Source organism: Arvicanthis niloticus, chromosome 4 (genome assembly GCF_011762505.2).
Source record: "Arvicanthis niloticus isolate mArvNil1 chromosome 4, mArvNil1.pat.X, whole genome shotgun sequence".
Taxonomy (NCBI): domain Eukaryota; kingdom Metazoa; phylum Chordata; class Mammalia; order Rodentia; family Muridae; genus Arvicanthis; species Arvicanthis niloticus.
The window spans coordinates 129514440-129658618 of NC_047661.1; the positions used below are offsets into that span (position 1 = coordinate 129514440).

The 144179-nt window shown below is 42.6% G+C and overlaps 4 protein-coding genes and 5 non-coding genes across 9 annotated transcripts; 3 read left to right on the forward strand and 6 right to left on the reverse strand.

Annotated features, from left to right (window-relative positions):
- The first annotated feature begins 5344 nt into the window (after window positions 1-5344).
- Window positions 5345-17467, forward strand: Asb17 (ankyrin repeat and SOCS box containing 17). The gene is made up of 3 exons (XM_034501316.2): window positions 5345-5836; window positions 14292-14571; window positions 17188-17467. The coding sequence occupies exons 1-3, from the start codon at window positions 5436-5438 to the stop codon at window positions 17392-17394; spliced, it is 888 nt and encodes a 295-aa protein (XP_034357207.1). The 5' UTR covers window positions 5345-5435; the 3' UTR covers window positions 17395-17467.
- Window positions 17468-20503: 3036 nt separating this feature from the next.
- Msh4 (mutS homolog 4) lies at window positions 20504-67671 on the reverse strand. The gene is made up of 20 exons (XM_034500684.2): window positions 67428-67671; window positions 63947-64129; window positions 60416-60573; window positions 59956-60066; window positions 50375-50490; window positions 48937-49110; window positions 47122-47294; window positions 44485-44552; window positions 42292-42366; window positions 40606-40670; window positions 39303-39472; window positions 37309-37445; window positions 36242-36345; window positions 35047-35171; window positions 32265-32465; window positions 30346-30464; window positions 28979-29107; window positions 25292-25466; window positions 23446-23534; window positions 20504-20993 (listed from the first exon to the last, which is right to left on the reverse strand). Exons 1-20 carry the CDS (start codon window positions 67591-67593, stop codon window positions 20802-20804), a joined length of 2730 nt encoding a protein of 909 aa, XP_034356575.1. The 5' UTR covers window positions 67594-67671; the 3' UTR covers window positions 20504-20801.
- On the forward strand, window positions 27504-27638 carry LOC117708005 (small nucleolar RNA SNORA17). Its single transcript, XR_004606741.1, has one exon. It is a non-coding gene; the product is annotated as a small nucleolar RNA SNORA17 (small nucleolar RNA).
- Window positions 67672-69004: 1333 nt separating the features above from the next.
- Window positions 69005-74893, reverse strand: Rabggtb (Rab geranylgeranyltransferase subunit beta). The gene is made up of 9 exons (XM_034500691.2): window positions 74797-74893; window positions 73776-73883; window positions 72575-72772; window positions 72148-72253; window positions 71417-71469; window positions 71221-71331; window positions 70681-70806; window positions 69774-69923; window positions 69005-69478 (listed from the first exon to the last, which is right to left on the reverse strand). Exons 1-9 carry the CDS (start codon window positions 74797-74799, stop codon window positions 69338-69340), a joined length of 996 nt encoding a protein of 331 aa, XP_034356582.1. The 5' UTR covers window positions 74800-74893; the 3' UTR covers window positions 69005-69337.
- On the reverse strand, window positions 72462-72532 carry LOC117707962 (small nucleolar RNA SNORD45). The gene has a single exon (XR_004606700.1). It is a non-coding gene; the product is annotated as a small nucleolar RNA SNORD45 (small nucleolar RNA).
- Window positions 73422-73502, reverse strand: LOC117707960 (small nucleolar RNA SNORD45). The gene has a single exon (XR_004606698.1). It is a non-coding gene; the product is annotated as a small nucleolar RNA SNORD45 (small nucleolar RNA).
- On the reverse strand, window positions 73993-74072 carry LOC117707961 (small nucleolar RNA SNORD45). Its single transcript, XR_004606699.1, has one exon. It is a non-coding gene; the product is annotated as a small nucleolar RNA SNORD45 (small nucleolar RNA).
- A 3413-nt stretch (window positions 74894-78306) lies between the features above and the next one.
- Acadm (acyl-CoA dehydrogenase medium chain) lies at window positions 78307-109015 on the reverse strand. The gene is made up of 13 exons (XM_034500676.2): window positions 108902-109015; window positions 106423-106780; window positions 103791-103878; window positions 100937-101034; window positions 100783-100852; window positions 100436-100536; window positions 99586-99666; window positions 93341-93471; window positions 89837-89945; window positions 86788-86928; window positions 86002-86097; window positions 81052-81300; window positions 78307-78954 (listed from the first exon to the last, which is right to left on the reverse strand). The coding sequence occupies exons 2-13, from the start codon at window positions 106450-106452 to the stop codon at window positions 78883-78885; spliced, it is 1266 nt and encodes a 421-aa protein (XP_034356567.1). The 5' UTR covers window positions 106453-106780; window positions 108902-109015; the 3' UTR covers window positions 78307-78882.
- LOC117707966 (small nucleolar RNA SNORA15) lies at window positions 101906-102033 on the forward strand. The gene has a single exon (XR_004606704.1). It is a non-coding gene; the product is annotated as a small nucleolar RNA SNORA15 (small nucleolar RNA).
- Window positions 109016-144179: the final 35164 nt, after the last annotated feature.

Consider the following 144179-nt stretch of genomic DNA (forward strand, 5'->3'; position numbering starts at 1 on the left):
TGGCTCCTCACAATCTCTAAATTCTTTAGAGACACAATGGCAGGCAGAGTTCACTGGAAAGCAGGGGGACGAGCACTGGGAATGGCTGGGGAGGGCAATGACTCATTGGCCCCACATTTTTATCCCTGTCTGAAAAACAGGAAGCTGTCAGTCATGACAAGGCTTGGGCTCCTGTATTGGTTCTGTGAGGTACTGCACTTAATGGGAAAGAGCAGTCTAGTGATCTCCCTCAGAGACACTCAGATTCCCACTGCAGATTATCTTGCCCGGTGGCATTAATTCCTTTGCCTACAGGACCAGCAATTCAAAAACAAAAAGAGTTCAAATTAATAATGTTTGACTGTGGTCTTCAGAGTTCTTTAGTCAGAGGCGCCTTTGCCTCAGCTAATTTGTAATGGAGATGAAAGAACCTGAGAAGTCACAAGTTAGATCCTGACCTGGTAAATTAACTTCATTTAAATCACTCTGACTACAGGAAAGAGCAGACCTTCTTGCTTTGAGGGCAAAAAGAATCACAATTTGAAATGTCATTTGCTTGGGGCAGGCACATCACATTGAGTGGTATTTAAAGTTTGCTTCAAGAAGTAGAATGGAAAAGTCAGGAAGTCATCTCCTCATCCACACTGTGAAAGGGAAAGAGCTGTAGTGCTACTCACTGGAAAGCAGCTCCTGGGGCCGGACCAGCCCACTACTCTACCTTATGAAACAGCTTTTTCCTGGAGCATTAAAACCTAAAAAGTTTGCCAATGACTAATATAACACGTTCTCTATATAACAGGATAATGTGATTTAAAAATAGGAATTTTAAAATATCTAATTATTGTGGTTGGCAATGATGATTTGGGGTTAATAATTATCTAAAAGAGGCAAGATAAAAGCTTTGTGGCTTAAAAGTATAAAGTGTGCCAACAAGTAAAGACATCCAGGGGGGGAAAAAGTCAGTTTTCAAAGAGTTCTCTCATACTTTTGGTAGGTCCAGCTATAATTCTCTGGCTAGGTGAATCATACCTTCTTGTCATACATTCTTGTAACACTACCAGGGCTGAGGACCTGGTACCTGGGGATTGGTGAGCTCTAGGTTCATCAAGAGAGAACCTGCATCACAAAATAAGGTAGAAAGTGACAGAGGCAGACACTGGATATCAACCTCTGCCACATACATGCACAGGCAAATAGGTACACACACACATACATACATATACCACACACAGGCATATACACCAGCATATACAGACAGACAGACAGACACACATACGCACACGCACGCACAGAGACACAGAGAGAGAGAGAGAGAGAGAGAGAGAGAGAGAGAGAGCCAACAAAAATATGATTATAGTCTATAAGATGCCCAACAGAAAACATATAACCCTAGATATTTTTATTAAACTGAGCTAAAGGATAGTAAAGGGGGGAAAAGCTAGCAGCTGAGAAGCTACTAAAATGTAATACTAATTGTAAAAAGTAATTTTAGGAAGGTCAGAAATCAAAATACTAGTGAAAGAAGACAATGGCTTTGTTTTGTTTTAATCCTCTGGCTTAGCTGGTCTCTTCCCAGTGTCTTCTACATCAAATGGTATCTGTTAGAGATGCTGGCATGAATTTAATTCTTTGTAGAGACTTCACTGGTGCTCATTCCTGTCTGCTCTGCTTTGTGTGTGCTTCTGTAACACCCCAGTGTGGCACTATATGTGATCACAGTCTGTCTCCTTCACTAGTTTATAATCTTACTGCCACTAGTGCAGATCACCTTGAACCAAACTAGATACACAAAGTCAATACAAAAAGAAATCCTGGACCAGTGAAATGGCTTAGAGGGTAAAGTGCTCCCCACATAAATAAATAAATGTAATAATCATGGAAAAGGTATCTCAACAAAGTCTCCTCATTTCTCAACAGCAGTAAGAATACTGAGTGGAATTCTGTCAGCTATGGGAGAGTATTCAAAGAACAGGTCCTGGGGGCTGGAGCAACGGCTCTGCAGTTAAGAGCACCAGCTGTTCTTCCAAAGGACATTGGTTCAATTCCTAGCAACCACATGATGTTTACAGCCATCTGTAACTACAGCTCCAGGGGATCTGAGGTCCTCTCTTCTGAGCTCCCTGGTTACCAGACATACTAGTGGCACACAATATACATTCAGGCAAATCAGAAGAGTGTGAGATTTAAGAAATGGAGTCCCATTATCTTGTGTCAGTGGGCTACTGGGTAAAAAGTCACCTGATGAAATCAATAGAGACAAACAAAGATATTGGTTGAAGTTAATACATGTACCTTGTTGGGAGCCGACTTTAAGCAGAAAGCGGCTAGAAAGCAGGTATCAGCTTTGCAGCCATCTCGAACCATATACCCTGATGAGAGACTTGTTTTTCAAAAGCCTACAACAGCTGAAGCACACTCTGATAAATATATTGTTTATCCCACATAGCTTGTTTTGCTGTTTAGTGACCCCAGCTGCATGGTGCACGTGGTAAAATGTCTTCACCTGTGTTCCCCTCCTTGTGCTTATAAATACCCAGGATTTCCTTGTAAGGGTGTGGTGTAGTAGGAGTATTGTTTGTGGTGGAGACAGTAAAGGAGACTTGACCACACACCCTGTCTTGTCTCCATTCTTCGAGTCTCTTGGCCCTCCCTCCCCACTCTCTCTCTCTTGACCAGAGCACTTAGCCCCAAAGTGTGGGGCAGTGTGGACAGCAACATAGTAGCCCCAAAGTGTGGGGGCAGTGTGGTCCTCAACAGTACCTGATACGAATGCTTGATTAAGTAGGCCTAGCTAAGGTCACACATAAAAAGGAATCAGGGCATTAGCAGAGGTCACCACACAGAGCCTTCCGTCCTGGCTACTCTTGTGCACAGGCAGTGATACCTGAGGCACCAGGAGGACCTAAAGCTTCCTCCAGGTCAGCTCTCTAGGTCAGCTGAGCAGGAGACAAGTTACCATGTGCCATGGAAGAGGTACAGACAGGACTTCTCTGGCCACCGAGGGAGATTTCTTTTGAAAGACGAGGGCAAAGCAAGGAGTGTTCTATCAATGGTTGTTTAACACTGACTTGAAATTTCTACCCAGTAAGCAAGGTGGAAAACAGAAGTGGATATAAATCTTCATTGACCTCAAAATGGAAAAATTATTTTTATTTTCAGATGACACTGGTTCTGGGGAAAAGGCAAAAGAAGAAACTAGAAAAGAATATGGCTAATAAGAAACTCTAGTAATATTTCTGGTAATTAAATCCATATGAAGAATTCAAGTATATTTTTAACATTTCAAAAATTAATAGTTAGATATATGATGGAAAAAATTCCATTCCAAATATAAACAATATAAAATACATAGAAACAAACAAATGTATGGAGAAATGTATCAAGGTTGTTGAGGAAAGAAATAATGAAAACTTGGGGCTGGAGACAGAGTTCAATTGGCAAGTGTCACCCATACAATCATGAGGACAAGAGTCCAGATTCCAGACAGGAGATCGCTGGGGCTCAGGAGAGACTATGTGTGCTGCACAGGAGCAGGAGCAGACGCAGACTGGTAGACAAGGACACTGCCTTTTTCTGGCCTCTGCATTTATGTACACACAGATAAACTTGTGACTAGCCCCAGACTTGTATTTTGATGCTAGGTCCATTTCCTGGGAGGGGCTGCAGAGGAGGAGTGAGTCAGTACACAAGTGACTTCCTGTGAACCTTCTGCCCACCTTAATTTGTAAAATAAAGGCTAGAGTCCGTGATTGGGCAGTAGAAGGGGGGTGGAGAAAAAGGCTTGGGGGAGGAGAGAGAGAAAGAGGAAGTTGATGGGGGGAGGAAGGTGAAGGAGTAGGAAGTTGACGGAGGAGCAGGAGGTGGAAGGACAATGGAGGAGAAGCATGTGGCCTGGAAAAACCACAAGTTAGTTATAAGGGATCTCATAGCTGGGGAATAGAGTACTGTAATGGTAAATCTGCCCAATCTAGGCGTGCAGTTTATATCCATAATTATTGAGTTGTGTTTTCCTCAACTGGTCTTATTTGGGTTGGAGATTTACAGCAAAGAAAATAAATGCCTTGAAAAAAGAAGTCATAACTGGCTGATCAGAAAGGGAAAACTTAAATAATGGAATGTCCGTCATAAGTTTCTAGATAGAAACATTCAACATTTAAACATCTTTTAAAAGATATTAGTTCATACATCAAGTATGGCTACAGATGATTCATCATGATATAAAAGTGATGATAAAAGGAGCCACGTAACTGTGGCTTAACATTGGAAAGCTTTGCAGAATTAAACCCAACTAAACCAGTTCCAATTAATCCATCCCATGAATTTCCCTGTCTCTCAGAAGTCAATAATACATTAAGACTTTAAGTGGTAATTTCAACAACCTCATGGGTGTTGTGGTTTTTTTAATGTTGATTTATACCTTATTTTTGTATGTATGTATGTTCTCTGTGTAAGTATGTGCGTGTGTGTATGTATGCGTGTGTATGCACAAATGTCATTGTGTGCATGTGCTCGGATGGTAACTTGCAGAAATCAATTCTCTCTAACATCTGTGTTCTGAGGATCAAACTCAGGTTTCTAGGCTTGGCAACATGTCTTTACTCACTGAACTGTCTCACTGGCTCTGTGAGCTGTTGATTTATTGTGTAATATGCTTCATTTAAGACATTGAAATGGGGTATGTCAGCAAAGTGATGGAACAGGAAGCCCCAGGTTTTCATCCTTCCATCCAAATTACCAACGCATGGACCAATTCTGTTCTCTGAAATACAGAAACCAGTGTTCTCCATTTAAACTATATGTCCAGCCTAGATTTGGTTTTTAAAGGGCTAAAAATTTAATCTATATTCTTATATTATCTAGGTAATTGTGTCTCTAATGTTCTTAATATCAATTCATCTGTGTTTATTTTTTAAATGATGTTCCAATTATGTAGATTCTGCCATGTTTGTAAAAATAAATTCTAAAACCAAGTTTCCAGATTTTGTTTACTAGGATGTTACATGTGGGGATGGCTGGGTACCTACTACATGGGAAAGGACCTATGAAGACTGAGAGTAGGCAGCACTCATGCAGATCTCACGAGTTGCACCTGACTAGGTTCACATTACTAATTAATATGTAGTATGATGTACACAGGGTGCTTCTCACACCTGAGAGACGCACAGCATAGACCAAGTGGAACTTTTGTAAAGTTAAAACTACTTCCTGTCCGCCCTCTTGTATACTATTGCTGTCCTTTAGGTTTTTCAAGTGTCACCAACTTCACAACTGCCTCAATTTTCTGACCCGGGCTGATGACAGCTCTGCAAGTATTGTGATGTCACCCCTTGCTGCCTTTCCTCTGGCTGCTGAGGGCTATGTCTGTGTCGGGAGTAGAGCCTACCACATTATCAAAGCATGTAACTGAAGAATGGCAGCACGACTGCCCGCCGTGTTCTTTCTACCCTTAAGAAGCAATGAATAACTCTTCTAAATTATGCCGGAAGACTTCTTTTCCAAGAGGCAATATATTCTGCAACCTCATTGACAAGATAGTTAAGAGGCCCTCTCTGCAGTTTCTGGGGCAGTGGGGATACCACTGTTATGAACCCAGGATTTACAGAACACTGGCAAAAATTCTGAGGTATGTTGACTTGGATGGCTTTGACATACTCCTCACTGACTATATTGCCTTTGTGGAAAAGTCAGGCCACCGTTTTGAACTCAATTTTAACCTCGAGTTTACTGAAATATGCGTGAACACCATTCTGTACTGGGTTTTCGCCAGAAAAGGTAATCCTGACTTTGTGGAACTGCTTCTCAAGAAGACGAAGGACTATGTCCAAGACAGAAGCTGCAGCCTGGCGCTGATATGGAGGTAATCTCATGCTTTGTCCAGAGAGAGAAGTGTGTCTGGAGAGAGTGTAGTGCTGTTTTCTTAGATCAGCTTCCATGGTGGGGATGTGTCACTGGTTTCATTGTAGACCCTGAATTTTACCTGTAGTGTACTGTGGGGAAGAAATCTCGTGGGCGGGGGGGGGGGGGGGGAGAGGGAGTCCGGCGGCCGGTCCCGAGGTAGTCTGGCATCAGGGTCCCGGGCGGGCTTCCAACACCACCAGCAGAGGATCCCACATTGATACAGCCACCGCGGGCTGGCGGCTCAACTTTCCAAAGGCTGGGAACCTGGCGGTGGCAGATCGGCCGACACGTGGAGTCCCGTTTTCCAAAGCTTTATTGTTCATGACATGGTAAATGGATGTAGGTGGTACGCGCTTTCCCCCACCAAAGGCCAGGGGAGTCTCATTTTATAGGGAAGGAAAAAGGGGGGGGAATAACTTAATTAGCTACGCCCCTGGCCTTTTGATAATTCATTAATATTTAAATCTCTGGAGGTACAGACTTGTTAATCACGCCCTCTACCTGTGTCCTACGTGACTGAAGGTAACAGGTTAAATGGAGTTACCTCGTCCAAGGCCCAACAGTGTACACTATCAAGTCACAGTGGATCTGTTCAAGTAAAGCAATGTTAGCAAATGCATTAAATATTCCTTAAAAAGAAACAGACCTTGCCTTATGGCATACTGTGGTGGCTCCTCTTGGTCTACTGAGATTGCACACTTGCAGTGTGTACACAGTTCACTCAGAACATTCTTATCACCAAGTATTACTCAGTCAAAACAGAGTTACTCTGCATCAGGTCTTAATAAATTAGATTTCAAATCTTCCACAACTGAGTTCAGTGAGAACCATATTCCTTATGGGCCAACTTTTACAGCCTGAACTTGTCAATCTGTCTGACAATGTTAGGAGACTAAGAGCTACAGGTGACTGTCTTGTAGCTCGAGTCTGATCCAATGTCAATTAGTTCTCTGGCTTCAGATCTCAGCCTCATTAGAACAGTTGTGCACTGACTCATTCATTTGACAAAATGTTTATGCATCACATCCTATGCACAGTGACAGGAGCAGGTTGCAGTGACACACAAGGCCCAGGTCAGAGACTAGGCGGGGTGGGTTATGCCTGGAGAAGCCATGCTTCCTGGCTGCATCACTCTGCTCTTCAGAGCATGCAGGACTGTGTTCCTGAATGATCATCCCAGCACATGAATGGGTAGCTGGTGTCTATAAATAGTAAATAAAACTCCCAATAGGACTGGTGGTAGACTGAATATCCTTGGTCCATGGAAAATGGCACTATTAGGAGGTGTGGCCTTGTTGGAAGTGTGTCACTGTGTAGGCGGGCCTTGAGGCCTCCTAATGCTCAAGCTCCACCCAGTGTGGAAGAGAGCCTCCTCTAAGCTGCCTACACAAGATAGGCCCCTTCTGCTGCCTTCAGATCAAGATGTAGAACTCTCAGTTCCTTCTCCAGCACCATGTCTGCTTGGATGCTGCCATGCTTCCTGCCATGATGATAATGGACTGAACCTCTGACACTGTAAGCCAGCCCCAATTAAATGTTGTCCTTCTAAGAGTTGCCTTGATCATGATGTCTTTTTACAGAAATGAAACCCTAATTAAGAGAGGACTTTTTTGTCATTTTAAATGTCATTTTATGTAGTTACAGCATTGACTAACTAGCTGAAAGCCCAGGCATATCCTTGGTCAGGCCAGTGGACAAGAAAAGTGTAATAAAATAAAGGAAATGAAGAATTAAACATGGGCAAGCGGAAGGAAAAATTTTAATGAAAAATGAAATAGGAAGTGAGTCATGACTGACACGTTCTTAAGTGTGTGGTGCTGGGATAAACGCATGGCCTGTCACGTTCATGCCTACTCCCATGCCCACACTCTCACTGGGCAAGCATGCTACATCTGAGTTGCCTTTCTCACTTTCCACCTATGTATGGGGCCATTTTTAACTTGATGCATTCTGATGTGGATGCAGAATCATCCACATCGTTTTCTTTAGCCCCGACTTCCGCTGCTGCTATCTGAACTTGCCACGTGGAACAAAACAGAACACCAACTGCACTCATCCATTTCCAAGCCTCTTTGGCTCTCACCTCAGTAAGACCCTGACTCCACTGCTCAAGGCAGAGATTTGGGATCGATTCTTGATCCTTGTCTTCCCTTGCCATCACATCAGTGAGTGCTTTTGACTGTCTATAAAAACAGATCCTGCTTAGTGACATCATCCCCTTATGTCCAGTCCAGGTGGCGCCTAAGTCAGCTCATAGCAAGACAACAACTCTCTTAACGTGTCAACTTTTTAAAGCTAGTATACAAAATAATGGTTACATTATGATATGTTCCTGAATTGGTGTCACTGTGCCTTACTCATCCCCTCCCCGCCCCAGCTACTTCTCGTGCCTTGTTCTACCATGTTCTCTAGTAGTCCTCATTCCGCATCCACACTGTCACATGTGTGTATGTACATACAAATTTAAGTCTAAATTGTGAGAAAAAGCATTAATGTTTTGTCTTCCTCCCATTACTGTTCACATTTTTTATTTACACACACACACATACACACGAGAACACAGTATTTGACTTTCAGGCAGTGGCTTATCTGACTTGACATGATCATCTATCTCCAGCTACTTCTCATGTATTTTCTAGCCATTTACAACACTGAGCTCTAGAAATCCCCGTTGTCATACTGATGGGCTATTATTCAGATTGCCTCAATGGTTCTGATACAAACTATCAAGTACAACAAGGTACCTCTCAAATCAGTTTTGGAAATAACAGTTTGAGCTGCCCAGGACATATTCATGTCAAGATGTGCAGCAAGAGCCTAGATACATAGTGCCATCTTTGATGTCTTTGTTTCTACATCTAATCTGTTATGACACCTGTTGGTTCTGTCTACCTGTAAGCAGTGGCAAATATGGGTGCCTGTGTTGGTTTCACCCTGTCCTGCACTAAGCAGCAGCATCTTTCCCCCTGTTGTACAGTTAACAAAGGGTAGGCTATGCTGTTCCTACAACCCTGGCCTCTTGTGCATATCATTCCATTTGGAGCCAAAAGATTCTCTCACACAGTGATGCTCTTCACAACATGGCTTGCTGTCTCCCCTGGCCTCGGCTTTACCCTTTGATCCACACTGACTTCCTTATATTCTTCTTTCCAGGCATCCACACAGTGATACAGCTAAGTGAGTGTGTCTCCTAGTCTTTGTCCAGATGTAACCTTTCAGTAATGTCCTGTCTCAGGGCTCTTGCATCTCCCGGTGTGCCAGTTCTACTTACTCCATTCTACTTTATCTTTGCTGCAGGATTTATCTCCTTCACTATCTTCTTCAGACACTGTGATACAAGCGTGTTTGCTATGTAGATCCTGACTTGTTAGTAACTGACATAACATTAAGGAAGACAAAAAGGATTTTATTTTGTTCACCAATACAAGTTCCTAAAACTGTAGCTGTACTTAGCACACATTCAGTATTTGTTGAAATAAATGAAGAGCAGTTGAAATTATGGTTCCAGATGAAATTGCATGATAATGGCCAAATCAGAATTAGCATATACCCTTGTTAGACACTGAGGGCCATGGAAAGGACAGGAGGGATGAGGGCACAGATAGAAAGCCAGAGAGGAACCTGAGACTGGACTGACCAGGAAAACAAACCTTCAGGAAAGTACACTATGTTAAACACCAGAGATTACGCTATTATGAAAAAATGCTTACTCAATGTGTCAAGATTACGCTATTATAAAAAAATGCTTATTCAATGTGTCAAAGGAGAATGTAGAAAAATTAGAAATATGTACACCTACAAAGCAAAGTCATCCTCTATGTGTCTATACAGAAATATCATGCCTCATTTCGTAAGCATGTGTGGCAAGCTTTCGGACACAGAGGGCTGAATTCATTAACCTCACATTTAAACACCAGGCCTTGCTTTGCCTGCCTCACTCTCCACGTGAGTGCTGCTATAATTAACTGTCAGAACAGATTAAGCAAAGTTTGTTTTACAGTTCCATACTCTTTAAACCCAAGGATTAATCACCCATCGTATGGATACAGATTAGATGTTTAAATCTCATTTTAAACCTACTTGAGTTTTAGTCATGTTTTCAACATTTTTCCATATTCATTAAATATCTCCTAGAGGTAATGTAAATTTTAATACATCTGAACCTACTGAATCTTAACAATGACCACTTGCTTTGTCCTGAGTTTCCTGAGCGCCCTTACTCAGAAGAACAAGTCAAAGGCCTTCTTAAGAACTAGCAAGACAGGGCTGGTGAGATGGCTCAGTGGTTAAGAGCACTGACTGCTCTTCTAGGGATTATGAGTTCAAATCCCAGCAACCACATGGTGGCTCACAACCATCCATAATGAGAACTGATGCCTTCTTATGGGGTGTCTGAAGACAGCTGCAGTGTACTTACACAAAATAAATAAAACACCTTTAAAAAACTAGCAAGGCCGGGCGGTGGTGGGACACGCCTTTAATCCCAGTCCTTGGGAGGCAGAGGCAGGTGGATTTCTGAGTTCGAGGCCAGCCTGGTCTACAGAGTGAGTTCCAGGACAGCCAGGGTTACACAGAGAAACCCTGTCTCAAAAAACCAAAAAAAAAAAAAAAAAAAAAAAAAAAAAAAAAGGAACAACCTAGCAAGATAAAAGAATTGATTGCATTGCCTCTTCAAGGTTTAAATAAGTAAAAAGTGCCAAAAGTTTTATTAGGATTGCAATAAAAATCATTTGTTTGACCCTTACAGATTCGGTATTGCAGGCTCTCATAGATACACTTGTGAGTGAAACCACAGATACTTTCCTTGACCTAGGGAGAGCTCCACTGGCAGAGGCAGCTCCTGCCATGTCTAACAACCCAAGTTCCATCCCTGGAGCCTACATGGTGTAAAGAAAGAACTGACTCCTGCATGCTGTCATCTTATTTATACACACACACGGGGTAATAGAAAACATTTTCCTATTGGAGCATAAATTTAGAGAGCTCATCTTGTTCAACTTTTTAAAAGAGAAAAACGAATTTATAAAAATGCTAAGTAAGTTTTCAAAAGTAAAATGATAAAATCACAAGAGCTGAAGGTACAAAGGACTGAGGACCTCAGGAGACCTCAAGGGACCTCAGGGAGACTTCAGGGTGACCTCAGAAAGACCTCAGGAGATCTCAGAGTAACCTCATGAGACCTCAGGAGAGCTCAGGGATATCTCAGGGAGATCTCAGACCTCAGAGAGACCTCATGAGACCTCAAGGACCTTGGGGTGACTGAAGCACATGTCATTAAGAGCTCACTGGACAGTCTCTCCAAAATGAGCTGTATGTATCTGAAGATAGAATGGGAGGAGGGAACAGACACAAGACAAAAGTGAAAAGCAGTGATCTTAAACTCAGAGTAGCAGTGAAAGATAATCTAAAAGAGAGAAAGGGAAATGACAAACAGCTGCAGTGCGATCTTTGATATATATTGGAAGAACGTGTGAAAAAGTTGAGCTATCCAGGGAAATACTGTTTCAGGCAAGGACGAGGACCAGCAGGTGAAAGCACACAAAGTATCAGTAGCAGAATGAAGACAGGGCCATAGTCTGTTGTCTAAAATACTATATAACATTATGGTATACTGTTGCTTTAGGTGAAAAAGCTCTGACATTTTAGAGCTCTGTGAAGCTTTAGAGTAAGCTAGGCTAGTGATTTTCCAACTGTACTTTCTGGAGTTCTTGACTAGAGATCTGGTAAGGGAGAGAGGGTTCTAGGACCCTCAAATCTACGTTTATTAGGAATGTTCCCATCCTTAATGTCTAGGCACAACAGTACTCCAATGGCAGCATTTGCTATACCCTGAACACTCCAAGATTTCCACTGGAAAACAGCTGCTAGTCCTCCAAGCCTTCATTCTTAGGTACCTGACAGGAAATGACTATCCAAGGGACAGTTAGCACCACTCCTCATGGATTTACTGCTTGGAGTAAACTTTTACCATAGCATGCACTATGTTTACTGTCTGCTGTACTTGGCAGTCTGCAAGAATTGCATCTTTCATCTTCTCACCTACTCTACAGCACACTTCGGATGAAAGGTGGCACACACCAGTACATACACAAATGAGGAAGCCAAGACCTGGAGACTGCTGACCCAAGGCACACAGCGGCTTGGGACTGAAATACTGAACGGCAGAGACTCGGGGCTACTTCCTTTAGCCCACCATACCATGCTGGCTCATTCTTATCAAATATGTGCAATTTTTAAAAACTTTATTTCGTACCTGCATGTGTGTGTGGGTACATGTATTCCACAGCACATGTGTGAAGTCAGAGCACAACTTGTGGGAGCAGGTGTTCTCCTTTCCACAACCTGGGCTCCAGGGATCAAACTCCATCTCCAGGCTGGGCGCCTTTACCCACTGGGCCATTTCATCAGCCTCTAGTAGTTACTTTCCTGATGCTGTGATAAAAGCCATGACCAAGGGAAATTACAGAAGAAGGTTTCTTTGGGGATTAAGTTCCAGGGGATTAAGAGTCAACCGTTGGAGCAAGCTGCAGGCATGCAGCTGAAACAGGAAGCTGAGAGCTCACACCTTGAGTTATACGAATGAATCAGAGAGCAACTGGAAATAGTGTAAGGCTTTTGATGCCTCTATGACATATTCCTCCAGCAACAGGGGACAAAATGTTCAAATGCATGACCTATGGAGGACATTCCCAAAGCAACACATGCAGTCCTAACGTTCTGCTGTACTTGCTTGGCAAAGCTGTCTGAAAACAATACTGATATTTTGTAAGCTATTGATACAGCCTGTAAATTGTATCAATATTTGGTTAGACTCTTCAAGAGAATTTGAGAGGCAAGGTTTATTAATAAAATTTCTCTGTGCTTAATCTCAAAAGTCAAGTTACTCGGCAAAGTTAAGGATTTGTTTTGGTCAAAGACACTAATGCTTTCTCTATGTTTATGGTAACTAACATAGTAGGAACATAAAAGAATATTAACTGAAAAGATTTAAAATGCTCTACACCATTTCATTTCTGACACAGTGAGTTAAAAATACTGGTATCTAGCCACCATGTGATACTCCAAGATCTAGATTTAAATGTGTTTATTATTATTTTATGTTATGGGTGTTTTCCCTACAGATGTCTATCACATACATGTCTAGTGCTCCTGGGTGTCAGAAGAGGCCATTAGATCCTCTGGAACTGAAGTACTGACAGCTGCATCTGACATATGTGTGCTGGGAAACAAATCCAGGCCTCTCAAAGAACAGCAAGTCTTCTTAACTGTTCTGTCATTACTCCAGCTCCACCCTCTTAAAAACTTGGTCTTGCAATGCAGCCAAGCTAGCTAGAAATTCTAAAACTTTTAAAAGTGTGTTTGTGGTGGGTCTGTGTGCTTGGTGTGTGTGTATGTATGTAGATCAGTAGGCAAACTTTAATGTCCTTTGAGCCAGGGTCTTTCACTAAACCCAGAGCACATCAAGCAGGTCAGGTAGTTGGCCAGGGGCTGAGCCCCAGAAATCCTCCTATCTCCTGATCTCCTCTTCAGCACTGAGATTACAAGCACAAGCTTCTAGACCTGTGCTTTTTTTTTTTTTTTTTTTTTTTTTTTTTTTTTTTTATGTTGTAACATTGGTTCTAACGCTTGTGTGACAAGCACTCCACTGTCTGAACTACTTCTCTAGGGCTAAACTTACTCTTGAAGGAGGAAAACAAAATGTATCCTGAGGAACCTCAGATGGGTCTCACCATAACTTACATGTCTTATGTTCTTATTTTATTAGATTGGAAAAATAGGACTAGGGTGTTCGTACTTGTCATCTAATCTCCATTCTCAATTCAACTTCATGTCTAATATTGATCAAAAACAAAAGCAAAACAATACAAAACGATCAATACTTCTATTAACAAAGTAAACTGCACTGGAGAGACTGCTCTGCCTGCCCTGTCAAAGGACCTAAAGCCACCCACACCAAGCAGCTCACAGCACCTGTCCCTCCAGCTCGAGAGGGTCTGACACACTCTCCTGTCCTCCTCTGGCATCTCTACATGGCCTAAGTTCACACAGATATAGGCACACATGACTAAAAATAAATAAATCTTTAAAAACTAGGCGATAGGAAGGCTGATTTTCTTCTTCATTTTCATTTTCTATCTGCAGAGCTTGCTAAGGTTAATGTCCCACCTGTGTCAGGGCTGTGACTAAGAGCTTTGCACATGCTGCAAACCTGTGCTTGTTTTCACAGATGTGAAGGGAGGCCTCAGCATTTAGTGGGAGTTTTCTTTCCTCCTTCAGTTTGGTCTACAATGGCAAATTCTTCTAAGACATTACAGGTGAACTTAGTCACATGGTGCTCACAGGTGAACAGTGATCGCAGATTCCTTCCTGTTGCTGCAGTGTTCACGACCCTACTCTCCTGCTTTGGCTTGCAGAACCTTCACACCTGTGTACTGCCCCAGCCCCCTGAGTGGGATCACACCTCTACTCTATGTGGCTCAGACACGACAGTCAAATATCCTAAAAATTCTCCTGCAGTATGGAATCCTAGAAAGAGAAAAAAACCCTATCAACATCGTTCTGACAATACTGCTGTACCCCTCGAGAGTAAGAATAATGGTTGATCACGAGCTGATTGACATTCAAGAAGATGCCAAGACATGCTTGACGCTATGTTCCAGAGTGCTTTCTGCAATCTCAGTCAGGGAGATAGAGGTAAGCAGAGCACTGCCCTTCTCAGGGGGCGGGGTCAGGGGGGATAATCAGAGAAGCAGAGCAACATTTTGGGTGAGCGGGGGTAAGTAGAGCTGTCTGTGTTCTATGGGGGGGTAAGTAGAGCTGTCTGTGTTCTATGGGGGGGTAAGTAGAGCTGTCTGTGTTCTATGGGGTGGTAAGTAGAGCTGTCTGTGTTCTATGGGGGGGTAAGTAGAGCTGTCTGTGTTCTATGGGGGGGGTAAGTAGAGCTGTCTGTGTTCTATGGGGGGGTAAGTAGAGCTGTCTGTGTTCTATGGGGGGGAAGTAGAGCTGTCTGTGTTCTATGGGGGGGGAAGTAGAGCTGTCTGTGTTCTATGGGGGGGGGAAGTAGAGCTGTCTGTGTTCTATGGGGGGGGGGGAAGTAGAGCTGTCTGTGTTCTATGGGGAAAAGCAGAGCACTGCTCTTTGGGGCTGCAATCTACCATCATTGTTAGGACCTAATTGTGAAGGCAAAAGTGCAGAGTATTTTTAATTTATGCATTATTCCCAATGGCAAATTAATGACTGTGCATATGCTCAGTAATTAAAAATGAGGCAAAATTCAAATTAGCTAAAAAAATTAGCCCTTCAAATGCTGATTTTTGTTACTGTGAACTTCAAAATGAATGTCCTATAGATATTTTAGTGTTAAGTAAATTGTTATATTTCAATAACAAACTCCATATTGAGATTTCTATCTTGTAAGGGCAGAGTAAGTTACGTTTAACAGTTCTTCTTTACAGTAGAATATTTCAAAATGTCAGTTCCATTTCTTCCCACAAATACAATCACATACCAAGAAATAGATTTTTCTATTCAAGATCCCAAATCAATTTTAAGCATTAGACTTATTCATCTTAAAATATCTCTCAGAAATATAGAGATCTTTCCTTAATAACATTTTGGGATGAGACCAAGTTAGAGAAGAAAATCACCCATGTATCAGCCATAAATTGGGAATGTTCATTCTTCAAAATGAACTGCAAATTACAGTATCAAACTGTATCGTGCTCATTAACAGCAAGAAGTTAATGAATCTGTATACAGAGAAGTTAGTCCTATAAATTTAAACAACCAGCTTAACAAGGAGCCAACAGTTCTTCTAGTCTTTAGAAGTGTAAGTTTAGAAATACTTATAAGAGGCATAAAATGCTGACTTTTAAATGCTTTGATAATAAACCCTAATGTGTGGGGCCAGGTTTAGGGCAAACAAATTGTTCTGGTTATAATTGGCAACCTATTTTTGAAAGAGAACATACTTAAGTTGGTTTTAGTGTCTTCATTTTTTTACATCTTTGTTTCATAGGAACTGGTTGGTCTGCATGTTTATTGCAGAATACATGAATTTTAGACCAAGTAAAACCATAACAAAAAGTACTGGGATAGAATTGACCAAAGTCAGTAAGCCAGCGGTGGTGCATGCCTTAAGCATCCGCCCACCAGAGGGCCTCCGTGGTGCCCTCCTTTGCGAGTTTGAATCCCGCTGTCTCTATCTCCTGTGTGACTGACTCTCTCACTGAGTCTCATGGAAAAAAAAAAAAAAAAAAAAAAAAAAAAAAAAAAAATAATTGACCAAAGTCACTTGAGAGGCAAAGAGTTTATACCCAGATTCCAAGCAATTACAGTGCAACCTACAGTGGAGGAACACTGGTGAAAAGGTGCAGGTCAGGTTCACTCTGCCTGAGGAACAGGTCACCTCTGTACTTCCATCATGTCTCCTCATGTGGCCCACATATTAAAGAATGTTTAGGTGTCTCTATACCACACCCTTGTAAACATACACACTGTATCCACTTTGCATACCTAGTAATTATCTGAAGTGCCTACCATAGTTGAATATACATTAGACATTCTTTAAATAGTTGATCATTGAATAAGTAATGAATATATATGCATATCTAACATAGCTGGATATGTCAAGAGGCCTGGAACAGTGAAGGCTTATCTGTTTTGATTTTTAGCTTTTTTACTATTATATGTGTGGTACAGCTGCAGGTCAGAGGACAGTTTTGTAGAGCTGGTTCTCTCTTTCTACTGTTACGTGGGTTCCTAGGGAAATCTCTCATAATGCAGTAATATCCTTTCCTTAGCATTTAATCTCCACAACAGAGCCTTTAAACAGATGGCTTCCTAAAACTCTAAAAAGACCTCCTGTTATTCGGGCAGGTCTCCACTGAGGTCTTGGCATTTTACATGGTTTGGGTCCAACTGGGGAACATGTAAGATTTATATCATGTTCCCAACTCGAAACCAATAGAATTGGACTTTTGAAAGAGGAGCTGAGCACTGATGAATTAGCTTTCCCGGTGGCTCTTGCATGTGGCTGTGCTGATGGTACCTCTAGAGAAGAGGACAGAGCAAAAGGTGATCCATCTGAAACGAAGACCTTCCCTGTCCATAGTTTAAACGTTGTTCAGTGCCTTTCCACATATCATTAGGGAAATTATTGCCTATAAAGTAAGAAGGCTTACATACAGGTTATAAGGGTTATTTAAATTCGGTATCTTTTTTTCTGAATTTGAATAAAGTAAAAAACAAAAGTGCTAAATCCTTCAGACCAATCTAATGGTTACAAATGACAGTTTCCCTTTTCTCCAGACACAGCTGAGTTTAGGAAGACGCCCAATTATTCAAAATTGGTTGGACTACATCCCTCCAACAAGATATAAAGATCCATGTGAACTTGTCCACCTTTGCAGAATAACCATCAGGACCCAACTGCTGGCCAACAATATGCTCCCAAATGGAATATTTTCGCTTCTAATTCCTACTCGTCTACAAAACTTCCTGAATTTAGAAAGCTAACATGCATCTTTTATGCTGTTCCTTAGGATAGTAGCACTATACAAATTAGAAGTTAATAAACTGTTAACTTCACACAAGTTTGTTGCACTTCTGTTAGAAGATATGTTTTCAGGGCTAGAGATATTCCCAGTGGTTAAGAGCATTAGTTGCTCTTACAGAAGACCTCAGATCAGTTCCCAGCACCCACATGAAGTGTATTAGGTACCTGTCTGTTAGTGGGATGAGACACCATGACCAAAAGCAACCTATGGCAAGGTTTATTTTGGCTTACAGTTCCAGAGAGGCTACATGTTCACAGTGGGGTGGGGGTGGTGTGGAGAAGGCATGGTTCAAGAGGCAGGAAGCAGACAGATCCCATTCGACTGGCACAAGAAGCAGAAAGAGTAGGGGTAGGGCAAGGCTTAGATTCTTAAAGTCCACCCCAGTACCACACATACTCCCTTTAGCAAGGCTCCTCATGCTGACAGTTCCACAACCCTTCCAAACAGCGCCACCAACCAGGGACCAAGTGATCAGTGTATACGCCTATGGAGGATCTTTCTCATTCACAACACCATAGGAGGCTTGCTAAGACACTGTGGGCGGTTAAGTGAAAGCCTGGGTTGTGGGATACTTATCTATAAGATAAAAGCAGGTCAAAGAAAAACAGCAAAGCCAGCAGTAGATCTTAAAGCCTTAAGAGCTGCTTCCCAGTGCTCACCTCAGTCATGACAACTTGGCGCCTTCAGCTTACTGGCTTTGTCGCATATCACTGCTGCACACAAAACAGCATAAGAGAACATAATTTTAAGAAATAAACTTTTTTTTCTTTGAGACAACGTTTCTCTGTGTAGCCTTGGTGTCTTAGAACTTGCTCTGTAGACTAATCTGGCCTCAAACTCATAGATATCGGCCTGTCTGTCTCTGAAGTGGTGGGATTAAATGTGTACAACACCATCCTCTCCCTCCCCACCCCCGCTTAATAAGCCTGTTTTTAACTCAATATCTAAAATGAAAATAAAAAGAGTTTTACATGATGAAAACTCTTAGAAGTCGAGTGGTGTCGGACACTGGGTTAAGTGAGAAGGGTGACGTGTCTGAGGAATGATCTTGATGCATCTCTAGTCTGCCCCTGAGTGCTGGACTGCTCGACTCCCGCCCCATGCTGTTCTGCTTTTCATGTTTCCTCCCAAACTGCCAACACCCGTCCCTCTTCTGTGCCTCCTTACAAAGCTGCCATAAACCTGGATTATATGGTTTTTAAGGATAACACATAAAATAATTCACTGGAGATGTTAATTAAGATGCAATGAATGGAGCCAGGCATGGTGCAACATATCTTTAATCCTAGCACTTGGGAGGCAGAGACAGGCAGAGATGAGGCCAGCCTGGTCTACAGAGTGAGTGAGTTCCAGGACAGCCAGGGCAACACAGTTATACCCTGTCTCAAAAAGAAAAAAAGAAAGAAGAAGAGGAAGAAGAAGAAGAAGAAGAAGAAGAAGAAGAAGAAGAAGAAGAAGAAGAAGAAGAAGAAGAAGAAGAAGCAGCAGCAGCAGCAGCAATTAAAATTCAAATATTCTGTTACTCTCTCAAAGACATGGCAATAGGGAATATATAAGTAATCAAACAAAATACTATATATACTTAATACACGATGTTAATTTAGGTCCTCAAAAATATGTATTTCATTTGAATTATGACTTATTGAATATATCTGGCTGTCAATGTTGGAATAGTGAACCAACAGAAATAATAAACTTTTTTCTTTGAGACAAGGTTTCTCTGTGTAGCCTTGGCTGAACCAAGCTTAATAAAGTCAATATATATTACCAATAAATTCTGTAAAATATTCACATATTAAAAAATATATATGAAGGTTAAAAAGACAGCACAGTTGTTAAGAGTACTTCTTGCTATTCCACAGGACCTGAGTTAGATTCCTAGGACCCACAATGGGAGCTTACAACCATCTGATAACTCCATTTCGAGGGGTTCAATGCCCTGTCCTGGCCTCTGCTGGTATCAAATGAATGTGGCACATACTCATACAGACAAAAACACAGACACATGAACCAACCACAGCATATTCAGTCTGTGAATGATCTTGTTGTTCCAATCACTATGAATATTGCAACTCCTAAATAAATGGTTCAGGGTGCACCCAAGTCCAGGGACTTAGTTGTTTAAGAAAACAAAAAACTACATGGTAGACCTGAGAGACAAGCCTTTCATGAGCAAGTCACCCGCTGAGATGGAATTATGAGATGGAATTGTAAAATGAAGTGTTTGAGAGAAGAAAGGCCCTTTCTGCTTAAGAAATAACTAACATAGATTTTGGTTTTTTGTTTTTCTCTTTTATGAAACAATGGCCTTTTCATAAACTCTGATTTGGTGGTGAACGTGGCTTGCCTGTGAGGACACTGATTTATAAAGGGATCTCCTTTGAGTGTGTGATTATTTCAGGTTGTTTCCTCAGTATTGTAGCCACATAGCACTTTGTGTGTGTGTGTGTGTGTGTGTGTGTGTGTGTGTGTGTGTGTGTGTGTCAGAGGACAACCGTGTAAACGATTTCTCATTACTGTATGTTTACATACATGTTTACAGGCATGTAAACCATGGCGTGTGTGTGGAGGTCAGAGGACAACTGTGAATGATTCTCTCATTTCAGCATACCGGTTCCAGGGATTGAACTCAGGAGGTCAAGGTTGGCAGCAAGTGCTTTTACCTAATGAACAGCTTGCTGGCCTGAAATAAATAGAATTTAAACAAGAGAAAAATGTTCCCTGGGAACAGCCAAGAGAGGCACATCGGTATTGTCTTTCTGTTACCTTCTATGTAATAAGGGTGGCCACAAAATGAAAACCAGACAGGAGTCCACCAGTAAAAGCCAGACTGCTGAGCCCTGGACGCAGGGCTGTGTAGGAGCCCTGCTCCCTGCTCCAGTACTGCTTGCTGCATTATAACGTGTTCATTTCCACCTTTAGGGATGGACTGACTAAAATCTGTTCTTTAATCCCCAGCAGCGTCATTATATTGAATCCAGGATCATTCAGTGTTAGAATGTGGAGATGCCAAGTTAAGATGTAAAGTCACAGAGCGTTATGTCAGAACGAATGCAAACCTTAAAAGTGCCCTTCAGACCTACTCTTTATTATGTGTTTTTAAGACAAAATGCTTCTGTTAACATTCTAAACATACACTTAATAGGGAACTATAACTTAATCTGACTTCACAAATGAAAAATATTGTATGATTTTTCTAACAAAAACTTTTCTTTAAAAATGTGTCCCCTTTGAAGCTATTCTAATGAATATTTTCCATCTAGAGTTCATAGTAGGTGAACATTCTGAGGTTAACATACTATAATTTTCAATTAAAGTATAAAACTGAGCAACTAAGATGCAATTCTTGTATAAGCCGTGAACTGATCACTCCTCAGTCTTCTCTGGAAGGTCCACAGCCCTGGGAAAGTCCCCTTCATACTTCTTCTTGAGATTACTCAGGTATGTCCGTAGCCTGTCTGGCTCCAGCTGGGAGTTTCGAGCAGCCTGGACAAGCCTTGTGGCGAGATGGTACACAGCTCTCTGCCTGTCCATCTCAGGGGAACTCCTTTGATTTTGCTATTATCAAAATATGAAATTAAAATATAAATGCATATTTAATTAATATTTTGGAATTATTTTATCTTGTTTCATAAAAATAGAAACTCAAGGTTTCACACACTTTAAAATGTGCTATCCTGGAGAATTAAATTTCTCATGAACATTTACTACTTTATAAAGAACTTGTATCCTTGCAAATGACATTTAAAAAAGAAATCCTGCTAAATCAGTCAAATTCATAAACAAAATAACAAAAAGTAACAGAAAATTCAGCAGAGATATGAGTCTGCATACGCATTTTATTTTAAAAGGCATGGACTAACACTGCCCACGCCTATGCAGTATCTGATACAATTGTAAGTGTCACCCAGAGATAAGACGAGTCATCAGAAAGCCACCTGCCTAAAGACACAACTGTTGTAGCCTAACAGAAAATATTGCCTAAGAAGTAAAATACATTTAAAAATAAACATAAATGGAGATCTATAATTATGACTGATTCTTAACAAACTAAACTTAAAAATATCTTTAAAAGATAATATTTAAAATATAGCCTGTAGGAGGAGCTAAGGTGGGAGAAGTAAAGAGAGGAAGAGGAAGAGCTAGAAGATGGGTGAGAGATCGGAGAGAGAGAGAGAGAGAGAGAGAGAGAGAGAGAGAGAGAGAGAGAGAGAGAGGAACATGGAGGCGGATGTTCATGTGTCTCCGCCAGTCAAAGGTAGTTGGTATATCTAGGTTGGGTATTGAGTTACACTTCTGATTGTATAGGCATTTTGTTATTAATCTTTACCAAATATATAAGATTGGCAGAGCCATCTCCCACGCTGGCGTCTCATGGGTGGCAGGGCTGGTGTTTCTGGCTGGCTGTTTCTAGCTGCAGAGTGCACATGGCCTCTGGCCATGGAACATGGTGACTGAGCTAGGCAGAGCCGCCCCAGCTTAGTCGGCTTGACCAGCTGCCGTTTTAAATTACTTATTTCAACAATAAAGACTTAAGACTTATCAATAAGACTTAAAAACTGGACAAGAAGTTAGATTTTTTAAACTTCTAATTTACATCTTTGATTGAACTAGATAAAGATATCAACAACTTCAACCCTAACAACTTGGAAAATCTTAGTAAGTTTCCCAGAAGTATTATCTCTTAAACTCTTTCCTGGTGGCAGACAATTCTCTCTGTAAATATATTTTCCCTTCTTCCACCACAATAAAATAAGTAAAATCTAATAAGGCAGAATAAGATAATCATATGTTTAATCATCCCTTTGGTGCCTTAATTAATTGCTCTTATTTATGTAAAGTTATTGGGTATGTTTCAGTACCAAAGCTGTGTCTGCATGCATATGGGGCCTGCTGTCATGTACAGCTCACGTGATCACAGAGCTCAAGCAGCTACAATCTCGCAGTATAAACAGCCTGCTATTTGCTGCTATAAACAACTGATATGGTAGTGTGGGAAGGTCTGTAAGAGGTATACACAGTGTTCAGAGAAGGCAAGCTCACTGCCAGCACAGACCAGGAATGCTTAGATGACAGAGAATCTAGAACCAGTCTTGACTGATAAAAAACTGGAGGGTTCTGGGTAGAGAAACAGCTGAAGCAGGGGTAGTAGAGACTTGGAACACAACTGGGGAAATGACATGTGACGGAGATGCAAACTATGTGAGACTGACTGGTGCAGGGTAAGGGTGGCATAAGCAAACAAAAGGAGACTCTAAAGCAAAACTGAGCAGAAGGGAAGATTCCTGAGCCATCAGGGACTGGGGAATGAGGACAGGGCCCAGGACCCCAGGGAGGAGCTTAAAACAGCATTTTCTGAGATAATTATACAAGACTTTACAGGCTCAACTTCAACTTGATAAGCAGTGTCTGATGAGACATGGTGACTATGCAGTAGGAGACAATGTGGAAAGTGTACAGCATGGGTTAGGGAAAGAGAGTTAGCAAGAGTCTTAATGAAATGTGCTCGTGAGGAAGGGGCCACATACAGCCATGATGGAGAAAAACTCTTGGATGTGAAAAGGCAAGAGTTTCTTTTTCTCCCTAACAGATCATAATTTGATTTTTTAAGGTGCTTATCACCAAACTTGACCTGAGTTTAATCCCTGGGACCCACATGATAAAGAGAGTCAATTCCTGTTAATTGTCCTCTAACCTATGCTCCCTCTCTCTCTCTCTCTCTCTCTCTCTCTCTCTCTCTCTCTCTCTCTCTCTCTCTCTCCCACCACACACACATGCATTGTGCCTTCTAAGTATGAGACACAAATAAACATAATGATTTTAAAAACATTTTTAAAAGATATTAATTAAGCATGAGTATTCTCACCATTAGGGAGGCTAAAGAGAAGGGAGAGCTGATTGGTGACACGAGGAAAAGTATGTCATATAGTAAGGAAGTGCAAAGACTTTAAAGTGTCTTATTTCTACAAAGTTTGGGAGGTATTTGGTTTTTTTTTTTTTTTTTTTTTACCAAAATTTGACTTGTAATTTGTGTTGTGATCTCTCTGGCATCCAAGACAATCGATGGTGGAAGGGAGGAGGCCTCTGCAGCTTTTAATCCTAAAATTACAGAAAAGCGACATTAAATCATTGTTTCTGTGTAGTCTTAGCCGTGTGCTCCTCAATCTAGCAGACCAATGAACATGAAATTCCTCCATGACTACCCCTCGCTTGGCAGATGCCCTTCCATGGGCTTCCTATGGACCCAACAGTTTACTATCTCTATAGGTTTAAAGCAGCAGAAACAGCGCCATGTTCACCAAAATCACTGGTTGCTATGCTTACTAAAATAGGCTGACCCTTGATAACTCACTGAGCTCTGATGACTCCATGTCCAGGACACATTATCTCCATCTCACCCAATGCATAGTTGAATGGAGAGTAATAAGGCTTATTACACATCTGATACAAGAAAACGGTCCAGTTCATTTTCTACTTTAAATAGTAAAGCAGGTTTTAGTTTCCTCATAGGCGTTATATCCAAAGATAAAAGTGATTTTTGAAGACTTCAATATATGGAAAGTTGAAAATTTCCAGAGTATGAGAATCTGCATGCTACATAATGATTACATAGAAAGTAGTTGACAAGAGTTTAGGAATGTGGTGGTTTGAAAACACACACACACACACACACACACACACACACACACACACACAGTGATGATTTGATATGCTTGGCCCAGGGAGTGGCACTATTAAAAGGTGTGGTCTTGTTGGAGAAGGTGTGTCACTGTGGATGTGGGATTTAAGACCCTCATCCTAACTACCTGGAATCCAGTCTTCTGCTAGCAGCCTTCAGATACAGATGTAGAACTCTCAGCTCCTCCTGCACCAGGCCTGCCTGAATACTATGTTCCTGCCTGATGATAATGGACTGAATCTCTGAACCTGTAAGCCAGCCCAATTAAATGTTGTCCTTATAAGAGTTGCCTTGATCCTTGGTGATGGTGTCTGTTCACAGCAGTAAAACCCTAACACACACACACAAGCCACAAACACTCTCTCTCTCTCTCTCTCTCTCTCTCTCTCTCTCTCTCTCTCTCTCTCACACACACACACACACACACACACACACACACACACACACACATCCTGGAACTTGCTCAGTAGACCAGGCTAGCAGACTCAGAGATCCACCTATCACTGCCTCCCAAGTGCTTAGATTAAAAGCATGTACTACCACCACCCAACTGATATATTCCATTTTTTAAGATTTTTAGATTTAATTATAAAATATCTTGAGAACGAAGTGACTATGGCAATAAGTGTATTGGATATACAATATGTAAAATTATACAATTTACAAGTAAAATCTATTATACTGGGACTGGAGAGATGGCTCAGTGGTTAAGAGTCCTGGCTGCTTTTCTAGAGCACCAAGATTCAATTCCCATTACTGGCAATGATGGTTCACAACCATCTGTAACTCCAGCTCCAAAGGATCCAACATGCTCTTCTGGCCTCCTTGGGCACTAGCCACATAGCAGGTGCATATACACGCATACATGCAGAAACCTATATACATAAAAAATAAACCTTTTTAAAAAACCTGTTATACTTTCTAACAGGCCAATGCTTCTAGGACTTTCCTGCATTATTCTAATGCTACAGTTCGGCTGTAATGTATCAGTTCAGTTGATATAAATGAAAAGCAAAGAACATAAACCTATATAATATAAATCTGTCAAAAAATTAGACTGTTAGAGAGCATATAAACACTGAGAAGGATGAGGGACAGGAAAATAAAGGGGGAAGAAAGTTTGCCTTAAGAGACATGCGTTGTTTTGATGTCTACACTTAAATTCTATATGCAGTACCATAGTTTTTTTCTTCTGTGAGTCCCCTGGAAAGTTTGTAAGTATACAAAATTGCATCCTTATTTCTTGAGGTATTCTTCACATGCTGAACTTCAAAATGCATGTTTTCTACATTAAGATACAGGGCATCTATATGGCACAGTTCCAGGAAATGGGTAGTGAAGAGTGTAAATGCCTGGAACACATGACAAACAATGAGTGTGAGTACTTTTAAATTATCTAGAAAACTCTATTTCAACTATTTAAACATAACACATTAGCTTAACTTTCCAACTAGCTTGGCAAAGACAGGAGTAAAACCAGTATCTCAGAGGTGGACATGTTCAGGTCATGGGTTTTGAAGTTTATATCCATCCAATGAAAGGTCAACTTGGTTTGCATATGCACAATATGCCATGTGAAAGAGACTGCCAGGCATGGTAGCACACACCTTTAATCCCAGCACTCAGGAGGCAGAGCAGGACAGATCTCTTTGAGTTCAAGGCTGGTCTGGTCTACAAAGTGAGTCCAGAACAGGCAGGACTGCAGAGAAAAACCCTCTCTAAAATACAAAAACAATATATACATGTGTGTGTGTGTATATATATGTATATACATACATATACATACATATACATATACATATACATATACATATACATATACATATACATATACATATATATATATATATATATATATATATGTTGTGTGAAAGAGACTAAATCCCAAAGTAAAGAGACAAAGTTTACAGAGATAAGCTACTAAGTGAGGTGGCCACTTCTTAGGGAGGCCCCACAACCCTGCTGCCACAGCCTCACAGCACCTCCCTCCACACTGTACACACATCACACTGAGTCTCCTCCTACAAGGACTATCACAACATGGAATTAATGCATTATATTAGGTATTTAAATTCTCAAAGGTTTTGTTTTATATTTGATTTTTTTTCTTATTTTTTTGTTTCTTTGGTATTTTTTGTTTGTTTGTTTTGTTTTGTTTTGTTTTTGGGTTTTGTGCCAGGAATTAAATCCAAGGAGAAATTCCCTGAGCACTTGAGAGGCTAAACCAAGAAAACTTCTGCGTTTGGGACCAGTTTGGAATACACAGAGAATATTGGCCATCTAGTAAGAGTATATAGCAAGATTCTGTCTCAAAAGAAAGAAAATTAAATATTTGGCTGGCAAATGTCTCAACCAAAGATAACAGCAAAAAAATCAGAGAGATTTGACATAATTACACATAAAAATTCCCCTAAGTCCATAACCAGTAGATAGTTTGGATACATTTGGGGTGTGTCCTGCATAGATTAGCTGGTGACACCTGAGCCTCAGTATGGCAACCCAGGGAGATGGGGTGTAATAAAGAACAAAACCAAAGACATTTTGAATAAAATTTCCATTTTTAATAGAGGTCAAATAAAGTTTAAGTTCCAAGACCTCCCTAGGTAAATGACATCCTGGTTGGCAGAAAGAGACATGTACATGGGTAACTGGCATCCTGGTGGGTGAGTTGAGACATGAATGCTAGGCAAGTCACCCTGCCATAGTTGAATAATCCAACCAATAGGAACAGGATAACTGAACCACAAAGACATGTTCCTAAGAAAGGCCCCATCCCTAAATCCTGATTGGTGGGATAATTTGGCACATATGCCTGCAGCATTCTGGCTTGGGGTCTCAGTTCAACTCCTGAGTCTATTCTGCAGCCCTGATCGATCAATAGCAGCCTGAATACATTTTTGCATCTGCTTACCTACTCACTAAGATGAACTTTGGAAGACACAGTCAGGTCCCGAGTCTGTCCTGTTGTCCCTGACAACAGTTTTTGCTACCTAATTCAAACTAAGATCTTGCTTTGCAGGACTCTTATCATGTCTTGGGTTTTGTTAGATGTTCGGACGCTAATAGAGGGACCTTTAAGAGGAGTGGTTTAGTGAGAGATCACTGGACACAGCTTATGGAAGGAGTTACTTTGGTCTTTCGGAGTGAAACTCATGGGAGTTACTGATATAAAAGAGTAAGATTAGCAACTAATTAGCCTCTAAACTGCTTAGCAGCTAATGACTGACAATAATTTGCTAGAAACCATGCATCAAGGGTTGTAGCTCTGTGATAAGAGCACTGGCTTCCCACGTGCCAGGCCCTAACTTAGGTCCTTTCCAGTATATACATATGCACACTGGATCTTTATAAACTATATTAGGTTAATTCAACCTAAAAATGACTGTTCAACTGCCCCTAGAGGCATTGCAGCCTTGGCTGCCATGTCACATGGATGTTAGTAGGTGGCAGAGAGGAGAGAGGCCATATCCATGCTCAGTGTTCTGACCTATGAACATCTGAATGATTAGTAGTAGCTTAACATTCATGGAAAAAAAGTGAGCCTGAGTCTGGTGCCACAGACCCCATGAGGGAGTGAGTCATGGACAGATGACCTCTGCATGTGGCCATGCAGGTGGCTCAGGTGAGGGGCAAGCCTGAGATGACCACTTGTCTGATACCATGTGACCTGGACAGGGACCTAGCCTGAGATGACCACCAGTCTGGTGTTGTGCCTGCCTGAGGGGCCAGCTTATAGCCAAGATGACCCCTTCCTGGTGTCATAATGCATAGGTGGGACCTAACACTCCCGAAACCACACCTGAGACGACCTTAGACCCTAAGCAACCCCAGGCACCACTAAAAGGAGCAAGTAAGTAGTGGAGAAATGAAAAAGAAGCAGAAGGAAATGGGCACAGTGAAAAGAGACAGAACTGGAGACTCAAGAGTAGTCAGAACAGCCTGAGTAGCTGGTGATGCTACCTAAGGTCACAGTCCTGGCCTGTGTGCCACCAGAGGGTCACATCTGGGCCTGGGCCTACCAGTGAGGGCTCTCTGCTCAGTCTATATGCACATGTCTGCTTCTAGAAATACTCCATAGATACAATCCAAATAATGTTTAACCGAATGTAGAAGTGCTTGTTGCTAGTCAGGCTGACATGTAAAAACATCCATTACAAATACTAACCTGCTTTTTTTAATCTTAAGTGATATATACATCTATTCATGTGAGAAATTCTGGATGACATTTGAAATTATATAAAATATGTGTATTAACACTACTTTTGAATTGTTGCATACTTGTATTAATATATAAAATAGTTTTTCATTCTCTATAATGAATTGTTTGGGGCTCTTGTTTTAAAGTTAAAAATTCTTTAAAGATACTTTGAAATATTTTAATTATGAAAATGTGCTTTTATATTTCTCATATCTGAGTATATTTTAAATAGTCATCTATGAAATAATTTTCCAAATTAGCAAAATAATTTTTATAAGATTTGTGAGAACATGTTTTCTTTAAAGGACGCTGTTTCCTTTGGGTATTTTGTTCTATGATGCCTCAGAGATTATTACATGTGGAAACATGCTATCTTCAGATTATCAGATTTTATAATATGTAATATGTAACAGCTTCATATTTTGTGATTCAATTTGATTAAATTAAAGCCAACTGACTTTTGCATCATCTGTAGGTCTCAATTTTACTCATCTATATCTTGTATGCATAATAGTAATTATTTCTTACTCTCATCAGAAATGAAACAAAAATTCCTGTAGTGTGTCTTTTTTACCCAAAATTGTTTAAAGATCTATATGTGGGTACTGATGCAATCCAATTGTGTTACACACATGAAGCCTGCCACTTAGAATGAACAGGGCATACCTTTATGCTCAGCAGATGCTCACAGACAGCATAAGAAATTCCAATCCCTTCTTCTGTATTAGTGCCTCTGCCAAGCTCATCAATTAATATGAGTGACCTGTCATTAGCATTATGAAGAATATATGCTATCTGGAAGACATAGTTTTAATATTATTCATTATGCCCAAGCAATGACATTCTCTTAGAAAACAAGTGAAATTGGTTCCTTTATAAATATATCTAAAATTTATTTTAATAGAGAAATCCTGCTGAGCAGAAAATAGCACACTGCTTTTCTTTCAGACAATCTCATAACTAATAATTCCATTTAAATAGTTCATATATAAAAACAGACATCTACATATGTATGAGACAACAAAACAGTATTATCTACAACATGAAGACGCACATCAGTAAACTAGATGCTTAAATAAGACACAAAGATGGCCGCTCTCTTCTCCACAAATTACCATCACCATCATACAATGTTGAAAACCAATTCAAAATATATTACTTCAAAACTTACATTTGCTAAAGACAGAAAAAGATATTAAGAAAAATATATTTGCTTAACAAATTTAAATCCATGGCCAACAAACAACAAGACTTAAATCGATAGAAACCCTTTCCCTCTAGAGAATATCTAACTCTTTCTCAAAATACAGAATTCCACTCAATTGTATTATAACAAATTAGCTTTTGATGCAACAAGGGATCTATTTAAAAGATATACTTCCTAGGAGATAGAGCCACACATATAATGCCAGCACTTAGAAAGGCAGAGGCAGGTGGATCTCTGTGAATGTGTGGCCAGCCTGGGAGGGCTATATATAGTGATATCCTTTCTCAAAAATAAATAGATAAGACATACCTTTGTGTATCTAGACTACTGATAGACTCCCCACAGGCGTCTATACATGCTAAGCAAATGTATAGGTTTCTTTTCTTAACCTCACTTTCTATGACACATCAGAAAAGAAGCCTAAGTGCTCAGTGATGCATGCATCCTTCCAAACACAGTTGTTCTAAGTGCCCTGCGTAGACACAGGCAGCGTCTGCTCAGGTCAGAGAAGGAAGGGTGCACACTTTCATGGGGAAGAAGCATTCTCATTCTCCTTTGTTTATAGGGCAGAGACAATGACTTTGAAAGCTAAAGGACAATTGATTCCTCTGAAAAGCTTGTCAGATCTCCTCTATAGAAACACAAAAGAGCCCGTTAGCTGCCTAAAGCTGTGTTTGCTTGAAGCATCTGCTTCCATTTCACCTAGGACACACTAGCAAACTGTGTCTGACTGCCCTCTGGCTCTCAGGAAGGAAAGTGCACCAGCAACTCAGGATGCTAGGATACTTAATGTGCGTCTAATAAAAGGGAAGTATTGTTTAGTTACCTCTTTCATTTCTTTCATAAACGTTGATGAGTTTGTTTCAATATCATCATCCGTACTGATTCTGGTAAAGATCTGGGCAGCAATCCTAAATGAGGCATATTCTGCTGGGACATAGGAGCCTGTGAAATATAAGCAGCATGTCAAGTGTTTTAGAAAACAAGCTACCAATAACACTGCGCTTCTCACATAGACTGCTGTAGGTGGAGTCACAGGGCATGGCCCTGGCTCTCTGCTCACTACAGAAGCTAGCACTTAAACTCCCCTTTCTCACAGGGAAGCGAGTGCCTCTGGTACCTGCCGTGCAAAGTTATGTAGAAACCCAAATGTCGTATTTGATGCGATGTTCAATCACATCAGGAAGAAAGAGATCGTTCTAACCGTCATAAAGGTTACATTACATAATTAACTGATAGATAACATTCAAAAGAGAAACAGCGACATGCTTATGAATCTCACAATGAAATCTGAAGGAAATGTGTGAGGGTCAAATTGATGAAAATCACTGTAAAACACAAATAGTTGTGTCTGTACAAACATGCAGAAATGTGTCCAAAGCAGGACAATAAAAACATGTAACAAAAAGAGAGAGGAGTTCTATTCCATGAGTCTATTCTTATGCCATTAAGCTATCTAAAATATTCCCCATTTGATAGCAGACCTGACTGTTAACCCATTTTTCTATGTAATGTGACATGAAAGTCTGCTGGCTTCCCCTCTCAGGATCCACCAGCTGTGATCACAGGCGATCACGCTACTACCAGTGAGGAGGCAGAGCCTGAACAGCAACTTAAGAGCGATATAACTATCTAAGATTGCATGGTCTCCAGGAAGGCTACTCATATGCCTTCAAGCTTCAGTTTACTTTGCACTTGGGCCTGATGAAACACACACACACACACACGCTTCAGAATTTAAGATGAACAGTGATAAAAAGTAAAATAACTGCTTCAGACAGTTGAACAACTAGCATTAGGAAAAGCAGATCATTCTGTGATACAAGAACCAGATCAGGGCTACTGAATGAGAACCATGCAAAGTCATGTTTCAATTTAGTGCAGTGGACCCCCCTCTCTTTAATTCTCTCACTTCTCTCCCCTGCCCTCTTTCTCTCTCTCTCTTCTTTAAGACAGGATCTCTTATAGCCCAAGTAGGCTTCAAGCTACATGTGTGGCTGAGGCTGAGCTTGGCCTTCTGATCCCCTGCTGCTTCACCTCCCTCATGCTGGGATATGGGTGTATGCTGCTATGACTGGCTTCTGATAGTTGGCAGTCAGTTCTCAGGAAAACTAGCTATAATACTTATGTGAGACCTGAACATGAAGACATATGTAAGAGTGCTGACAGGCATTTACACACATGTACATGCATACAGACACATACTATACATACATATATACATAAGGAAAATGTTTCTATGCCCAATGTTGTAATGTTTAGAAAATGTCACGTGGTCACTAAAGATAGATAGTTTATCCTACTCACAATTTGGTGTCTTGGGTATTTTTCTATTGCTATGAAATCACCATGACCAAGGCAACTTATAGAAGAAAGTGTCTACAGAGGCTTACAGTTCCATAGGGTAAGTCCATGACCATCATGGTGGGGGGCATGGCAGCATGCAGGCATGGCACTGGAGTAGAAGCTGAGACCTTACGTCCTATCATCAGATAGGAGACGAAGAACTAACTGGGAATGGCTTGGCCTTTAAAACCTCAAAGTCCACTCCCAGTGAGACACCTCCACCAACAGTCACAGATCCTAATCCTTCATAAACAGCTCCACCAACACATTCAAATATATGATCCTAGGGCCAGAGAGACAGCTCGCTGTTAAAGGCTAGACTCACGACCTCCACATGAGCCTAGGGAGGTCGTGCTTGTTCATACCTCCACAACTATCATATAGTAACGTACAACTTACCAATCTGGGCCATGATCTGACAAAGTGCAATCTGCTTTAAATACGTGGACTTTCCACTCATATTTGGTCCAGTAATGATCAGAACATTACTTCCTTCTGTAATATATGTATTGTTTGCAACAGGTTTCTCTGCAGCTATTTTTTCAAGAATGGGATGCCATCCTTGTTTGATTGCTAAAGTGTCAGTAAACTCTGGTCGAACTGAAAAAAAGGAGGGGGGAGGTTAAAACTGAATATATATCTAAATACATTGTGGTCTGTACACATGGGATGACCTTAGTAATGTTATGAGCCCAATTCAGTACAATAAGTTACTACTTCATCCCAAACTTACTCCTAAATCTCTCTTAATTGTAATGGGTATAACTCATTATTTTTAGTTATTTCCAGAGAATGTAGTTCCTTTTCATTGCCCTGGGTTCCAAAACAACTTATGAAACATCTGTAAAGATTAAAAAGAACCATATGACCATTGGTAATACCTTCCAAACAACCAGTGACTCCTCTAGATAGAAAGTTTACCTAGGAGGCCTAAACATTGCTTCACATCTAATCACTTAGTGTTCAAAGAAAAGTGTAACTAAACAGTGGAGCCAAACATAGAAGTATTATTCTGTCCTATACCCTTGAAAATGTGTCTAAAAATCTATTTTGGAAATGGAGAAAACCAAGTACAAAGGTTCGGTTAGTTCAGAGAACGATCTCTCTGGGTGGCATCTAAAGGGGAAAACTGAACTACTGCACACTGAGAAACAGACTGCATGGATAAACTTCAACACACTCACTACAGATTAAGACACAGAAAGACCAGAGGTGTTGGGAGCCAACTTGTAGCAGAAAGCGGCTATCAGCTTTGCAGCCATCTTGAGCCATATACCCTGACATGAGACTTGTTTTTCAATAGCCTACAACAGCTGAGCACACTCTGATATCCCACATATCTTGTTCTGCTGTTTAGTGCCCCCAGCTGCAAGGTGCACATGGTATCCACGTGCCTTACCCAGATTTCCTTTCAATAAAGGAGACTTGATCAGAACCTCTGTCTTGTCTCCATTCTTCGCGTCTCTTCCCCTTTATCCCCACTCTCTCTCTTGCTAGACCCTGACCTGCAGACCGAAGCAGCAGCTTGGGCTGGGACATTTTGGCCCCCAAGCGTGGGGCCGCCAAGCCAGGCAGAGAGCGGGCCGCAACACAGAGGTATTGTTAACACTATTGCAATTTGGAAATTTAGATATATTTCTCAAATTAAGTAGAGTAAGTCACTTAATAATTAACAAAACAACTATTAGACTAGCAAACCCTGGGCTGGGGACATGGCTCAGGTGGTAGAGCACTTGCTGATCATGACAGCGTCCTGAGGTCCTTGCCATTACAGCATACGCTGGGCATGGCTGTGCTCGTGTGAGGTGCAGGCAGATCTGAAGATAACAGCCATCCTCACTCCCTAACTCAAGTGCACAACAGTCTGGAATACTCAAGATCCCAAGGTAAAGTTTTGATACCAAAGAAAATATGAAAGTAAATATTTCAGCCTAAGACAGCAGTGATAAAAAAGTTAGTATTGATTGTTATTTATTATTTGCTATTATCATCTGACATTATTTATTAAGATTTAAGTTTAGAAATTTAGAAATATTTTTAAAAAGTTTGTAAGATTCTTCCCACAAAAACAAATCAATGCAATAGTGCTGGAGAGATGGTTCAGGGTTAAGTACACTTGTTACTTTTGCAGGAGACCTGGGTTCAGTTCCCAGAACCCATATGACAGCTCACAACCATCCATGACTTCAGGTGCAGGTGACTTGATCCTCTCTTCTATCCTCCAAGTGCAGTGTACACATGGGGTGCACATACATACATTTATGCATTCATGCATATACATAAAACAAAATAATCTTTAAAAATCAATCAATCAATCAATCAATCAATTAACAAATCAGAAATGTTGTTGCTAAATGTAATCACAAATGTTAATGTTAACGTTTCATACCTGCAGTTACTCAACCATAATTATCACACACTAGGCCTAGGTGTTTGCATGCTGGAGTGTGATCATTACTGATGAGTTGTGTAAGAAGTTTCAGAGGCTAACTCTACTGAAGTGGTGATCTGACATTGGAAAATGGTTGCACATTTGCAGAAAGGCTTACATACAGATTTGGGGTATGAAACGTGGCACAGTTCCTGATCTTAGTGCATGTGTGTCCCAGAGCACCGTGCAGACTTGCTTCTGTTAGCAGTCAGTGTACCGCTACTAATGAGTATTCAGGTTACAACTTTTGGATCATGGCCACTTCACCAAAGACACAGCTCAGCAGTCTTTCTTACTTGGGAAATCTTTAAAAATTACTGCAGTTTTGTTCTTTTTGACTTGCCAGTTTTTAAATGAATATTTTTGAATTTAACTTCAAATTCTTTGGAGATTAATTTTTATCGTAATTATGTGTTTGTGTGCTTGTGTTTGGGTACGTGCATGTGAATGCAGCACCCTAGGCAGCCAGGTATCTGTCCATGAGGAAGAGTTCCAAGCAGTGGTGAGTGCTGGGAATCTAACTCAGTGCTCTAGAAGAACAGTATGCATTCCCAGTCATGGAGCCATCACCCAGACCCCTAAATTCTTTTAAATGGTAATTTCACTGTCTCTATTGTGTGTCTTAGTTTGGGTCACAGACAAGAAATTATTTCAAGTAAAAAGAGTAAAATATTCACAACTTATATAAAATTGAGTAAGATACAAATTTCAGTACGTCACATGTCTTTCTTGTCAAAGGCGGTGACTCACCATAGTCAGAAAGAGTGCAGGCGTGAGCGAAGGACAGCAGCATGTCCAGCATGGACGCCGTGTCAGCCAGCTTGTACAAGCAGTGGATGTGCTCGTAGATCTCACTAAGCAGCTTGCACACTATCCTGAAACACACGTGGGCCAAACACGATGATGCTTCTCAAAGGAAACATGCAGGTTTTCATTGCTTGAGAACAATACTATTCACAGTTGTGCACTGTAAGAAAGTCTATTGTTTGGCTCATTTTAGATAAAATATTGATGTCTCAGTTCACTGTCACATCTACCAGGTGAAAAATAATCCATCATCTTCTATATTCATTGGTGAAATGATAGCCTCATTAAATATAAACAAACAGACATTTTCAAATAATTTGCTTTAGAAAATGTAAAATATTTTATATGGATATAATCAAGTGATCATTATATATACATCTTATCTGCTAATAATCTGTCTCACACACAAAAACATAGACATATATAAACATATACACAGAGATACACAAAAAACCACGCATACACAAAGAAAAAGAGACAGAAAGGGAAGGGGAAGAGAGAGAAACCCAGACATACACTGAAACATATACACAAATACAAACATATACACAGATGCACACCGTGTTCAAATCATGTCATTATTTAGACTTTCATGAGCAGGGTTAAATGTAATACACTCCAGGAACTATTCCCTTTTCAAGGATGTACCCAGAATTTACATTAATAGTATCTGAGGGTCTAGGACTTGAAGCTGTTTTGAAAGCCCAAATTTTCCACTCTATCTCAGTCTACCATTTCCAAATGTCTGCCTCTCCTAAATTCAAAGCTACTGTTCCATGGACAAGAAAAGAGCTGGCACTATTATGATGCTGCCTTAGAAATAACAGAGTGTGAGAAGCCAGTGCTCACAGACCACAGGAAAAGAATAAGCTGAATTAAGCCTGAGATAAGCTCGTGGCACACAAGCTCTGCACAGTGCATCGTGCAGAGGTCCTGGGACCCAGCCAGCTCTTCCTATTGCATCCCCACACATGCCTTCCATGAGGACCACTTGCTCTTAACACAATGGCAGACTTTCTTTTCTAACACTCACAATTCAACTGCCTTTAGTCAACAAAGAGTCAATTAATTAAATCTATTATAATTCCTCAAACTAAACCAATTTAATTCTGTACTCAAATACTTCAAATGCTCTTACATGTAGGTCATGTGATAGATTTCTCGCAAAGACTCTTGGCATCTTTCATTCATTTTAATTAAATCTGCTGATGTAAAGCTATATGAGTTTTTCACTTTAGAAATCTGTAGGAAGTTAAAAGCAATGTCAAGCTATGTGTACATGCACATGAGATAAAACATACAGTTCATAGACAGAAAGGTAAGTGTTCAGGTTAATCGTTTTACTTTCTAAGATAAATTATTACAAGGAAAGTTCTAAATGCTATCTATGAAAAATAAAAGCAAGATTCTGTAAAAGATAAAGCAAGCTATTTCTAACCCAGTCTCTCCACACGACTGACTGGTATGTTCTGAAATGGCCTTGCAGAAACGTTAGAAGACCGCATCACATTAGCAGCTAACAGCCATGATGGACAATGGGGACGCACTGTGACCCCCACTGTGACTCTGACGCTTCAGCCCTGGTCCTCTATCTGAACCTTACTCGGGGTCTAGCTCTGTGACTTTTCTGAGTAAACCTATAGTAAGACAGTGTGTGCACTGTTTGTGTGTACAGGAGAGTAAATATGTACACAGGGAAAAGTCTTACACAGTCATAGGCTTAAAAACACTACAGAAAACAAACATATTTCCTTACTGCAGGCATTCTCAAACCTTTAATAGGAAATGAATCTGGAAAACTGTGTAAATAAGAGTTAGGTGAGGTGCTTCAGCAGGTAAAAGCACTCACAGCCAAACCTGGAGACCTGAGGTCAATCCCTGGGACATACATGGTGGAAGGAGAAAAGTGACACTCACAAGATGTCCTCTGACCTCCAAGTGTCACATATAAAACAATGATATTTTAAAATTTTAAACAAAAGGTTCTGCAGTGTTTTCCTAAATTCTTTTGTCAATAACATCTTTTGGACTTTGTTTTCTCATCTGCCTTTTGCCTCCTTTGGTTGTCCCCCTCGAGCCTGTCGGTGTGGTGTGGATGCTCAGTGGGAAACAGAAGCAAAGTCATGCACCAAACGAAGCCTGGAGAGTCTACCCATCAATTCCACAAAGCCGGGAGCAGCCCTTTCCTTGCCACTCCAAGTTAACCTTAATAAACTCTGAAGGCAGCTGGTCACTGGAGAGAGCAGCGCAGTCTGTGGTCATCTGGATGAAAAAGCCCCGTGCCGAGCTGAAGCTGGTCCGTAGGGGAAGACTGTACTTCTCTGCGAGCTGTGCTATCATTCCTAGGGACCAGAAACAATGCAGGAAAACGAGAATCTCCTGATGAGAAATTTCCCTGTAGCCACAAACTCTTTACTTATTATTTTATACACAAACAGGAAACTATTCTTAGGGTTTTTTTAACAGTAAAAAAAAGTTAATATCCAAAAGATGTGGAAAGTACCCTTTAAAATGCTATTGTCTGATGTGTTTTTCTAAAGAAAAAGAAATTATAAAAATTAAAACAAGAAAAAACAAGAACCATTTTCTCTGAAAATTAGGAATACTAGAGTTCTGTTTCATTATTCAAACATTATTTGTAGTAAAAACAGAAGTTACATAAATTGCTGCAGCTTAAATTTTACCAGTGTGTCCTTAGAATGAAACAGATCTCAGGTAATGAAATCTGAGAAGTAATTCTAATCTGTCTGTCAGTCCTCTACAGAGCTCAAAGCCTGTGTCTCCACTCCAGCCCTTTGTCTTGAACTTTACTTGTAACCAACCCAGTGTCCCTACACAAGTCCTGCTTTCCAACGGTATCACCATTTGTGGCCTAAAATGTTCACTTAGCATTTGAGGCTACATTTCTCTTTATAATGGCCATGTCTACCTAATAATTAGTAAGTTTGTTAATTAGTAACATTTTTTCTTTTAGCTTTGTGCCTTGTTAGGGTTTTTATTGCTGTAATAAAACATCATGACCAAAAGCAACTTTAGGAGGAAGAACAATTCACACCCCATCACTGAGAGGAGTCAGGGCAGGAACCTGGGGGTGGGATCTGTGCAGAGACCATTGGAGTCTTGCTAGCTTGCTCTCATGGCTTGTACAGCTTGTATTTTATAGCACCCAGGACCACCTGCCACTCATAGTGAGCTCATGAAACCCAAGCAAATGGATTTTCCCACAGGTCAGTCTGGTAGGGACGTGTTTTCAATTGATGTTCCCTCTTCCCAAATGACTCCAACCTGTACGAAGCTGACATCAAAGCAGTCAGTACACCTAGCACTCTTGTCTTGTACTGACTTCTATCATCTTTCACTATGCATCCCAGACTCAGGCCAGTGTGCACCTGCTGTAGAAGCACAGTAAGTACACAATGAGCAATTAGTAGGCTCAGGTGCTGATCCTCTGATAAAATTGATGCCACTCTCAGCTAAAGCATATCAATAGTCTTCATTCTCCAAAGAACTCCCAATGTACATGAGGTCACTCTCTAGCACTTTGACATCGTCCTTTTGTTTTGAGATAGGATCTCACTGTGTAGAGCAGGCTGGCCTGGAATTCACTATGTAGACTGAGGAAGCATCAAACTCATAGATAGATTTGTTTCTGCTAGCTCTTAAGTTCTGGGATTAAAGAAGTGTGCCACCAGGTCTGGTGACATCACTGGGTTTTTTTTTTCAACTTATTATTTTTACTGAGTATCTGGGAATTTTACCTAATACACCCAGATTGCACTCCTCAGTCTTCCCAGATCTACCCAGCCACTGTTTGTGACCTCACCCTTCAAAAAACAGAGAAAAAAGAGCAACTTGTATTGCCCATATACTCGCTGAAGCATGGTCAAACAACATTGTTTTTTAAAAAGAGTTTTTTTTAAATCAATATGTATTAGCCTTACTGAGTAAATATAAAATTATATACTATATATAATATAGTATATATATTATATATATACACTATATACACAATATATATACAATATATTACATATATACTATGTTATATATATAATAGGTAGTAAGGTTATATACATATCTTTTCTCTCTCTCTCTCTCTCTCTCTCTCTCTCTCTCTCTCTCTCACACACACACACACACACACACACACCAGTAAGAAGTAAACCATGTGATAAAATGTAGCACGCTGGCACCATTACCTGCTATGTCATCCACTATCTCTGTGTATGTCCTCCTGGCTATGTCCAGGAACTCACTGATGTTCGAGCGCACTGCATAGCACTTCTGAGTCCGCATGTTCAGGCAGCCCTTCATGTACCTTGCATCATCATTTATCACTGTTTTAATCTTCTCAAGTATTAGTCCAAACCTAGTATTAATACAAAACAAAAACAGGTAATAAGCAAATAGCCACTTCCACAGTTAATGAAACCAAACCTTTGCTGAAAGTTATTTTACAGTAAATAATTAACAAATGTTTACACTTATCTAGATTAGAGTTATCATTGCCTCAACTTAAAACTATTTTTGCAGTCAGGATTACTCAAAAATGGTATGAGATGATGAAATAAAACTAAAATTTGCTAATGGGAACATTTTCCAAGTTATGCATGATCAGTACAGCTGTGAGTGAATACAAGATTCATTATCAACGTGACCACTAATGAACTGACAAACACTTCTAACTCCATCTTCCTTCATTCCACATGCACTTAGGCCTATAGCAAGAGTTGTTTTAGACAGGGTTATACAACAAAGCTGTATTAGACAGGGTTATCCCCTAGGGAAGGGGGACATGTGCTGTGGGACACCAGTTGACAAACACAGTAATAACTACACAAGCCACAGACTGTGACATCAGTTTACCTAATTTGTCATACATTCTGTTCTTAAACACCACATTTAATTAAGTTGGTTTGATTATCAAGTTCAGCTTGTGGCATAACAAAGGAGGCAAATCTTTGATCAACAAGGCAACTTTTAAGCATGATAACCTGTTTGGTCAAGAACCAAGGTGCTGTTGCTAATAATTTAACAATACTAATTGGTTTTAGAACTTGTTCTACACTCATATCTATTGACATTTGTTTTTTCTACATTAGGCCTTCCATGATTTATCAAAAGAAAAGGATGTATTTCCGTAAGATGAGTATCACCATTGAGAATGGCTACAAAGGAAACATTGGTCATTAATACAAGCAGCCACTGTGCTTTTATCCTACTATCCTACCCACAGGATTAATATGTAATTGATAGTTAATAAATTCTTTGAAGAAACTTGAATAATTATTTTGAGACAGGAACTCACTATGTAGCCTGTTTTCCTGGAACTTGCTATGTAGACAAGACTGTATGATCACAGAGATCTGTATGCCTCTGCTTCCCGAGTACTGGCATTAAATGCATACCACCACACCCATACTGACTAATTTTTCTATAGACGATACTGTTAAAATCAATTACGATCAGAATAGAAGTACGATCTATTAGTAGGTGACAAACCTATGGTCTTCCAAGGAGCCATAGTAAGCTTTTAATAAGGGTGTGCTACAGTTCTTTAAGATGACCTGTTAAAAAACAAAATTACAGTCATTAAGTCATGGTACTACTCAAATTCAACACTTGGTACTCAATACTTGATCAATGCTCTTGCTCCATCTTCTCATTTTATTCTCACGAGATTTCAGACATGAATGAAGGTGAGGACAGACTGCATCTTCCCATAAAGTCATTGACCACTTCATGGTGATGATTTCTGTTTTTCTGTCTCTTAAATGACATCCAACTTGTAACAGAGGCAGACACTGAAACAGCTACTGCTGTACAACTAAAGTTACCCTACAGATAATTTCAATATTTGGATTTATATATTTATAAACAGAGCAATTTCTCCTTGCTCATAGAGTAGAAATGGGATTAAGAACTTTCTTTTGTTTAATGGGAACTGTAAATGGGTACCAACTGAACAAGGGGACACAGGAGGAGAAGGAAACAGTCGCTTTCTGTGGCCATTTCAATTTGGGGAGACATGATGGCTATAATTTGATTTGCTTTTGAATGGAAGCAGCATGTACATGCTGGTAAAACTAAAGAGTTCACAAAAGTATAAAAAATTCAGTCACTCAATTCAATTTACTTTACAAAGATTATATACCCTAAATATTATGGTACATTTCCTGTCTCCATCTGAAATTTAAAACTTATATAATCATATGTTCCCTTTTCCCTCACTTAATGCATCATGGACTTAAAAATCTTTTTACTTCAATGCTCAATCATTTAGTTGTGTGTATGCATGTGGGCATGTGTACACCACAGCACACATATGAAGGTTAGAACATATCATCCAGGGTCTTCTATGATATAGGTCTTAGAAATCATATTCATGTGGTCAGGCTTGACAACAAGTATTTAACCCACTGAGCCATCTTGTCTTGCCAGCCCAATAGCAGTTTCTTAAATTTCCAATATTCCACTTTTGTTTGTTTTTCTTAGAGAAAGAGAAAAAGAACATTATGTAGGGAGATCCGAGAAGAACTGAGAAGGGAAAAATATGATGAAACTATATTGTATAATTTTTTAATAAACAAAAAATGTTTTTAAAAAGTGTTAAAATTGAGTTTAAAGACATTAATGAATAGTTATGGGTGAAATCTTTTTAGAAAACTACAAAGAAAGCTACTAACATTAAACAACTAAAATGAATGTGGGATATAGATAATAGTATTACATTAACTATTCTGAATTTGATAAATATATTGAGGTTATGTAGGACATCCTTGCCCATAGACAAGACATGATTAGTATTTAGATACTATAACTTATTTTAAGTGGGTCAGTAAGAGTTAATACTAAGGACAACATGTATTTATGTATGCCTGTTCTATATATGTAGAGCGAGAAAACACACTCTTACCACTTCTCCAAGTTTACCTTTTTCTAAAGAAAATATCTGCCGGGCGGTGGTGGCGCACGCCTTTAATCCCAGCACTTGGGAGGCAGAGGCAGGCGGATTTCTGAGTTCGAGGCCAGCCTGGTCTACAGAGTGAGTTCTAGGACAGCCAGGGCTACACAGAGAAACCCTGTCTCGAAAAACAAAACAAAACAAAAAAACAAAACAAAACAAAAAAAAAGAAAATATCTAAAAATAATACTTTATATGTTTTGTGCAACACATATGTGAACTACCTTTAAAGGATCCACAAGTTCCAATGTATGCTTCAGATAGATCAAATTTGTTATCTTTGATTCAGCTGCATTAACCTGTCCAGATAAAAGACAAATGTAAACACCCTAAGTTTCAATTCAATGATGGGTTTCCTCTTGGCCAGTCAACTTCTATTAATAATATCCCATAGATGTATACATCAGCCAAGCTGGGATGCTAACCCAGATGGTGGTTAGAAATTACTGACCATAACTATAAACCCAATACGCTGGTCTCCTGAAATTTTGATGAGAGTTCACATAATTGTACTAAGTTTTATTCTATTGCAGCATCTTTGGTGCAGTTTAAACTGTAATGTCAAGGAAACATAAGAGCAGTACAGATACTCAGCAGCAGCAGGAGACTGACATTAACTAAAATAAGATATGAAGCTTCTGGTAAACAGGCTGAATCTCAGTCGCTCAGATAACTTAGAAAGACTTTCCCCATTGGTTCCTGTTGGGCAAGCAAAACAATTTTAACAATTTTAGTGTCTCAAATTAATAATAGCTTTTCAGAATATAGCACCTAAATGATATAAATAAATTTTATAGAAATTAAACTATACTCTCTAGAGCTGAGCGACAGCATGAGTGAATTTAACACCAACAAGAAACAGATTTAAGATGTCACACTTATGCCCTCAACTTTCTGTGAAGCTGCTGCTTTCTCAGATGCCCTCACTTGGATTTTCATTACAAAGACCTAGATTGTGAACAGAAGATATAGTGTGCAAGAAACATCATGAATGTTTTTAGTCCCTAAAGATGTAATCTCACATTCTCTTACAATGGATTCCTGACACTAAACAGAAGATCAAAATAAATAAAATGAAGCAGGAAAAAACATCATTATCACTAAGGGTCAAGCTATAGGTAGTAGAGCAAGAGTCTATAAATGGATCCCAGAACAGAACAGTTTGACTTATAGTCAAGTTCATAAGTCAAAGTGCATAAGAACCTTTCTATAAATGGCAACAGCACAACTGTGGATCCATCTCATATGAGAGTACACTACTGGAGACTCCACAGACACAGGAGATACAGGGGCACTGTAAGCAACTACGTGCCAGTAAGTTTACAAAGTCTCTGAGAGGCTCAACTTAACAAAGTTCATTCCATTGGAATAACATCCCATCTATTTTATTCAAGTTTTCTACAGAGTATAGGACTGATGGCCATCCTCTGTAACATGAAAGCTCTGTAACAGGCAAGGAAGAATGAAACTTCACACACATGCTACCAGACACTAAGGACGGATAATTCCACAGCCCTGCTATGGAGCTCGCCGATTCTCTTCCACCATCACTTGTACAGACTGGATTATAAAGGCTTCTCTCATTTAGAGGCTCCCAGCTATATCGTGCCTGTCAGCAGCAGGCATTTCCTACCTCATGATGCTTCTATTACTAAAGGACTCTACTCTCTAAAGCACAGAGAAACTCCCCCAAATATGCATCAGATACTCAAGTTTTAGAAATGTACACAGCTCCTTTTCAAGTGTATATGCACAAATACACATGTATGTAATTAGATTTCCTTCAGGTCACCCTGAAAGGAAAAATGTAAACAATCTATTATGTGCTATATCTGTAATTATGCCCTTTATCTATAAGGGCTACTTAAATTTTAAAATTATCCAGAGAGGTTTCATTTTTAAAGATTAAGCATATTTGAAAACTAATCAAAAGTCACTTGATGATTGCTTTTAAGAACAATATAGCTGGACCTGATAGTTGTATGCCTTTAACTTCAGCACATAGGAGGCAGAGGCAGGTGGATCTAGACTGTTCTACAAAGTAAGTTCCAGGACAGCCAAGACTACAGAGATCCCTGTTTCAAAAAACAAAACAAAACAAAGAAAATACAACAGACAGAAAACAATATATAAACTTTAGAACTAATTAATATAAGTTTTTATATATAGGAAAATAGTATAGGTTATAAATTTATTGAAAAGTATATAAATTATGTATTTAAGTAAATATTTGATTAGCTTAAATATATTAATTCTTCAAGTACCCAAGATGCTTCTTACCTAAGGCATAAAACTCTTCTGGGCATCAGTGAGATACACTTACCCAGGACATTTTCATATTTTCACAGCACTGTCCATCAAGACAAGCTGTGTTTCATAAAGACAACATCATAGCACATGGTACCTGTAACACATACCGTGTCTTGCTTTGGGATTTGAACTAAAACAGAAAGCAGCTGCTCCGTATCCAGGAATCTTGATATGACTGCAACAGAAAGTGAGCATTTGAACTTCACAGACCAAGCAAAGCAAGGATATTCTGGGGTTATTCACTGGCGCACAGTCAACATATGCCACAGGGAAGTCAGTGGTGACTTAGGCCAAGCCAAATCCCAGCCAATTGTTTACATCCTATATAATCAGAGGTCAAGAAAGCGACTATCTTTTGATAGCCACCTCCCCAAAGGAGACAAAGTTAAGTCTTGGCTGATCACAGCTAGCCTGCTTCAGGCTGATGACGGATCATGAACTTAGCTGACTATGGTCCTGTGTTACCTGAGTAGCAACATAACCCCATACTCTAAATGAACAAGTAACTTCCCATTTGGCAAGGGGAACATACATTAAGGCCTGTGGGTGTGTAATTTATTTAGCTCTCAATGTGCTCCCCCCACCCCCAAGAATAGTCCCAATAGTAAAGACCTCAGCCAGTCTTCCTCCAGTCCCTGCCATAATCTACATAGAACCCACTGGTCAGCACAGTATAGCACAGCAGTATTCCTCCCTTCCCTTGGAATCTCACACTTTTGAGAGTTCTTACATTTCCTTAGTAAACATGTTTGTCTACTTACTCCCTGTCTGTTTCCTTACTCTTCTTGGTTGAGAAGTAATAAATCCTGAAGCCAATAGCTTGAGGTGGTTTTGGAAACTGTTAAGTTTCTGGGACACTAGGTCCTCAGTTAAGCCCACTAAGAGCCTAGATTTGTCCCTCTCAAAGAACTCACTTCTCTGCCTTAATAAAGAAGCCTGAGAGCAATTGAGGAAACTCCCTGCAGTCAATCTCTGGCTTTCACACCCATGCACACATGTGTATGAGCACATATGTGACACATATGTGACATATATATATATATATATATATACACACACACAAATATATGTATATATATGTATACATGTATATTATACATGTATTTGTATGTATGTATACATATATATACATATATATACACACACACAAACATGCATACTATACACACATACACAAACACACAACTTCAAGTTCTGGGCTGGGAACTTAACAGCAAGTTTGATAGTGGCAATGTTAGAGTCTGAAGATTGATGTGGAAGTGACTTCATGTGCAAGGATGTGCACCAAAGACACACCGAGAAGGATGGGACAATGACAGGAAAGGAAAGTGACAAGAATATACTTTTAGCTGAATGTGGTGGCACACACTTGACCATAATACTCTGCAGACTTGCAAACTGGAAGCCAGTCTGGATTATATAGCAGATCCTGTCTCACTGAGCAGGGAGAGAGCTATAACAGCCGTTCCAAGGGATATAATGCCTCTGGGCTCTGAGGGCACCTACATGCACGTGGTGCACATAAATTCTTGCTGCCACACACTTACACATAAATAAAAATACACCTTTAAGAAAGGAAAGAAGGGAAGAGGGGAAGGGTATGGTAGAGGGGAGGGGAAAAAGGAGGGGAGAGGAAGGGGAGGGGACAGGGAATTTCAGGAAAAATCCTGTAAAGGGCTTGACTGATCCTGCAAAGGAGTTCTGGAGTGTAGTCACAGTAGTCCAGTGTGAGAAAGCTGGGCTTTCACACACCATTAAAGGGCTCTACTTACCCAAAAGCAGCCTCTTCGGACAGCCTAAGTATGACAGCGAAAGCAAAAGCACACAGCAATGTAAGAGGGATCCAAGAGGCTCGGAGAGCTAAGCAACACCTGAAATGGTGCCTTTGACACACGCATCTCAGTGCACTTGTGAGACCAAAAACAAAGTGACAGCAGACTGTGATGTGCTGAAGAAAGGACAGTGACCTTCCACAGTTAAAAACAGGAGGAAAACTATGGAGAGAGCCAGAGAAGGTGATATCTAAGGAGAATTCAAGTCCCCATGGAAAAAGCCCACAAACACACAAAGACCAACTCAGGAGATTAGCCAGTTGGACAGAGATGCAGCCAGATGAAGGAACTAGCAGCAGACAGGCACAGAGTACTGCTTCTAGGTAAACAGAAGGAAATGAAAAGTGGTGTACATACTGCATTTAGTGCAGGAAGTTTATAACATTTAAAAGCTAGAGCTTGGCCCACTTCACAGTGAAACAACTTCCAATTCTGGCACTTGGGATTTACACTAATCCTAGATAACAGCTAACAGGCTATTGCTGTGGGCAGTAAAGAAAAGGCTAGAGGTTAAAAGTGTCCTCTTCTGAAGGCTGGAGAGAATGCTTGGTGGTTAAAAGCATTGGCCTCTCTTCCAGAAGACCTGAGCACCCGCATAGCAGCTCATGACTACCTGTAACTCCAGCACCCTCTTCTGGCCTTGGCAGGCACCAGACACACAGTGTACTGACATACACATTTTAAAGATTAAAAACAAAAAGCCTTTCAAGAATTTGCACCTTCAATGACAGACCTTTCAGAAACTTAAACAAAAACCTTAAATAAACTGACAGAATTTTAATTTAAAATTAGTTGAGGCAGGAACATTCTATAATCCTAGTACTTGGGAGACTCCGGCAGTAAGGTCTGAGTTTCAAGACTAGCCTGGGCTACATTGAGACTCTAAGTAAGTAAATAATCAAATATGCTCACCTGACTGGAGTCCAAAGAAGAGCTCCTCGTCCTGAAGCAGCTCCTGAACACAGTCCAGCCTCATGCTGATGGTCTCCACGTCAACCAGTGGCTCCAGTATGTTGGATCGCAGCCTCCGGCTCCCTCCTGCAGTCTTGGTGTAATTTAAAACACCAAAGAGAGTGTGGTTGCTCCTTCCAAAAGACAAGGTGAGAATCTCGTTAAGGAGAAAAAAAAAATCCTTTTCCTTTTAACTGAAATGAAATTATCTATAATCTACATCAATGATGCACAAACTTTATTACACAGACAAATCACATGGGGATCCTAATTCAGTAAGTCTGAGTTAAGGCCTAAAAGATACACTTTGGTTTTTTGTTTATGTTTGGTTGACTATTTTAGTCAGGGTCTCCTATAGTACAGGCCATCCTTGAACTTGTTTCATACCTCAGCATGATCTTGAACTCAAGATCCTTCTAAGCACAGCTCCTAAGTGCTGATGTTAGATCCCTGTGAGTGTGTGACTCACAAGGATCAACAGCATCTCCTATGCTAAGCCTGAGCACACAAGGCAGACATGGTTCCTATGTCCATGAGCTTTACAAGTCAGTGGCTGGTGGCCAATAATTTTTATCAATCTACTGGTTATGACTAAGGACAAAACAGAGTGTAAGGAGAGATATATAATCATGTTCGTCATATGAAAAATAATCTTGGTCTGATGTGATGACTCAGCGAGTGACAGTACCTGCCACCAAGACTGGTGACATGAGTTTGATCCCTGCAAACCACATGGAAAAAGGAGAAAACCAACTCTTGCAAATTGTCCTGACTTCTACATACATGTTATAGAATGTGTGCGAGCATACACGCACTCACACACAATTAAATCATTATAAAACAGAAGATTTTAAATAATTACCAGAGTTGGTCATTGGCTTTCTATGTTCTTATAATACAAGGAGGGCATCACAAAATCAACTGTAGAGCAATTTCGGTGGATATGCTAGTAGTGACAAGTAGCAGCTAACTGTGTCTGTATCCCACCTTTCTAGTTGTCTTTGAGTTTAATGGTGTCCACACAAAAACTCAACTTTGACTCTGATCTCATAGTAGATAAGACATGGTTTACTCTAAAGCCAAATATAAGTAACCATGGCCCAGGAATGCAGATTTAGGTTAACCCAAATTCCATGTGAAATGGACAAGGTTTTATAAAATTTTTATTGTAAAAAAAACAAAGAAGGTCCTAAATTGGGGCACTTTGTAATACACTAGTAGACCATTAAATAGTGACAACAGCAAAGCAGAGAAATTTCATCTACAGGCCTCAGATGCTGTTTGATGACTCTGGGACTTTTGGTTGGTAGAAAAATACAGTTTTGTTAGTTCACTGCAAAATGTTTTTTCTGTTTGTCAGAGGGTATTAAGTACAGCCCAGAAGTGGGTGTGGATGGGCTGTCACAGACTAAAGATAGTCCAAGGTGACAGATAGACAGACGGACGTGTCATCAGGCCTGGCCTGTGCACATGCAACAGTTCAGCCTAACCAGCTCGTCAGCCTGCCTAGGACTCAGCTCTCACAGGGGATCTGTTATCTCTTTTGCTTGTGGTCCTTCACCTAATCTTGGCAACTGAAGTTTTGTTTTTTGTTGGTTAGTTAATACAATTCTTTTGAAAACCTGGTTTTGTGAAAAATCTGAGTTCAGTAACAACATGGTGATGATTTAAATGTTTATTTACTGTTTCTCCACCAATAATTTAAAGAACTTTCAAGCAACTAATCCCAGAAGTTGACAACATGAAATTTAGTAAGAAAATGTCAGGTTGTCTTACCTGTAGTCCTGGTTATTAACTAACAACTCCAGGTTTTGGGCCGATGATGAATCTATCATGGCCGTCTGCTCACTACCTTGGAAATAAATCTTCAGGGATTTGGGTGCATATACTGAATTTTGAATGAATTCAACATATTTTAATAAGGCTGCAGCAGCTGCAAGGCAGTAATACCTGTGAGCGACCACAGTACAACGGTGTAAACTTAGGATAAATAAACAGCTGCTGCTGTAGAAACAGACATTTAATTCACCTGAATATCAGGAAAATTCAAAACATTCAGAGAGTAGTTCTTAAATCCAAAAGGAAAAAAAAACATTGAGAACGCCAATTTTGAAAACTAAGTAAATAATATTAGATTGCTTTAACAATGGATACTTTTCCTTTGTTTTTAAAGCAGTCTAGTCTAGAGCTGCCTGGCGTCCACCACAACCATGAGCATCATCCTTCCAAGTGCTGAGATTGCAGATGGGAGCCACCATCCTCAGCTCTAAGAGACAGCCTTTGAAGTCTGTCACTTTCAGGACAGCATACTCTAACACCCTGCTTATTAGAAGACAACATTCAGCAAGGGAGGGTAGTGCATGCCTTTAACCTCAGCATGTGGGAGACAGGGGCCAATCTGGTCTACACAGCCAGTTCTAGGCCATCCTCACTGGGTACATAGTGAGGTGGAAGAAGGCAGGGGTTGGGGGGTGAGGAGGAGAAAGAAAAGAGAAGAAGAAGGAGGGAAAGGAGCAGGAGAAAGAACAGGAAGAAGAAGAAGAGAAGAAAGAAGAAAGGAGAAGGGGGAGGAAAAGGAAAAAGAGGAAGAAAAGGAGAAGGAAGAAGAGGAGGAGGAAGAAGAAGAGGAGGGGAAAGAGGAGAAGAAAGAGGAAGAAGAGGAGGAGGAAGAAGAAGAGGAGGGGAAAGAGGAGAAGAAAGAGGAAGAAGAGGAGGAGGAAGAAGAAGAGGAGGAGGAGGAGGAGGAAGAGGAGGAGGAAGAAGAGGAAGGAGAACAGTAGCAGTTCTTTCCTTAAGACATTCCCACTTTATAGGCCTGACTAGCCAGTAACTTAGTACATAGCTCTAACTGGCCTCAAACTTGTAGCAATCCTCCTGCTTTAATCCCCTAGAGTGCTAAGATTACAACCATGATTCCTGGCCTGGCCAACTATGTCTCTTTTCTGGGACTCACATTTCTAGCATCCTGTAGTCAATCAAGACTTTTCACTATGAAGTAAATGGGAAGCAACTATCATAGCAATAAATTAGAATTCATTTGGAGAAAATCTAACTTAAATCAGAAATGCACACCTTGTCCATAAGTTTCAGTAACTCTTGTATGTCAGTAATACCTGGATGTGCATTCTGAGACAGGTACTGTCCTAGACATAGTAATACAAAGAACAAAGAGAAGGGCTCCTGGGGAAGCAGCACTGGAACAGCTGTAACTCACCTGGACTGCACCTCCATTAGGACAGAGCTGAACTCAGCGATGCACAACTGTTCAATGTACTCTAAGCCCTTTGTTTCATTGAAGTATTTCCTTTGGACTGTAGTGAAATTAACGTTCTGAAAAGAGATTTAAATTTTAAAATAAATCATTAAATGACATGCTATCGTTCAATACTGATCGCTTGTCTAAGCCTAGTGGATCATAACTACAATCCCAACACTAGAGAAGCTGAGGCAGGAGGATTTTCATGAGTTCAAAGTAGGATAACAGCTTGTTGGGAGCCGACTTTAGCAGAAAGCGGCTAGATCAACTTTGCAGCCATCTGGAACCATATACCCTGACGAAAGATTTGGTTTTCAATAGCCTACAACAGCTGAAGCACACTCTGATATCCCACATATTTTGTGTTGCTGTTTACTGGCCCCAGCTGCAAGGCGCACGTGGTAGTCACGCCTGCAAGGCATGCAGTTCACGTGCTGTCCACGTGCTATCTACGCCATACATGCTTATAAGGCGCATGTGCTATCCACGCCTGCAAGGCATTGCGGTGCACGTGCTGTCCACGCTATAGACGCCTGTAAGGCTTACGTCATATCAACACCTGCAAGGCACGTGGTATCCACGCGCCTACAAGGCATGTGGCAAAAGCCTATAAATAGCTCAGAATTCCCTTCAATAAACGAGACTTGATCAGAATCTCTGTCTTGTCTCCATTCTTCGCGTCTCTTCCCCTTTATCCCCACTCTCTCTCTCGCTAGACCCTGACCCTCGGACCGGAACGGGCAGTACGGGCTGCAACAGTTTGGCGTCCAACATCGGGCTCCAGTAAGCGTAACAGTTTGGTGCCCAAGCGTGGGGGGTTCGCGACAGTTTGGCGCTTAACGAGAGGCAGCGGGAACGAGAGACCCAGTGAGGGACTTTACGGAAGAAGGATCTGTTGGTTGCCGCAGGAATCTGCCGCATTGAGAAAGGTAAGAAAAATGGGACAAGAAATTAGTCAACCTGAATCCAACTCTCTGTTTTGGTTTGTTTCGAGAAAGGTAATGAAAATGGGACAAGAAATTTGTCAGCTTGAATTCAACTCTCTGTTTTGGTTTTGTTTGCTGCTCACATGTGTTAATTTTCTGCTTTTGTTCTTGAATGCTGTCATTTTGGTTCAAAATAAAAAGAAGCGTAAGTTAGAATCCAAAATACAACCAAAGGTTGATGACAATTTGTCAGAGCCAGATTGTGCTGACCGAGAGGAAGAGGAAGTTAAATCTTATGACGCTGAAATGCCCTTTCCCTATGTGCCTCTACCTCCAAGTGCTCCCCCAATGGAGACAATGGTTGTAGATCCTAAAAAGGAGTTACAGGACAAAATTTCTACTCTTAACAACTGATAGAGTTAGAAAAAGAGTATCAGGGCTTAAGTAACCAGTTACAGAAATTAAGGACAGGGAAGAGGTCTCAAGAGACTAACTGCGAAAATCCCCCGGATTTTCATGTTCCTCAACCTGGTGTCCAAAGGCAGCCCCTATCCTCTAGCTTTAGTTCAGCTACAGATCAGCCAGAGGAGGGAGACGCTAAGGCTTTCCCTGTATCAGAGACCAGAGACGCTCAAGGGGTTGCTTGGAGACATCACACAGGGTTTAATTTTCAAATTATTAAAGAATTAAAAAATGCAGTATCTCAATATGGTGCCACTGCTCCCTTTACTCTTGCAATTTTAGAATCTGTTGCAGAGGAGTGGCTAACTCCTAGTGATTGGAATATGTTAGTGAGGGCAGTTCTTAGTGGTGGAGACTATCTTATTTGGAAATCAGAGTATCATGAGAATTGTAAAGAGACAGCTAGGAGAAACATTCAGGCAGGCAATGGTTGGTCCTTTGATGCCTTAGTAGGAGAAGGGCAATTTGCTTCTAGTGATAACCAGATGCAATATGACCCAGGTTTATATGCTCAAATTCAAAATGCAGCCATGAAGGCTTGGCGTAAACTCCCGGTAAAGGGAGACCCTGGTGCATCTTTAACAGCAGTCAGGCAAGGGCCTGATGAACAATTTTCTGACTTTGTTCATCAATTAATGACAACAGCAGGGAGGATTTTTGGCAATGCAGAGGCAGGTGTAGATTATGTGAAACAACTTGCATATGAAAATGCTAATCCTGCCTGCCAAGCGGCCATTAGACCTTATAGGAAAAAGACAGACCTTACGGGATATATCAGACTCTGTTCTGACATAGGTCCCTCTTATCAACAGGGCTTAGCTATGGCAGCTGCTATGCAAGGAAAATCTGTAAGAGATTTTTTGGCAAATAAAGACAGAAAGGCATGTTTTAAATATGGTAAGCCTGGACACTTTGCAAGAGATTGCAAAGTAGAAAATGAGTTAATCCACAGACAGCCCAGAAAACAGCCTGGGCTCTGCCCACGTTGCAAACGTGGAAGGCATTGGGCTAGTCATTGTATGTCTAAAAGAGACGCACAAGGTAACACCCTTTTCTATGATCAGGGAAACGGGAACAGGGGCCAGCTCCAGGCCCCGAACCGACACAAGCCAAAACAGGCTTATGGAGCAGTCAGTGTCCTACCAGCAAATACCAATCCCTTTCTGAACTTAGTCGAGCAACACCAGGAAGCGCAGGACTGGACCTCAGTTCTGCCACCCACACAGTATTAACCCCAGAAATGGGACCTCAGGCTTTACCCACTGGAGTGTTTGGACCACTCTATCCAAATGTGTTTGGCCTGATAGTGGGAAGAAGCAGTACTACTATGCAGGGATTACAAATTTTTCCTGGAGTTATAGATAATGATTATCAGGGTGAGATTAAGGTAATGGCGCAGGCAATTCAGAACATAGTCACCATTCCTACAGGAAGGAGGATAGCTCAACTATTGTTACTTCCATTGTACCCTACTAATCACAAATATAAGAATCTTAAAAGAGGGGATCAAGGTTTTGGTTCCTCTGATGCATACTGGGTACAGCCTATAGTTAAACAAAAACCTATGATGACAATCTGGCTAGATGGAAAGGCATTCCAAGGCTTGGTTGACACAGGAGCTGATGTGACTATCCTAAAACAAAGTGATTGGCCTGCTACCTGGCCTCTGACCCCAACCTTAACCAATTTAAGGGGTATTGGCCAAAGTCAAAATCCACTACAAAGCTCTAAGGTGCTAACGTGGAAAGATAAAGAAGGAAATACAGGAAATATACAACCCTATGTCATCTCAGGCCTTCCCATTAATCTCTGGGGCAGAGATCTGTTATCCCAGTTGGGATTGATTATGTGCAGCCCTAATGAAGTAATCATGGCTCAAATGGTAAACTCTGAGCTTTCCCCAGACAAAGGATTAGGAAAAGGTGAAGATGAAATTATTCATCCTACTGAAGTTTATGGTAACAATGAAAGAAGAGGCTTGGGGTATTTTTGATGGGGGCTACTGATTCAGCTGCACCCCTAGGACGTTGTGCGGATCCCATCACCTGGAAAGGGGACTCGCCCATCTAGGTGGATCAGTGGTCCCTAACCACAGAAAAATTACAAGCTGCCCAGTTGCTAGTGCAGGAGCAATTACAGGCAGGGCATTTGGAAGAGAGTAACTCTCCCTGGAACACCCCAATATTTGTCATTAAGAAAAAATCAGGAAAGTGGAGATTGTTGCAAGACTTGAGGGCTGTTAATGCAACCATGATTAAAATGGGAGCCTTACAACCTGGGCTGCCCACACCGGTGGCCATACCTTTAGGTTATTTTAAAATAGTTATAGATTTAAAAGACTGTTTTTTTACTATCCCCTTACATCCTAATGATAGAAAACGTTTTGCTTTCAGTATTCCCTCTATAAACTTTAGAGAACCTATGAAAAGATATCAATGGAAGGTATTGCCTCAGGGTATGGCTAACAGTCCTACCTTGTGCCAAAAGTTTGTGGCTTCTGCCATAGAGGGTGTTAGAACTATGTGGAAGCAAATTTACATGATTCATTTCATGGATGATATTTTGATAGCTGGAAAAGATGGAAAACAGGTACTCCAGTGCTTTGATGATCTTAGAACAGCTTTACAGACTGCAGGGTTACAAATAGCACCAGAAAAGGTGCAATTACAAGACCCATATACCTATTTAGGATTTCAGATTAATGGTCCATGTATTATTAATAGTAAAGCCACACTGAGGACTGATTCCCTTAAGACACTTAATGATTTTCAAAAACTACTGGGAGACATTAATTGGCTAAGACCATATTTGAAACTTACAACAGGAGAATTGAAGCCTCTGTTTGATATTCTCAAGGGAGATCCTGACCCTAAATCTGGCAGGGCTCTAACAGAGGAGGGTAGAAAAGCCTTACAGAAGGTAGAGAATGCTATTTCATCCCAATTTGTAACTCATATTAATTATTCTAAGCCTTTATATTTTCTTATTTTTAACACTAAACTGACTCCTACTGCAGTTTTTTGGCAAACTGCACCCATATTATGGGTTCATCTTCCCTCATCCCCCAAGAAAGTTCTTAATCCATACTATGCAGCTGTAGCAGATATGATTATGTTAGGCAGAGATAACAGTCAAAAATATTTTGGAAAAGATCCTGATGTCATAGTACAACCTTATACAAGGCATCAGGTTGATTGGCTTATGCAGAATTCTGAAGTCTGGCCTATTGCATGTGCCTCATTTGCTGGTCAGATAGATAATCATTATCCACCAGATAAATTGGTTCAGTTTTGTAATCATCATGAATTTGTTTTTCCATCTCGTACTGCACATGAACCTATCAAGGAAGCATTGCTAGTTTTCACTGATGGTTCCTCATCAGGAACAGCTGCTTATGCCTTTAAAGATCAAGTAATCTCCTTTGCTACATCATCTGTGTCAGCTCAATTGGTTGAATTACATGCTGTTATTGCTGTGTTTCAAGCATTTCCAAATCAACCCATTAACATTTATACAGATAGCTCATACATAGCTCAGTCTATCCCTCTGCTAGAAACTGCTGCACAGATAAAGCATTCCTCAGAAGCAGCTGATTTGTTTTTACAGTGCCAACAATTAATTTTGAGGAGAAAGTGTAAATTCTTTATAGGACACCTGAGAGCCCACACTGGGCTACCAGGTCCTCTCTCTGAAGGAAATACCAAGGCAGACCTAGCTACTCGAATAGCTGCAGTGACTTTATCAGATCAAAAATCTAATTTGGATCAGGCCATAAAGGCTCATGAGTTACATCACCTTAATTCTAAAACCTTAAGAGTTATGTTTAAAATTACCAGAGAACAAGCTAGACAAATTGTCAAACAATGTCAATCATGTGTTAAACTTTTACCAGTTCCTCATTTGGGTGTAAATCCAAAGGGACTGATACCAAACAGTATCTGGCAAATGGATGTTACTCATTATAATGAATTTGGCAAGCAAAAATATATACATGTATGTGTAGACACATACAGTGGTTTCATCTATGCAACATTACAAACTGGAGAAGCAAGCAAGCATGTGATTGCTCATATGCTTGCTACAATCGCTGTATTGGGTGTGCCTAAACAGATAAAAACTGACAATGGCCCAGGTTATACAAGCTCCAGTTTCCACCAATTTTGTGAAAGATTGGGAATACTACATAAAACGGGTATTCCATATAATCCACAGGGCCAAGGTATGGTAGAAAGGGCACACCAAACCATTAAATGTCAATTTGAAAAAATTAAAAAGGGGGAATGGTACCCTACCAAGGGATCCCCCAGAAATATCCTTCATCATGCACTCTTCATTTTAAATTTTTTAAATTTGGATTCTGAAGGAAAATCTGCTGCAGATAGATTCTGGCATCCTGATACAAAAAAAAATTTTTGCAACAGTCCTCTGGAAAGATCCATTAACTGGAACCTGGAATGGGCCAGACCCAGTGCTTATCTGGGGAAGAGGTTCTGTTTGCATATATTCCCAAACTGCAGATGCTGCTCGTTGGCTGCCAGAGAGACTGATTAAACAAATAGACAACAATAACAAATCCAGGGAGGAGAAACCCCCTGAGAAGCGTATTTTTTCTTCACAGGAAACATAAAGATGCTTCACAATTGCCTTCAAATTGGAACAGATCAACGAGTAAACCTGACTTGGGAAGTTATCAGTGCTGAAGAAGACATCACCACCCATATCTCCAGGGTGGCTCTATTGGACTCTTGATTCCCTGACTTATGATTTAGTGGGGAACTAGATTGTTTTAGATTTAGTGGGAATTTAGATTAGGAGAAAACCCACTACCACAGTTACTATAGTTGTTTTTTGGGTTTGAGATTGACTAGAGCAGGAACAGGGATTTCCTTAGTTTTCTTTAGATCAAAGCTATGATCAGTTTTGTATTTATATAGATTTAGATTCTGATATAAGACATTTATAAACAGAATAGAAGAGGCTTACACTTTTTACTCCTCTGATAGAGGGAGTTATGTGTTACCCTTAAAAAAGAGTGTTGCTTTTATACTGACTGTTTAGGCATTGCTAAGTCTCTTGTCTCTTGGGTTAATAAGGTTCAACAAACTGATGGCTTTTGTACGAGATACTATTCAAATGAAACCCATACAGGTCCACTATTACAGGCTGGAAGTAGGGGACTCTGAAACCTCTGTCATCAAGACTGATGAGGATTAACCCCTAACTTACGAGCTAAGCCGGATAGTCAGTGACGGGTAAGAGAGCATACCGAGACCCTTGCCCCTAAAAGAAGGGAGGCCTCACCATCCTAAGACAGGAGCTCAACCAATGGCTGTTGAGTATCCAAGGACGGGAAAGGGAGGCTGGGGTCCTTTGTTCCAACCTAGGACAGGCACGGTTTCCGTAAGTTTTCCCAGCCTTCCCTTTTGAAAAAAAAATTTAAAAAGGGGGACCTGTTGGGAGCCGACTTTAGCAGAAAGCGGCTAGATCAACTTTGCAGCCATCTAGAACCATATACCCTGACGAAAGATTTGGTTTTCAATAGCCTACAACAGCTAAAGCACACTCTGATATCCCACATATTTTGTGTTGCTGTTTACTGGCCCCAGCTGCAAGGTGCACGTGGTAGTCACGCCTGCAAGGCAATGCAGTTCACGTGCTGTCCACGTGCTATCTACGCCATACATGCCTGTAAGGCACACGTGCTATCCACGCCTGCAAGGCATTGCGGTGCACGTGCTGTCCACGCTATAGACGCCTGTAAGGCTTACGTCATATCAACACCTGCAAGGCACGTGGTATCCACGCGCCTACAAGGCATGTGGCAAAAGCCTATAAATAGCTCAGAATTCCCTTCAATAAACGAGACTTGATCAGAATCTCTGTCTTGTCTCCATTCTTCGTGTCTCTTCCCCTTTATCCCCACTCTCTCTCTCGCTAGACCCTGACCCTCGGACCAGAACGGGCAGTACGGGCTGCAACAGTTTGGCGTCCAACATCGGGCTCCAGTAAGCGTAACAGTTTGGTGCCCAAGCGTGGGGGGTTCGCGACAACAGCTTGCCCTAAAAATAAAACAACCTGCACAAAAATAACTCTTATTTCATAAACACTTTGCAGTATATGAGTAGGTATCTTAAATATTGTAGAAAGTTACTTTTATTGTTTCCAATATTTAGATACAGGTTTCTCATTTATAAAATGAAAATGGAATCTGAGAGTAGTGGCATATACCTTTAATCCCAGCACTTCAGAGGCAGTAGCAAGTGGATCTCTGGGAGTTGGAGGCCAGCCTGGTATAAATTGTGAATTCAAGGACAGCTAGAGCTACACAGTGAGATACTCTTAGAAAAAGGAAAGAAAATGGCTATCCATCTTTCTATGTGAATGATAGTATAATCTATAGTTCTCAGCCAGATATTATTTTCATGAACTTAACTGAATATATTAAGGATAATAATAAAATGATAAGCATGCGAGTCTCTGGCATGAAGCAAATGTATTCCATGGAACATCACACAGGTTTTCAGGTAAGTTAAAGTCAAAGTAACTGAGAAAAGGCACACCTTTAGATCTAGGCAGTGCAATGGTGGAAATACATCAACTCCACTGTCACATCCAGGAGCAAGTTATTCAAAAGTGATATAGGAGCTCCTGGGTATTGAATTCTGTTTATTTTGGCTTTTTTGAGACTAGATGTCACTGTTTTGTCATGGGTGGCCTGGGAACCATAACCAATGATAGTGGCACTCTTTATTTAATGAAACAGATGGAAAAAGAATATAAAGTTGTGAACTAAGAATTTAATTACTTTGAAAAAAAAAGGAAGGGTGGATAAAGGCAGATGATCCCAGCACTGAGGTTAAGGCAAGAAGATCAAGAGTTCAAGGCCAGCCTGCATTACATGAGACCTCTCCCTCACCTCAGAAAGTAACGGCAAGAAAGATGATGGGACAGTGAACTACAGAGTGTGTGTGTGGAGACTAAAGGAGACACCAACAAGAATGAACACGCACGCCAGGACTTGGTTAAGTCTCATTTAATGTCACAACCCCACAGCTCCAGCCTTTTTGTTCCAATGTTCTGTAACTAAAAGTCTGAAAAGTCAAGCAACTGTTAACATATCATCCACTTCAGAATCAGTCTTCTCTACCTCCTTCCAGTTCCCACTGCTTCTGACTTAAGAGGCTCTGAGAAGTGAGTAATATAGAAACAACAATAGCACATCAATGTTTCTCTCGTGCTACTTTTGGCTGACATATGTTTGTGTTTGCTCCTTTACTCCATTCAGGACTTTGGTTATTATATAACCCCATCCCTGATCCTGTCTCCCATCACTTTATATGAAATACTTGTTTTTAAAACAAACTCCCAAAACATTTGATTCTACCAAATGAAGACTCAGGAGCCAGATGCTGTGTTGAAAGCCGATAGCTCAGAGAGGCAGAGGAAGCACCCAGCTCACCTTTCTCATCAACTGATGTCGGGAAAGGAGAAAAATAGTTCTCCTTCCCCACGCTGTCTTACAAACCCTTCCAAACTGAATGTACTTTCTACTTCCTGTGTGTCTCTCTATCCATCCTCCTGACTTCTTCTCACTATGATTTTCTCCTGTGTTCACTCCCTGTTAATTGGTTGTTTGCTCCACCTCTTGACTCATCGTTCATTGTATTCAATCTTGTATATAATAAACTGAAAGCTCTTGGATTAAAGCTAGGGCTGAGGCACAACTAGAAACAGGTTTATCCAGCATACAATTTTGGGATTCAAAGTGTGATCAAATATCGTACAACAAATACCGTTTCATATCCTGATAGAAAAAAAACAAAACAAAACCTGAAGCTCACAGAGGTCAGTGAATTTCCTTATACAAAGTCTCTATATCCAGATTTGATCAGAGTGTTATATCACAACAGAAGAAATAAAACTACAGCACCTCTTAGCTACCCAATACTTGTGCTTAAAAGTAGAACACTGGTGCCAAATCAAGAGTTACCCTGCTTCATTTTTATGATCTTTCAATAATATTTTAGACTACAATTTGCATTAATTAATTAACTTAGGTCCTTAAATAGTTAAACTATTTCTTTTTGTAATATTATGACATGTATTCTAAATAAATAATTACATTTTGAATGTTACCAGAAAATCTCTTACCTTAAAATTTTCTGTAATCAGAGTAAACAACTTGGTTGAATTTCCCACAACACAAGCAGTATTTGACATTATTATTTCCAAAGGTGATAAAACTTGGAGTTTAGTGATCACCTGAAATTGTTAAAATAATCATTTGCTAAATGTAAGCAGTTTCCAAAGTAGTTCTACATTCTAAAACGTAAACTGTTAAAGTGCACAGATAAAACCCAATAGTCTGAATTTAATGTTTCAGTCAAAATATATTTTAAATAATGATATATTAAACATCTATACCTAGGTACAAATGTATAATACCAGAAAAATAGGTCATGTTTTACTCATTGGTTTCTAGCAATTTAAACTCAAAATTAATCTCAGTTTTTCAAAAATTTATTCTCAGTACATGATTAATGATTTTTTTTGTCTTTGTGTGGATCTAGAATTACTTCAAATTTTTAAGTTGTAAAAAAAAAAAGCTTACCTTTGCATATGTTGTGTTGTCTGCAAACTGTGACAACATAATCTGTGGGCTTTTTAAATCGATGCTTGCCATCCCAATCTCACCTCTGGCCAGCCCTCTTCCTTCCACCACTGCTACAATGACTGATGGGGCATTTGCAGACGCTGCAGAGGATGTGGCTGGAGCCAGTTGGCATAAAGAATGCATATCAATGTTAATGGTTGCCTACAGCTCCTTCATGGAAGACCTCAAGTCCTAAGTCTAGTGGGTTTTATATCTTCTGTTTATTCTTTAACATCATCCATACATGCCCACTGTGTATCCGGCTCACGCCCATGTGCCCTGCCCCCATCTCACTCCATGAACACTCTCACGCCACACCTCCTTCCACAGTCACATCCTCTCCTCTGTTTCCTAAGCCCCATTTGTGCTGCCTTCAGGAGTGGTAACTAATCTCGCTGCCTTGACCTTGTGCATGTCTTATAAGGTGCCTTGTCTAGTTAATAACTCCAAAGGGAACCCTTATTTTTAAAAACAAAAATTTCATTTTCCAAAACAAAATGATTGAAGCTTGATGTTGGGTCAAAAGTTAACTTCGAATTAAGGACTTTTTGTTTGCCTTAACTTTGAGATAGGATGTGTATCCCTGGTTACCCAGAATTGCTGAGATCAGAATGGTCTCCGACTTGTGGCAATCTTCCTGCCTCTCTCTCCCAAGAAGTGCTGAGATTACAGGCATACACTAGCAACTGCTATCTGCCAGTAAGAGGTCTTAGCAAACTCAGAGGTAGCTATCCATACAACTGGCTACAGGTTTCTAATTCCTGGGCTGACGTCCCATGCCAAGCCTTAATTTTACACATGGATGATAAATTTACAGTGTTTTATTTTGAAATTTGGTTGGTTGTTTTGTTGTTGTTGGTTTTTTGTTTTGTTTTGTTTTTTGACATAGGGTTTATCTGTGTAGCCCTGGCTATCCTGGAACTGGCTCTGTAGACCAGGCCTCGAACTCAGAGAGCCACCTGCCTCTGCCTTCCAAGTGCTAGAATCAAAGGCATGTGCCACTATCACCTAACTTTTACTTTGAATTTTATTAAAATAAAGTTATTAATAAAATTTTGAGTTTGGTGTTAAAATACATATTCCCTTACTCTCTAAATGCTAAAATTATCTCATAAGTAACTTTCAAGTGAAAAGTGTAATGTCTAACTTAAGAGCTGGCTGCAAGCAGCAAATGAATGCACTGTGCAACTGTCAGTGCTCAGCTATGGGCACCAACCTTCATTAAATGCGTGTTATGTGTCAAGGACATCTTAAGTTATTTACTTATGTTCATTTAACTGGTACATAACTCTATCAAATATATATACTTCTCTTTACTCAATTTATTTCCAAGAAGACTGAGAGATTAGCTCAGTGGTAGAGAGTGCCTACCACCTGTAAGAACTTGGGTTTAACAGTCAGCATTAGTAAGAATAAGAATAAATGAATAACAATGAATGAATAGCATATATAAAACTTCAAGTGTACATACAAATGCTTAGGATGGCAGAAATGCAGAGGGAAGTCAGAAGGGATGTGAGATTCTGGAAATGGTGGCTGGAGAGACGCCAAGCAGCCCTCATGGTGATGCCCACACACTCACCCTTGATCTGATAGCAATGCAGAAGAAGCAAGACTACTAGAAACAGTGAGTGTGGTGTGGAGTTCTATGGCTTCTCTGTGTCCCCAGCATATGAATGCTGAGGTTCTAATCCCCAGCAACTAAGAATGTGACATCATTTACCTTGATCTAAAAAACACATCTGCCCTTTACAGGGGTAGTTAGTATTAAGTGGGGCCATTTGAGTGCCCTTAGTCCAGTATGACTGGCATACAGATGTGAGAAGTTTAGGACACACAGAGACTGTAGGAAGAGACTGGAAAAAATGGCTAAGAGTGAGACAAGCAGAGAGGCCTCAGATAAGAAAGTAAATGTTGGGGCTGGATAGATAGCTCAGCAGTTAATAGCACTGACTGCTCTTCCAGAGGTCCTGAGTTCAATTCCCAGCAACCACATGGTGGCTCACAACCATCTGTAATAGATCTGATGCCCTCTTCTGGTGTGTCTGACACATCAGTGTACTCATACATAGAATAATAAATTTTAAAAAAAAGTAAATGTTTGTAGTATTTGTTATAGGAACCCCAGAAAAATGAATGGAATAAATGAACACAAAACAAATATGTTCGTACGTATGTATGTATGTATGTGTGTATATGTATGTACATATATATATATATACATATATATATATATATATATATATATATATATATATATATATAGAGAGAGAGAGAGAGACATGTATATATGTATAGTGTGATTTCTAAAAGTACAAAAGACTGCTGTGGTTGGATGTGAGTGGAAGAGATGGCCTCCAGCAGGTGACACTACTGAGATGGTGACTGGGTGTTTGCTATCTAAGCACATGTAAATATTCTTAAAACATATAATGACAATACTAGGCAAGAAGAATATTCACTTCCACTGTAACAATGATGGCGCTACTATCATATATGCAGTATGTCTCCTGAGATGCCATTATGTATCATTACATGCTTAAAAAAAAAAAAAAAGGCTGAGCATGAGGGTTCACACCTTTAACCCAGTACTTAGGAAGCAGAGGCAGGAGGATCTTTGAGTTCAAGGCCAGTCTACAGAATTTCACAACAGCCAAGCCTACACAGAAAGACACTGTCTCAAAGATCATAAAAACAACAACAACAAAAAATAGCATCTTAAAATGTATGCATGCATGTTATGAAGGCGTTTCCTCTGAATGAAGCATTTCCTTCCGGAGACTCCATTTCTTACAGGGTAGCATAAGCACGAGCAGTTTCTTCAGGAGAACAGCTCAGGTGAGGTGCAGCTGTGTGCAGGCCGGCAGGGGGCTTCAGGAGAACAGCTCTCACCATACAGCTGGGGGAGCTGTTTTGAGAAGCAGCTGCTCGAGTCACCCATGTTACTGCCCAAAATCTCAGGGGTTCCCAAGCCATATTTGGGTGGGGTCATTTCTTTGGTTTGTTTTTAGTATCTGGGATGAACAGATGTTTGTTCTTACCTTCCCAGGAAAAATCAGGCAACATTTACACATCATGTAGCCAAGACATAATCTTATACATGTCTTAGGAAATTGGTGCACACAAAATATGCACTCACCAATCCCTCAACAAAATTGAGGACATTTAGTTTAAAATTCAGTATTAGAAAAACACTCGAAGAATACATTAGGGTCAAGTTTTTCACTTAAGTATCACAGGAGAGAGATTTTCCCTCTGGGTCAGAACAGTTCTAATAACACAAGGTTGCATTTATTAACAAACAAGTATGGGAAGCACACAGCTGTGTTAGCCAGCCCTGTGGTGCACAGGGACCAATGACATATGCATCTTTCTGTCCTCTCTATCAGTGACAGATGAACCTCAAATGAGCTAACCACCCAACTTCTAAGTTATGAAACTTTAAAACATTTCAAAAGCCCATAAGGGTTAGTTTTTTACCAGTTTTACCTGAATATCCTACTTGTGGCGTCCAACCTTTATACCCTGATCTCTGGGGATTTCCAGCAGATAATGGAGTTCTAAACGTATTTGGGTAAGTGGTATCTTGTGCAGAAGATGAGCTTGTACCAACAGGAAAATTGGATGTAACTCTGTGTGTAGCATAAGATCTTTTGTTTCCAACTGATGAACCTAAATTTGAAAATGTATGGTTAATCCTTAATGATTAGTATTAAGGAACTAAATATTAATTTCTAGAATTTACATTATATCATAACTATTTTCTATAAAATTTAATCTGATTAATTAAAATATTATAGTAACCTAAATGATTATTGGCAGTTCTGCTCATAATGGCCATTAGTCTGCATTATCATATTTGGTTCCACTGTAACAGTTACAGTTATATTGTATCTTGGTCATATTCGACCTACATTATTATCCTCTCTTAGCCCCTCCTACCCTGACCCCTTCCTCTTCCCAAATGGTTCCCCTTCTACTCTCAGGTCTTTTTTTGGTTAGTGATAATTTGTGTTTGTTGTTTTTAAGGCAAATCTCAGTATGACTCTCAGGGTGAAGTTGAACTAAGTGTGTAGCCCAGACTTGCCTCCAGTTTATGATTCCCCTGCCTCAGCCTCCTGAGTGCTGGAATTACAGGCATGTGCTAACATACGCCGATAGAGGCTGGGGTGTGGCTCAGTGGGTAGAGTGCTTGTCTGGTATGGATGAGGCTCTGGGTTTCATCACCAGCACACATAAACCAAGCGTGCTGATTCTCGTCTGTACTCTCAGCACTTGAGAGGTGGAGAAAAAGAGTTCACAAGTTCAAGGTCACCCTCACCTACAGAGTGAGCTGAGGCCAGCCTGAGACACCTGGGATTCTGCTTCAAATTAATTTATTAAAGACATATTCTGATATGGCTTTTGAGTCTGAGTTCACTGAGCCTACTCTTGCTAAAATTAGAAGGGTCCTTTCAGTCAGTCACCAGGTGTAGTTTATACTCTAATTAAGTGTCTTTTCCTTCATCAACTCCCTCATCTGAACGTCTCCTCCTATGTAAACAGTGTTATGAAGTCTCAGCTTCAGACTCTACACGTTTTCAGATAGTTGCTTACCAACATGTTACCTATTTCACAGTCATAACATTTCACACAGTGTACATAAATAGCCTAGCACAGTGTCTGCTAACACAGAAGTTCCAAACCGACAAACAAGCAATTGAAAACATAGGGCTTTTCCACAGCCTTCAACATCCATGCCTCGTGTCTGAGCCTTCCTTACATCATCCACAGCTTCCTGTACCAAACACTTTCCCTCTGCCTTCCTCCTAAGTGTTGGCCTACTGCGCTCTGTACTTTTAAAACTACTGCATGGACATTTTGTTTTCCCTGGCCTCTCATCTGCTCTCCCCGTTCCCGCTGAGATCTGTTTACTGACGATTTTCAGACCCTCACTTACAGCCTTCACTCATCTCCCACACTACACAAGTTGGGAAGATTCCAATTGCAGCCAAGGGCACTGTCCCTGTCAGGAGCACAACTCTGGCAGTAGGAAGGGGTTCAGCCTAGAGTAGTACACAAATGAATGAACACAGCCATATTTCTTCAAAATAATTTCTATATATTGTAACTTGAATGGCATATGCCAAAAAAAAACATTGTCTTTAAATTTTTTCTCAACCCTCTAAAAACTCAAAAGTAGCTGGACGCACTTCCTCATGCCTTTAATCTCAGCGCTGAAGAAGCAGAGGCAGGTAGATCTCTGAGTTCCAGGACAGTCAGGGATACAGTATAAACTCTGTCTTGGAAAAGAAAAGAAGAAGAAGAAGAAGAAGAAGAAGAAGAAGAAGAAGAAGAAGAAGAAGAAGAAGAAGAAGAAGAAGAAGAAGAAGCAGCAGCAGCAGCAGCAGCAGCAGCAGCAGCAGCAGCAGCAGCAGCAGCAGCAGCAGCAGAAGCAGAAGCAGCAAAACAACACAAACATAGAGTAAGCACTGTGAGTCTGAGGCCAGGCTGGTCTACATAGCCAGTTCCAGGACAGCAAGAGTTACACACAGAGACCTTATCTGTAAGAAAAATGTAAAAGTTAGATGTTAGAGATGTGGCTCAGTGGTTAAGAGCATCTGCTGTGCAGCCATGAGGCAGAGCCCAGATCCAAGCTTGTTACCCATCTAACAGTCGGGGGCCTGGGCCTGCCTGCCAGAGTCTGCTTCAGAAGGACAAGGTAGAGAGCACCCAGTAAGGGAAGCTTCCCGATCTTCATCTGGGAGGAAACAGCACACACTCATTAAGTACTCCAGATCATGAACCACCCAGGCATTGTGCCCACGTCTATATGCAAAATAAGTGGGTCTGTCTTGTACAAGACTCCACTTCAGAACTGTCAGATAGGTCGTCCTCATGGTAGTTTGTAAGCTTGTGTCTCTGAAGTGCTTTTTATCCTAACATTAAACATGGAAGACTTCACGATTTAACTATCTCTTCACTCACAACATCCAGCCAACCGACCCTGTTCTCATAGTGAACTACTGAACCCACCCCGAAGGACTTTTTCACCTAAGTGCAACGGTGTTTTGCCAGCCTGCATGTCTGTGCACCACAGAGGCCAGAAGAGGGCGGCAGACTCTCTGGCACCAGAGTTACAGACAGTGGTCAGTTTCCATGTGGGTCCTGGGAGTTGGAACACAGAACCTCTGAAAGAGCGGCTGCTTCCCTTAATGAATGAGCCATCTCTTTGGCCCCAGAAGGACTTATTTTTTAAGGTAAGCATCTGAATTAGAGGAGATGTTCACTTTAACCTATTATCATTCCATTCTAGAGTAAAATCCGTCAGTCAAAACTCAGCTCTCCACTATTAGAAAACGTAGTCTCCCATTCACCGTATATTTTAAGAAGTAGAGGGCTGTCAAGATGACTCAATGAGCAGAGGCATTACCCACACCAAGCCTGACTCAGAACGTAGTTGGCTTCCCAGAGCCCATTTAGTGGAGGTAGAGCTTTCTCTGGAAAGTCACCCTTAGACCCCTACACCCATTGCTTGCCTACTCATATACTGAGAGGGGGGAAAAGGAGAACTTTTTTTTAAGAAGAAAATTTAAAGGCCAAGCATGGTGATATAATCCAGTATTCAAGAAGCTAAGGAAGGGGGATTGCTCTAAGAATTTCCGGCCAGGCTTTCCTACTAATGAGCTTCAGGGCAGCCTGAGCCAGAGAGAACCTGCCTTAAAACAAGAGGTTAAGCCTTTACATGGGAATACTAGTTGGGCCACCCTTCCTTTCACTTCTTAATTAAACCGCTGTGAAGAGTCAAGACTTTCTCCCCTGTGTTCTGATTGGTTTGAAATTGTGTAGCCCAGGCTAGCCTTTAACGGTTGTCCCCAGGGTTGGGATTAAAGCGACAAACCATCCCCAGCATGAGTGACTATGGAGCCCTGGCCAGCTTGCGCCGCTGTGGTACCCAGCGACCGCGCCGGGAGGTGACCCGGGGCCTTGCCTGCCGCGGACGCCGGAGCCGGGCTGCTGCTACAGCTCCTGTCAGCCGCGGCGCCTTCCGTGCTCTGCCTGCACGCGGAGGCCGGAGTCCTCCCGCGCAGGGCCTCCCTCTGCGATGGCGTCCGGCGTGGGGAACTCGAGAGCGAAGTGGCCTCCTGCCTCAGCATCTCTCTGGCCTTTCTGATACCCGAGGTTCTGCGCACGTGGCGTCAAAGACTCTGAGGCCGGAGGCCGCACCGCTGAAAAGGCGGGAGGCTAGACGCATGCGCAGTGCTGCAATAGCGCAGGCGCAGGAACAAGCAGATCAGGATGGACAGCGCAGGCGCAGAGTGCAGGTGTGAACCGCTAGTTTCTCACCTTTGCTGCCAGGGTTGTGCCATTTTGTTTTCTCATCATCACGTAATTCTGAAGCCTGTAAGCCTCCTCACTCCGTATCAAGACCAACAATTCAAAGCCAACTTACAACCAATAACTTGGGTTGTCAACAGTTCATTTTGAAGGAGGGGGCCATTCTGAGGACTGAACACAGGGTATCGCATACTTAACACATCCCAGAGTTATAACCCCAGTACACTTACCCTGGTTTTTAATATGACAGCATGTACCTAGTACCCAATGTCTGAGTCTTCAGTTGTACCCATGGCATGATACAGACCAGACAGACAGAACACCGGTGAGGCCACATGGACAGTTAAAAACTGCACTTCTCAACTGTCCTAGTTCATTTTACACATAGGGTAAAAAAAAAAAATACAGCCTTACACATAATCCTTGGGACTCTCTTTATAGTCAACACATAAAGACTTCTAGGTGACACTACTGGGGATAAATGTTCTCCAGCTAATAAGGCATTCACATTAGTACACGCAAACCATTGTGTTTGGGTAGGAATGCCCCCACCCGACTCATGTATTGAATGCTTAGGGAGGGGAGCTGCTTGAAGTAGGTGTGATGTTCAAGGAACATGCTTGTCTGTCATGACTAAACCTTTGGAAACTTCAAAACTGGTCACAGCATGTCTTTATGGAAGTAGGACACGAAGTCATGTACACTGTATCAAGTGTATGTGGTCTCACTGTGACTGAAATGCTTAAGGAACAACTAAGAGACATGAAATGCCCTTGGCAATATTAAAGATGTGAGTTCTATTGCAATGTAGGACTGCCTCAAGAGGGGAGGTGTTTCCTTCTTTAAGTGTTAAGGGGCAGAGGTCCTCCTAGGAAAAGGTATCTCTGGTAATTCTGACCCAGGAGCAGCTGTCTACTAAGTAGAAATTACATTATACCATTACTATTCACCCAACCCACCCAGAGTAACCACATTCAGCCCCTTGAGGCTTAATACCTCACACAGGGCGCCCACCAAGAGACAGCTCCACCTACAGCCATTATGGAGTGAACCAATTCTTTGAGGATGACTTTCAGGACCCTGGGAAACTCAACTGCAAGCCTGAGAAGTCCAAACCAACAGCAGAGACTGGAGTTCCCTAAAAAATGTACCCTCAGCCCCACCTATAAAGGTGTTCACTAGAGATAAGTGTTTCAATTCTAAATAAAAAGATATATACACAACAGCGACTCAATTTTGTGCATCTTTTATTTAAATCATACGAGTTTCACTCGCTTTTATCATCTTCATTAACAGAAATCATTTCCCATCATTGTTACAGGTCAACAGGACAGGGAGGCATCAGTTAAATACTAGCTCTTTGAAGTTTGCAGTTAGACATCTAAAACAAACAGTACTGACAAAAACTGTACTCAGAAAACTAAAGATCTAAATACCAACATATTTATTTTACAATAATTATATAATATATGATATACAAAATATTAAGTCACTTCTAGGTTTGATAAACACTTCAAATACAGCAATTCGTATTGCACACTAAAGCATCTTTGCTATCTCTGACTAGCTCACTAGTTCAGGCTGAACATTCAACCGCTGAAGCACTTCCTCAGGCATGCAGAAGACGGGGCTAACAGGCTTAATCTGCTCTTCTCCCAAAAGTGATAATCCAGCAATGCCAAATAAGGTGTGAAATGGGTCCACCTGTGGAAGTTCATAAACATGTAAAATAAAGACTCAGTCACTTGTCCATAGTGAAGTTTATCTTGAATACTGCTTTAAAAGTTTTCTGAAGACTCTAGTATTTCTAATACTAGACCTCAACAGTGTCACTGTAAGAAATTTCTATATAAGCTCTAACTTTTGTTAATGCATTAAAAAAAAAAAAGCATCCAGAGCACCTTCAGACTGTTTCTTACAAGGCACTGTCTCTAGTACATTGGAAATGCCTGTAGCTATGAAGGTCAGTGAAAACCTGCAAATCCAGAACTGTACTTACCATATCTCCTGGCCTGTCTGCAAACCCTCCTGTCTCTTCATCTTGACATGCTAAGATGAAACTTCGCAGCTTTTCTCGGTCAATCCAATGAAGTCTCCCAATTATCTTTAGGGAGGCCAGCACCCACCATGAATAACACACATCTGGTAACTGAAAGGGGGTGGGAGGAGCCAGTCAGACAGCTGCCTCTACTTCACTACCCTATTCTCTCAGACTTGATGATTATTTTTTTTAAAATGTCTAATCCTGTGTTCCAACCGTGAATAAGTAAAAAGGGGCAGGGTATAGTGGACACATAAAGGAGCTTAAGACAGCATGACTGCTACATTTTAGAACAGCTTCAGCCAGTACAAGATGGTAACTGCAAACCCAGAAATGACTGGGACAAACTGAGAGCACCTCCTATATATGTATTGTTCCAAACAGCACTTCTGTGCAGTAGTTAGCAAACGATTTATGTATCTTCACAAATAAGTAACATCCTACTCAGTGCACAGCTAAGGTCATGGGATAAGTTGTTCTAGGCAGACACTCATCTGCTGAGACTTAACAAAAGCCTCAGTTCTTACAGATCAGCCTAAACAATCTACATTTACTGAGCTCCAAAAATAACTAAAGGTGCACAAAGATACTCTAATCTCTAGGGTTTTAGCCCAACAGTTTAGTTACTAGCTTAAAACTCAGGCCCTGTTTAGATGTCTCCCTAAATAGAGCAGGCTAGCTTCAAACTCAAAGATTTCTTGTCTGTGCCATCCAACCCCAGGGAAGATAACACCTGTACATGTCCAAAGCAGAAATGAATTCAGTCAATGAGACCCCAAGTTCTCTCCTTAAAGTATCTTATGAAAAACCACTTAGTTCCAGGCACACAGCACCACGTACCCATGGCATAGAGCCACTGCAATACCTTTTCGGGTCTTCCATTGAGTCCACCTGAGGGCAACTGCCGTTCACAAAGCCACCAACCAAGTAAGTCAGAGTTCACTTGATGCAACTGACTAGTTATGGCCAGGAATCCTGTGCAACAATAGATCTAAAATTACAGACATAAAGTACACAGGTATAGTTTAATAGTAAATGACAAGCACTACCAAAATTACTAAAGCTCCATTTTTGTACCTCAGGCTGTATTCTTAGGTTCAAGTCCACAATGAAATGCTACACTTAGAATTTATACACAATGTTCTCTGGCAAAGCAGAAAGGTGCTCACTCAGCTGGACACACTGGGTTATGTTAATTCATTCGTATAAAAGTCAAGTTTGTGCCTCCAATCCCAGCATGTGGCAAGCCTTTAGACAGCCTGGACTACATGGTAAACCTCAAGGTCAATTAACAGTACAGAATGCAGACCCCACACAATTCCAACAAGGAACATTGGTGTTTACTTAGTGTAGACCAGCATGTACACAAAACTCAAACCCCTGTAAGCTTAAATTGCAAAATTACCTGTCCAGCATGAGATTCAGAGCCTGGTCTGCAGCCAAATCCACCATCAAAGTTCATACAGGACAAAACAAACTCAATCGCCTTTTCCACATTAATAGCATCAAGCTTGCCCTATAAAGAGAAACGGAAGCTATAACTACATAGCACTCACGATGTTTATTTAATCTGGCTCTTTAACACAACATTCAAAGCTTACCAAGAGAGCCAAAGTTGCCACTGCACAAAATGAGAATCTTGTATCAATTTCTCCTAAAAGACAAAAAGAGCCAAGGCAGACATGTAAATGCCACCAAGCCACCTAAGAATAAAATCTGTATCACACATTAAATTTCCCAAAGCCAAGACAAACTTTATGTTCACTAGGAGGCAGTCCCCCAAAGGTCTAAGGAAACCAGCTAGACAAACAGAAAGCAATAGCCTTTCTAAGTAGCCTATACAAGGGGCCCAGAAGAAAGGAACCTACAAAATGGAACGATTGTATGTCCCCCCAAAAATCAGGTTAACACAATTACCACCCTACTTTATAAAAAGGTTCACATCCCACAAAGCAGCTGGTCTCAGGACTGCATTGTTTCACCCCTAACAGATTATTAACCAAATGAAAAATGTTCCATCTCCCAACTCAGATATTTACTAATTTGACAAACTTTTAAAGACCTCCTCAGGTCTTTACCTTCAGGGAGGTTAGCCCCTCAAAACTAATGAACACTGGGGATAAAACTTGAACCTACCTTATCTTTTATGTGGTGTGCTGACAAACCAGCACGGGGCATGCTGGGACTCCCAGCAGGCCATTTTACTCCAGTTAGACCAACTGCTTAGTGGGACCTGAAAAGATGGAACAACTTGAAATCTTATGATTACTACACCAAGACAAAAGATGTTCTGAGTAGGAGTAGCTGACTAAACACTGAAACCTGGTCTTACCCCAAATGTCTCCAGCAAAGGAACCATCTTCCTTCTGTAGACTCTGAACATAGGCCACAACTTTATCCACGTTGATAACATGAATACTATCATACAGAGTAAGAATCTGAAAGGCAAAGTGTTGCACATTTGTTCTAGATCTGTTTGTTCTAAGTCACCCACAACGCCCTTTCAAGTTTACTATAAACTTGTCAAATGCACAGGCTGTGGCTCATTTAATTACAATTTCATATTAAGATATCTGCTTGCTCTTCACTAAAACCAAATTTGAACTAGCTCTAGTTCCAGTAACATACAGATGAAGTTCACCCTTGAAGGTCTCAGTGCCATTTGTAACTCACATCAGGTTAGCACTCAGCTAATACATGCCATGACATCACTGACCAGCGGGTTGTCACACAAAGTGTCAGGGTTTCACAGGGCTTACCTGGACGGCACTGAGTGTGTACAGAAGATGGGGGTCGTGCCCAATGCTAGCACTTACTCCCCCACACTCATGCTGGCACGACTTGATAAACACCAATATTTCTTCTCTGTTCATGCGGTGAAGCTGTCCCATGAGGTCCATCACGGTCAGGCCCCAATAGACGCCGCTCATTCTCAGGTATTCAGACATGCAGTATTCCTAGGAGAAGTCCTAAATTCGTCACTCTGACTTTACATAACCCACCCCTTTGGGGATTCATAACAGCAAAATTAGTTATGAAGTAGCAACAAAAACTATCTTGTGGTTGGGGCATGCTGCAGCATGCAGAAGTGTTAGGAAAGGGTGGCAGCACCAGGAAGATAGAGACCAATGCTTTCGCTGTCTCTAAGTGCCAACCTCAGGTGAATTAAGCAAAAGCAATATTCACTCCTATAGCTTACCAAGCACCAATTATTGCATTTTACAAAGAAAGCCTATAAATAAAAAAAAGATAAACGGGGCTAAAGAAGGCCTTATTGGTATGCTGCCAAACCAAACCCAAAAGGGGTATGTTAGGTGGACGGTTGACAGGAAGGCCGCAGACATTTAGGCCTATGATTCCCCCTAAAATAAGCAGAGTCTAACCGAAAGTTACGGAGACAGCCAAGCATCAAGTGCCTGCCAATCTCACATGTTCTCTAAGACAGAGTGGGAAATAGTCTTACCCACCTGACTCCTCTTTGGAAAGGGTCTCCCCATACAGCTTGGGCTTTCCCACTCAGCCATCCTGCTCTGCCCTTTGCTGACATCACAGGGGTGTGGTAACTTTCCCCAGGCACTCCAATAAGTCTTTTAGGTATAACCTTTTAAGGTCTCAGCGTAATTCTAGAGCTAAAGTGTTAAGACACATCAGCGAATTCAGATAATACATGCCAACACATCATTGACCTTCAAGGTTCTACCCCAGACAGAATGGAGCCAAGCCCTAATACCTGCAAGCCTTGTCCTGGGCCCTCTGTATCAGGATGTATGGTTGATGCTGGTCAAATACCATCGGATATACAAGGTATGCCTATCATAAATGGACTTTAAATCAGGCATCTGCAGCTAGATACTGCTTTAAGAAACGGGCCCATTGATTAATATAATACTAGTAGCCAGTAAGTATTATACTTATTGCTATTATGTTAGTCTTAGAAACTCAACGGAACATCATACACACATAGTCGTCTTTCTTTGAGCCATAGGAGGCGATGTAATCGGCATGCTTCTCCAGCAGCAGGGTGTCAGGCGCATCTGACTTGATAGTAATGTCCTTCTGCTGTGTGCCCTTCCGAGAGAAAAAAAAAGCGGATCTCTCATTATTACTTAAATAATTTTTTTCATCATCCTGAAACTTGACATCCCAGTCATACGTGACCAGGCCACGGTATTTTTTTCAGGTCTCAGAGTAATTCTAGAGCTAAAGTGGTTTATAATCAACTTTAGATTCAGAATACATGCCAGCTCATCATCGACCTGAATTCTGACGCTCATCCTGAGTTATGCCGACCAAATGCAATACACACTCTTGCTTAACAAATCTGAAGCTTCAGTGCACCTTTCTGCAGTCCTCAAATGTAATCCCCTTTACTAAATACTCAGCCCCATTAGCTCCACCTTCGGATCTATGACTCAATCACACCTTAAGTAGGTCAAAGCGATTGGCAAAATAAGTTATTTTCTATTTTATTAAGAGTCTCAGCTATGAAGTCCTGTCTGGTCTGGGAACTCTCTATGTAGACCAGGCCGCCTGCTTCTGCCTCAACGGTGATAGGATTAAAAGGTGTGCGCCAAGGCCGACTTCCTTCCATCCCAGTTAAAATGTTTAATTTTGAAACAATATTCGCAAACGATCATGTAACCTTGGAGGGGGGAAACAGGCACCCACAAATCCCCGATGTAAAGAAAAATCCAGGCGGCCCAATGCAGAGAGGTTCGCCCACGGATCGCGGACAAGATCACAAGCCTCGAGAACGGCAGAAAACGCTGAGCCACTGCTCAAAGAGCAGTCCAAGTCCGACCTCAGGAGACCGAGACAGGGGCATTGCTGAGAGCTCCAGGACAGCCTGGGCCTCACAAGAAGAACGCTAGTCTTGCAGGCCCTCCCGCTCCCTTTGCTGCGCGAGCCCGCGAGGCCGCGCAGCTCGACCCACCGCCCAGGCCTCCCCAGCCTCGGCGCACAGCAGAGATCATGCTCTCACCATGTCCGGTCGCCGAAAGACTGAAGCGCGCGGGAGCACAGGGAGTCAGGGCCTGCGCGCCTGCGCACACGCGCCCGCCGGCCGCCCACGCCCTACCTAGCTGGCCAGGCTCCGCCCGAAGGACCCCGCGGTCAGGATTTAGCCGGTCGCACTCCTGCCTGAAGGACTCCGCGGTCACGATATAGCCGGCTACGCGTCTGCCTGAAGGACCCCATGTCGCTCAGTTTGTAAAGAGTTTTCCTAACATTCAATGAACCCGAGGATTGGTGTCAACCACTGCGTAAAAACCCTGAGTGGTAGTGCAAACCTGTTTTCCTAGCACTGGGAAAGTGGAAGCAGGAGGATCAGTGGTCTAAATCATCAGCTGTGTAGACACTTGGAAGCCATCCTGAGCTCAAGTTCCCCCCACAGCCTCCCAACACACCTTCCCTAAAGAGTAATCAATTCAAGTGTCTGTTACCCAGCTAATCAAAAAGCGCCACATATATTGCTATGGAAAGATTCTTAAAAGATACCGTGTGAAAATACATGCTTGTGATCGATCCCAGAAACCACTAAAATAAGGCTAATTTTTCCACTCTGTACTGGTAAATTAGTATGGTTTAACCTCTTCATTTTAACCTTCTTTTTTAAAGTTCTGGGCCTTGAACTCACAACTGATAATGCTAGGCATGCGATCTCCCCAGCCCAGTCTGCCTCTTTAAAGAATAACATATGCCTCCCCTCCGCCAAAGAATGGTAGCTGCAATAAAACTAGTTTGTAAATTAACCTCTCTCTCCAAAGCCAAGATGTCAGATACAACCACGTGAGGGATTTGAATACGGCCAGTCTAAACTGGAAACTGCTGTAGTCGTAAAGTACAAATTGTGTGCCTTGCTCATTTTAAAGTTTGTTGACTGCCTTCTGATATATCTATGCTTATACCCATGTACAAACTCTACTCTCAGCCCTATTCAAATAAGCCTTTCAATGCAGAGGTTCTCCAGAGAATACATCAGTTAAGGGCTGACCTCTAAAAGCTTAGTGACTATCATAGAAGGACACAGAAAGAATATAAGAGAAAATAATCGGAAAAGGCAGAGAAGCTACTACAGCCTTGAACTCAGAGTCACTGTGTTTATCTGTGCTGGGCTTGCACACAAATGACCCTGGCAACAGTCAGTCTTGGATGGGGAAGGGACTCTGGGGCCCTGCTCCTCTCTGCTGACCTAATGGGTACAGACACACATTGGGAAAGGCGGAGTCATTATCTTTAAATGTGTGCCTGCAGGTAAGCTGAGCAGGCATCCGTGGACTGCTCCAACCCCATGGTCACCCAGTTAAACTCAGTCACAAAATAAAAGATGTGAATGTGAGAACGGGGGTTGTAAGGAGGAAAAGAGGCAGATGTGTGGGAGGGAGCAGGAGTAATCAGAATGCATTATACACGTGCATACAATGGCCAAAGAACAAAGTAGAGAAGCATTATCTTCTAAAATGGCTGAAATGATATATTAGGTATATTGAGTCAAATATATTTTAAAATTAATATTTCCACTTTTTAAAATGTGACTTAGAAAATTTTAAGACAATTTGTAGGGCACACATTATATTGATACTGTTTAATGGATGTCTATTTTCTGTACCCAGAGAAGTGCCTGTCACTTTGTAAGTGGTAGAAAATGCCTAAATTGCCAGTACCGGCAAAGCTGAGGCAGAAGGATAACACATCTGATGCCAGCCTAGGATGTTTAGTAAGTCTGAGGCCAGTTTGGGCTACATAGCATGATTCTGCCCCCCAAAATAAAACAGGGAAACGTTTATCATTTTAACATTTTAAAAGATCTTTTTATTCTTATTTAGTATTGGAAGTTTGCCTCTGTGTGTGTGTGTGTGTGTGTGTGTGTGTGTGTGTGTGTTTGTGTGTGTGTGTGTGTTTGGTGCCTGAAGAGGACAGAGAGGATGTACAGTCCCTGGAATCTGAAGTTACATACAGCTGTGAGCTGCCATGTGGATGCTAGAACTGACCTTAGCCACTGAACCACCTCTCCAGCCCCTAGTTAGAACAGTTTTAATCAAGATTCATGCTGTGAACTGCTGGAACTGTAAACCTAGCTCACTAGTGTTTAGGTTAGGCAGTCCCTAGCTGGCCTTAACGTGTTACTGTATCATGGAACAACGTTTAATTTCATCAAAGATGCCATTAATTTTATCAATTATAGGACACAGTTCATTGCAAAGATGAGAAATGTGGAAAGAGTAGCCAGTGTCTATAATTATCCAGACTTCTGGGATGTTACTATGATAAACGTGCATTTCTGAATCAATGAGATAGAATAAGTGTGGAGTGGTTTCAGGACTAGGAGTGGACAGCTCATTTATTTGGCCTGTGCGAGACACTGGGTCCATTCCCCAGCACTTAAAGAAAAAGGCACTAAACTGCTCACGATTTCTGATTTCTTTACCCCATCATTTCTCATTCATTTTAAAACATTTACTTAAGATTTATTTCTATTTTATGTGCACGAATGTTTTGCCTTGCATGTGTGTATGTGTGCTGCACATATGCCTGGTGCTCACGGAGGTCAGAAGAGGGTTGATACCCTGAAGCTGGAGTTATAGGCAGGTGTGGGCCACAGTGACCCCTGCTTTCTCAAGAATGGCAGGTGCTCTTAACTGCTGAGTTATCTTTGCAGCCCATTTTACTTTTTTCTCCAGAGGTCTCGCTGCATCACACAGGTTTACCTCAGGTTCGTAATCCTTCTGCTTCAGCAGTGTTGGGATTCTGGGTATGTGCCGTGGTGTCCACCTTTTTTTTTTTACTTCATTATTTCTTTACTAAGGGTGTGTTCCTGGTGTATCCTTTATGAGGTAAAATGGACATAAAAGTAAAGTGTTTTCCAGAGCTTTGAGGTCTTCCAGCTATTATTAAAGCTGAGGGTAGGGTCACGGCAGCATCTGAATTTGTAGCTTTGTTGGATAGAGTGTAGGTAGTACGAGGACCCAGAACGTGTGCAGCAGGCTGGTTGTTTCTCTGTTGCTGTTGTTAAAAAACAAAAACAAACAAACAAACAAACAAAAACCTTGACCACAGCAACATAGGAAGTGTTTATTTTGGCCTGTGGTTCAGGGTCATAGTCTGTCAGAACATAGGGTGACATCAAAGTACAGAGAATCAGAAAACATCCCTTCCTAGCTTAATTTATGTCTTCAGGTCTTTATACCAATGTCACACCTGTGGCTGTTATTTCATGCTCATACCTTCTGTGGGCTTCAATGGTAAGAGCTGGTAACACTGCACACAGACACAGCCTAGAACAGCAAACTGCACACAGACACAATCTACAACAGCACACAAACAACTGACCACAGACACAACCTACACCAGCACACAAACAACTGACCACAGACACAACCTACACCAGCACACAGCTTGTTTTATTTCAGTTCCTTTTTAAAGTCCTTTGTGTGAAACACAACTATGTACAACAGCCCAAGAGTTTGTGCAAACCTGAAGAGTCACAGAAAAATATGTTAAGATTAGCTTTATTGAATTATTTTAAACATGACAAATAAAATGCTGGTTCAGTACTAAAATTTTCCAGAAAATTTTTAGTTTTATAATGGGAGAATATGAATATAAACTTTTTACTCTTTTGTGCAAAATGAAGCAAATATAATCAAAATTATAAAATTGACAGTTCAGCATAGAAATGCTGTTACCTCACAGTCTGATGGGTCCAAATGTACCACATTACTCAGTGTATATGTTTGAATCCTGAGTTCTTTCTTGACAAGCCACCTTTCCTGTCACTTGAATGAACATTACAACCCCAGGGTATTTCTCCATCTTAAGTGATCAAAGAGCAAATTAACACAATTCAGGGCTAAGGACCAATCATTGTCCAAAACCAAATCTATCTAGAAAGGGTCACCATGGAGCTCAACAGAGGTAGCCTCCGCCGTGGGACCCGCTGCGTGGATCCGTGACACTCGGCTTTTATCTCATTTCCTTGGGAAGACAGTCAAGCCCTTTCCCCTGAAGCAGCAACAATGCTTTAAGCTTAGTGACATGAGGGTGAAGCATCGTTCAGTAGTAATTTCTGTTACTTTTTATACTTTTCAATGTGCTCACGAGCTATGATCAGCCTCTGAATTTGTGCAGTACCTTCATAAATCTGAAAAATAAACACAAAGTTGTTTAAACATGTAGATTCATTTGATGTCTCAGCTCTACTGTAGCACCAAACTGATATATACATACACATATATATTATCCTATATATTCATATGATTATCTAATCATATGATTACATGTTATTATATATAATATATCACATATAAATATATGATATATAATTATGTGTTATATATTAATACTACATATATAATAATTTATAACTAATAACAATTAACCAATAAATATACAGCATTATATATTAGTAATATTACATAGTATATTAATATATATAACATATTAATATATGATGTAAATCACATTTATATATACTGTATATATAAAATAGTAATATATTATATATATTGTATATATGCTGCATTATATATCATGTATCATATATAATTATATAAATTATATATTATAAAATAATGTATTATATATCATATTAATATAACCATATAATATGTTATATATTAAATACAAATAATATATGAGCTACATTTAATTTATTTAATTATTTACTATATATATATATAATATATAAATATATACATATAAGTTATTTGTTTGTTTCTTTGTGAAGAAAGTTTTCTCTTTGTGAAACCCTGGCTCTCCTGGAACTTGTTCTTGTAGACCAGGCCAGCCTCAAACTCACAGAGACCTGCCTGCCTCTGCTTCCTGAGTGCTGGGATTAAAGGTGTGCACCATCACCAACCAGCAAAATGTTATTTTATTAGGACAGTTTAAATTATAAAAAATTATTTTACAAAATTGGAAGGCAGGCTTAAAACTGCCTTAAAGAAAATAACATTTATATTTCAAGATGTTCGGGAAGTCTCAGGTTTCGTATTACCAGAGTATGTTTATTATCTAGCCTTTCTCAGCTGTTGCTGGCTATGTCTTTCAGTCATTCTGTTCTTACTATTAAACATATTGGAGGCTTTGGGCTTGTCCCTGGTAATCCACCATCTTTCCCACTCTGTGCTTCACATGCATTCACTGTTGGGTGCTAGGGGAAAGTCAAGTGGTTGACAAGAACAGTTACAAGCTTTAGGAGAGCCAAAAGAGCCCTAGAAAGGCTGGTGACTTGGCTAGGACACAAACCGCAGTGTTCAGCTTCCTGTGCTTAAATCGACTGGCCTGTAGAGGCAGAGAACTGTGGAGACAAAATTCTGAATGGCTTATTTTTATTTTATGTATGCAAATGTTTTGCTATAACTAACTCACAATGGAGAACATGCATATTTCTATCTTTTTAATGATTTTACCCTTTTTCTAATTGCCAACTTAATTTCAGAGTCAAGGACACATGGCTTTTGACTGTAAACACAGTTTCCATTAATTAAGAGAAGTTGGGCTGGAGAGACGGCTCAGTGGTTAAGGGCACTGACTGCTCTTCCAGAGGTTCTGAGTTCAATTCCCAGCAACCACATGGTGGCTCACAACCATTTGTAACGTGATCTGAAGCCCTCTTCTGACATGCAAGTGTACATGGAGATACAGTACTCATAGATATAAAAATAAATGAATCTTTGAAAAAAAAGAGAAAGAGAGATGTCACACAACATCCAAGACAAGGCAAGCATATATAATTTTCAGAGGCAAAACATATAGCTTTTAATTGGTTCAAAACATTTGAAGACTCAAAGGCAGCATTGGATAAGTGATACATGTCTGTGCTGTTTCTAGACCATGTCTGGTCTATCTCTTTCCCTCTTAGCAGCTACACTTAATCAAAACAACAACAAAAAAAAAAAAAAACAAAAAAAACCAAACCAAAACAAAACAAAAAAAAAACCAAACTCAACATTCTTTTTATGTGTTGATTAGTTACAAAACCTGACTCACGCCAGTCTATAACTATCACTTATTTTATCGAATTGTTGTTACATTCATATGGAACTAACAAGTTAATCTCTTCTACTACCATGTGGCTTTTGGGCTCCAACTCAGGTTGTCAGGGTGGTACGTAGCAACTGCCTCTGCTCTCTGAGCCAGCTGTTTTGCTGGTCCAAATGTCATTACCAGTTGTTTGACACCTACCATTGTCATTTATGAATATCCTGTGCCCTCAGAACAAAGTGTTAGAGCTCACCTGATAGATCTTGGCGTCCCTCATCAGCTTTTCCACGGGGTATTCTGTGTTGAATCCATAGCCTCCGAAAATCTGCACAGCATCAGTAGCTAACTGATTGGCAATGTCTCCAGCGTAGGCCTTTGCAATAGAGGCATAGTATGTGTTCCTGCGGCCAGAGTCAACCTCCCAAGCTGCTCTCTGGTAACTGAGTCTAGCGAGTTCAACTTTCATCGCCATTTCTGCGAGCAGAAATGAAACTCCTTGGTGCTAGAATTAAGAGGGAAACAGTTAAAAGGTATCTCAAAAAATTGTAATTTTTTTTTTCTTAAAACTTTTTTACACTTTAGTTTGCACTAATTGTGGACTTGCAGAAAAGTTACAGCCAGCTTCCCCTAACAGTAAGATGAGGGCAATCACCATAGGCATGCAGAGCTACACAGACCCTAGCTGGATTGGCTGAGTTCCCCACCAATTATCCTGTTCTCTGTTTCAGGATCACAAACTGATTCAAACTATTTCTTTCTCTTTTTCTCTTTTGGATTTTTGAGGCAGGCCTTTTCTGTGTAGCCTTGGCTGTTGTGGAATCACTTTGTGCACCAGGGTGGCCTCAAACTCAAGAGATTTGACAGCCTCTGCCCAAGTACTGGGATTAAAGGCATGCACTAAAGAGATTTGCATTATCTATTTCTTTGCTTGTTTGTTTTTCAAGACAGGATTTCTGTGTATAGCTTTGGTTGACCTGGAACTCATTCTGTAAACCAGGCTGGCCTTGAACTCAGAGATCTGCCTACCTTTGCCTCCAGAGTGCTGGGATTAAAGGCGTGCACAACTACCACCTGGCCTCTTTTCTATTTTTTAAGACATGGTCTTGCTTTATAGCTGAAACTGATTATGAACTCCAGGCCCACCTGTGCTTTACTTCAGAGAACCTTCCAGACTATTCAATTCCTGTCTTAGGTTCTAACTTTTGTCCTTTTGAAGATTTTTTTTTTTGTATATTGCTTCTTAGTTTGGGTTTATCTAATATTTTCTCATAATTAGAATGAGGTTTTGAGAACAGATGCACAAAAATCTAGCAGGTGTTCTTGTCCTTCTAGTGTCTGCAGTGATTTAGACAGGGAATGAATGGATGGTTGGATGGATGGATGGATGAATGGATGACTGAATCAAGAGAGCAGCCCCGGTTGATCCTGCTGTGCTGGCCCAGGCAGGCATCACTGTGATCCTCAGCCTCCAGAGGATCTGGAGCTTCCGGCATGCTCTATGGAGCTTTGCCCCGCTGGGGCCTTTAACCAAAGGTTTTACCTATATAAAAAATACCACAGAAACATGTCAGAAAAGACATGATGTTTCCTGTCCTTGCCATATCAAATGGGAGATAAAAACCAACATATCCTGTAAGAGATGGCCAGAGCTGTATCATGCCTGCTACCATCAACATGGATTGCAGGGTAGAAGGACGTTTACCATACAGTGGTGTTACATGATGATCACCATACACTGTTACATGAAGTTTCCAAACAGTATGATGACCACTCTAGGTCAAGGAAATAATAAAGTAAAATATTTGCTATGATCCTGAGTGATAGAATTATGGATATTTTAGTATTTTGCTTGATATCAATATAATAAGACATTTTATTATAAAATAAGATATGTGCCTTAAAATAACAGATTAAAAAGAGTCTAGTAGGTATTTGGGAACATTAAGATCACTGGAAACTGGGTTTGTGACGTGGATAACAAGAAATTGGTATTTCAAGTTTTAGAGGTTATAAAAAGCACACGTTCTGCAATGGAATAGAGACTAACATGAACCAAACTCATATCATAAAACCAGACACCCAGCTGTTGGTCACAGACTCAGCTAGTTTCAGGCCTTAAGCCTGACCATGCTGCCTATGAGTGAGCATAGCAAGAGGCTAGAGGCAGGCAGGTGACCAGGCTGTGCAGGAGGCCTAGCTCCTGCATACAGTGACACACTCTCCATTTCTTCATGTCTTCTAGTTTTGTTTGTGCATGTGTATGGCACACACACATACACACACACACACACACACACACACACACACACACACACACACAAGGCCATACTCCTGAAGAGACCCTCAGAGCTCCTGGAACTGGATTTACTGACATTGTGAGGCACTTGATAAGGCTGGGGAGACCAGAACTGTGCTCCTCTGTAGGAGCAACCAGTACTCTCACTTCCTGAGGGACCTACCAGCCCCTGCCCTCCCTGTTTCTGTCCATCTGAACTGTACCCATTCCTCTAAGCCAAGAATTCTTTCAAGGATTTTGTTTGAAGTGAAGTCATGCTAAGTACCCCAGGCCTTGAAGTCAGCAATCTTCCTGCTTCGGCCTTTTGAATACTGGGATTATATATACAGCTTGCTGCTTATTTATTTATTTTGGGTTTTTAAAAGGATTTTGTTATATAGCCCAAGCTGTCTATAAAACTCTTCCTGTCTCAGCCTGTTGAGTGCCGTGACTTCAGACTGGGACTAATTTCAAAGATTTATTTATTTTATGTGTTGTTATTTTACTTCTATGTATTCAAGTGCACCATGTGCATACAGTGCCTTCAAAGACCAGAAAGGTCACAGAGCTGTTGGAACTGGAGTCACAAATGATTGTGAGCAGCTATGTGGGTGGTGGCAACATCCCAGGGCCTCTGTAAGAGCATCACATGCCCTTAACCACCGAGCCACTTCTCTAGCTCAATTATTTTTTCTATACAAGGTCTCTTTATGTAGCCCTGGTTGTCCTAGAACTCGCTATGTAGACCAGGCTAGCCTCAACCTAGGCTCAACCTGGGCTCACCTGCCTTGGCTTCCTGATTAAAGGCATGGACCACTATGTCTGGCTAGAGTTTAATTTTTTAAATAGAATACCCACTAACTAAACATTCCAAAAATAAAGGGATACCCAGTAAACATTTCCCCTCCTCATTTAGTCATCCCTACTACAGCCCACCCACCTAGCCCCCTCCCAGGAGGTAAACAATGATATCAGTATGTGTTTTTTATCTTTCCAGAGGCAATTTACACACTGGAATGCAAATGTCTTCCATGTTTTTACACATGTGCTGGCCTACCAGGCAGATGGTTTTTCATTTTGCTTTTCTTCTTAGTAAAAGCAAAATGAAAAACCTGATAAAAACCTGATACATTCTGCTGTATCAGTGTGTGAAGAATTTTCTTAGTTTTTGCAGTTGCTCAGACTCCATCTCTCTTCTACAAATCATTGATATTTTGGTTATTTCTGCACAATGCTGAAATGAAGGGTAGGTGTGACCCAGATCATAGCTTAGTGCTATCTTTTTTTTTAAGACTTAATTTATGTGTAGGGATATTCTGCCTGCATTCACAGATACAGGCATCACACGCATGCCTGGTGTGATGGTCCTCGGAACTGGAGTTACAGACAGTTGTGAGCTGCCATGTGGGTTCTGGGAAGAAACTGAACCCCAGTCCTCTAGAGGAGCAGCCAGTGCTCTAAACCACTGAGCCGTAGGCACATTTATTGATTGCTGAGTGTGAGTCGTAAGAGTTGCTCTGTGACATGTTCAACATGCAGTAGGCTCTCTCTTTGATTTTGGTAACTGCACCTTAGAGGTTTCATTTTGGGACTTAAATCTTACGTTGCTCTGTATTCTTCGTAAGTATTTGTTCTATGATGAATAACTTATCTCCAAAGAACATGTTCCCGAGAGTAGAAACTGCCGAGGCTCTTTTCCATATAAAGGACAGGATCTGTAAATAAGTGACTATCAACTCTCTCTCACGTGGAACAGCTTCGGTGAGAGAGTAAGGGCCGCCATCAACACACCGTGTATGAGGTAGTGCTGGGAGGTAAGTGCCTGCCGGAGGCGTCATGCGATAGAACGAATGGAGGGAGATGCTTTGTTGACATCAATGAGAAAGTTAGAGGAATTTGAAAGAAATAAAGGAGCATATTTGGGGAAAGAATAAAGCTAGAGAGGACAATGAAACATAGACAAAAGACTACTGTATAGGCACGGAGCTCTGTGTAGGAGTCACGGCTAGAGAGATAACGGACAGAAAGCTTAGAGCTATGGCAGCAGAAGAAACCAGACAGGGAGTCATCCTTCACCATTCCCACCTTACTGAAGAGGAAACCGAGGCAGAGAGAACTGAAGAAGTCGTTAGCAACCAACAGAGATAATCATGAAGCCAGGCTGGATGGGGCCCGTGTTAGGATGGCGCACACATTATTCCATTATTCCAGAGGCAGGGATGGGTGGCTCTCAATAAGTGGCAGGCTAGCCTGGCCTACCAAAACCATGTTTACTGAGAACACACATTAAAATCTATAGCGGAGTATCAGTTGTACAGAAGGCATGCAATAAATGTAGTCTTTTTCTCAACAACTTACCGAGTGAACAACTGTGGGAGACACAGCCAAAAAAGAATCTGCTCTCACAGATGATAGTGATGAAAGAATAGACTTTCTTCCCAACAAAACAGAGAAGACTATTTTGTTCTTTAGAGGTGATTTCTAAATATTTAGATGCACTGAGTGTCTTCAAATGTCAACAAAACAAGCACAGTGCTAAGATCACCTCAAGGGCTGGGTAGGTGGCTTTCAGGAAAATGCTTGCCACACAAGCGTGAGGACTGGAGTTCATATCCCTGGAACCCATGTGAGAAAGCTGGATGCAGAGGCTTGTGCCGGGAATCCCAGCACCAGAGAGGCAGGGACAGGCGGAGTCCTTGAGCTCATCGAACCTAACTGCAAGCCCCAGGCCAGTGAGAGAGGTTGTGTCAACAAAACAAAACAAAAAAGCTAAAAACAGCAGGACACCAGGGTGGTCCTCTGGTCTCCATGCAGATGTGGAACATGTGCACTCACCTATGAACATGCGCACGCGCACACACACCACACACGCTCACTCACTCCAGAGAGAGAGAGAGAGAGAGAGAGAGAGAGAGAGAGAGCTATTACCTCCACTAGCAGCTTTCCAAACGTTTTCCTATCCAGGGCATACTTTGTAGCTTCGTCCAGAGCTCTCTGGGCCAGCCCGACAGCGCCAGCTGCGACCTAGAAGATGAGCATTGTATGAATCACACAGCTTACGGCTTGATTCTCAGTGAAGGACTACACAGACAGGAAGTGGTGTCACTGGGGCAGAGAGTACTTGGGTTTATTTTTGAATTACAGGGCTGGGAATGTGACTCAGTGGCAGAGGGCATTGCTTCGCTTTCAATAGAGCCTGAGTTTATCCCCATTGCCACGCAATCAACCATCAATCAACCATCAATCAATCAGCCAACTGTGAGGCTGAGGCTCACAGCCTAGTGGTCATTGCTGCTTAATCAGGGAGCCTGCCATGGATTCCTGCTAAGTGAGCAGCAGAACACACAGTGATCCATGATCAATAGGAAGGATCAACGCAGGGGTGAACTTCCTGGGAATCTAGCAAAGAATATCCTAGCATCTGCTAAATTAGTGTCTATGCTGAGCAGCGAAAGGAGATGAACTACACACAGGAAAAGCAACAATCTCCACTCCACCATTACTAGAAAAAAGCAGACACTAAAAAAAAATAAAAAGACATCACACACAGAATGTTAAAACAAACCTACTCATTGAAAACTACAAACAAAAGGCCCCATGAAGATGGCGGCTTACGGTAGGTCTGGTTCTATCAATGAAAGGCCCCATGAAGATGGCCGGCTTACGGTAGGTCTGGTTCTATCAATCAAAGGCCCCATGAAGATGGCGGCTTACGGTAGGTCTGGTTCTATCAAAGGCCCCCATTGCGATCTTGAAACCTGCTCCTTCACCAATCAGCACATTTTCCTTAGGCACTCTGACATCTTCGAAGGCAATTCCTCTGGTGTCGGAGCATCGCTGGCCCATGTTTAATTCCTAGGGAGAAGGTGACATAAGAAACACTCAGGAGTTACAGCACTGCTGGTGCCAATCATTCCTCTGTGCCGTTTGCATTCCCTAAAGCACGGCCAGCAGCTCCTGCTCCATGGGCTGACCTTCCGCAGAATCCTAACGCTCCCGACTCTGCCCATCTTCCATAGCTTCTCTGGGATTACAACGGCAGCGCTGAGCTGTACAAGAGAATTCCAAGGCCGCCAAGCCTCACAGGTTCCTAACCTGGATCTTTCTAGAAATGTGTGCCAGCCCTGATCAAAAACAGTATCTCACGAACGGAAAACAGCACTAACCTAAAGTTCTCATAACTACACTTTGTTGGTGTCTGAAAGCTTTGTTGGTCTCTCTGTCTGTCTGACAAATCATGTTGCAAACAATCTTAAGAGCCTTAGTCAGTCTTTCAGCAGAATAATCTACTGAGCAAAATATGGATTTCGCTCTCCCAGTTTTTGGGGGCACTTATTTACTTTTTGTGAGGTAGGGAGCACGAGCCTGGCACAGAACATGTGTGGGCATCAAGGGTTATCTTGTGGGAGTTGTTTCTGTCCTCCCACCTTTTTGTGAGGTAGGGAGCACGAGCCTGGCACAGAACATGTGTGGACATCAAGGGTTATCTTGTGGGAGTTGTTTCTGTCCTCCCACCTTGTGGGGTCTGGAATAGAACTCAGGTCACCAGGACTGACAGGAAGTGCCTTTACTCGCTAAGCTACCTTGCTGGTCTTCCCCCAAGTCAGTCTCTTTATGTCATCACCCTAGGAGAAGTATGCTCTAGGGTGTTCACCGGATCCTGGAAACCGCAGAATAACAGGTCTTTTACATGCAATGCTTTTATATATATATAATTATAATAAAACCTGGCTCATAGATTAGCAACAGTAACAGGTCAGAGACAGAATGACGTAAGGTATGGTGGCATTTGCCTTTAATCCCTGTGCTCAGGAGGCACAGGCAGGCGGATCTCTGGGAGTTCAAGATCAGCCTGGTCTACATAGTGATTCCAGGACAGCCAGTGCTACATAATGAGACTCTGTCTCAAGTAAGCTAAAAACATAGAAACTGAAAAGCTTCTTAGACTCATCTCAAAGCACACAATTTCTAGGACACAAAACATTTTGATAACATGAATCTCACAGATTTGCAAATGGCCATTTGTTTAGAAGAATATTTTTTTAGGAGGCTAAGTAGCTAATAATAAAAGTACCTGCACTCACTCACTAGAAAGTAAGTCCCCAGGGGTAGATGTAGATTTTTATCAGTACCTAGTGTCCAGTGTGCATTCAGTAATCAATACTGATTCAGTTAGGGTTTTTCTACGTGAGAATGAGATTAGAAACATTGAGACTTCAGTTGCTACACCAGTTTGCTACTGCCTTGGGTTTCCTTCCAGTTAGCAGACAGTCAGGCTTGGCCTGAGTCTGTCAGAAACCATCTCTATGGAGGAGAACATGAACCGCCTCATACACATGCAAAGGCCAATCTCTGGGGAGAAGTGTGACTACCCACAGTACTCATGTTCTGTATATACCTAGGCTTAGCAGTCTATTTCTAAAGTGCAGTCAGCCTTCAATATCTTCTCTTTAAATATAGCACAATATGGTCAGAAATGTCGCAGGCCAAACATCCTGTAACTCTATTAGGAAAGGACACAAGATCACTGATCTCAGGCCGGTCTCTATCTTAGTGGCTGTCAGTAAACCAATTATTTGAGCCTTGGTTTCCACAGTCAGCATGCAGAGTCCAGCCTTTACACTTTGACGACCTAAAAGAGAAGTCTTGTCCTTGTCCCCTTTTTTGGAATATAGCCGCAGAACTCGGTCCATGCTGGCCTAGAATTTGTGATCCTCCTGCCTCAGCCTCCGCAGTACTGGGACTGAAGGTATGTATTACCAGGCCTGGCAGAAGTTATATACATTTTACACAGTCAAGCAACACATTTCTAAAGAGATCTAGACACAACAGAAGATCCTATAAACACTGAAGGTTGCCTTAGAAACCTGTTATATATTTTGTATCAATTAAAATTTGTTTTTCCAGTTCAGTCTAAGGAGACCAACTCCAACATCTGACCAGCGAATTCAAACCTTCCCACATGGGGGAGGAAGACAATTTGCTCAAGTAATCTTCAGATCTGCTTTGGTTCCCACAGCTCCTCTTATGCCATAGATGCAGACCCTTCATCCTTCAGAGTTCTCTAACAACTCCACTTTGCAAAAGCACTTCAGTTGGTGTTATAATCCCAAGCCTGCCTTGGGAGTCTCACCAGGACTATTTCTGCCCTTTGTCGTGAGTCACCTTTGAAACTTCCTGCATGCACTGAGACTGGGTGTTCCAATATGCCACTGTCTTATTTAACACACTCTCCAGCCCCACCTCCAGCTGACACTGATTGACATCCTAACATGCCTCACCCCCAACTGACATTGATTGACATCCTTACATGCCCCACCCCCAGCTGGCACTAATTGACATCCTCAGATGCTTTCAAGGTACAGATAGATGCCTCCCTTTGCTATGGGATTGTGAGTTATCCACCCACGTCACATGGCTCTTCCTCTTCTAAGAGAAGCTTGTGCAGATCTCTGGGAAGGAGGCAGGAGTCCTCTCAGAGTTCTACACTCTCCCGTGGGGCAGCAGCCAAGGCATCCTGGCTATGTCCACGTCTGCAGCTGTCATGAAGGTGCTCTGCACAAAGGGCCCATCTTTCAAAACGACTTGAAAGATTTTTTTTTCAGTGACATGCAAACTATGTCCCTGATATCATCAAGACACAACTAGATTTTTGTTCCAACTTAAAAGTATTTTCATGAAAGGAAACAAATCCAAACCTTGACATTTACAGTTGAAACTGTATGGACGGACGGAGGTAACTGTTAAGAAACGTGCTGTTTACCTTTTTCCCAATATGAATTCCTGGGGTGTCGGCTTCCACGATGAATCCAGTAAAGGCTTTACTAGCAGGCACTTTAGGATCTGGGTTAGAGCGCGCCAGTAAGAAATACCTAATGCACACAAACACACAATGGTGGAAACAGGGACAACGAACAATACACGCTAACTACTATCTCAGCTACCACCCCCACCCCGGTATTACCATCCCCTCCTAACACAAGAGGAGATGAAGAATCAGATGGTTTCAAAACTCGCACAAATGCCAGTTTTCCTGTGTGGCCTGACTAACTCAACCATCTCTTTCTCAACTAATGTGGTATTTGAGTTTCGGGTGGGGGAGTATGAGTTACTAGTAAAAGTTCCTTCTGCAAAGACTATGAAAGTAAAGTGTGCGTGTGTGGGAACCGGAATGTTCCTCTCTGGGCCGGTCTTATGTCTCATAGGACCAGCAATCTGCAAGATGAACACGGACAAGACCCCCACTGCTGTAAGGGCTGGCCCCTATGCACAGCCAGCACACCTGAATTATTAGGGATATTTACCGTTTTCCCACAGAAAGACATTTCCCAAGAAGATTTAGAAGAAATGAAGCATAAGGGAGGAAAAAGAAGAAAAAAAGGAAAAAAGTTCTCTTTTTGAACCCCCATATCCAGAACAGTTTTCCATATATCCCAATACAGATTTTTTTTTTTTGAGAATCTTTACAAAAAGGTGAAAAGCCATACGGCTTAAAGGTAGGGTGAGCCTTAGTGTCAGTTTAGCATCAAGAGAGAGATCAACCGAGTGTGTTATCCTTCCTTAAGCAATGAATTTATGTTAAGGCTTAAAAAGAAAAACCAATAGTTATAATTTATCAGTTTATCATTGACTATACTTTTATTTGGTAATAGGAAAACCAGAAAATTATTTTCTAATTTCATGAGTCACTGAGCTTGTCTTTTCTGGGAAGAATTATAGGCAGTTCTCAAAACCGTGATATTTACTTGCATTTTTATATTTCTCTTAGCTTGTTCAATTTTCATGGCTTCTCTTTTTCCTCATTGCTTGCTGATATGAGTATACTAAGTGATCATGCTGTCCCTGTTCCCAGCCTTTACGCCTGCGCATGGTGAGCAATCGATTTGTGAGCCTCACAGTCCACCAAGGTGGGCTGCTTTTCCACACTGCACGTCACGCTAATATGCTGTGCTGGCTCACCCCTGTGATCCTAGCATTTGGGAGGCTAAGGCAGAAGGATCACCATGAGTTTGAGGCCAACCTATGCTCCACAGTGATTTTTAGACCAGCCTGAGCTACAGAGTGAAACTGTGTCCAAAACCAAACAAACAAACAAAGAGACTTTAAAAAAATGACTACCCTAATCGATGGCAGTTTGAGTGAGAATGGCCCCATAGGCTTATATATCTGACTGCTTAGTCACCAGGGTGTAGAACTATTGGAGAATTATTAGAAGGTATGGCCTAATTGGTGGCTTGGCCTTGCTGGAGAGAGTGTGTCACTGGGAATGGGCTTTGAGGTTTCAGAGGCCCACACCAGGTTAAGTCAGTCAGTCAGTCAGTCAGTCAGTCAGTCAGCCAGCCAGCCAGTCAGTCAGTCAGCCAGTCAGTCTGTCTGTCTCTGCCTGCTGCCTAAGAATCAAGAAGGGAAGCACTCAACGACTGCTCCATTCTTGTCTGCGTCCCATCATGATGGTCATAGATTCACTCTCTAAAACTATAAGCAAGCCTCCAATTAGATGCTTTCCTTCCCAAGACTTGCCTTGGTCATGGCGTCTCCTCACAGACAAGGAGCAGTAACTACGACATCCCACAAATCACTCCTAAGAAGTCTCTGTCATGTACTTACACTAATGAATAAAAACACAATTTTCCAAGACAACCCATATGGGCTCTATTATCGGAAAGACTGTGCTTAGAATGAGCTGGGGCTTATGGTTTTCTAACTTTCATTCATTAATTCTAAACTGCCTTCCTGAAGTAACCATGCAAGTCTGTTCTATTTGATCTTAGTCAAAAGGTCAAGTGGTCTGTCTGTCTGTCTGTCTGATCTATCACCTATCTGTCCATCAGCGCATCTAACCACCTGTTATCTATCAGTCTGTCTATGTGTCTGTCTGTCAATCCATCATTTATCTATCTTTGAGTCTCTCAGCATAGCCTAGACTGGCAATTAAGTTTAGCTATCCCTAGCTGTTTCCCAAGCTCTGGGGATGAAGGCATGTGCCACCACACCCAGCTCTACTCTGCTTTTCATGAAATATTATTTCAGAAGTTCTAAGCTTATTCAAAATTGACGCAGACAAAATGTATCTAAGCATGTTTCAGAGACTTGCCCGCTAACAGATCAGTAGCAGCACCTGGGCTGTCCTTGCCTTGACTGTGCTCACTCCTGGACAGTCCTGTCCTCGTGGTCTCTCAGCCTGAAATCATCTCTGAGGTGCATCTCCACCCCACATCCCTTCCCACCAAACTTATAGTTGTTTATTAAACTTTCTTTTTAAACAAATGCTCAAGTAGTTTTCTTTTTTTTTTTTTTTTGGTTTTTCGAGACAGGGTTTCTCTGTTTAGTCCTGGCTGTCCTGGAACTCACTCTGTAGACTAGGCTGGCCTCGAACTCAGAAATCCACCTGCCTCTGCCTCCCAAGTGCTGGGATTAAAGGCGTGCGCCACCACCGCCCGGCTCAAGTAGTTTTCTTAAAAGTCTGTATTTTCGATGTTTAATGGAATATTATACCATTGTTTAGACCTGTACATTTGGAAGTTTTAGATTTTGCTAACATCAAACATTCAAATACTGCCCTCTTTTGGTATAGGCTGATGTTTTTGTCTTATTTATTTATTTATTTATTTATTTATTTATTTATTTGATGGTCTCGTGTAGCCCAGGCTGGCTTGAACTTGCTATGTAGCTGAACTTAACCTTGAACTTCCTGATCCTTCACCTTTGCTCCAAGTTCTACGACCAGAGGTGTACACAACCATAAATGGTTTGCTTTTTAAAAATTTTTATATGATGCTGGGGGTCAAACCCAGAGCTCTGTGTATGCCCTGCAAGCACTGTAACCACTGAGCTACATGCCCAGTCTCATGATTCAATATGAATGCCTCTACAGGGGATGGGCATCATAGCACAGTGCTTCCCTGGTACACACAGAGCTCTAGGTTCAATCCCCAGAACCACAAGCCTGCTGAGACTCGGAACAACATCCCACTGAAGCTTTCTGCTTTCCCTCAAGTGCTGGTGTAGCAGACTGTTCACTGGGTCTGAGCCTACCTGACAGAGTCAGTGAGATTTGCTATTTTTACTCCACTTTACACTTTAGACTTCTTAAATTAATCTGGAGAAAATAGCTCAAGGGCTTAAAATAGTTCATGAGTCATGGAGTTATTTACAGTCTCCAATGGACCTCCCAGTTTTAAAACTACAGCTTGCTATAACTAAGAAGGCTTAATAATAAAAGAAGAAAAAGAGACACGGCAGAAGGCACAGTAATGAAGAGGCGTACCAGTTGGCCTTTCCCCCGTTGGTTATCCACATCTTCTGGCCGTTGATGACATATTCGTCACCCTTCTTCTCAGCTTTGGTCTTAATGCCTGCCACATCAGAGCCTGCGGAGGGCTCTGTCACACAGTAGGCCTTGGATATACAGACACAAGAAAAAATTAAATGTTAATTATTAAATTGTGAATATCTGGCATAGTATTATTTTGCTTGTTTGTTTTGAGGTCCTAGGATAGAACCCAGGTTCTCAAGTATGATAAGCAAGTGCTCTACCAGTGACCTATACTCTGGCCCCTGTATTTTATCTTTGAAGGCAGTATGATAAATATCTAGAATTACAATATTACTAGAAAACCAAATAAATCACTCAAACATTTACTATTTTAAAATATTTTAATGTAATTTAAAACTAGACATCTTTGGGTATAGTAGTCTGGGCTGGCATTTGTGTTCTCTTAGGGTCTGTATGATATCAGTCCAGGATCTTCTGGCTTTTATAGTCTCTGATGACAAGTCTGGTGTAATTCTTGTATGTCTGCCTTTATAAGTTACTTAACCTTTTTCCCTTACTGCTTTTAATATTCTTTCTTTGGTTTGTGCATTTGGTGTTTAATTATTGTTATGGGAGAAATTTATTTTCTGGTCCTGTCTATTTGGAGTTCTGTAGGCTTCTTGTATGTTCATGGGCATCTTTTTCTTTAGGTTAGAGAAGTCTTCTCCTATAGTTTTGTTGAAGATATATACTGGCCCTTTAAGTTGGAAATCTTCACTCTCATCTATACCTATTATCCTTAGTTTTGGTTTTCTCATTGTGTCCTGGATTTCCTGGATGTTCTGGGTTAGGAGCTTTTTGCATTTTCTTTGACAGTGGTGTCAATGTTTTCCATGGTATCTTCTGCACATGGTATCTTGTTTCTTCTATCTCTTGTATTCTGTTGGTGATGCTTGTGTCTATGACTCCTGATCTCTTTCCTAGGTTTTCTATCTCCAGGGTAGTCTCCCTTTGTGATTTCTTTATTGTTTCTACTTCCATTTTTAGATCCTGGATAGTTTTGTTTAATTCCTTCACCTGTTTGGTTGTATTTTCTTGCAATTCTTTAATAGATTTTTGTGTTTCTTCTTTAAGGGCTTCTACCTGTTTACCTGTGTTCTCTTGTATTTCTTTAATGAAGTTATTTATGTCCTTTTTAAAGTCCTCTATCATCATCATGAGAAGTGATTTTAAATCTGAATCTTGCTTTTCCAGTGTGATGGGGTGTCCAGGACTTGCTATGGTGGGAGAACTGGGTTCTGATGATGCCATGTAACCTTGGTTTCTGTTGCTTATGTTCTTGTGCTTGCCTTTCGACATCTGGTTATCTCTAGTGATACTTGCATTCACTGTCTCTGACTGGAGCCTGTCTCTCCTGTTACCTTGTTGATGTCAAAACTCCTTACAGTCCAGCTGTCTCTGTGATCCTGACCTAGTGGGTGGAAATACTCCTGGGATTCAGGCTGCCTCTGAGATTCTGAAATCCTATGTTCCTGGACGTGTTAGAGCTCCTGGGAGCCCAGCTTCCTCAACTGCTCTGAGTGCAGCAGATTTTCCCTTTCATTCTATCAGATCACCATGAATTAAGGCTGGTCTTCGAAGGCAGTGGTGGGGCATGCCTTTAATCCCAGCACTTGGGAGGCAGAGGCAGGCAGATTTCTGAGTTTGAGGCCAGCCTGGTCTACAGAGTGAGTTCCAGGACAGCCAGGACTACACAGAGGAAGCCTGTCTCGAAAAACCAAAACCAAACCAAACCAAACCAAACCAACCAAACAAACAAACAAAAAGGCTGGCCTTCAATAACCAAAACAATGAAAAGCCCACATACACATGGAAACTGAGCAACACTCTATTAAATGATAACTTAGTCAAGGAAGAAATAAAGAAAGAAATTAAAGACTTTTTAGAATTTAATGAAAATGAAGGCTCATCATATAAAACTTATGAAACACAATGAAAGCAGTGATAAGAGGAAAACTCATAGCTCTAAGAACCTACAAAAAGAAACTGGAGAGAGCATACACTAGCAACTTGACAGGACACCTGAAAGCTCTAGAACAAAAAGAAGCAAATACATCCAAGAGTAGACTGCAGGAAATAATCAAACTCAGGGCTGAAATCAACCAAGTAGAAACAAAAAGAACTATACAAAGAAAGTATCAACAAAACCCGGAGCTGGTTCTTAATGCCAATTCTCTTCAGACTATTCCACAAAACAGAAACAGAAGGAAAACTACCCAATTCGTTCTCACAGTTACGCTAGTACCTAAACTACACAAAGACACAACAAAGAAAGAGAACTTCAGACTAATCTCCCTTATGCATATTGATCCAAAAATACTCAATAAAATTCTCGCAAACCGAATCCAACAACACATCAAAACAATCATCCATCATGATCAAGTAGGCCTTATCTCAGGAATGCAGGGATGGTTCAATATTTGGAAATCCATCAATGTAATCTACTCTATAAACAAACTCAAAGAAAAAAAACCACAGGATCATCTTACTAGATGTTGAGAAAGCATGTGACAAAATTCAACATCCCTTCACAGTCAAAGTCATGGAAAGATCAGGAATTCAAAGCCCATACCTAAACATAGTAAAAGCAATATACAGCAAGCCAGTAGCCAACATCAAACTAAATAAAGAGAAACTTGAAGCAAACCCACTAAAATCAGGGACTAGACAAAGCTGCCCATTCTCTCCCTACCTATTCAATATAGTCCTGGAAGTCCTAGCCAGAGCAGTTAGACAACAAAAGGAAGTCAAAGGGATACAAATAGCAAAGGAAGAAGTCAAAATATCAGTATTTGCAGATGATATGATAATATACTTAAGTGACCCCAAAACTTCCACCAGAGAACTCCTAAACCTGATAAACAACTTTATCAAAGTGGCTGGATATAAAATTAACTCAAACAAATCAGTAGCCTTCCTCTACTTAAAGCATAAACAGGCTGAGAAAGAAATTAGGTAAATGACACCCTTCACATAGTCACAAATAATTTAAAATACCGTGGAGTGAATCTAACCAAGCAAGTGAAAGATCTGTATGAAAAGAACTTCAAGTTTCTGAAGAAAGAAATAGAAGAAGATCTCAAAAGATGGAAAGATCTCCCATGCTCCTGGATTGGCAGGATTAATTTAGTAAAAATGGCCATCTTGCTGAAAGCAATCTACAGATTCAATTCAATCCCCATCAAAATTCCAACTCAATTCTTCATAGAGATAGAAAGAGCAGTTTGCAAATTCATTTGGAATAACAAATAATCCAGGATAGCAAAAACTGTTCTCAACAATAAAAGAACTCCTGGGGGAATCACCATCCCTGACCTCAAGCTATACTACAGAGCAATAGTGATAAAAAAACTGCATGATATTGGTACAGAGACAGGCAGGAAGATCAATGGAATAGAAAACCCAGAACTGAAGCCACACGCCTACGGTCACTTGATCTTTGACAAAGGAGCTAAAACCATGCAGTAGAAAAAGAACAGCATTTCCAAGAAATGGTGCTGGTTCAACTGGAGGTCAGCATGTAGAAGAATGCAAATCCATCCATTCTTATCTCTCCTTGTATAAAGCTCAAGTCCAAGTGGATAAAGGACCTTCACATAAAACCAGATACACTGAAACTAATAGAAGAGAAGGTGGGGAAGATCCTCGAATACCTAGGCACAGGGGAAAAGTTCCTGAACAGAACACCGATGGCTTATTCTCTAAGATCAAGAATTGACAAATGGGACCTCATCAAATTGCAAAGCTTCTGTAAAGCAAAGGACACTGTCAATAGGACAAAACGGTAACCAACAGACTGGGAAAAGATCATCACCAATCATAGGATTGATAGAGGGCCAATAACCAATATATACAAAGAACTCAAGAAATTAGACTCCAGAGAACCAAATAACCCTGTTAAAAATGGGGTACAGAGCTAAACAAAGAATTCTCAACTGAAGAAACTCAAATGGCCGAGAAGTACCTAAAGAAATGTTCAACATCCTTAGTCATCAAGGAAATTTAAATCAAAACAACCCTGAGATTCCACCTCACACCAGTCAGAATGTCTAAGATCAAAAACTCAGGTGACAGCAGATGCTGGTGAAAATGTGGACAAAGAGCAACACTCCTTCATTGTTGGTGGGATTGCAAGCTGGTACAACCACTCTGGAAATCAGTCTGGCAGTTCCTCATAAAAGTGGACATAGCATTACCTGAGGACCCAGCTATACCACTTCTGGGCATATACCCAGAAGATGCTCCAACACATAATAAGGACACATGCTCCACTATGTTCATAGCAGCCTTATTTATAATAGCCAGAAGCTGGAAAGAACCCAGATGTCCTTCAACAGAGGAATGGATACAGAAAATGTGATACATTTATACAATGGAGTATTACTCAGCAATTAAAAACAATGAATTCAAGAAATTCTTAGGCAAATGGATGGAACTAGAAAATATCATCCTGAGTGAGGTAACCCAATCACAAAAGAACACACATGGTATGTACTCACTGATAAGTGGATATTAGCCCCAAAGCTCGAAATACCTAAGATAAAACTCACAGACCACATGAAGCTCATGAAGAAGGAAGACCAAAGTGTGGGTGCTTTGGTCCATCTTAGGAGTAACAAAATACTCATGGGAGCAAATATGGAGACAGAGTGTGGGACAGAAACTGAAGGAGGGGTCGTCTGGAGACTGTTCCACCTGGGTATCCATCCCTTGTGCAGTCACCAAAGGCAGATGCTGATGTGGATGCCAGGAAGTGCATGCTGACAGGAGCCTGATATAGCTGTCTCCTTAGAGGCTCTGCCAGAGCCTGACATATACAGAGGCAGATGCTCACAGCTAACCATTGAATTGATTATGGGGTTCCCAATGGGTGAGTTAGAGACAAGACTGAAGGAGCTGAAGGAATTTGTGGCCCCATGGGAAAGCAACAATACCAACCAACCAGAGCTCCCAGGTTCTAAACCACTAGCCTGAAAGCACATAGGAAGGACCCATGGCTCCAGCTGTATATGTAGGGGAAGATGGCCTTGTTGGGCATAGTTCAAAGAGGAAGTCCTTGATCCCATGTAGGCTGGATGCCTCAGTGCGGAGGAATTCGAGGACGGAGAGGTGGGAGTAGGTGGTTGGGGGCACAGCCTCAAAAAAGCAGGAGGAGGGAGGATGTGATAGGGGGGTTTCTGGGTGGGTAGGGGGAATGGGGAAAGGGGATAACATCTGAAATGTAAATAAAATATCCAATCAAAAACAAAAACAAAAAACTAGCCATCGCATACCAATAAACTATAGGAAATATTAAAATATCAGAAATATTCAAACAAATTCATTAAATTGAATTTAATACATGTTGATTTACTTGAATGTTCATTGAATACCTACTTCGCAGTAGTCTATAAAACCAGACAGAAAAACCAGAGCTGAAAGACAGCCCACCTTGAGATTTTCACAAGGAACAGGGTAACCATATTAAGTGTGGGTGTTAAACACCAAGATTTGAGAAACCAGTTTCCATGAGATGATGCATAAGTCAAATCTCAAAAATGAAGGATATTCTGTAGCTGTGTATTATCTGCAGGAGTATTCTCTGCATGTGACGAGGTTGAAAGACAGGCTAGAGCTGGAGACAGCCTAGAATGCACGAGGGCCTGGTTCAGTCCCAGGCACCACATAACCGGGCATTCCATAAGCTGAGTTATGAGTGGTAGAGAGAGAGGAGTCCGAGTCACAGCACAGAGATGTGAGGACAGATCCTCCCAGGCTCCCAAATGCTGGCATTAAAGGTGCACATCACCGTGCCTAGCCAGAGATACATTTTAAATTATAAATGAAGCAGTTTCTCTCTGGGAGAGTTGAAGGATAGCCTGAGCTGCAAACAAACACCTATACCCAGATAACTGCTCACGTCTGGAGCTGCAGAATGAAGGTCCTGCTGTTCTGTTCAGCAGACATCACTTTCCCGAAGCCCACAGCAGGACAAGAGCAACGCCATTTTGGAATCCAGAAACAAGTGGATTCTCCCTTGTGGAAATGAGCAGGGGATTCCTAAGACACCCCCATGACAGTCCACGTGCCAACGTGTCTGTTGACTCTTGTCTTCAGGGCATGTGGTCCACTAAACACATACAGACTGAACAGCAGAGCCAGCAGCTCCTGGCTCATTCACAGGGAAACAGGAACGAAGCCCAGTAGAACATACTCACACACATCATCGGCTGCTCGGTCATCCTCCCCAAATACTTCTTTTTTTGTTGGTCATTTCCAGCAAGAATCACAGGCATTTGCTACGGAGGAAAATGAACATTAAAATGGCAAGATATTTAAATTAGTTATGTAGATTCAGAAACACAGTTCAACAAATAAGAAAGAACGACCTGCCTCCCATAAAGGAGTAAACTTAAAGAACTGGCATTTGGTCTGAACCTAACATGCAGGAAGACACAAATTAATATAAGCTTCTCCTGAAGTTATAGGTGGGTGGGGCTTGTTGTACTACACAAGCATGATTGACAGTAAGAAGGTCACAGGTTAAACTTAGGATATGCAACGTGGTCTGTATGAGCAGGCCTCCTAGACACTGCTCAGTACGTTTCAGCACAGTAACTGAGCAGCAGGCCACGGGGATGGCTTCCGAGCTGCCTCCGTGGGAGCTGTAGCCAAGGTGTACAGTTTTCTCACAAGGACACGCAGAACGACCAGCACTGGAGACAACAGAACCACTGTGATCATGCTGTGCAGTCTTAACTCCAGGCTGGCCGGGGCTGGCCAGTCTTCCTTATAGTTCTTACAGAGACTAACCAACTTCACTGTCGGTGTCTCATTGACAGCCCAGTGAGCGATTACCATTTTTTAAATGGTAATTTTACATATTTTGTACATATGCACATGTGTGTACATGTATGTGTGCACGAGCTAGCTCACTTCTGCAGGACAAATGACACCTTGTCCCCTTCCATTGTATGGATCCCAGGGGTGGAACTCAGACCACGGGGTGCCTTTACCCACTGAACCATCTCACCAGATCCATGGTAAACAACTGCCTTAGTGACTTACCCCCAAAGAATTTGCTTCAATAGCAGTCTGCACCCCTGTACATCCATACGCCAACTCTTCCGTAATTAAACAAGCATCGAACGTTCCCAGGCCAAGACCACCTACGGCGGCAGAGTGTTCGTAGAACGTTATAATATGAAGAACAACTCAATAAACTCAAAACCAGCTAGACACAGGGAAAATGCCTGCATTCTGTGCCGAGTGAGGACCAGGCTCCTCCAAGCAGGCAAATACTATGTTGCCGAAACAGGGAAACTAAGGCAGAAAGCCATTGACCGGAAAAACATCTTTAGAGAATGAGAGCTTTTGGTTTTTTAATTTTAGGACCAAACATGATGGAGGCTTACCGCAACTCTCTGGAATGTGTGCATTGATCAATCCAAGTTCCCAGGCTCTTTTGATGAGAGGGAATGGGTACTGAAAGGAAAACCAACAAAGTTACACTACACCTGAGTCTAGGCAGGCTGGTAACACCGCTTCCTCCTGCGACATGATACCTACTTCACCGCTTTTATCGTATTCTGGGGCGACGGGGATTATTTCCTCTCTGGCAAACTTCCGGGCAGTTGCTTGAAACTCTTTCTGCTGTTCCGTCAACTCTAAGGGAACATTATTTTGGGAACATCAAAGAGGGAACATCACGTTGAAGAGACAAGGTCCAGGAGGTTGTTGTGTGGAGGTTTATACTTATAAGTTAAGTTCCTGACCTCAGGAGGCAGTTTAAAGACACCAGACGTACTCATTCAGCACACACTTGTTTCAGAGACTTACGTAAGAACGACAACACCATAGCTTAAATTTCACTCTTCTTTTAAACACCAATGAATTTAAGAACCTAAGTTCCCATAAATTAAATGGTAAGAGTAATGAGAAATCTCTCCAAAATAATAACAGCCACATAAAACCCTCTGTATTAGTCACAGGCAATATTAAAACAAATGCATTTACCCAAAATAAAACTAATTAATTGTGAGATGAATGAGATGTCTATGTTGCCCTGACCCCTAGGCTAAGTGTGGATTGCTAACTGCATTTTTATAGACCTGTGATATCTGGTCTTTCAATGTGGGTGCATCGATAAGATAAACAGGGCTGGAATGTGGCTCAGAGTAGAGCATTTGCCTACCTAGCCTGTGTGAGGGCCTGGATTCCATCATCCACACAAGGGTGGGGAGGGAGTGTTAACGGTGGCATTGGGTATTTCAGGCAATCAGATAAGAGCCAAAGCTTAGAAGAACAAGCCAGGTGGGGTGGCATACACCCTTATACCCAACACTCAGACTACAAAGGAAGATCTCTGTAGGTTCAAGGCCAGCCTGGTCTACACAGTGAGTAGCAGGGCAGATAGAGGTATACAGCCAGTCCCTGTCTTTAAAAAAAAAAAGAATATTTATGACTTCTCATTTGTATGGGGCCGAGAGGTAAAGTGTAAAAGATCAAGTCTTTTATGGTTAAGACACGGAGACTAAGCAATGGCTGAACGCAGGGTACTTCCATCGGAAATCCACACGGCCAGACACCAGCAAAGCAGAGTCTTCCTTTAAGGCAACTGGCGCACTGTTTTCTATGGTATATCAGTACTAAAAGTAAGTATAAAGAGAAAAATTAAAAAAAGAAAGAAAAGAGCAGGAGACAAGACAGAGGCGGTGGTTCCCCAAGGCCACTTGACTGGGATGACTGAGATGACAAGTAGTCAAGGAGCCTGAGGCTTTGTGCCGCTGGGCTTTTCTGAATAACAACTTCACTTCAAAGATTGGAGATAATTCCTGTCAAGGTTACGAAAGGGTGGTTTGGGGTCAGAAAAAAAGGCGTCTACCATATTATTATTTGTTGGCAAACTGCTTTCATAAACTTAGTAATCTTCAAGATATCCTACTGCACACACGTTATACCTACTTTATCCATCAGAACCAGACTGACTAGTCCTCCGTGCTTCTCTGTGTAGCCCTGGCTGTCCTGGAACTTGCTCCAGGAACAACAACAACAACAACAAAAAACAAACAAAAACACAGCGAGTAGGAACTTGTCCTGGAACTTGATCAGCCTGGCCCTGAACTGAGATCTATCGGCCTGTCTCTGTCTTAAGTGCTGGGATGGAAGGTGCGCTCCACCACGGCCCCTCTAGTTATCTGCACTTTTGCCAGGGAGCTCACAAGCTCCCTTTCAAAGGCCTCTATCTGCTTCACCCTCTGGCAATTCGGTGGCTTGTGAGATTCTCGATACTCAATAGTAATTGGTGTGTAAAAAAGTTGAGAATGGATAAGTCAGAGTAAAGGCTGCTACTTTCAAACGCCCAAAAATTCAAACTGCTATGGTCATGACATTTGAAAATTCTTTAATTCCACTTATACATATGTGTACATATATGTGTGTGTATAATATATATATATATATATATATATATATATATATATATATATTACTTATTTGGGTGCATGTGTGTCTCTCTCAGAGTACATAAAGGTATATATATATATATATATATATATATATATATATATATATATAGTATTTTTACTCAGGTATACTTGAATAAAGCCAATAAACCTAGAAGCTTTCAGACTACCAAGGGCACCGGGTGCATGGTAACCAGCTCAGCCTTGTAACTTTTCAGAGATCAAGGGAACAGACAAAATGGTTTCCTAGCTACAAGCAAGGTAACGATTTGGAGTAAAAACCCTTTAGGGGTGAAGGACACCAAAACCAGGATTTATTTCACATTTTTAACCTGGAATGTTTCATTTTGTAAAAAGGAAAAAAAAATCTAGCTTCCTTCTCTCCAAAACCACATTGCTCCCTGGTCTTAGTTCTGAGAACCTCAGGTCTCAGGTCGTATAATTGCATCAAACTGCAGCTCAGATATATTAGGCCATCTTTTTTTTTTTTTTTTAAATTGTTACAGCACTGAACTGAGAAGTATTTAGAGGAAATACTTGTTGAGTTGGGCGTGGTTGCTCACACCTTTAATCTCAGTACTAGGGAGGGAGAGGCAGGCAGATCTCAGTGAGTTCTGGGCTTGCCTATCTCTTTACTTAGAGCTCTAGCCAGCCAGAGCTGTACAGTGAGACTGTCTCCATAGACGAAGGAAGTAGTTACATTTTAATCTGTAAGTTGAAGACAGTTCATGGATATTAATTTATTTGGGCTATTCATTTGGGAAAAAGAGGAAGAATACTTAGAGACCGCCTGAAAGCACTTGAATGTTCGGGAGAGAATACAGAAGAAGGCAATGCAGTACAGCAGATGTGAGGAACCAACTGTGTGCGAGCCAACTGTGGGTGGGGACTGCTCTACAGACATCACACTCACAAACACAGCCCAGGCATATCTTCAAGTCAAAGGGCAGAACACATACCAAAACTAAACCCTAATCCGGGCTCCTGCTTGAGAGATGCCTTCGTGTGTTGTGCTCGACATTCAAAATGAGAAACACTTCTCAGGACCTGGAAAAAAATAATAATAGATATAATAAATAAATCTGATAACTTAATTATCAACCAAACACTAGCAAGAAAACTGGCTAGGCCACTGAGGTGACCTGAATCTGAGCTCTGGAACCCACGTGGTAGGAAGAGAGAACTCACTCCCACCACCACCTTCTGGCCTCCACGCTGGCTTTATGTACACTGAGAGTTACACAAGAACACACCCACACCCAAATAAGTATTGCTTGACTGTCCAAAGCAAGTGCAGCACCTGTATGGCTCTGTTTTTATTCAAGAGCTATGTTTTTAAAGTCAGTACTAAATAAATTATATTTCAAGTATCAATTACAAGCTAGATGGATGCCTATCCATAATGGAAATATTATTAAATTTTATATTTTATTTTCATTTTTATGTCTACATATATGTGTGGAATGTCCAAAATGGACAGAAGAGGGCACAGGATTTCCTGGAGCTGGAGTTACATACAGTTCTGAGCCACCTAACATCAGTGTTGGGAAACAAACTCAGTAAATAAATAGGCAGTAAATATTAAATGACAAAAAAGAAATCCATTTAAGTTGGTCTCTCTCTCTGTCTCTGTGTGTGTGTGTGTGTGTGTGTGTGTGTGTGTGAGTGTGTGTGTGTGTATGTGTGTGTGTGTGTGTCCAAGTGCAGGTTTTGGTCCTGCTGTTTGTTTTGTTTTTGAGCCCGGTCTCAGAATGTAGCTGTGGCTGACTTGGAAACTTACTTTGTAGACCAGGCTAACCTTAAACTTCCAGAGAGCTACCTAACTTTACCTCATAAGTGCAGGGTTAAAGGCATGTGCCACTACTCCAGACCCCAATAATGGTTTGTGTTTCTGTTAGGACAAGTTTCTTTTGAAGTAGTTCAGGATAGCCCCAAACCGACTGTGGAATCCAGGCTAGCCTTGGGAATCTCAATTCTTCAGCCTCTACTTCAGAGATTAAATGAAGATCACCACTCTACAAAACTGGTCAGATGCATTTTATACAACTGAAGTGGAGAGCCCATTACTGGGTTCCTTATATACTGATATTAGTCTTTCAATTAGATAGCTTAACACGTGGGCCTGCTCATTGCTTGTGCAGAAGGATGAGGAGGTTTGTGTGTGTGTCTGTGTGTGCTTGTGTGTTTGTGTATATGTGTGTTTGTGTGCGTGAACACACGTGTCTATGTATGTGAGTGTGCACATGTGTCTCGGTGCGTAGACAGCTTAGAAACAACAAAAAAACAGGACAGGGTTAAGAAGTTAGCATTGCAACATAGAGTTTAAATTTTGCAAACACCAGTCTGGGAACAGTTCCAAATACACAATTTGTATTCACACCTGGAAAATAGGGCTCACTAATCCTAGGGGATAAGTGGAGATTATTAAAATAAGACAGCCAGGCCTGAAGGTAGCACCTCTTGAAAGGCAGAGGTAAAGCTGTGGGCTCCGGACCAGCCTGGACTACAAAATGAGACTCAATATAAAGAAACAATAAATACGATGTCCTGAAATTCTAGTCAGAAGAGTACTGCGTTTATTATTCCTGGCTCTCTGCCAAAAACAACGAATTCCAATATGGGAACAATGCTAACTTTAGTTTTCAAGCCTGCAACTACAGCACAACGAAGTAACCAATTGCTTAGAAATTTAAGTCTTGGTTTTATCACCACGTGGAAAACAGGATAAAGGAATATGCATTTTTCTGATTCCTTATGGGGTTAGGCTTTCCTTCACCTAGCCTCGGAGGCGCCAAGAAACCTTTAGTTCTGTTGTCAGAATGAAAAAGTAACATTAAAAACCCTTTAGTTTCTGCTTTCAGAGCCTGTTAAGTTATCTAGTAATGGTGGGGGAGGAGGGGTGCGGTCAACCAATACAATAAAAACCGTTGTAAATTCTAAAACTACAGCTTTCGGGACCAATGGCAACTTTAGTCCAGTTTGAGATGGTATAAAAAGAGGTCTTGTATGAACACTCGTTGATATTTAAGTTAACAAACTAGTTGCTAAAACAGAGCTTAGAGACAAAATTCTGACGGTTACAACATTTAGAAGACAAACTTCATTAAAGTTCTTCCGTAGGTTCTTCTCCCTTTTGTTGCTCTTTTGGAAGGGTGCCTGTACATCACAAAACCACCAGCGTACCAACCCGCCTCCCGCCAGCCGCCCACTTCCCTTTCCTTCGGGTAGAATTAGCAGTGTTTTGTGCACACCCAGGATCAGCCTGTTTGGATCCTACCACCTGCTCACACCCATAGCTACAAAACACACTGATGCCTTCCCGGTGGGACTACAGTTTTCTGGAAGTGCTCCCCTCTGCGGCAGCAGGGTTCTGACACCCGGGTGCCTTCGAGAAGGGTGGGTGATGGGAGAGAAATGTCTGAGCCCCTTGACCCAGGGTGAAGCAGGTCCACAGGATCATGCCTGCAGGGGTCAGGGGACGGAGGTCAGAGAGGGAGGGCGGCAGGCAGCGTGGGGGGACGCCTGCAGACTCCCGCCCTCCCCCCGGCCGCGCGGGCCGACCCTCCCGATCCCGCCCCGTCACCCGCTCACCCTGCAGCCTCTGCGGAGCACCGCTGCCATGATGACTCCTCGCTCTTTGGCTCCGACCACCAGGCAGCAGCAAGCAAAGCCGACCGGGCGCCCGCCCGCAGGGGGCGTGGCTTGGGGGCGGAGATGGGCGAGCCTTAGACGCAGTGCAAGGGCGTGCAGGTCAAAGTCTGGAGACCTCGGGGGCGTGGCCTGGGGAGTCCCTTCTCACAACAACAAGGTCTGGGCTCCCAGAATGACGTCAGCCGAGAGACAGGGGATTGACCGGTCTGGGCAGAAGACCTTGGGCGTGGTCATTGCAGACTCAGGGGACGTGGCCTGGGAGGCGTGATTAGACGAGGGAGATTCTCCGGGTCCGGACCTGGGCCAAAAGAGGGAGGGGCCTGAGAGCCCACGGCGCCTGCGCCCTGCACTCGCCCTTGCCAGAGCCTGGACTGCTTGGCTTGGGCAAAGGGCTGTCTGCCTCGTGTCACACGAGCCCTAAGGTCGCGTCCTCTCCGGAGGGCTGCCCGGGAGAGCTGGACCCGAATCCAGGCCAGAGGGCCCAGGCAGGCGTTTCCTGCAATCATTTATGACCTTTACTCGGAGAGTCAGATCCTTTATGGCTCCAGTGTACACCGAAGTTATGCTTCTAAACATTTAAATGGGAATTTAATTGCTTGTGTAGCCGGGCGACTGAGAAGTCTGAGTGTCAGGAGACTGAGAAGGAAGATTACTGTGACATTGAGGGCAGCCAGAGTGCCAAGTAGAACAGACCTAAACAAACCAACGCACAATAGCATCTATATCCTCTATTTTCCCGAATCTTTTCAAGGCTACTTACTATCCACTCATGTAGATGTGGAAAGCGTCTTTGGGAACAAAAACTGAGCCAATCCGAAAGCTCCCCAGCCAGTGAACATTGGGAGTAAACGTTTTGCTCATGAGTTTGTCAATTTTGCTTAAAGTCCCATTGTCTTCCAGTTAGACCTCATATCTTAGACGGTAGCTGTGGTGTTATAAAGATGAGAGATTATAAAACTTCTCAGTGTTGGGTACTTCGGTTGCCAAAGATTATGCTATCAAGAGCCCTCTTGCCAGGTGATGGTGGCGCACGCCTTTAACCCCAGCACTTGGGAGGCAGAGGCAGTTGGATTTCTGAGTTCGAGGCCAGCCTGGTCTACAGAGTGAGTTCCAGGACAGCCAAGGCTACAGAAACCCTGTCTTGAAAAACAAAAACAAACAAACAAAAAGAGCCCTCTTGCTTTCTGCTTCAAGTAGATGGGAGACAGGAACTTATTTTTGAGTCACTAATGAACAATGAAAAATTCTCATCTTCTCTTTGCCTTGCCTGTAGCATTGTCAGGCACACCAAAGCCTGGAAAAGGTATGTGGATTCCACTGTGAAATAAATGTTCAGATCTGTAAGATTAATCTTTCAACAACAGTCTTGCCGGAGACATAGTCTTTAATGGTTGTAAGGGAACATTCCAGAAAAAAAGTATCCTCCTTTAGTGGTCTGCTAGTCCGATGAACTGTTTAGGTCTCCGTGGAATGTCCCAGGTCCATGATCAACATTATCTGGACCATTTTTAATCTCCTTAGCAGCCATTTAATGCAAGAGCATTTGGGCAAGAGCAGTTTCTAAAAGCTTGATTAGTCTCAGAACTAATTTGAACATAACACACTCCAACTCTAAATATTTATATAACACACTGTCTTGTGAGTCCTGCTATTGCATCTGTCCGGACAATTATTCTCTGCTGTCATTTAATATCCAGTCACAGTCAGTATGTCTATTTCTCCAGTACCTTTTACATGTATTTTGTTTTCAAACCACGATTCTATGACTGTTTCCCCATTTCAGGTTGGTTTTAACTTCTTATTTGTTTTAAATTTAATCAATCTTTTGTCAGCAATACTGTCTTTTAAAAAATATGTATATTTGTGTGTCTCTGTGCACAGTGAAGCCAAATGAAGATATCAGTTTCCCTGGAACTGGATACAGGTGATTACCAGCTGCTGGCCACGTACTGGAAACCAAACTTAGGTCCTCTGCTCTTAAGTACTGAGCCATCTCTTCAGCCCCTTTTTGTTTTCTTTCAGAGACCAAGCCTGAAGAATGGCCCCTGCTGTACATTCCTTTCCTGTCTCTGGATCTGAGATGCAAGCAGCTGGAGGCTTGAACACTGCCCTGCCGTTCATATTACTTCATATGAGGACGTCTTTAATGTCACTCTTGTTTCCTGATGACAGTTGGTTGTAATGGTGAGTTTAGCTACTCTGCTTTGGCTCCCTGCAGGTCGTACGCACGCAAGCACCAGCTCAGGAGCCCTTTAGATTAGAGAATGAAACACACACACACACACACACACACACACACACACACACACGCACACACACCAGTTAACTTTTGACTTGCTGTGTCTAGCTTAAAGGTTGGGTGCTCCTAAATTTTCCCCCTACTATCCAAGTCCAATCAGCCACTTCCCCGAATTCTTACATGGCTGGTTGGCTTTCTCTCCTGCAGTGCTTATGCCCCATCCTTCTCCTCTGAGTCATGGTGATTCTCCATCTTCCTTTCTTCCAGTTTCTAGCCCCGCACAATCTAAAAGTTCTGCCCCTCTCTCTCCTCCCAGCCATTGGCCGTTTATGGATCGATCAAAAACCAATTGGGGACAAGGACCTTCAGCGTTTGGACAGGCAGATCCCCGATTAATTCAAAGCATTGGAGCCAATCCCCAACAGGTGGTTACCTGATAAAAGTGGTGACAGACAGTCCTCCCTTTGGCCAGTCAGTACCACAGAGCTGTGTCCCTAGCAGGAGCAATCGTTATGCTCAGCTAAATGCTAATTTTATGTCTGCAGAGACTCACAAGGAGAAGGTCCCCACCGTGGCAGGACAGTTAAGAACATGAGCAGTCAAGATGGCCTGCTGGTCACACCTGTAATCCTAGCACTCAGGAGGCGTGGGCTGGGGGACCAGTAAAGGTGGGAGGAATCAGAGGTTCAGCTACTCAAGGGGATGAGGTAGGAGGTGGGAAGTTCAAGGCCTGGACTACAAAGCAAGTTTAAGGCAAGTCTGTGCCATTTGACAAGATCTGTGGATCAAAAGTAACAATTGCCTGACAGGCTGGAACACAGCTTACTGGTAGACTGCTTACCTAACATGAACATAGACCTAGGTTTGGTTCCCAGAAATGCTTGCAGGAAAGAAAGGAAAGGGAGTAGAGGAAAGAGAACTGATTGCACTTCCCTCAGGCCTCTGTGGTTTCTTTCAGTTGGCTTTGCCAGTGAAAACCCAGGCTCACATTCGGTCGTGTTGCCAATTAGAGCAAAAGTCACACTTGAAACTGTTGGCTGTACTTTGAGCCATTTGGCTCTAATCCCTGGAACTGATGCTTAGTGCTTCTCCTTCTCCTTCTCCTTCTCCTTCTCCTTCTCCTTCTCCTTCTCCTTCTCCTTCTCCTTCTCCTTCTCCTTCTCCTTCTCCTTCTCCTTCTCCTTCTCCTTCTCCTTCTCCTTCTCCTTCTCCTTCTCCTCCTCCTCCTCCTCCTCCTCCTCCTCCTCCTCCTCCTCCTCCTCCTCCTGCTCCCCCTCCTCCTCCTCCTCCTCCTGCTCCCCCTCCTCCTCCTCCTCCTCCTCCTCCTCTTCCTCCTCTTCTATTCCTTTTACCTGGCACAAGCTCATGAGTTTGACCCCCTCCCCCCCATCGCCCATCTTAGGTGTGAGGGATATACACTCCTTTTTAGTTGGGCTTGTGAGTGTAATTACTGAGAAACCACATATTGGTATTTGGTCCTTTGTTTTATTTTTGTTTGGTGATAGTATGTCGTGCAGCCAAGCCTGGCTTTGATCGGCAGCCTCTGCCTGTTAGGATTGTAGACATGCACTACTGCACTACCTACATGCCTAGTTTGCCTCTCTCTCTCTCTCTCTCTCTCTCTCTCTCTCTCCCTCTCCCCTCTCAGAATTATTTATTTATTTATTTATTTATTTATTTATTTATTTATTTATTTATTTAGATGTACACTGTAGCTGTCTATAAACATACCAGAAGAGGGCATTGGATCCAATTACAGATTGTAAGCCACCATATGGTTGCTAGGAATTGAACTTATGACCTTTGGAAGAGCAGTCAGTGCTCTGCTGAGCCAACTCTCCAGCCCCCCCCCCCCCCCGTGCCCCTTACATTTATTTAACTTTTGTTTTATTTCCGTTGTTGTGAGGGTGTCAGATACTCTGAAATTGGAGTTACAGACAGTTGTAAGCCATCATGTGGTTGCTGTGAACTGAACTTAGGACCTATTAAACACTCTCCAAACATCATGTGTCCTTCCACGGGCTTGCCTCAGCAAAGTACCATGTGAGTCTGCATCCTATGACACAAACAGAAACTTCCACTTCAATGATTTGAACTGTGTAGACCTGGTCCAAGAGGCTTCAGTGGAGAAGAATTTTAATATGTGGCCTAGACACTGTTCTTGTGATATTTTGGTGAAGAATGTTACTGCTTTTTCTCTTTGTCTAGAGTCTGCCTGAGGCTAACGTGAAGAGACTCAGATTAATTGAATTGACAAAAGGAAGTCTCAAAAAAGCCTAGTCTAGATTTTGTCCTGCGGTTCACTCTTACAAGGAACATTTCGATCAAGCATAGCAAGCTTAGAAAGAAAAATATAAAATGTATTTTTCGAGTATCAAAAGGGCACCAGGAAGTAGAATGGAGCTAAATTCTGTCTTTGAGGAGATAAATAGATTAAGGGAGTGGTGACCTTGGGATAAGATATCACCCAGCTAAGGTTATTGTTTACTGTAAACCAGCCCTGATTAAATGCTTTCTGTATAAGAGTTGCTTTGGTCATGGTGTCTCTTCAGAGCAATGAAACCCTAAGTAAGATGGCAAGTTTGAGGTCAGCCTGGACAATGAGAAGTCCTATTACAAAACGAAGAAAGGAAGGAAGGAAGGAAGGAAGGAAGGGAGGGAAGGGAGGGGAGAAGAAAGGAATGTAGAAAGGAGGGAGGAAAAGTGAGAGATGGTAGCTCAGTGATTTAGTGCTTGTCCAGCATGCACAAGCCTGTAGGTACATTCTTTAGCACTGCAGAGAGAGAGAGAGAGAGAGAGAGAGAGAGAGAGAGAGAGAGAGCGATCGAGAGAGCAGGGTATTACTTGTAGATGATGCCTACATAAAAATAATATAAACAATTATTGATCTTTATTATTATTATTAAATGTAAAATATTTTATATTGATACATGAAAATTAGTATTTTGGCCTGTGGAAGTTTTTTTTTTTTTTTGAGACAGGATTGTGCTACATGTACGCACACAGATGCGCACGTGTGCGTGTGCACACACACACACACACACACAGACATACATACATACACACACAAGCACACACACATGTATAGAAACACACACATGCACAGACACACACACAGGCACACACACATGCACACTTGCATGCACACATACATGCATGCATGTATGTATGCATGTGCGCTCGCGAATGCACCCACACTTATCTCTAAGGATGGTTTCAAGTGTGCCATTCCCTTGCCCCAGCCTCTTACATACTGAGATTTTGGGCGTATGGAATTATAATCAGCACAGCATTGTCTTTTGTTTTAAGATTTATTTTATTTTTAATTATGTGTATATGTATGTCTGTGTTGAGTTATCTGTATGACAGTGCTGTATCCATAGAGTCTAGAAAAGGGTGCAGGACTCATGGAAACCAGAGTTACAGGCAGTGATAAGCTGCCTGGTGTGGGTTCTGGGAACTAAACTTGGGTCCTCTGCAAGATGATCATGCACTCTTAATGGTTGAGCCATTTCTTCACCTCCCATCCCCCCCACCCTGCCACCCTGCCACCCCACCCCCCCCCGCCACCCCGACCCCCCCACCCCCCCACCACTCGCTACCCCGCCACCCGGCCCCCCTGCCCCCCTGCCCCCTGCCCCCCTGCCCCCTGCCCCCCTGCCCCCTGCCCCCCTGCCCCCCTGCCACCCCGCCACCAGTACAGCTTTTTATTCTGGCAAGAATCTCCCTGTTTGGTGGGTGAATCTTACAGTTCCCTAAGCGCTTCAGCTGTAAATGAGGTCCTTGAGGTCCTTTATTACTGAAGGTGTCGGCTCCTGCCATGAGGAACATAAAACTCATGGATGTTTTTATTGCAGTGCTTTAGAGAATGAACATTTGGCAAGAAAAATTATAACCTAACCAGAAAATGACAGTCTAGACAGTTAAAGTCTGTGAACGTGGGTACCCAAATGTCCATTTCTAAATGCTTAGATGGTCCCTGGGGTCTTTGGAGCTTCATCTGGACATTATGGCTGTTCCTTAGATTATAATTACGAGACAGCAAGGCTTTGACACAAGCTGAACCTCTCGGCTGAAATCTCACTGCTATTTGTGTAATGTTTGGTGTGATTTCTCCTGCTATTGTGGTTTCGCTCTGAAGTAGCCCAGGCAGGCTCATGGTCAGAGTGCTGGGTTCCCAGCTGGAAGTATTAATTTGGGAAGTTGTGGGGTCCTTAAAGGGTGGGACTAGGCTGGCAGATGTAGGTCAGTAGGCCAGGCTAGCAGAATTAAGTCACTAGGGGTGGGCCTGTGAAGGTTATACACAGCCCTGGTCCTCCCTTGCTCCTTGCCTTCTGGTCCTGCATGTGAATATTCTCCATCACATGCTCTTGCTCTTGGCGGCCATGACTGAGCTGTTCTGTCACACCCTCCCCACCATGATGGACTGAACCCTCTGAAGCCATGATCTAAGGTAAACTTTCCCTTCTTCAAGTTGTCTTTGTCACAGTGACACCAAAGTTACCCACACACCTACTATTGTGGCTTTCCCCTGTGCCAGGGACATTAAGTTGCCTTGTTTGAAATGTTGGGGGCCTGGGGGTGTATGTAGCTCAGTGGCAGAGCATTTGCCTAGCATATGCAAGGCTCTGGGTTCAGACCCAAGTGTGGCAAGCACAGAGGTGCAGGCATTTGATCTTAGTACCTGGGAAACTGAGGCAGGACAGCAAGTTTGTGTGTGTGTGTGTGTGAGTGTGAGAGGTAGATCTGAGTATATATTCATGTGCATGAGGGTATACTTGCTTTGGTAGGCCAGAGGTGAACATCAGGTGTCTTCTCTAATTTCTTCTCCACCTTATGTTTGGGGACAGGGTCCTTTACTGAGTATGGAGCTCACTGACTAAGACTGTCTGGCCAGTGAGTTCCAGGGTTCCTCCTGTCCTTGCCCCCACCCCAGCACCAGAATTACAGACACAAACCAATGTACCTCGGGTTTTCCTTTGGGTGCCAGGGATACAAACTTAGGTCCTCATGGTTATATGGCAAAGACTATTGACTGAGACATCTCCCCAGTCCACAAAGAATTGTAAGTTTGAGGCTAACCTGGGCTATATAGCAAGACTTTGTCTCAAGACTAAACAGCAAAACAACAGAACGAACCCAAACCAGAACATTTTATTGGATGTGACTTTCCCCAGACGCCTGCTGTTGCTCCTGCTGTATTGAACAACTAGGCTTTGATAATTTTGACACTCACTAAGTGACTGACCTTCAGCCTCTGGGTGTAATTCCTCTAAGGTTTAGTCGCACCGGTGTCTTCTTCCATAAACATGTTGAACCCGAGAGAAACTAAGCATTTTCAGTGTATGGAGAACTGTTATGAAATCACACTTTGATTCTTCTTGTATGTACATAAGCAGCTGTCAGATCATACAGCATCCCCAGGAAAACACACACACACACACACACACCCCTGACAAGCTGGTTGCCTCTACTCAATGCCTTTACCAGGGACTCTCTTCTAAGGATTTCAGAGAGAAGCCATTTGTCTGCCTCACCACCTACCTTCTTTTACGTTTGAGGTCACTGTATCGATAGAGTGTTTTGCATGTGCCCAGTTGTCATAGTGTCAGAGCTGCTAGTGTCCAGAGATCCTCCTGCCTCTGCCTTCCCAGTGGCCAGGACTACAGACATGTGCCCCTATGCCTCATACTTTTTCTAGATATCTCCATGATACCTTCTCTTGGAGGAAGTGAAGGGAGGACTGACTGGCTGCTATAAAGCCTTCCTAGCTACTCATAGGACCGGACAGCAAGCATGCCTTATAGTTCTGGGAAATCCATCCAACTGGAGTTACAGAAGGTTATGAGCCACCCTGTGCATGTTGAAGGCCAAACCCAGGTCCTCTGCAGCAGCAATGAGTGCCACTAACTACAGATCATCTCTCCAGCTGTTGACCCTGAAAGGCATGGAAAATTTTTAGAACCCCTAACAGACTAAGAGGAGCCAACTAGCTAAGTCAGCTGGCACCAGTGCCCCATGTTCCAGGAACTGGCTGACCACAGAACAGATGGTTATGTAAGATTAGAGTCTTAAGAAAAACCTGTACAAGCTGCTTCCCCTCTGACCGTTCCTTGAACCCTGTCATGCAAATGAAACAAAGGGCTGCTTCTTCCTTCCTGACCCCCCTCAAAATTCCCCTGGTTTGTGGTTTTTCCCTTTAAATACCCTACACTTTTTTTGCTTGGGGTCAAACTCCTCTACCCCTGTGTGGGTTATGAATCTCGGCCCCAGCACGCTGGTCCCGAAATAAACCTCTTGCTGCTTGCATCAAGATTGGTCTCTTGTGAGTTACTGGGTGGCTGCGATTTCCCGAGGCTTGAGTGAGGATCTCCCTCTTGGGGGGGGGGGATCTTTCAACCCCTGATCATCTGTCCAGCTGTTGCCCCTTGATCATCTCTCCAGCATCCATTCCAGCCTTCCTTAATGTTTTACAGATAACAGAAAGGGACTTTGACATCCTGACTCCATGTGATGTTTTTTCAACCTCCTCTCCCGTGTCTTGTTTTTTTTTTTTTTCATTACCCCACTAGCTTGCCACAGTCTGACCTTTCTGTGTGCAATATCCAGCCTCTTTGATTTCCATCTGATTACTATCATTTAAGAGGCAGTTCAAAAACCACTTTTGGCAAAATTCTTGAAGCTGCTTGCCAAATTAAGTAATTTTCCTCTTCTGTGATTACTGTACAAACCTCTTATAACAAAGTCCTAGCAAAAAGCTACAGCACTCTGTAGCTTCATCCCTGCAGAGGCTTACACTAGGAAGCATAATGAAATACAATAAAATTCACTGGCATAAGGTGAATTTTAGCCTTTTCCTTAAAATTCTGCAAGCAGACTGCAGCATTCCTGTTCATAATCTTTATCTAGTTATCCAAGATGAACATCCTGACCCCTCCAAAATTGACCAAGCCAGCTCAGTCAGTTTACAGGTTCTCCAGCTCAGGAGCAAGGATTAAAAAGAAAAAAGACAACCAGTTCTGAGGCTGAGGCAGGTTTATTTTTTCTCATTCTACTTTTATACCATTTTAATTATGTGCAAGTATTAAGGTCAGTCCTAAGTTGGGGAACAAGCAATACAATAGATGCAAATAGTCAAGGATCAAGCAAGACAATAAACACAAATAGTCAAAGAACAAGCAAGGCAATAAATAAAATCCTGTGATCACTCCCATGATCTCTGTTTCTAAGGGCTTATTAGGATGACCAAAATATCTGAGCCTACTTCCCTGTCCTAGCCCAAAGTCATTTTCACGTCTGAAGCCTACTTGTTTGTTCTAGCCTAAAATTAGATTCCTGCCTGAACTTTCTTCCTTGTCATGGCCCAATGTCAAATTCCTGCCTAGCAGTCCATAAAATTTCTCCACTTTTGTTTGTTTATGACAATGGGGATGAACCTCAGGCCTTGTGTTTGCTCGACAGTCTCCTTCTGCTGAGCTACATTGCCAACCATTTGTTACTTTTGTCTTCTGTTTTTTGAGATGATCTTATTATGTAGCTCTGGCTGGCTTGGGCCAGGCTGGCCTCCAAAGTACAAAGATCCACCAGTCTTCCTCTCAACTGCTGGGATTAACGTGTGTAACACCATGCCCAGCACTCTTGTGCTCAATAAGTTTTCCAGGCTGGTTTTGAACTTGAGATCTCCTACCTTGGCCTCTTCAATCTGGAATCTGGAATTTAAGACCCAGCCACAATGCAATGTCTTTTTATTCCTTACTAAGGGAAGAAAGGTTACAGGTGAAGTTCTTCATTACCTGACTTTCTTATTTTTTCCTCTACGTTATACTGCCTTCCTCTCTTTCATTAATTTTTAATTTCTTTCCATTCTTTTTTCTTTTGTAACATGGTCTCTCTCTGTAGCCTGGGCTAGCCTAGAACTCATGATGGGCCTCTTACTTGAGTTTCCCAATGGTCGGGGTTCCAGGTGTTCACCACTATGCTGGGTTCACTTTCTTTCAAAAGTAGTTTTATTGAATCTGTGTTTATTAAAGACTTGTTATAAGAAATGTGCTCACCCAATTCTGGAAGCCAAAAAGGCCTGCAATTTGTTTCTGGCCAGCTTGAGACCCAGAGGAGCCCATGTGGCACTCCAAAGGCTGATACTCCAGCTCAGTAGACTGGAAGAGTTCTCCTCACAGTCATGGTCGGATGAGACCTCCTCCCAACAATTTAGGGAAGGGTGGTCACCTATACCCACTGTACCAATGGAAACATGCATCTCACCCACAAACACCCTCTTAAGAGGCACTATGGCACATGCCTGTCATCCCAGCACTTAAGAGACTGAGGCCAGCTGGAGCTACATTGTGAGTTTGAGATGACTTTGATCACAGAGGAGACTTTATCTCAGAATGCATCATATGCAGAATAATATGTGGCCACATCTCCAGGAACTGCATAGCCCCTGTCAGCTGGACACATGGAATGTATGGTCACTATGAGTGGTATTTATATGTGACCCAGAAACAGCACACTTCCTGACAGACACTACCACACAATAAAGTGGTTATTTATGCAGTTAAGAGGAATGTTGACTCAGAAGTATGAAGCTATTCTCAACAGAGAAACCCTGACTCTGCTTAACCTTTGGTTGGTTGGTTGGTTGGTTTTGTTCAGCTGCTGGGATCTCAGATCCCCAGACAACCACCCCAAGGTATCCCAGTGACTGTTTAGTTTGAGATCCATTTTTAAGTACCACCATATCAAAGTCCAAAGAGAACGGACAGACCCAAGGACACACTAGGCAGATTAGACCAAGGAGCCAAGGAAAAAGATTTAAACTCAGAGTTTCCACTGAGCCTGTGGATCTGCTCAGGGTTGAAGATGTAGATAGTAAAGAGCAAGGAAAACAAAATTCCCACAGCCCTGGATTGTGCACACACACACACACACACACACACACACACAAACACGCTCACACACACACATGTACACACACATGTACATACACACAAACACGTGTGTATACACACACATGTGTATACATACACACTCACACATGTGCATGCACACACATATACACACACATATACTCTCTCAGACAAACACACACATACATGTACATATACACAGACACGTGTGTATACACACATGTGTATACACAGACATACACTCTCACACACATACATGTACACACAGACACAAGTGTGTATACACACATGTGTATACACACACTCACATGTGTGCATACACACACATATATACACACATATACTCTCAGACACATACACACACACACACACAGAGTGAGCTTACAGGAACCTAACACCTGTGCTTTGCATTGAACTTCTTTCAACACTATCTCCTCAGGTCTGATGGATCTGTTTGATTTAATATGACAAAAAAAATTACATGTGATAAAATGGATATTTTAAACATTTTTAAAGGATTTATTTACTTTTCTTTTATGTGTTTCAGCGTTTTGCTTGAGTGTGCATATGCACACCATCTGCATGCCTGTGTCTGTGGAGGTCAGGAGAGGGGGTCAGTTACCCTGGAACTGGAGTTACAGACACTTGTGGACTGATATGTGGGCCGTGGGAACCGAGCCTTGGCCTATTTTGCAGGAGCGTCCAGTGCTCCTAACCACTGGGCTGTCTGTCTCTCCCACCCAATAACTGCCTTACAGAGACAGTTGGTTCCAGAACCCAAGGTATAAAACGAACATTACTTGGGAGTAACAGCTGCTTAGTTGTTTTGAAGTGTGAATTAATGGTATTGTATGCAGCGTGTTTAGAAACTCCAGGTTTCCTGAGTTTGGAGTGAACAGGCATGCTTATCATTAAGAATTTACAATTAGCACCGAGAAAAGTCTCTAACCCTTCTCAAAGACTACTGGAAACTGATTACAGCTGAGAGCAGGAGATGTGGCCCTCCCCAGAGAAGAGCATACCAATTGGTTGTCCTGTCCCAAACGGTCAGCCTGGACAACATACATACAAGTAATATTACGTAGACGAAAAGGTTGTATTTAGGAATATATACATAGTGTATATATTATATATATATACAATATATATAATATATTATATATAATAGCATATTATTATATATAATATATTATTATATAATATATAAATATATTTATTTGTGTATATATAATATATAATATATGATATATATTATATATTTACAAATAAATACATATAAGCATTTGATAACAACTGATGAAAAAGAGGCCACGAATTTAAAGGAAGCAAAGAGGGAGGAGGCAAGAAAAGGGAGAGATGTTGTAATCAAAACATAATCTCAAACATACACAATAAACTTGAAATAAAAGTGCAGTTAACAGAATGGCCGCCAGAGGGCGACAGAGGCAGCACTTCTTTGCAATGGGCTAAGCAAGCTGTTAGGAATGAATACTCTCAATTGACAGACTCTAAATTCTCTTTGTCTGAATTTCTTTTCTTCATCGCACCACACCACACACACAGACACACACACGCACACGGAGTGGAGGAGTCACTTCTCAAATATACATAAATGAGATTTTTTAAAAAAACATGACTTAACATGTTACTCAAGTTCTATCGGAATGTGCGTTAGGAACAGCCGTGAAGAGGTATGGGTGATAACATCATCCTTCCCCCAGGACGTGGAGTGGGGTTCGTGCATGCATTCAAATGGAAGTATTGATCCTTTCATAAATTCAATTTCTCAAGCCTTTGTGGGCTGTTTTATCTTCAGCGGCTCAGTGCGAGCTCTGTCAAGCACGAGACAGGTGACTTGTACTCTGCCCTATGAAGCTGTAAGTACCAAGCAGTAATAACGTGAGGCAGGGTGTGCTGGGTAATCGACAGTGGGCTCCGTCAAAGGAAGGACACGCTGATAATTCTAAAGAAAGATACCGGACCACACGTAGTGGATGAACGTTGGTCTTCAAAGGTCTTGAACCAGTTTTGCTGGAAACAAATACAAGCTGTTGAAGGAGAGGACAAATTGTGTGTGTGTGTGTGTGTGTGTGTGTGTGTGTGTGATCATGTTTGGTTTTTGTGTTTTTTTTTTTAGGTTTATCGAGACAGGGTTTCTCTACGTTGCTCTGTGTGTGTGTATGTTCCTGTGTGTGTTACTGTGTATGTTGCTCTGTGTGTGTGTATGTTCCTGTGTGTGTGTTCCTGTGTATGTTGCTCTGTGTGTGTGTGTGTTCCTGTGTGTGTGTTCCTGTGTATGTTGCTCTGTGTGTGTGCATGTTCCTGTGTGTGTGTTACTGTGTATGTTCCTGTGTGTGTGGTCCTGTGTGTAGTCAGAGGACTGTAACTTGCCGAGTCAGCTAGACGGACAATGGACCAGTGCTGGGATCTCGTCCCACCCCACCTTTTCTCCTGTTTCTTTTCTTTTTTGTTTTGTTTTAAAACAAGTTCAGGGATTGAACTCAGACCTTATGGTTACACAGAAAGCACTCGCCCAACTGAACCATCATTCTGGTGGGCCAGGAGAGGGCACTGAAGCCCTGGAGTGGGAGCTAGAGGCAGTTGTGTACTTCTGATGTGGGTGCTGGCCACCAAATGGACTTCTGCAAAGCCAACAGTGCATGGCCGTCATTGTCTCAGCCCTGTATTCTTATTTTAATGGCCTATTTCTTTTTCTTTGAAATTAATTTTTTATTGGATACTTTATTTACATTTCAGTTGTTATCTCCCTTCCCCATAATTGCTTATTTCTAAATGGATTTTGTGCTCCCATGAACTTCACTTTGATCACAGTTCTCCGAGAGAAGGTTTCTCTGTAGCCCAGGCTAGGCTGTGTCATAGCTGCATCAAACCTCCTGCCTCCTGCCTCTGCCTTCTGAGTGGTTTTTTTTTTTTTTCAAGGCGTGAGTTGCCACCTTTAACCCCACTTGGCTCTTATTTGATGACCTTGTGTTTGTGCTGTGGTCTTTCTTCATTCAGTTTTTGAGACAGAGTCTCACTATGTAGCTCATCTGGCCTGGAACTCCCTGAAGACTAGGCTGGCCTTAAACTAAGAGAGATCTGCCTACCCTGCCTCCCGAGTGCTAGGATTGAAGCTGTGTCACGGGGTGGGGAGCTTTGAGGTTTCAAAAGCTCAATCTGGGTCCCCAGTGGATCCAAATCTGGAACTCTCAGCTCCTACTCCAGCACTGTGCTTCCTGCCATGATGACAATGGACTAAACTTCTGAACTGTAAACAGCCCCAGTTAAATGCTTTCCATAGTAAGAGGTGCTATGGTCATGGTGTCTCTCTTCACAGCAGTAGAAACCCTAAGACAGTCACTGTCTGGAGAAGCTCTACCCACTCCAGGGTAAGCACCGGCTTTCTTCTCTCACATTCTGCACCTCTCATGTCCGAACTTATTTACACCTACTTCAAAACCTTTTAAAACTTAACTTCAACTCTGCTTCTAAAACAAACCGAAGACTATATGACCGTGGCGTGAACGCTGTTGATGTGCTTCAGCTAGTTCAATCTTTTTCTCATTTGCTATTCATGTAACTAAGTTAGACGGGGGAGGGGGAGAGAGATATCCTATTTTTAGGTTTGGCTGAACTATAATATTTAAAATCTGAACTCTCTCATTTTTTATTTGTCATTGGCATAAATCAAAAGTCATAATATTTAAGAATTTTGCCAGAAACACAGCATATTGAATAAAGTGATTTGAATCTAGACCTTGTAATCAATATTTTGTTCAATAATCACTGGAACAGAGGCCGAGTTTTTAGTAAGCAACTTAAGAAATGAGGCAGTTTGGGTTTGAGAGCTGGTGTGGGGTCTTTGACAGAGACACGGGGTGAATCGGCAGACAGGAGACTATGTAAACCATGAGACAAGCTCAGAGGGTTCTGTAGAGTGAGCTATGAGGTCAACTGACTGAAGCCGGACTTCTTTCTTTAGTGTCTTGAACATTTAAGTTGGTAATTGACCTCATTTTTTTATGGGTGCTAGCAAACTATCACACATGGGCATTGTAAGAATGTTGTATCCTTATGGTGCCAGTGAGAAGCCCCAGGTTTGGTCCCCAGAACCAAATAAACCTGGGCACGGTGGTGTGTGGCTATAGTTCTGTGGGCACGGTGGTGGGTGGCTGTAGTTCCGTGGGCACGGTGGTGGGTGGCTGTAGTTCCGTGGGCACGGTGGTATGTGACAGTAGTTCTGTGGGCATGGTGGTGTGTGGCTGTAGTTCCGTGGGCACGGTGGTGTGTGGCTGTAGTTCTGTGGGCATGGTGGTTGGTGGCTGTAGTTCTGTGGGCATGATGGTGTGTGGCTGTAGTTCTGTGGGCACGGTGGTGTGTGGCTGTAGTTCCATGGGCACGGTGGTGTGTGGCTGTAGCTCTGTGGGCACGGTGGTGTGTGGCTGTAGTTCTGTGGGCAGGGTGGTGGGTGGCTGTAGTTCTGTGGGCATGGTGGTGTGTGGCTATAGTTCTGTGGGCACGGTGGTAGGTGGCTGTAGTTCTGTGGGCATGGTGGTTGGTGGCTGTAGTTCTATGGGCATGGTGGTGTATGGCTGTAGTTTCGTGGGCACGGTGGTGTGTGGCTGTAGTTCTGTGGGCACGGTGGTGTGTGGCTGTAGTTCTGTGGGCACGGTGGTGTGTGGCTGTAGTTCCGTGGGCACAGTGGTGTGTGGCTGTAGTTCTGTGGGCACGGTGGTGTGTGGCTGTAGTTCTGTGGGCACGGTGGTGCACACTTGACTGTTTCATAGCTGTAGCCCTGGCACTTGCCCGGTTTGCAGGAGAGAGTCAGAACTTGGAAGGCCGTGTTCCAGCTTCGCTCCATTGCTGTGATAAATGCCCCCCATCCCCCCAGCAAAAATCTACTTAGGGGAGAAAAGGGATTATTTCATTTCCAACTCCAGGTCACAGTCTGTCATCTTGGGGAGGTCACTGAGACGAGAGCTTGAGACAGCTGGTCACGTGACATCCACAGGGAAGAGAGAGTATGCCCTATGCTGGTGGCTTGCTAACTCTTGCCAGCCTTTCCTCAGTCTCTGATAGGTCAGAGCCTGGCCCATGAAGCGGTGCTACCCACACTCAGCATGAGTCTCCTGTCCTTCCCCTCTGTAGGCCAACTCAGTCCAGACAGTCCTCACTGAAACTCCCTTCTCAGGGAATTCTGGGTTGTTTCAAGTTGATGGTCAAAACATCCAGTTCTTCGTGTTTGTGACGGCCAGAGGTCAACATTGCATGTCTTCCTCAGTCATTCCCTTCCTTATCTTTTCTCTCATTGAGGCTGGAGCTCACTCACTTTTAGCCAGTCAAACCCCAAGGCTCCTTCTGCCTCTGCTTTCTCAGTGGAGTGGGCACAGGTGGTAGATGCCTGGGCCTGACTTTTCCCGTGGGTGCTAGAATCCAAACACAGGGCCTCCTGCTTGAGCAGCAAGCTCATCGCTCTCTAATTCAGAACAGACTGGAATTCACTACACAACTCAGGCTGTTCTCAAATTCATGGCAATCTTCCTGCCCTGTTCCCCTGTAAGAAGTAAAAATGAATAAAGGTTCCTTTTCAAAACAACAGTGATTTCAGTCAGTTTCAGTCTAACTGGGTCTCTGACAACTCCTGCTCATCCCGCTACACCAAGCCAAACCAGAAGCCTAGAATAGAAAATTATTAACAGCCGAGGTTGCCTGACAACCTGCAGACACAACAAGGTTGTGTGATTGATAAGCTTCAAAATAAAGAGGCCATAAAACCAGAGATAAACCTACATCCAGTCGTTGTTGGGAAATAGCCAAACTAGACAATCATTAGTGTCAGAGGGAAGTAAGACCCGAATGACCTGTAAGATCACTCAGTTCTGATTGTTCAGTCAAGGAAGAGAGAAAGCAACCTGTATCTGGGGCTATAAAACTGCTCTCTGCTCAACCAGTGACCCTGCCATTTCTGGCTGATACTTACTTTGCAAAACTTGTAGAATAAACATTGTCACGTCAGCTACTCTGTCTCCAGAGCTCTAGATTATGGAATCTTAAGTGCTGGAATTATGGGCATGAGCCAGCACTTGTTGCTGTGCACTGATTTCTTTTCTGTCAGTCTCATCCAATCCTGCAGCGTGATAACTGGGATCCTCTCTGTACAGCATGTACTGTGGACACTGTGTGCTCGCTCCCCTTCCCAGCCCTGGAGTTGGTTGAATAAAATAAAATGGATCATTCTACTTGCCTTCATTGCCACCTTGACCGTGACAGTGTGAGGGTACCCTTGGTACTTTGCTGCTCCCTTGTTTTCAAAGCAGGTAGGATCATTGCTGTTCTGATCAGATGTTCTTCATCAAGCATAGCACGAAACCCTCTAAAAACGAAACCCTCTCCTGCTCTAAAAACAAAGTAGAAGTCTCTGGAAGCTTCCTCAATATCTTTCTGTATTTGTAAATGGACCTACACCCTTATCTACCTATGTTGCTTGGGAAAGTGTACTTAGAGAAGGTTGGGATCAAGAAACTAAAAGGAGTGGGGATGGCTTAGTATAGACATACAAACCCAGACAAAAATTCAAACATCAAGAAAGACTTGTCAGGGCCGGGCGGTGGTGGCGCACGCCTTTAATCCCAGCACTTGGGAGGCAGAGGCAGGCGGATTTATGAGTTTGAGGCCAGCCTGGTCTACAGAATGAGTTCCAGGACAGCCAGAGCTACACAGAGAAACCCTGTCTGGAAAAACCCAAAAAAAAAAAAAAAAAAAAAGACATGTCAGGTCTGATGCAACCCCTTGTCCTCTAGGAGGCGCTGTAACCCCTTGACCTCTAGGAGGTGCTGTAATCCCTTGTCCTCTTGGAGGCGCTGTAACCCCTTGACCTCTAGGAGGCGCTGTAATCCCTTGTCTTCTAAGAACTGCTCTAACTGTTTGAGGAATTGTTGAGGCTCTTAGTACATAAGGCGTTGGAAACCAGAATTGTATACTAACAGACAAGTGGCCAGAACTTAAATTTCCTGTTGTGAAATGTTTTGTGATTACAGTCTGAAACTAATGAATGGTTAATTCCTTATTAACTTTTGCCCAGTGGCTCCTTGCTCATGGACTCCATGGCATCTGTTATATTGGGGGAGGCACTACCCACCTAGAGAGTCTTTTCTAAATTTTCTATCTCAGAAGCAGCTTTCCAGAGCTGAACATGAGGCTGTGGAGGATAGTCATAAATGTGACCCAAGGTAACATTGTAAACTTAAACATTGTGATTTTTTTTCTTTTTGTAACTCAGTTGCAGCTGCACTAATATGCACTTATCATGGGTTTCTTGTTTATGTTAGTCACCATCACAAAGAGTATTTGCCTAGAAAAATCCGGATTTCTAATTTTCTTGGAAAAAAAACAAACCAGTGCCCTTGTAATCCAAGGGGGGCACTGCAAGCTCCTGCAGTCTGCTGCCATTCCCCCACAACCTTAGCCCCTCCACTCCCTACTCTGCTCCCGTGTTGCATGTGTTTAAATGGCTTATGTAATTTATTTTGCCTTACTGCTCCATGCAAGCACTTCATTTGTAACCTTTTAACAAAAGTAAACAGTGTGTGCCTATGCCACCTAAGAGACACTTGGTCTGGCAAGTCATGGAAGTCACAGGAAAGTCATGATCTTGGTGCATTACAGTGTTGTGCTGGTGTGAATAAGAATGGCCCCTTTGGGCTCACATATTTGGATGCTTGGTCATCAAGGAAGTGGCACTCATGAGAAGGATGTTAGGAGGTGCGTCATTGAGTGTAGACTCTGAAGTTTCAAAAGCTACGCCAAGGCCAGGCCCTCTTTCTCTGCTTTTGGATCTGGATGTAGGTCTCAGTTGCTGTTCCTGTACCATGCTTGCTGCCGTGCTCCCTGCCAGGATGATCATGGACTGACCCTCTGAGCCTGTAAGCAAGCCCCAACTAAACGCTTTCCTTTATAAGAGTTGCCATGGCCATGGTGTCTCTTCACAGCAATAGAACTTTGACTAAGACAACAAGTGTTATAAATGTAAATTATATATTAATCATAGTCATCTGAAAGGATGACATATGTAACCAACCAAAATTTCCAGTCACCTTTGCTGAGAAAGTGTCCATACCGGGGAGTGGCGAACACCTCAATCCTAGCGCATAGAGAGGGAGATAAGAAGAGTACCTCCATAGTTTCCAAGCCCCCAGCACTGCACTGTGAGCTGGGCCAGGCCACCTACAATGTGAGACCCTGTCTCAAAAGCCAGCCACCCAAACAACCAACCATGTCCACAGCAAAACAAGCACGTATAGTGTCGGCACTTTTCTTGTAAGGAATAAGTACACGTTGAAGCATCTCTGGTCTGAAGTGGCACTAATCTCCAGTATCGGCAATTGGTGCTGATGTTGAGTGGATGTTGAGTTGATGTACTAGAAGCCACGAGCAGTCATCACATCTCCATGGATCGCTTTCTGTCATCTAAAACTGAGGCCAGGAATTACCATCTAAGCCACAGGCTTTAAGGTTAGGATGGGATGAAATACAGGATATGAAAGAGATACACAAATTGGAAACATTATTCTAATATAGGCAGCAATTACAGTAACTAGTACCCAGTGATAAAGTGGGAACAGACTGGATAGACTTAGCATATCCACAGAGCCTAAATATTTACATACCTCTAGGACTGTGAAGAATTGGAGAAGACTTTGTCTCTTGTTTGTTTGTGAAGACAGGGTCTTGCTGTGGAGCTCAGGTACTTGCAGTCCTCCCTCTTTGTCCTCCTCAGTGCTGGGACTTAAGTACTACCAAGCCCAGTGCCAAGTAGTTTTCAATTAAGCGAGAAGCCATGTTGGAAGAGAGCTGTCTGGATGGATTTCACTTGTGGACCGACACAGAGAAAGGAGCCATTTTGTTTATTAAAGTAAAATTGAGGACTCTGTGTAGGAGGAGTAAGGAGAGGAAGAGGAGGAGCAAGGCGAGGGAGAGGCAGAGGCCATGGATGACCACGCATGTACCGAGAGCAGTCCTGGGTAACAACTTATCTAGGTCAGTTAATTGGGAAACATCTACAATTATGTGGGCTTATTGTTATTGAGCATTACCAAATATATAAAGCCTTTGATTAATATTAACATTAGAGCCTCACTTCCTACCGGGCCCGAATAGAAAATTGGCAGACCCATCTCCAACAATGGCATCTCGTGGGTGGCAGGGCTGGTGTCTCTGGCTGCCTGAGCGGACAGCCGAGCTGAGCAGCAGTGGTAAGCTGCCTCTGCTCCTGGCCGCAGGCCTAGGCTAGTTGGGAACATGGTGGCTGATTAAGAAAAGCCAGATTGGATGCCGCCGATTTAAATATCTCCTGCAACAACTCAGAGGTGAAGAGGAAGGCGGGGGGAATGGTCAGTTTGTGGTCAGCCAAGGCTACATAGTGCGACTCTGTCTGCAAAGCAAACAAGCCCAAACAACAAAATGCCAAAACAAACCCAACTAACCAAGCAACACACATGAATGGGACGGGTGAAGCCCAAAAGCAGGATGTACACACAACACACCTGGGTTAGATCATAATAATAAAACAGGCGTCACGTCCATTGTCAACTGTGTTTTTATTTTGGCGGAATTTTCTAAGTACTGAATTTATATCATTCCACCTCCCTCCTCCATCCAGCTTCTCCCAAGCCCCTTTCCCCAGACTCATGGCCTCTTATGCATGTTTAGGCTCTGCTCAGAGGCCAATACTTACCTCTAGCTCCTCATCCAGGGTGCGGGCATCTGAGTTTCCCCCATTCCATTTGGCAGTGCGCACTGGTGTCACTTCTAAGAGTTTAGGCAACCGTGCTGTTGAGATTTGGTGCAGCTTTCATGTCATGTAGAAAACATGACATTACAGCTCTGGTCCTCTGGCTCTTCAGTTTTTCTGCCTCCTCTCCCATGATGCTCTCTGAGCTTCAACTGTAAGGGTTGTATTACAGATGTGTCGACTGGAGCCGAGCACAGCATGGTCAGTGGCTCTTAGCACTCTGGCCAGCTGTGGCTTTCTGTACTGGTCTCCTTTACTGCCTAAAGGAGCTTCTTTGACCAGAGAGAGAGAGAGCTACACTTATCAGGCAAAGCCAGGTCAGGGGCCACACATCTTCAACTGTGGAGGTGGCACCAAGGCCTTGCAGCTTATTTCTGTCACACACCTTTGTGAGACTCTGCTCGCCTGTGTGTGACCTGAGGCTCTCTAAAGAAACTGACTGATGGTAGAATGGTTTATTAGGTACTGGACTTATTAGACTGGCTTGTAGGATGTAGTTCAGGTGTCCAGCATTGGCTGTCTCATGCCAGACAGGACAGGAATCCTGCAGTTACTCAGTTCAGCACTCTGCTCAGCAGGTTCCGATCTGGTACCAAAGGCCTGAGGATTCCTGGAGGGTTTCAGCCTGTTCTGGAATCTGGAAGTTGGTTCTAATATGGGAGGGTCTCAGCAACAGGCTGGGTGGACTTGCCAGAGTGAGGTCATGCAGGCAGGAAGCCGAACTTTCTTCCTCCACGACCTTTTATCTGGGCTGCCACCAGCAAGTGCTGCTCAGAATTAGAGTGAGTCTACCACCAACTTTAAATAAGAAAATCCCTCATGGGCCTGCCCAGCAGCCTGGGTTATAGTTGATTCCAGATGCAGTTAAACTAACAGCCAGGACTAATTGTCCATCACAGTGTAAGATTTGAATTTTTCGGACAGGTTCTATGTAGTCCTGGCTGGTCTGGAGCTCACTGGGTAGATCTGCCTTGGCCTCTCAGGCACTACGTGACAGGTCTGTGTCACCTCTCTTGCTTGAAGTATCGCAGGGAATCTTTGACATGACGGTTGACAGGACCAGAAAACAGAAAACCACCAGAAGAATTAAGTGACTCACTCAACCTTACAGAGGTGTAACATCCCAAGTCTAGAACTTACCACTGGTTTCTTCTGGCTCTGGTGTTTTTTTTCTGTTAAACTACACTAGAATTTGGATAACCTTCTGTCTATGAGTATTGGATTATAATCACTGAATATTAGATATTCACTGGATATTAGATAGTCATTATGTTGGGAGCTGTACTTAGGAACAAGAAAAGAAAAATGTGAATTGAAAGTGCCTGGGGGTGTTAAACCACCTCTACAGTGTAGATTTAAACTTAAGGCCATCCTCTTGCCCCCTCCAAATGCTCAGATCCCACACACTGGTCCCGAGTCTGGTCTGCCACTCTTTTAAAGCCCTGACTCCTTTCTGTTTTCAGATCAGCCCTAAAGCTTAGCTTTTTGCATTGCCTGGGGATACCAACCCGCCCCGTCAGCACTCAGGAGGGACAGCTCCAGGAACAGGAAACTTTGCCAATAGGCCTCCTAACCAGAGCGAGAAAGAATGGGGCCCTAGGGCCTAAGTTTCTGTTGGAGGTTAAGAAATTACTTGCACCAGTTCCAACCCCAACCCCGATAGGCGAACTTTGTCTTTTCCTGGCAGCTCAAGAAATGATACTGAGTCCTGAAAATAAAGAGCTTTGGGACCTGAGCAAGGTCACTTGCCAGGGTCTGGTGACAGGTTGTGGGAATTCACTTTTCTTTCCCTGCAGGTCCTCCAGCTTAACATTCCTTCCCTCAGGAGGACCAGAAGCAGCTGTGATTCGGGCTGGCCAACCCGCAGGAGCCTGCGGAGGAGGACTGCTCTTTTAGGTGATGGACAGATCCTGTCTGAGTCTGTCCTGTCTGGGGACCCCGGTGCCCTTGGGAAACAAGAATGCTAGACTGGGGCTCTCTCCATCAACCCCCTTGAATCCCTCTGACTGGAATGTCCCCACCGTCCTCAGCCGCTACCAACTGTCGCTGGACGAAGGTGCCGTGCCAGGGCCGGCGGCGCCCGCGGGACGGAGGGCTCGGCGCGTGGGAGGGGGGCGCGTGGGGAGGGGGGTGCGTGGGGAGGGCGGGCGCGGGATCGAGGGAGGTGGGCTGACGCTCCGGGGACCCAGCGCTGCGCCCTTCAGCAGAGGCGCCGCACAGCAAAGGGGGCCACTGTGGCCGCCGCAGAGCGTGCGGGGGTCGGCCTGGCGGCGGGCAGCTGAGGGGGGACTGCGCCCGCGCAGCAGAGCCGAGTGGAGAGGAGCGCGCAACCTGACCGCCGCCGCCTGGCAAATGCCATCACCGCCACAAAGAGCTCGCTGAGCCCAGGCGGCGGGAGCTCCCAGGGCTGCGCTGCACAGGAGGCTCTGCGCGGCGGACCCTGGGGGAAGGGACCAGACTGAAGATGGCCCGGAAGAGAAAGCCCCCCAGCAGCCAGGGTAAGTGCCCCTCGTCCTCACCTCCATATCCATGTCTCTGCCAGCGGTATCGCATCCGGGCTTGGCCAAGTGGCAGGTAGCTGCGTGCAAGAGTTTGCCTTTTGCAGGGGATGGGGTGGGGAGGGAAGCTTCTGCACAAGGTTGTCCCCCTTAGCCTCAGGGACTCTTGGGAAGGAGTTTGTCTCAGGTTTGGAACCTGGAGACTTTTGTCACGACGCTCCTTTTCTACACTGCGGCTTGGGTATCGGGTATCTGTTGCATTTTGCCTGGCTCCTGAGAAGTGACTTCTCTTGGTTGCTAGAGTCAGTCTCTCTTGCCTGTTCCAACCTCTACCGTTTTCTCCTCTCATCTGTCTCTTTTCCTAATGCCCTGCTTCTCTCCTCTCCTTCATCTCCGGGGGCGCGCGCGCGCGGGGGGGGGGGGCACGGGGGCGGACAGGCAAGTTCTGCATCCATTTTCTTAACCTTCCCATCGTGGTTGTCTGGCTGTCTCTCTCCCCACCCCAACCTATTGTCAAGAGGCCTTGCTACTCGCCCCGGTCCTTGCGGGCTCTTGTCCAGGCTGGCTTGGGCTCCAGCTGGGTCATTCCCCTATTGCTCCTTTGGAAATATGTTTCCAAAAAGTTGGAAAGTTGAGGGTTGGAAAGGATGCTGGGAGGTTGTGGGAAGAGCTTGTTGCTGGGGTAACTTGAGGCACCTCTCCTCGCTCTGAGTGAAACCAGAGAAAACCGTCTCCTGCGTGGCGTGGCGCCGATCAGCCCTGGGGAACAGGTGCGCGGAGTGCAAACTCAGCGAGGTAGTGACTCGCAGCCAGTTCCTTCGCTGGCTGCAGCATCAGAGACAGAGGTAAGGGGGTGACAGGCCACTAAGCAGCGTGAGAAGGGCTGCGTATCCAGACAGGAACCCGAGGGTTGTTGCTAGGAGGAAGTGTCGGGTGCTTAACGTTGGATTGCAACCCAGTGAAGTCCATAGCCTGGGGAACAGAGACTCCTTACATGCCTTGGGGTTATCTACCAGAGCTGCGATCCCGCGATGAGAGCTGGGCCTAGGAATGTGCTGCTTTGGTCCATAGTAGTGCAAGGACCTTGGGTTTGTTTCTTGTTCTTTCCCCCTAGGCTTTGCTAGGGGGATACAAGTTTCCGTAGGTACTCTGTCTGGATGTCTGGATTTTGAATGGCTTACTGGAAAGGGTTAAAAATCATGATCCTAGATTCTCCAGAGACTACAAAACACTGTGGGTGGGTATTTCATTGTTGAAACTGTCACCTGCTAACACCAATTGTACTTAAATGACTTTCCTTAAAAGCACTATGACTCCTGGACAGCAGTAGAGGCCTTCGACCACACACCCTCACCCCCACTCCCCACTGAGGAGTCTTTCCGAGGCCCTCTGTGAAGGCTGACAAAATTTATCTATGCAAGACATTTTTCTTTCCTTGCCACATAGCAAAGAATTTGTGTAAGCTCAGATTGACAGGGCGCTCACGCTACTCTGTATGAAGCCATATGGCACCGCGGAGCCAAACAGAAGGATGAGTTTCAGCATGGCCCATGTTGCTCTCCACTGACAGGAAGGCAGTTCTTACCCACCCAGACCCTCGCAGACTGTAAATGACCCATGAAAGTGCAGACTCTCATTCTACAGTACGTTCTAACTGGGGAAAAAATCTCACTCTAGGAATGAACCTGCTTGGCCAAGGCTCGGAAAGATTCAAGTGAGGCCAAAGGAATGACAGGGAGTTAACAGAAGGGATGTGTGGAAAGACACAGCCCCTTCCTCCTCCCTCCCTCCCTTCCTCCCTCCTCTTCTTCTCACTCCTCTTCCACCTCCTTCTTCCTCCCTCTCCTTCCTCCTCCTCCTTCCTCCTCCCTCCCCTTTATTTTTCCCTCCCCTCCCCTTTCTCCCTCCCCTTCCTCCTCCCTCCCCTTCCTCCTCCCTCCCCTTCCTCCTCCCTCCCCTTCCTCCTCCCTCCCCTTCCTCCTCCCTCCCCTTCCTCCTCCCTCCCCTTTCCTCCTCCCTCCCCTTCCTCCTCCCTCCCCTTTCCTCCTCCCTCCCCTTTCCTCCTTCCTCCCCCATCCCCTTTCCTCTTCCCTACCCTCAGAACAAGCCACTTTGGTTTTCAAAGGAATAAACCTTTTCAGAGTAAATCTAGTTTGACAGTGAGATGCTTGCAGAACAGGATTAGTGAAATTTGTCATTTACATATTAACTGTTGATCCAGAAACGCAAATAATCAAACTTTCCCAGGACACATGGACCCAAGAAATTTAACCACAGTTTTTTTTTTTAAAGACATGATTTCTCACACAGCTTTTCTGAAAGGGGAGAAGTTGGTTCCAGCTATCTTGACTCTTGGCTCTCCCTCCTGATGTTGAACTTTTTGTTTAAATTTTAAATTTGGATCATTTGCTATTTCTTAGAACAAAAAGATGTGTTAAACATCCTTTGTGTTTCAAGTCAGCAGGATTTGTTTGGCATCTTACACACAGATGGACTCAAACCTAGAAAGTTGTCACCCATATTCTTATGCCAATGTTGTATCTGTCTATTATCTACCTACCAGCTATCTTTTTGCTTTTTGAGACAAGGTCTTATTGTGTAACTCAGACTGGACTCACCATACAGCCAAGTCCAACCTTGAACTCAACGTAGTCCTTCTATCTCAGCCTCCCAACTGTTGAGATTACAGGTGGGAACCAGGACAGTCTTCAGTTTTATCTTTCAAGGGAAGAATTGAACAGAAGTCCATGGCTGCAGGCTTGCTGAGCTGATGTTAGACCAACCACATCCTCCCATTCACCTGGCAGAAGTGGAAACTTGTAGGCTTCTTTATGGGGGCACTGGAGTGCACTTCCTGGATGACAACTATATCATAGCACCATCCTACTGCAGTGCTGGCTGTCCTTTTTCTGATCTACTTCTCTGCTATGCCTGTGGGGAGAAGTCATGAGCTTGTGATAGCCATGTTGCCTGCTGAAGTCCCAGCAATAAAGATGTCTCCATCAGCTGGAAACTGGGCAGAGGGACATTTACATGGACAGAAGAGTTGGGCGATCAGCAGGCTCTGCCAGGGAGACAGTGGTGCTCATTTTAAATCTTTCATTCTAAGAACAGCCTTTCAAAAAGGCAAATGGATTTTTCAATGCATCCAGGATTCATGTCTTATAAACCCAAACCAGTTGAGTTGGCTATGGTGATGTTAACCCCTTCCCACTGTAAGAACTATCAAGACTTATGTGGTGGTTTGAATTCTGAGTTGAACACTTGGTTCCCAGTGGATGGTGTGGCTTGAGGCGCTTATGGAGCCTTTAGGAGGTACAGCCTTTCTAGAGAAAGTGGTTCCCTGGGGCTGGCTTTGAGAGGCCACAGCCTTGCCCCACTTCTGATTTCTTCTCTCTGCTTCTTGTTTGTTTGCTGTTGGAGGTGTGGTGTCTCAGCTTCCCGCTGTCTGCCTGTTGCCATGCCTCTCCCTTTCCCTTCCCTTCCCTTCCCTTCCCTTCCCTTCCCTTCCCTTCCCTTCCCTTCCCTTCCCTTCCCTTCCCTTCCTCTTTCTTTCTTTCTTTCTTTCTTTCTTTCTTTCTTTCTTTCTTTCTTTCTTTCTTTCTTTTTTTCTTTGAGACAGGGTTTCTCTGTGTAGCCCTGGCTGTCTTGGAACTCACTCTGTAGAACAGGCTGGCCTCGAACTCAGAAATCTGCCTGCTTCTGAGTCCCAAGTACTGGGATTAAAGGCGTGTGCCACCACTGCCATGACTCTTGCTAAACCCAAATGAACTCTTTTTCTCTTGAGTTGCCTTTAGTCGGGTATTTTATCACAGCAACAACAACAACAACAACAACAACAACAACAACAACAACAACCTAATGTAACTTCTTTCTAAGTCACCAAAGTTCAAAGTTTAGACCTAAACTCAGAACTATCTGTTTATCCAGCTCATACGGACTGAGCATTGACTATGGGCCAGGGTTTGTGAGAAGCATTGGGGATACAGCCATGACCATGATAAGCATAAGGAGACTAAGAGGGGGCCTGGAAGGAGGCAGGTAGTGAACAGACTGGGAAAGCTCCACATAGCAGTTGATACAATGAAGAAGTCAGGTAAGGCAGTGTACTCTAAAGTGACTGCGAGGTCATTTTGGTTGTTGGGAGATGATATTTACATTGGGAAGAAGTGATGGCCCAGGAACACAACCCTGAAGGCTCACAGGAAGGAATGAAGCAGTCACTGAGCAGGTTTCAGGAGAGAAGGAAGGCCAGTGTACCAGGAGAGAAGCCAGTGGGGTAGAGACAGGTGAGGGGAATCCATGCCCTTGTTATTATAAAGGAGAACAAGGATTTTAGGTGAAGGGAGAAGCCACTGGATACTCATTTGACGTTTCTGTCTACATTACAGTCCCACAGGAAGACACCAGGAAGTCAAGGGTGGTGTGGCAGGCCTGTAATCCAGTTCTAGGAAGCTGAGAAGGGTGATACAATGTCGGGTGGGCCCCGTGTCTCCAGGTCCTTGGCCTCTAATTCAAGGAAGTGAAATAAAGGCACGCAGAGATCACAGTGCAGCAAGGGAACGGTATTCACAAGCAGCGTGACTACAGAATAAAATACTTTGTCCAGAGTGACCGTGGGCCACCTGAGGGGCGGGACTCAAGGACTCCAGGTTAGTGCCTGGGAATTCCTGTATTAGGGTCGCACAAGGAGGTGGGTATTATTGCTGAGAAATATGCTGTGTGCAGTTGTTTGTTTTGATGGACAGATTTCAATTCTCAATCCTTTTGTGTACTGCACATGTCCCTTCCCATAGAACACCTGGCTTTAATCATAAGGACGCCTGGCTATACAGAGGTAGAAGATGGAGATGGGGTCACAGAAGCTCGCTTAGATGGCGTGATTAGCCTCGGCTGTGTTCTCACAACAACTGAGGTCGGATCAGCTCCCACCTCCGTTATAACTGGACTGTGACTGACTGAAAACACTCCACATTTGGTGGTGGCTAAGGGGGAGAAACATCCCATTGTATGGAGAGGGGTGGGCATGCAGCCCAGTGTGCACATGGCTGCTAGGTTGCTCACAGTTTGATATGTGTATTGCTTGGCTATGTATATAGTGAGTTCCAAAACAGCTAATGTACATAGTGAGACCCTGTCTTGACAAAACCAACACCCCACTCAAAAAAAGACAGAAAGATAGAAAGAAACAAAGGAGGAGACAGGAAGGAGGAAGAGGAGGAGGAAGAAGAGGAGGAAGAGGAAGAAGAGAAGGAAGGGGAAGAAGAGGAAGAAGAGGAGGAGGGGGAGAAGAGGAAGAGGAGGAAGAAGAGGAGGAGGAGGCCTATTCGAGAATACATGTAACCATGCCATTTGGAAGGCTGAGGCAGGAATATGGCCACTCAAGGCCAGCCTGGGCTGTGTAATGACATACAATGTATGGCATAGGACATGTAGGTGAGGGTACTAGACTAACAATTGCCCAAACTATGTAGAGTTCCATGTTCTTAAACCATTCCCTAACCCTAACTCTGCCTCAGGAGGATTGACACCAGCTTGAGGCCAGGCTGAATTACATAGTGGGTTCCAGTACAGCTTAGACTATGGAGTAAGATATTGTCTCAAACTTAACCAAAACAACAACAACAACAGACCAAACAAGTCTTATTCCAGATCACCTTCCTAGACTGAGTCATGTGACCCGAAAGGCTTCACTTGCCTTTGCCCTCCCGCTCTTTCTCCTTGTTCAGAGAACTGAACTCACAGCTTCACACAAGCTATGCAAGTGCGCTACACCACTGAGCAGTGTTCCCGCCTACTCTTGTTTGCTTTTGGTGTATTGAGACTGAGTCTGGCTACATAGAGCAGGCTGGCCTTTAATTCACTACACAGCCCAGTCTGGCCTTGAGTGGCAATCTTCCTGCCTCAGCCTTCCAAATGGCCAGGTTATATGTGTTCTCTGATAGACTCCTCCTCCTCTTCTTCCTCTTCTTCTCCTTCCTTCCTTCCTTTCTTCCTTCTTCTCTCTCTCTCTCTCTCTCTCTCTCTCTCTCTCTCTTTTTATTTTGAGTGGGGTGTTGGTTTTTTTTTCAAGACAGGGTCTCACTATGTATGCTAGCTGTTTTTGAACTCACTATATACACCAGGCTAGCCTTGAACTCCTCTACCTGCTTCTGCCTCCCCAAGTGCTGGTATTGAAGGCGTGCACTGCTACACCTGGCCGAGGCCTCACTTTTGTAAGGATTTAGTTAGTCTTGCTATTCTCCCTTGGGATGCACCAAAAAAAAAAAAAATAGCTACAGTATTTGTGGTTGAAATATCATGTCTCAATCTACAGACAGCAAGGATCAATTCAACATTTTAATTTACTACTTTTTTTTTTACAGTGTGTGTTTGGGGGGCTGTTCATACACCATGGCACATGTGGAGGTCAGAAGACAGCTTATAGTAATTGTTTTCTTTCACCATGCGGGTCACAGGCATCTAATTTAGCAACACAGACTTGCCTAGGCCGGCTGTTACTATCTGCGCTGCCCAGAACGTCCCAAGTTAACATTTTAATGGAGATTAGATGATTAAATCAGTCTTGCCTACTGAGCATGCCTCTCACACCAAGGTAGTCAGAGAAAACAATCACGGAAGCCTCTGGAACGCTACTGCTCAGTCGTGGAATGTGGAAGGCAGCTGCTGTCTCCTAGGTGACAAAAGAAGCCCAAGGAAGAGAGTCAAGTTGGGAGAGGGGGTGGAGAAAACCCTCAGACCGAGTCACCAGGGCTCAGACACCAGAGGATTCATGATTTTTCCAAGAGCCTTGGGAGCCTGGTGTGAGCATGCTGCAAAAGAAATCCTGTCACTCAAGCATGGAGGGCGGGACAAGTCAGGGCAGCCTGTGCTTCAGGCTGTTCAAAAGAAATCCTGTCACTCAAGCATGGAGGGCAGGACAAGTCAGGGCAACCTGTGCTTCAGGTTGTTCTGTTACTTGTGCAGTGTGAAACCGCACAGACTTAAAAGAACAGTGGATTTGACCTTTCCCTAGATTGTACCTATAGATCTCAGACCTTACCTATGCAACAAGCATGAAATACGAGTAACTCCCATTATCACGGGGGAGGGGCTATTGAATGAGTTAGCTTAGTGGAGGAAGTTGGCTCTTGCCTCTCGTCTCAGTAGTCACTGTGGAAATACTGACAGGGTGTGTGTCCGGCGGATGGGCCTTCTCAGATGTTCTCTCCGCCTTAAACCTTTCTGATTAGAAGATGTCCCATATTTAGACATGATTAAATAATGACAGATTATTTTAAAGCCCTGGAGCATCTGTTCCCACCCTCATACTGTCTGTTTCTTTATCAATGAAAAATAAAGAGTTCCTGAACTTTCAGGGCTTAGTGTGTCTCCCACTACTTTTCCTCCATCCTCAATGGGGCTCTTTGGAGACTAGCAAGGCTGGAAGAACCTCAAGCCCTGTGTCACCCAGAGTGGGGCTGGCCTTAGTAACACTGCCACAATGTGTTTGTGACATCACCTTATTTTCGTAGTGGTGAGTCTGTGAGTTCGTCCACTGTTGACTTCTCGAGGAGCATCGCACAGTGAGAGGTGAGTCATATGACACATGGACAACCTATGCCTGAAAGAAATGTGCTTAGTGTACCATTTGAAAATGTATGTATTCTATATAAGCCCAGAAACCCAGAATATACACAGGTGTATGTATGAGCCTACACATATGCATGAAAGTTAGTCAGGTCTTACTATGTATGTTTTGAATATTGAGTACATATTGAGATATTGGTATCTGAATCAACCCTCAAGAATTTTGATGCTATTTTGGTATTCATATTTAAGTCAAATTGTGGCAGCAAGTCATCAAACACCTCAGTGTACCTTACCTGATGGTAGAGACAGCCTGGTGTTCTCCCCATGCTAATGGAGCCTGGGCTGACTTATGTGAGAGGGCACAGAGGAAGGCAGGGCCTCATGGGTACTGCTCCTCCAGTCTTCTGTGGCCTCTGCCCTCACACAGTGAACATTTAGAAGAAAAACAGCTTCCATATTGTGAAATTGCATGAGCATCCCCTGTAGAGGCTGCCATGGATGCTCTCCAGCACCTTCCAGGCAAGCGCGTGCATGGTTTACTGTGAAAATGGGTTCTCCACCTCAGGCAAACCTTCCGACATCTGAGTTTCCATTAATGTCTGGCTGAATTTCATGATCAACCTTGACCCTGGGCCACCCAATTTAGCTGTAGTTTTTGGATTCTAGCACCATGGAAATGATGACAGATATTAGATGCTCTTTACTGTCTTAGGGTATTGACTATTGTGCTAATTTGTTATATAAGACTAGATAATGAATATGCATGTAGCTGCAGTTTCTGCATTTCTTTCTTTTGGGAAGCAGGGGAGCCCTCTTCTGCTGGTGCATAAACACTAGGGGAGGTATTATGTATGTGAAAGAAAATTCAGAAGTGCGCTGAAATGTAGTGGAATTAATGTGCTTATATATACGGTGCCTTTAAGGGTCCCCTGTACCTCATCCACTGCTTCTGGGCCTCAGAGAAAGGAATGCAGGAAGTCTTTAATTCACAGTCTTCATTAGCACTCTGTCGGTTTTGAATCTTAGCTCCCTTTTCTAATTAGTGAATTTCTCTTAAAGCTGAAATTTCCCCGCGCTCTCTTAGCAGCTGGTTTGTTCCCCTCCCTTGTTGGGGATCCTCCTCCTGAGCTTCAGCTTCTGCTAGTTTAGAAGCTTACTTAGAAGCACCACCATGTTAAAGACAGGGTTAATAGAGAAACACCCAAGGCCCACAGCCCCAACACCATAGCCAAGCTACAGTCAATCTCTCATAGCTCGAGATCTCAATCCTCATCGTAAACTGGATTACTTTTGTGAAGTAATACTTATGTTATAATACAACTTGGCTATTTTTAAATGCATGTATGTATCACAAGATGCTATCATGTGGGACCCGGGGAGCCGAGGAGCCATAGGGAACAGACCTGGAGCAAGAATGGGATCAAGGCTTGTCTGAACCTGGAGCGGCATAAGTAGGATCCTGCTATCTTGAGCCTGCATATTCCACCTTTGCCCCACCAGAGGGGGCCAGGCAGCCCAGTAGCCAGGTTAAACTACCTCTCCCCTTATAAAGTTCCCAGCAGCACCTGGGATTCCTCCTTAAGCAAATGAGGCATCCCCAGCATCCTGGCCCTGACCAATGACGTCACTCACCCCAGCCCCTACTCACGCCTTTGTTCCCCACAATTAAAGGAGCTGCACAATGAAGCCACCTCCTGAGAAGTGTGTTTCCTACGCACTAACCCGTTGCCTGAGGTCTCCATCACCCCCAGTCGTTCCTTCCTGGCTTTCTCTCTCAGGCCACGGGTCTGATCTCGGGCAATCATGCCGTTCAGGGAACCGGAGCAGAGTGGGAACGGAACAACGTTGTCATATGTATATACTTCATTTGTCAATTAAAAAAAAAAAACACCCTAGGCTCTGCCAATAAACGTCTTCAATTACTTTTAGCCACTTATTTCTGCCAAAGAAGCCCTCTCTCCTACCCGAGCTTGTCCTTTGATGTTTAGCTAGTGTGATGGTTTGTACATACTCAGCCCAGGGAGTGGCATTATTAGAAGGTGTGGCCCTGTTAAAGTAGGTGTGGTCTTTTTGGAGTAGGCATGGCATTGTGGGTGTGGGCTTTAAGTCCCTCATCCTAACTGCCTGGAAAGGAGTATGCTGCTGGCAGCCTCCAGATGAAGCTATAGAAAGAACTCTCATCTCCTCCTGTACCATGCTTACCTGGATGCTGCCACGTTCCTACATTGATGATGATGGACTGAATCTCTGAACTTGTAAGCCAGCCCAATTAAATATTGTCGTTTCTAAGAGTTGCCTTGGTCATGGTGTCTGTTTACAGCAGTAAACCCGAACTAAGACAGCTAGGCAACCCAGAGAGCTGGTGTAGTGACATGGACCTATCATTCCACTATTTGGGAGTCTGAGACAGGAGGATCCTAAGAGTTAGAGGCTAGCCTAGGATCTGGAGTAAGTTTTGTGCTAGCCTGGGCTACATAATGGCTTTTAAAAAGAAAAGAAACCAAAGGAGGGGATAAAGAAACGGAAACCAGCCATTTCTTCCACCCTTCTACATCAGGTTAAGATGTAAGTCCACTCTGTCTTGTTCACTCACAAACACTAGCTGGTCAGTTTCTCTGTGCTGGACACCATTCTAACTGTATTTCAAAGGTTGCAGAGAACAATGTGGAGGACTTTGTAAAGTTTGCAAGACAGATAGAGAAGACGGATGAATAATAAACAAATTGTTGGTATTTAAATTGGTATGAGAGAATCAGAGTGCAGCCCAGGAAGGGAAATTTGGATCAGAGTTGATGAATGATGTCAGAGAGCAAGCCGGGGATCTCAATAGGGTGGTTGGTATCCAAGGGAGACGGGAAGGACCTCACAAGAGAAAAGCCTGGCAGGATGCTCAACGTCAACTGTCAACTAGACAGCCTAGACTCACGTTGGGAGAGTCTCACTGAGGATGTGTATATTGGGTCAGTCCATGGGGGATTGTCTTAATTAAATTAATTGACTTGGGGAGACCTGGCCCACTGTGGGCAGCACTATTCCCTAGACAGGGGGTTCTGAATGGTGTAGAGGGATGAAATCAAGCTGAGCACAAGTGAGCAGGCATGCACGAATCTTTCTTTCTCTGCTCGTGACTGTGGATGTGCTGTGAGGAGCCGCTTCAAGCTCCTGCACCAGTCTGTACACTTCAAAAACTTGAAAGAGCTCGAAACTGTTGTTGTTCACTGAATCATGTTTCAGTGTTTAAATCCAAACACAAAAAGTATGATTTTAAAGACTGATGTTCTATTAGTATCTTACTAAAAATTTACTATGACATTGGCTTACCAAAAATTTTCAAGTTATCTTAAATTTAGCTGGTGGCTTTGCATATTTTGTGAATGTAAGTTTAAAACATATACAAGTTGTAAAGTTGAAAAGAGAAGCTTTTTGTTGAAGCTGTCGATCATGCTTCAGCAGTTCCAGAGGTAACAGCTTCCTCCACACTGAATTAAGCTCATTTTTCTTCGTCTTTGCTGAACCCAGCCTCTCACTCACTTTTTCCGTTTGCACAAGGTTATCATCACATTCTTCCCCCATGACCATGACGATGATAACCCTGACTTAACACCTTTAGTGGAAGAGTTTTGGTGGCTAAAGGTGAACCATGATGTTGTTAAAAATGCCGATAATCAACAGATGCACGTAGGGCCATTGTCACTGAGCACGCCAGACTCGAACCCGGCAAGGATCACTTTCAGAACGCAGCCCTGTATTCCAGGTTATGTTACCTTTTAAAGCTTTCTGGAACCCGTATGGAATAATTAATTATCATGCTTCACAGGTCCTACCTTGTTTAGTAATCTAGAGAAACATCAGCAAACTCAAACAAAGGCTGAGGGCTTTACTTGACTCCTTCTAAAGTGTTGCTCTCTTTTAAAAACCATGGTAAATTCTCCCTGTGATTCAGAATTCCTGGACCTTAAGCACCATGGAAAGACTGTGGGCTAGAGTTGTCTAACTGGCTGGAAGGATCAACCATGGTCAGATATCTGGCACCATCCCATGGCATAAGTGAAGTGAACTTACAGAAGCAGTCATTAACTAAAGGGATGTTCTGAGGGTAATTGTAGATTCTGGAGTTCTGGAATATCTTTTGCATATTGAGACTTTTGCTGAGTTCAGACTTCCCTTAGCTGTGGGGGTCAGTGAGCTTCTACCCTCTTCCATATGTTTCTACAAGTTGGGTCTGCATGTTGAGTGGGGATCCTGAGAACTGGTGCTGCTGACCAATCGTTCTCCAGGGTCAGAAATTATCAGGGAGACCCCTGGGAGTAGGAAAGCCAGGTATCTTTGTTGATCCTTAGTGAAATTTTCAGAAAAGATGCAATGTTTTCATAGTTGAAATATGCTACCACCACACCGGAGTCAGCTCTTGAGCTAGCTCCTCTGTGTGTGTGTGTGTGTGTGTCCCAGCTGTTAAAACATAGGATGCCATCAAGAAACCTCTGAGGGTGTGTCAAGTTTGAGGATATTATTTTTGTGCTAGTTGCTATTTTACCAAAGTCTGTATTCTGAGGACCTGGTGGAGAAGGTTCCCTGTAATGTCATGAGCCAGCAATGGGCCTTGTGTCTCCATCTTGTTCTTTAAGCTGGGCTATATTTTGGGGAAAACTAGGTGGCTAATAGCTCGGTGTGGCCACATGCATTTTCATAGATGACTTATAAACAAATAAATATTAGATAAGGCAAAATTCCCACAGGTTAAATTAGTGCAAAATTTATAAACTTTTAATTTGCAGAGTTATTATTTAGACCTGGCTGTACTACTCTCCTAAGTCAGCTCCTATTTCTTTATTCATCTTGGAGGCTGCCATCTAATCTTTCCTCATAAATAATTTTCCATGGAGATGATTTTATAAACTGCTTCTCATTCATCTGCTTCTAGAAGTTAGAGTCTGTTTTAGTCAGGGTTTTACTACTGTGAACAGACACCATAACCAAGGCAACTCTTGTAAGGACAACATTTACTTGGGGCTGGCTTACAGGTTCAGAGGGTCAGTCTAGTACCATCAAGGCAGGAACATGGCAGCATCCAGGCAGGCATGATGCAGGCAGAGCTGAGAGTTCTACATCTTCATCTGAAGGCTGCTAGTGAAAGATTGGCTTCCTGCAGCTAGAATGAGATTCTTAAAGTCCAAGCTCACAATGACACACCTACTCCAACAGGGCCACACCTTCTAACAGTGCCACTGCCTGAGCTGAGCATATACAAACCATAACAGAGTCCTTTAGTCTGTCTTCTCCCATGTCCTTTGCTTTGCTGAGTAGGTCACTCATGTGACTGACTAAAGCCTTTACTTTTCTCTTTTGCTTCTGCCACGGACTTTATTCAACACACCTCATTTCTAGAGTAATCAGAACCCCTCTCTACTACCTGATTTTCTCACTGTGGACTTAGATCTCCAGCCTTTCTCACCCTGTTGTGGACACGGCATTCCTGAAAGTTGAAGCTGCTCACTCTATATCCCTCAGAACAACTTCTCATAGCCTGTACAGGAAAGAAAGTTAGCATTCCAAGCAAAACCTACAGAGTTTGAATCTGACCCATCATTTACCTTCCCCAAGTGCCTACATCCATTAATGTTGACAATCCACTCCTTTACGTTTCTATCCTCGCGATGTATTTATTTTTGTAATGCTGAACATTCCCAATTGTCATCCAAGGCTCAGTAAAAACCACCAGTTCCCCTGTACAACTTTCCCGTGTTCCAGTCTGTTGTGCCCTCCTTTTAAGCTAAGCATTTTCTCATCTTTCCTCCCCTAATTCCTTACTCATACCTCAAAGCTCTTAGTTTCTCAGCCACAGTTTTAGGAAGAAACCAAAACCTGACTTGAAGTTGGTCGTTGGCTTGGCATTCCAGGGTGAGAGCTCTATTCAGCCCCCCCCCGCCCCCCCCCCGCCTCCTGCCTGCTGGTGACATTGTCTGTGACTTGATGCCAGTAAGCCTGTGCTCTGAGTCCTGAAGGAACACTGCCTGTGCCCAAATTAGTCAGCTATGGACCGCCAGCTTTCTAGTTTAAAATTAATCTACTTTTCTTCCTTGGAAAAAAAATTCTTCGTTATAAACACTTAATATCCAGGAGTTTTCTGTGCAAGTATATTGTATTAATTACTTTTCTATTGCTGTGATAAAACACCAAGAGTAAGACATCTTATAGAAGGGAGAAGGTTTAAGAGTCCAGCATGACGAGGAAGCACAGAAGCAGCAGCAAGCAGCAGGCATGTTGGCTGGAGTAGCAGTTGAGAGCTCACGTCTTGAACCACAAATGGGAAGCAGAGAGCACACTGAGAATGGCCAGATTTTGTGAAACCTCCAAGCCCAGCCCAGTGAACACACATACATCCTCCAGCAAACCCAGTGAGCACACACTCCAGTAAACCACACCACCTGATCTTTCCCAATCAGGTCCACCAACTAGAGACCAAGTGTGCAAACATATGAGCCTCTGGAACCATTCTCTTCCAAACAACCACACATATCAGCATGATTGTGTAAACACGTTTACTAAGTTGAACTGTGTCTCGGGTGTAGACCCAGCAGCACCTGAGTCTAAGTAAACTGAAAGGGAAAGGGAATTTGCCGTTAATATTTCCAAGTCCTTGGAACCAACCAGATATTGTGAGAGTCATGTTGGCTCAGCATTTTTATTGA

Excerpts from the sequence above, each read along its gene's own strand:
- Asb17 (XM_034501316.2), top strand. The coding sequence starts at position 5,436 with ATGAATAACTCTTCTAAATTATGCCGGAAGACTTCTTTTCCAAGAGGC. Across the intron at positions 5,837-14,291 it reads AGCCTGGCGCTGATATGGAG|AACCTTCACACCTGTGTACT; the intron begins GTAATCTCATGC and ends TTTGGCTTGCAG. Across the intron at positions 14,572-17,187 it reads TCTCAGTCAGGGAGATAGAG|ACACAGCTGAGTTTAGGAAG; the intron begins GTAAGCAGAGCA and ends CCTTTTCTCCAG.
- Acadm (XM_034500676.2), bottom strand. The coding sequence starts at position 106,452 with ATGGCAGCGGTGCTCCGCAGAGGCTGCAGG. Across the intron at positions 86,098-86,787 it reads TTGATAGAACCAGACCTACC|GTCGCAGCTGGCGCTGTCGG; the intron begins GTAAGCCGCCAT and ends CTCATCTTCTAG. Across the intron at positions 78,955-81,051 it reads GGGACGCCAAGATCTATCAG|ATTTATGAAGGTACTGCACA; the intron begins GTGAGCTCTAAC and ends TTTATTTTTCAG.
- Msh4 (XM_034500684.2), bottom strand. The coding sequence starts at position 67,593 with ATGCTGAGGCAGGAGGCCACTTCGCTCTCGAGTTCCCCACGCCGGACG. Across the intron at positions 36,346-37,308 it reads TGCCTTCAGAGTTTATTAAG|ATTTCTAAAGTGAAAAACTC; the intron begins GTTAACTTGGAG and ends AACTTCCTACAG. Across the intron at positions 25,467-28,978 it reads AGCATCTGCTGAGCATAAAG|GCATTTACACTCTTCACTAC; the intron begins GTATGCCCTGTT and ends CATGTGTTCCAG.
- Rabggtb (XM_034500691.2), bottom strand. Across the intron at positions 69,924-70,680 it reads TCAATGGAAGACCCGAAAAG|TTACCAGATGTGTGTTATTC; the intron begins GTATTGCAGTGG and ends ACCCCCTTTCAG. Across the intron at positions 69,479-69,773 it reads CAGACAGGCCAGGAGATATG|GTGGACCCATTTCACACCTT; the intron begins GTAAGTACAGTT and ends GAACTTCCACAG.